The sequence below is a fragment of the Drosophila simulans genome, chromosome 3R, assembly GCF_016746395.2.
Source record: "Drosophila simulans strain w501 chromosome 3R, Prin_Dsim_3.1, whole genome shotgun sequence".
Classification (NCBI taxonomy): Eukaryota; Metazoa; Arthropoda; class Insecta; order Diptera; family Drosophilidae; genus Drosophila; species Drosophila simulans.
In genome coordinates, this window is record NC_052523.2 from 11,724,887 (window position 1) to 11,829,379 (window position 104,493).

The 104,493-nt window shown below is 43.3% G+C and overlaps 2 protein-coding genes and 1 long non-coding RNA gene across 6 annotated transcripts; 1 reads left to right on the plus strand and 2 right to left on the minus strand.

Annotated features, from left to right (window-relative positions):
• Window positions 1–14,710: 14,710 nt before the first annotated feature.
• Window positions 14,711–16,169, minus strand: LOC120285065. Its single transcript, XR_005544327.1, has 2 exons — window positions 15,356–16,169; window positions 14,711–15,294 (listed from the first exon to the last, which is right to left on the minus strand). It is a non-coding gene; the product is annotated as an uncharacterized LOC120285065 (long non-coding RNA).
• LOC6728097 (stAR-related lipid transfer protein 13) lies at window positions 14,904–103,332 on the plus strand. 3 transcript variants are annotated; one of them, XM_016176729.3, is made up of 15 exons: window positions 14,904–15,158; window positions 43,535–43,589; window positions 62,161–63,392; window positions 67,574–68,298; window positions 78,283–78,864; window positions 84,745–85,439; window positions 85,677–86,562; window positions 87,011–87,053; window positions 95,299–95,370; window positions 98,991–99,142; window positions 99,248–100,892; window positions 100,985–101,471; window positions 101,536–101,808; window positions 101,888–102,067; window positions 102,134–103,332. In XM_016176729.3, exons 3-15 carry the CDS (start codon window positions 62,186–62,188, stop codon window positions 102,246–102,248), a joined length of 7,062 nt encoding a protein of 2,353 aa, XP_016034710.1. In that variant the 5' UTR covers window positions 14,904–15,158; window positions 43,535–43,589; window positions 62,161–62,185; the 3' UTR covers window positions 102,249–103,332. The 3 variants fall into 3 exon arrangements, with proteins under 3 accessions (XP_016034710.1, XP_016034709.1, XP_002103449.1); XM_016176728.1 differs by lacking the exon at window positions 14,904–15,158 and having other exon boundaries at window positions 84,766–85,439; XM_002103413.4 differs by lacking the exons at window positions 14,904–15,158; window positions 43,535–43,589; window positions 62,161–63,392; ... (3 more) ...; window positions 85,677–86,562; window positions 87,011–87,053 and adding an exon at window positions 89,734–90,172.
• Window positions 73,414–76,699, minus strand: LOC6728093. Of its 2 annotated transcripts, none has more exons than XM_016175305.3 (3): window positions 75,970–76,699; window positions 74,363–74,736; window positions 73,414–74,285 (listed from the first exon to the last, which is right to left on the minus strand). In XM_016175305.3, the coding sequence occupies exons 1-3, from the start codon at window positions 76,491–76,493 to the stop codon at window positions 73,543–73,545; spliced, it is 1,641 nt and encodes a 546-aa protein (XP_016034712.1). In that variant the 5' UTR covers window positions 76,494–76,699; the 3' UTR covers window positions 73,414–73,542. The 2 variants fall into 2 exon arrangements, with proteins under 2 accessions (XP_016034712.1, XP_016034711.1); XM_016175304.3 differs by having other exon boundaries at window positions 73,414–74,288.
• Window positions 103,333–104,493: the final 1,161 nt, after the last annotated feature.

The following is a 104,493-nucleotide window of genomic DNA, read 5'->3' on the forward strand; positions in this document are numbered from 1 at the left end:
ATTCGTTTTGATCGGCGTTGAGCAATCCTATCTATAGAGCGACCTTGGCGATGCAATTGCCGGGGATTGCACAATTTTGCATGTACTTGAGACTTCACACTCGATTGCCAGAAGTAAAAGTTCGCACAGTTTGCCTTTCCCATCGGATAATTATTGTTTATGCAAACATACAATAAATGAGAAAATATACGGGGGATCTTCAGTTCTCGTTAATTGGATTACAAAAGGTAACGCCCCCTGTTAAGCGGCCGAAAGCTACGAGCACGAGATGCAGTATCTTATGATACAGATACGCCAAAAGATACCGCCCGATACAGATACACAGATACAGATAGGGGCCAATGTAAGTAGATATGGAGTGGCACATTAGCTGCAGTTTACTGCTGCTGCCGATGCTGAGTGTTGAATCATGCAATTCAAATAGACACGAACGAAAAACGAGAAATCATCATTAATATATCAACGGCGAGCGCCTGTATCTTTGTATCTTGCAGATACATTTGGCTGCACGCGCGTTCGGTTGAAAGGCATATGAATGACTTTGATGATTGGGAAAGTGTTTTTGCGGCAAATGCGTTTGGCGATTTGCAGCATGCTAATTGCGGCATTTTCGCACTTTGGCAGTCTCTATGCGTCATGCGTGCCGGGGTAATCCAAAACAAAATTTATTAAGTTAATGATTTAAATAATAATTTTACCAGCCCATCTGCAAGTACCGCGCTGACATTTACTGTTGTTAAGCGTGTCTCCGTTTTGTATCTTTCAATCTCTTGACTGCCTCGCAACCCCTTCGATCACTTAACTTCATTAATTTGCGCCGCAGCGGGTTAATGGTTTTTAAAGGGCCTTTAAAAGGCATGTGGTGTATACACATATAAGTATATTTTTGAGATAGGGGCTCGGTGAAATTTGATAGCCGAAAACCCCATGCAGTTGGTGAAAAAGTGCACAGCATGTATCGATGATCTCCAATCCTGTTCAATTGCATAAGCCGCAAAGGGCGAAAATTCCCAAAAATCCACAAAAATTACCCAAGAATGTTGATTAAACGACGCTATATTGAGTTACACTGATAAGTCCGCCTTCAAAATATGTCAAAGGGAATGTCTGTTTTCGGCAAGAATCCATCGATAAGACGGATCAGCTTTCTTGGGGCCGATCAATATATGTTCTTCGTTTTTAAGCATAAGCGCCTGCTCTTAGAACTCGCTTTCTGCATCTCCCTTGATTTATGGATGAAAAACGGCCACATGGTCACTGGGCTTCCTGCTTCGCTGCCGGGATTGGCAATCATCGGCGAGTAAAAACCAATTTATTTTACGCTGGCCCACAGTTCAAGACCCCACCGGACTTTCAGCTTAATATATTCGGATTTTAATGCACTTTCTGGCCTGTCCGCATGCAGCAACATAATTAAAAACCCTGCCCCAGCGACACCCGAAAAATTATCAAGCACCACTGGCTGAACCACCGAAAAGAAACCACCACATTGCACCCATAAATGACGTGCGGCTGTTGCATTATTTGCCTTTCTTTTGGCCAACAGCAGCCGGGGCATGTCGTTAATATTATTTGGCTTGATAAACTTCTGCCACAAGACAATCGAAATTACTCAATCACGTCGAGGAGGCTGGAGACTGTGCACTGCGAGAAAATTCGGGGAGTGTACGCAGTTGGTTATTAGAAATTGCAACAAGAAAGGGAAGAATTCTATGTTTCCTGGTTTCGATGTGATTTGTTTCCCAGATTTTTAGGACACTTAGTTTATAAGTGTACCGGTTAAGAGTACCCCAATATACATTTTCAAATATTATTTTTCTGAATGTTCCTGATTTTTGGGATTGGGCTGCATTTTTAGTTGTTAGTACAACGGGCGTGCATCAAATTGCGGCCCAAAAAGCTGTCAATGCCGCGCCTTTTTTCGCCGGAGCCTGATGCCTGGTGGCTATTCGGCTGTTCCTCCGGGCTGCTCCCGTCGAGTCCCTGGTTGCCAGGTTCCCGTGATCCCTCCGGGAGTCGCCTGTCGTGTAATTGATGTCAATTGCAGCTGATGCAGTTGGTGGTGCACCCACCTCGCTTCGTTAAATGCCAAATATAATTTAATAGGAAGTGAAAACAAGCAAAGGGTACAAATTACACTGCCAGCAAGTATAATGATTGATTTGTATCGGCTATGAACGAGCTATGAAAAAGGCAACAAAATCGCAATATCGCCAAATTTGCCATTAAAAAAACCAAACATATGTATGTCTGCTGGGCGAGCGAACGAGATGCTGCGATTGTCGGCTGCCAATTTTCTGCGCCCAATTTCGTAAGCGCTCGAAGTTTGATACTTTTTGCCCCAACCCCGGTCTGTTTACTATCTCTGCGGCCATTTCCGCATAATAACAATAATTTGGCGGACTGTTTGCCCAAATCGAGTTAGCAAAATAGACGGGGCCGTAAGCGTCTTTATTGTGTGGCAGTGGCAGGATCGCCACAATTGCAGTTATTTCGACTCCGGCAATTGCATCATAACAATCATCATTGGCCCTGGCCAAAAATTTGCATCATTACGTTCACTCTCTCCGCGAAATGGAATACAGAAGAAATATCCACATAGGTGGCATTCGGTGGGCTTATTAGCCGAGGATTGCATTTGCAGTTTGTTTTTCCCTTGGCGACTTTGGAAAGTCGAGTTTTGGCCGATATGGCTGACTAACCTGCAGCAATGCAGCTTTCGGCCAAGAGCGAAAGGCGGGAAAGGTGTTGGCGAATTTTCGGACTCGGATCGCTGGGTTTTACGAAAGTTGTTTGAAGGTTGTGGCCACTTCTGCCGTTGGGTCATATAACTTCCCATAACTTCCCATGTGGCCAGGTTGAGTCATTGCGGGTCACTGGCCTCTGCCGCCTGCATCCACCCCACTGCAACTCCTATTCATTGGCCAACTGCCTAACTGCCTCTTAATGATGACTGCCAACTTCTGCACTCGGAATTGCACGCGCACAACTCATTTATTTTAAATTGAACTCGATTGCCCAACCCCTGGTGCACAGAGAAAAAAGAAGCCTCATTTTAATTCACGGATTAGCATTCAAACCAATATTTTCTGCTATAAACACAATGGTTGATTAGGTTATTATGCGCATAACTAAAAGTACATTTAATGTGCAGTACGGATTGTTTTCAGACAATAAATTAACATAATTATATTCTATAAAATCAAGTTTTTCTCCAAGCTATCTACATTTTTTTGAAGTGCACCTGATTGTCTGCACGCGCCCACAACAAAGTAACAAAGTGTAACTAAGCCGCGAGCGTCGAACCCTCATGAGTTTCTAATTGAAATAAATTGCTGGCAACTCCGGCAGCAGTGCCAGCATGCCCTTGAATTACCAGCCAACTAGCTTGAATTCGTTTCAATTGGCTCGTTTATGCTGGAGCGGGATGGCCGAAAGCTGCTCGAATTAATGAGCCACTCGGTGACCTTGACTCTCCCAGCCTCCCTTGCGTCCATATCCAATCATCTGCATCTGCAACTCCAATACCCAATCTCCATCTAAAGCCGAGTCGATTCGAATGTGTGTCAAATGCAACATGCAGCGGGCTGCAGACGTGACTAACCGACTTTCATGTCATAACTTTTGTGAAGTTCAAGTTGCTGCCACCCGCTTAAGCCACCACCCCTCCTTTTTGTCTAGCGAGCCGCTCAATTAAGGCGCATAAATTATGTGCCGCTCTTGCAACGGCCGCCAAATTGAAATCGTAAATTAACATTTGCCAGACGTTGCTGTTGCAGCAGTTGCAGTTGCAGTTGCCGTTTTCGGCCTGGCCAAAAGCTCTGGCCATAACTTTTACATTTTGACCAAATATTTTTGCCAATTTTCACTAAGCTCCAGCCCACGCAGTCGTCGCCGCCCGATGGGTGAATGTTGAAAATGCTGCAAATGCTGGAAATCTACTGCCAGAGAGCAGGAAAAATTGTCAACGCCAAGCAAAATGAACGAAATGAAAATGGTAGCAATTGCCGTGGACATGCAACTTGGCCAAAAGTGACAGTTGCCAGTCAGTCAGTTTGTTTGTTTGTTTGCTTGCTTGTTTGCTGGCCAACCCGGCTGCCCGTGCATTCCATTTCGGCTCCCTCCGAAAGCTAGTTTGATATTTTTATGTGTGACAGTTGCTTTATGTTACAATTTCCAGGCATTACTTTTTATTTCAAGTGCAAAATTTATTGCCATTTGCCAAGGTGCCAGAGAGCCAAGTTTCCACGGCCAGAGAGCCAAGTTTCCACGGCCAGCGGCAACAGGATTCCTGGCTACCAGTGGCTAATCAGTGGCAATGTTTGTCGTTGTTGTCCACGTTGCTAACGTTGCCAAAGACGCTGATGTGGCTGCTACCCTAGTTGCTGTTGTTGCCGCTGTCACTGGCTTCTTGGCTTTCACTGGCGAAAATTAGAAACACACTTTGTGCCTCTTCGTCCGGCATAACTCTGAATTAGTTCTGCCCAGCCTGGGTGGCATTGTGTGCAGCACAAAAGCAGCTTGGCACTGGAATGGACTTTCAAAGGCTGTTAGCTGGATTTATGAAAACGGATCTGGAAACGTGTAAGAAACTTTGTAAGTCAGTTAATCAAGAAAATGTGCCACTTGTTGGAATGTGAAGATGTAATGCTTCTTTTATTTATTCAACAAATGCTTAAACAATTTCTTATTTGGGAAATATCCTAAAGGGGATTGCATGTTCTTTTATAAAATTTTTCAATTTATTTGATGCCAATAGCTTATAGTTTCTAAAACAGTTGATATAATTGTCTTACTTAATTTTTCCTTTAATTATTATTCACTGAAGGCCTTAGCCGTGTGATATTTCTCTCACCCACCATTTAGCCAATTGCGAATTGGAGCTTCTCCAGGTCGGATTCCATAACTGCTTCATCTGTTAATTGCTTGATGGGGCTCTCGGATTTCGTTAGCCACCCACTGGAGAGGAAAAGAAGGAGGAAAACAGAAATTAGCCTGAAAAAGCGACGACATTGCATAATGCATAAATTTCTTAGGCCAAATACTCCTGCGAATGGCCCGCCGCCAGCTTTTCCCTACTTTTTTCCTCGAAGCAGAGCGGCTTTTCCCGTAACGAGCCGCCAAACTGCAGTTGGTAATACGAGACCAACTTGGCCCGGTCGCATTGGTGTTTTGTCGTTTTGTTGTTGTTTTGTTACTCGGCTGTTTGGTTGTTGGGTTGCCGTTGGCCGCTAGAGGTTGTTGCTTGGTAATAATGACAGTATGTGTCACATTGCAACCCACACGCATTCAATTTTACTGCACCTCGGCAGCAGCGACAAAGAGGAGCCTGCACCTTTATGAGCCTGGAAGTTGGGATTTTGGCTTTGGCCAGGGTTTTATTTTAAATGCCGATTTCCTTCGCGTTTTATTTTTTTGTCCCCAACCCCGACTGTGGCGCAAATTTGATCCAATTGTGCACTCATTTAATCGTGATCTTTATGCGAGTGTACAGTTGGATGTGTTTAGCCTTTTATGTCCATCGCTCGCCTGATCTCCTTTACATTTGGCCTGCGGTGGGTGACCCACATAATTTGCTCTTTTAATTCAGCTCCAGTTCGCTGTCATTGTTTTTATTCAACTCAACTCAACTGGGCACAACTCAACTGAACTCATTGCTGAAGCTGCTCGTTTGCGGAGGCAGTGCGCAATAATTATGTAAAAAACATGTTAAACATTTAAGGAAGTTAATTAAATGGAAAATATATGTTTATTAAACGAGCCGGGACAGCCTTAATTGCCGAGTGCTTGGGGTGCCACAAAACAGGACCGAGATGGAGAGCCTTTGTCTGACGAACTGGCAGCCAGGCCGAGACGAAGGCCTTGTATTTGCGATCGAGTGTGTTTTCCGGGTTTAAGATTTGATTGCTTGAAGAATGACTGGTCAGATGCAGCCCTGACTGGCCAAGAAAATATGCAAATTGGGTGTCCTTGTGCAGTGGGCTTATAGCGAGAAAAAAGCTCATCCAAATCTGAATAATAATAATTTACTTAAAAGGAGTATTTCATGTTTAAGCAAAAGACTTTTGTTTACTTCAGTTATATATATATTGTTCTTGCAAATATTTTACAAGACGTGCTTAGGTTCTAAGCCATTTATGTATATAACAACTGACGACTAATGATTATTTTTGTATAATTTGACCTCCGACGACATACATTTTCCCACAGTCTATCGCAGTTTACTTGACCAAATTAGCATTGGCACATCGCAAATCTGCTTAATGACAAAGCTCATCACATTCGTTTTTATCTTCTCCCATTTAAAATATTTTTTTTTAGCAATTTTTTCCATATTTTTATTTCAGGCGGACAAGCCCCTCGAAAATCGGGTTTGACATTAGGGCGTACTTCAAGTTAATTTCATGCCGCAGCACGAACCCGCAAATTGAACGGAGACACTGGGCTTATATAATTAAGCCAGTTACCGTAATTACCATAAAGATAGATAATAATTTGGCCGCGCACGAAAAAAAAAGTATAATTAAGCTGCGGCCGGAAATGGAAACTACGGGGGACTTTTTTCTTGCCAGGTTCGGCCCTCTTAACAATGTCAAGGACATCGCATCAAATGTTGGCTGAAATCTGAGTTGGATTTTTGTAAGTTTTCTTTTGTATAATTTCCAATACCCTTTGCTTTTTGGTTTTGGGCGAAAGCTTCAACACACACAGAGTCTCGAATGCATTTTAGTTATGGCTGCAGTTTCGCAATGAATAAAACATTACGAAGGCGTTGCTCTGAACCAGCAGAAACAATAACTAAAGGCGTTGCTGCTACCACAGCCTGTCTCCTGGTTTTCCTCGCTGGATATTGGCCAAGCGGTAATACGTCAATAACCGTTTAGCGTACAAATTGAAATTTTTATTAGTTACGGACGCCGTCCAGAAAAACGAAAAAAAAAACCCAAAAAATTGAAGAAAAAAGAGCAAACTAAGCCATAGGCCCGCCGGCGATGCAACGGAAAGCGATGGAAAATAATAAAAACAAACCAGCTACTTAGACAGTTGCTGCGAGGGGCTGGTGGGGCAGCTGGGAGGTGGGTGGTGCGGCAGGTGGTGCAGGGTGTGCAGGGGGTGGTGGGATGCTGGCCCGGCCAAGGAAGCCACACGAATGCCGCTGCTGAGATATCGCCAGAGATTATGTTTTGTGGCGGCGGTAGCAGCTGCCACCATTGTTTTTGTTTCCAGCCAATGCAGCTGATGTTGCTGTTGTGCCGCTGCTGGCCTTTTGGCTTTGTATCACGGCGCTGGCATCTGTGCGATGTGCAACACTTGCAGACATCTTGGCGCGCGCTTTTTTCTATATATGCATGGTTGTATATAATTTTTTGCCATTTTTTTCTCCAACTGTACATCGGCGGATGGGTAAATTTGTGTTTAGAAATTAGCCAGGCGGCACTCCGGCCACGCCCCGAATTGTCTGCCCCAACCCCACTCCTTACTCCCCATTCCCCGCCAGACTGTCCGACCCGTATCTGTATAATATGCCCGCAGGTGATGAAGCCGTTGTCGTTTCGCTTGTCGTTGTCGTCCCCCAACTGCATTTGCATTTGCATTTGTGGCCATGCTTCCTGTGCGGCTACTGTGGCCACCACTTTTGCATCCTGCTGTCATTCCAGCTACCGCACTTGGGCCACCCTCGCAGCATAGGGGCACTCGATAAGGCCGCCTTTCCAGGTGGGTCTGCTCAGTCTTATCTGACGCACTCTGGTAGGAAATGTCTGACTATAAGCTGAGCCTATAGCTTTCATAGAACTCCATTTCCCTTAAACTATTCTTTTAATGAAAAAGAAAAAGACTAACTTTTATATACTGGAGTTTAAATGTGCCCTCAAAATATCTTGAATTGTAATGATTTTTGTAAAGGAATTTACTTAGCTAAATTTCACAACGAACTATAAATAGATTAACTAGCCAAAGAGTGAAAATAAGAACGAACCAAATATCTAAACAAACTTTAATGGTTTCCGTGGGCAATTTTCTGCGAAACCATTGCTTTCCTGGTAAGTACACCACAATATTTCGACACTTGGAGGCGATTTCGTGATCTTTTTGCGATAAACGCGCCCTGCACTTGTTGTCACCTTTGATGTTTTTTTCTCCTATTTGTGGGACGCACCTGAGTCGAGCTTGAAGCTAAATTTGGGAGAACAGAGCGGCGGGCTGTGCCTTTGTTTGTCTAGTCAGCGGATCTGAAAACGACGCAATCAATGGACCCGCGACATGCAACGCGGCAGTTGTTAAATGGTAAATAGTAAATAGTAACTAGCAAATGGTAAATGGTAAATGGCAACGTGGCCAGCGAACTGGGTTAAGTGCAGCCTCCGCTGGCTTTGCGCCTTTTCGCGGCAGTCGATGCCTCTCGACGTGCAATTTATGCATTTCGTGTTTACAGTTTTATGATTATGTTTTGCCTAACACCAACAAACACAAATAAACAAAATAATCAGCAGAACAAACGTTGCAACATTTTCGCTGCGGTCCATTCAGTTTTGGCATCGTTTCGCTTCGCCGCTGGCGATCAAGGCCGTTGTGAGGCAGCTCTCCTTTGGGTACTATAAATTACAAGTCTTTCAGATTTTTATGCAATTTTTGTGTTTGGCAAACGGAAACGGTCATATGCAAAAAACCCCAATTGTCGAGCGTTGGCGTCTAATGAGCTGTGACTGCGCCCAGATCTCCGCCAGTTTCAGGGGATTTTATTTTTCTACCTTTAGGTTGCCTTTCACAATGCTATAGCGTTTGTCTTTCCTTCGGCCAAAATCTAATTAAATGCTATCGTGCTAATAATCAGCGAGCTTACGAAAGCAGAAATAAAAATAAAAACAAAAACTTTCTAAAGCCCGTGAGAGCGCCGCCTTTTCCTATAAAAAATCGCTCAGCCTGGCTAATTATGAACGCCTAATTACAAAGACGGATGCCACAAGACGCTGCCACTGCCACGGCCACTCGTCTCTCTTTGGCGTGCGAAAAGTTCAACACAAAAGCCGAAAACTGGCTGCCAAGCCAGTCGTAGTGGTCTTGAATTATGATTCCAGAAAGCCAAGTCGCGCGTGGCAAGTACACTTAAAGAACTCGGTCTGTCCAAAGAAAAGATTTAATGCTAATCATCTATAACTTTCTAGGTTTCGAACACTTTTAGTTTACGTTTTCTCGCTTAGAAAAAGTTAAACGAAGACTCACACGCTTGTAATACCTATATTTTCAACATATTCATTGTAAAGTAACTATGATATTTTCCATGTGTACTAGCGGCTGAAAACAGCAGCAACTTTGGCCGGCTGGCTGACTTTTCCGCCAGTGGTTTGATTTATGTGGCAACTGTGACACGGCGAGCGTTCTCTATAATTACGGAGCCAGTTGATCCGGCGTAGACACGGCGGCGGCACCTCAGCCCCATGAAAGTCCACGAAAATATGATCGAGTGTGGATACATTGGGGCATCGACATCGGCGTCGGCATCTATGGTCTCCCTTTTTCGCTTTGCGGCTTTCCGCGGGCACTGTTTTCACCACATGCTGTCAGCAAGTTTTCCGGCCGCCCACTTTCAGGGTCTAATGTTGTCAGCAAGGTCTCTTGGCCACGAAATTCATGGCGGCTGTGAACCCAGCACCCGCAACCAACAGATTCGCACATTGTAAAAATTCTAGAAATATGAGCTTCCTGGAATGCGGCACATGGTGTTGATAGCCATTTAAAGACATCTGGCAATGCAGCTTAACAAGGCACAAATAATGCGAATCGAAGGGAAACAATGGAATGGACTTCTGGCTTCCCATTTTAAATGCAAAATATACAGCAATTCACAATAGCAAGAATAATAAAAAATTCTTGATATTGCATTAATGGCTGCAAACCTTGCAGTCCAAAGGATAATGTATCACAATTAATTTTTCAGTGCCCCCTTTCATTAAGTTTGATTTCCGTATTTCCATAAATAATAGTTGTACAAATGTACTGGTCATACGAAAAAAAAAAACAACTTGGAATAAGTTTATAGTGTCAAAATCTATGAAATATCTAATCTAATCTGATAATAAATGGTTTCTTCAATCCAAAAAGCGTGCAGTATGTTTTCCAAGTTGGAGTACATTTCCCAACTTGTAAAGTATGAGAAAAGCAGCACTTTCAATGGGGTTCAATGAGTTTGCTCGGGCGGGCGTAACAAGTACACAAAGGTAAAACCACCGCCGGCAGCCACTGAATGCTGATCGCTGACCCATTTATGCAGATTTCGTTGGCGCAACAATGGCTTGTACCGGCATAACGATTACAATAACAAAGGCAGCCACCGTGCAGTGCAACAAGTACAGTGAAACACCAACACCCTTGTTGCCCTTGTTGGATCTTTGATGTTGCTTCGGTGTTTCTTTAGAGGCTGCGATGTTGTCGCCGAGAATTTTTGGTCATTTGTCATGTTGATTTATATTTGCTCATTGGCATTAAATGCTAAACAAGATTTTCACGCGACTCTTGGACCGCTTGACCCAAAGTTGGTGGCAACCTTGAGCGGTTCAGATCGATTCACTTCCCTTCCTTTGTCTCCTTTAGCCAGCGCAGCAGACCCCATTCCGCATATGGTCCAAAGTTGACACAGCTTTTGCTTTGTTTTGGTACAAAACACTGAGAGAAATATTGCGCTTTATTTACGAGCAGTACTTAATTAAAAGATACATATTTGAAATTAATTAATTGTTCAACACTTTTGTTAAAAATTATCTAATTATCATTTGCTTGACCAAATTGTTATTTTATTCCTAGTTAAGACTACCGCTCATTATATTCGAATCTTATGCACAATATTTATTTTTCACTGGTGTATAGCACTGTATTTTGGGGTAGATATGATCCATATTTGCACAGCGCCTGCCTGAGTCACTCGTTAAGTCGACTCAGCGCGATGTGTCAGTTTATAGGCTGGCTGGCCTGCCGTCTGGCATTTGTAATTGAAGGACCCAAATGACTTATCTGGTCGGACTCGGCTCTGGTCTCCCCGCTTCCCGGTCAAAACAAACAGCACTTAAAATGTGTTTTCTTGTTTGCCCGCCATGTAACAAGTGGCTGGCAGGCGGAAGTGAACTAGCCAAGGATTCCAAAGGTAAAAGGCAAACACGCGCAGAGACGTGACTACCTGTGGATGGTGAATAGAGCCATAAATACGATCGTTTGTCATAGAACAAGGGTCCTATTCTGCGACTCCCTGGACTCCATGGACACTCCAGGTATCCGCCCATTAATCATGCAATTGTGGCTGCAACCGAATCCGGCAGCAGATTTCGCGGCAAGGCTCATCAATAAATTATTTGCGGCCAATAGAAATGCAGTGCGTGGGGTGGCGCTTAGATTAATGAAGGCGTCGCGATTAGAATCAATTTGAATTAATGAACATTTAAGGCGGCTTTTGGAGTTTGTTTGCATACAAACACGCGCAGCGGGTAGTTTCGGCCTGGCGAAAACAAAACAAAAAAAAAACGAACAATAAAAACAAAAGACTTAGGCAACGAACTCTGGGCGGCGGCGGGTAGTGTTGAGATTTTGGCCAAAATGTTGGACCGCCCGGCTGGTCGACTTGCTTATTAATTTCACATGCCTTGGCCATAATGAAAGGCGATTTTATATGGCCCGGCCGCCTGCCGTCGTTTATAATCAAGTTAAATGCGCGCTCGTCCATAAAAACTCGACTTATCAGCCAAACGGCAAGGCCAACAAATGGCGCAAATGCATTTAGGGGTGTGCGGCAAAATCGGGGGAATTCCCCCCTATCTTCTGTCTATGCCGCAAAATCTGCATATTGCACCGTTTGGAGACAGTGCGACCATTAACAGAATGATGTCGCTGAGTGAGTGCAAGAGCGAAGCGAGCATTGCCTTTTTTATGGCACTTTTCACTCGCTTCGGTTTCGGTTTGGTTTTAACTCGGTGCGGCGCATTGCATTATGGAAAATCCCATACAACTTTATTGGCCAGCTTCCCGCTGTGTGCAAATATATAACTCTGTTTATCGCATTTCATACGGCATTATTTATGCCAAAGTGAAAAGTACCCTACAGCGGGAAAATATAACAGGAAAACCACTGCTTTGTAAGTATTAAAATTCAAAAGTTTGCTATAAAATTATATTATTATGAATGTTATTAACAATGTTGAAAAAAATATAAAATTTTATTTTATATTCTAATTAGAGAAAGTACTGGACTAGGTGCATTTTTTGCAGTGCACTGTCTAAGACAAATTTCTCCCGATGCCATTGGCATTGAAAACTATTCAAAATATTTCCGAAAATATCTGCGTGGCATCTTTTTGTTTCTCAATATTTTCGCTTTTGATGTGTTTACCTTTCGTTGGAAATCAAGGGGGCCAGACGCTATCGATCAAGCATGCAGCACATCACACGGCATGGAGTTTCTGAATTGGGATCTGGAGTTCATGAAGGGACTGGGATTCATTCGGAGATTGGGGAGCTCCTCACACGCTCGCTTAGATTTCAACACAATGGGCAGTTTCGATTTCAAAGCCGGCAAGAGAACCCGAGCACGTAGATCGGGTCGGGAATGGTTATGGGTAAATGGGTATATCTCTCTGCGACGTTGATGCGCACCTTCGATAAGGATGAGACCGACCGGCGAACACACCTCAAAACGTTATGAAATGCGGAGGGGATGAGAAGAGAAAAAGCAAGAGGAAAGCCAATAGAATGGGAAAATAAGGAGATGGCACAAAAACAGGAAAGAGTTGACACGGCTAATCCTGACGAATTGTTGTTAGCTGTCTTGGTTCATTCAACAATTTGGTTGGGACAAGAGTTCGTTCTCCTCCATAAGAATGATTTATAATTTCAGGTGGTTTATTCTTGGACTTTAAAAACTTCTTAGGTTTTAATATTTATTAACTTAGCACCACCAATTAGCCGCAGCTAATTGACTGCCAGTTAGAGGTGTTTACATGAAATTTTTTCTTTTATCTTATACTCTTACAAATTATTGATGGTATTCCAAAGGCTCATTAAACCATTAACTTTATGGTGTTCAAACTGTAGTCATTAAGGCAATATATATGTATTTCTAACTAAATTACAGACTAGAAGCATTTTAAATTAAAAGTTTAGCTATCAAATTAACCATTTACAAAAATTGTAGAATTCTGCTAACCGGTTATTGAGTGATTTATTGCACTTGAAACGTAAGTTGCTTTGAATCATGATTATATTGTTGAATGATTAGTTATATCATTTGTTCTTCTGACCAGGACAATTAGTTTTGTAGTTTACAAAAGCAAACTGATTAAATAGTCCACAGCTCACTTGTGAGTTTTTCATTATCATTAAATACAGTTTGTCTCGCTTTCGTTTTGGTTCACACAAGTTTATGGGTGGAAAAGTGTTAAGCCAATGCAGGCGCTAATCAAATTGAGACAACGAAAGTGTTAAGTCGACTTCCAGGAATCGGGCTATTAAATGCGCGTTGGGCCATAAATCTGCAGATAAGACAATGCCCCACTGATAAGAACTAAGGGAGATGCCAGTCGATAAACCATGAAAGAGGCTGCACAAAGATGAGGCCCGGGTCATAAAATCAGAAACCCAAACACACTAAATAAGCCATAGAAGAGACTAACATGGGGTTTTATCACCGCTTGTTAGTGTACATTTACAAACACATTCGAATGGGTGTGCTAGAGTTACAAATACATGCATATGCTTGGAGTTTTTCCAACTGTTTTTACTTTCAATAAACAATTCTAGGGGATTTCCTCTCGAACTGCAACATGCTTGAGGTCGTTTGAGATCGCTCCGATCGGCTCGAATTGAGCTGTTGGCGCAGTTTGAGCGCAACATGTTGCTCTCTTCATAATTCTTGCTGTTAGCTCGCTCTGTTAACCGGTAATCGCGGTTCTCGCGCATGTTAACTCCATGTGAACGCAAGCGAACGTTTTGAGTTCCCATAGAAATAGCGTCTGTTAACCGCTAAAACGCTGTATCTTAACATTTCCATTGAAAACAGAGCGGGTAAGCAGGGTGATCCAACCACGAGTTTGTTGGATACAACAGTTGGGTTTCCACCTCGACCGGGTAAAGTCGGGCAAATTTAAAGCGCTCCTCTGTTATTCAAATTTTTTAAAACATACTGAGTCCAAAAAACCGTTGTTTATTGGCAGCTCTCAGGTTTTTACGAAAAAGGTGAACATTGAATTTAGGATCCGAAAAAACGTGCGGGCCAAAAGATGTAAATATATTGCATCAAGTGTTAATAATCATTTTCAGAAACATAAGCTAAAAAACTGTGTGTGCGTGACATCGTGTGTTTTGGATACGTTTTATGAATGAGCGCGGGTGTGAACGAATTTTTCGGATTCAACAACAAATAACGAACGCGATAAACAGAGGCACACTCACACAACCGCGATTAAAAAGGCACTCTCCATTTAACAATAAAGAAATCTCTTGTTTTTCGAAAAGCAAATAGAAAATACGAAAATGTAGCGCGGAAATTGCAGTGCCAAAGAAAACAAACGCATCGTTTGTTGGGCTTGAATTTCGCACGGTTTTAACACTTCCCATAATAAAAAATATACATTCCCTTGCCCCCTCTTTCGAAACCAGAGAAGTTAAAATAAAAACTATGTGCAGAAAAATATATAAAGTTAAATAGTGCATAAAAATCGGTTTTCTTTGCGGTTCGGTTCCGTTTTTGTTTATTTGTAGTGTGCGTGTGTTTCTGTTTCCACCTTTCTATCTCTATCCCTGTCTCTTTCTCTGCCCCACCGCCCGTCTCCTTCTCTCTTTCGAGAAAGAGAACGCGTGCTTTTGTTTTCGATTACGTTTACTACATTTTTTGTACGCCCCATAGAAAAAACATGACGAAATGTTGTTGTTGAAAACGAGAAATAAATACAAGTGATTCAAAAAAATAAAATAAATAAACGAAACAACGAAAATAAAAGAGAAATTACACATCTGATCTATACGAAAAGAAAAGTTCTGTGAAGCAATATACGAAAGCGAAATTCTATTTGGTGTTTATGGAATCTCCGATGGTGTTGTGAAATCAAAGATATAAAGAAAACCCAAAGCTACAGATACTCTCTTCTTCGCGAGCGGCAGCTGCAAACGCATCTAAAAAGGTAAATAGAGCTTCGGGACCCCATGTCGCTTATCTTCGGGTTAGGGTAAACAATCCAGCTTATCTGCAGGTCCATAAAGATCTGCAGATCTCGAGAAATCCAGACGTCGCTTGTTTATGGGTGGCTTCGGGGCTTCCTAGAACGAAACGTCAGAGTTTTAGATACATCTTGTGATTGTCGCCGGGTTTGCCACTTACTTTCACTCCCCAAAATTTACCTGAGTTTCTCGGTGTTCTAGTCTTTGACTTTGTGGTACAACTTTATCTTGTCAGCTGCGAGCTGAAAATGATAGTGATAACCTAAATAGTATATGTTTACAGTTAGTTAGTCGCTGGCATTATCTGCGCGACGCGTTCGAGTTATCTGCGATCGTTTTTATTGGCTTTGTACAAGTTCTGATCGGCTTTCTTTACCATTTCCGCTGCTGTTTGAATTGTCAGCGCTTTATTTCGATTCATAAATCATAATCGCTGTGTAGTTTGTTTACACTCTTGTCGAGTGCTGGTTTTCCCGTCCAGAGTTTGCTTTTAATTCATGGGAGTAATTACCGAAAAGTGCACAAACAATCCGAATCCGATTTGCATACTTATTGAGAACTCAGCCAAATGGCAGGCGGAGGGAGCATTTCCGGTTCTAAAATGCGTCATCGGAGTATGTCGATCGTTTTAACCCCCGAGAAACTGAAACTCACGACCCGTTTTGTCTACCATAACAGCAACTCTTGATACGGCCCGCCCTTTATTATTTTACAGCATAGCCACCTTATATATAGAAACTCGTTTTTCGTTGTTTCTGCCTTTGTTGTTTATACTCCACATACGTACCGATAAGTATGTAAATAAGTTCACAGCGAAACACTTGTGCTGGGTGCTTGATAAAATAGCAAATTTCAGGTAAATAAAACTGAAACAATATTTCGACTGGCCTGGCGTTCTTCATCTTCTGGGTGGGAAAGACCCACAAAAATTGATAATTCAATGTTTATAAGTTACATGCAGTTGGGAGTTTTAATATTATATATCATTTATTAAGATATAAAATTCAAACATAAACAAAACATCTCCCCTCCTAAAACAACCTCTTTAAAAAAATAGCTTCCGATTTTTAATTAAACAAAACCATGTTACACCCAATCCAGCAGCTTAGAAGCAAATCTCTGCCCAGATTTTCCCTGATTTAGTAAAATCGCTTTCCCCTTGTTCGGCAGCTCGCAAACATTTATCAGGCGGGGCAGGTTCATCAATTTCGTGTGTGATAAATGTCGTACAAGAATTTACACAAATATGTATGCATGTCTCTGCTCCAGCTGCCGGGTACAAGCTGAGTTGACAAAATGATTTGTTTGGGCGCCCCATGTTTTGTCTTATTGTCGCCAACGACTCACCAGAGCATCTTCATGATCACCGATCGCTGAGCGCCACCCTGAACTTACGGCCAGAATCTGGAATCTCGATGCAGATCTCATCTACGGACTGGAGCCCCGAAACAGCCACTAATTCCAAACAATGTAAGGCATTATTTATTTTTAACTGAGGTCATCAGCGTAGACATCGTCTATTACAAAAACGCCCGCCTCTCTCTAGAATTTTTCATCTCATCGTGCTGGGAGCTGCCTCCGGTTCTCCGGTTCCCCAGTTCTCAGTGCTCCATTCTCTGTTCTCAGTTTTCCGATCTCTACACAGAAACACAATATGATCGGTTTTAAATCTGATACTATTATTGCATTCAAGCATAAGGAGGAAAATTTTGAAATTAAACTATCTGCTAAAAAAAGTAAAAAGATCTTAATTAAATAAAAACACTTTGAAGTTGAATAATATATTACTGAGCATTTATTTTTGGTATTATTATTATTGTATTAGAACATAGATTTTTTCTGTGTACGGTTTTGAGTTCTATAGTGTTGTTCTTATTTCAAAGTTAATGTGCTCGGTGCTGTTTTTTGTTCAGCTGTTGAACTCGAACTCTCACCAAATTATGCCACACACACAAACACCCAAAACTGATAGTGCGAGAAAGAGAGGGGTAGCATGGCGGGGGAAAGAGAAGCCGAGCAGTTTTAGTTGGGTTTACAAAGATCCAAGACCAAAGACCCAAGACCCAATGCCAGCGGGGCCAGCAAACATTATTTGAAATATTTATGCTTGACTTTTGCGCCTCAATGACTTTTGAATTGCCTTGCCTTTGGCTGCCAGTTTCCACACACACACAGTACACACTCACACGACCGCACTACCACACGTGTGTGTAAATGTATCTGGATTTTATGTCGGTTCTTAAAGATACGCGCCGATCTTTGTGTATATTTTTACATGCCGGCGCGCACATATGTTGCATCAATGGTTGTTTGGGATCTAAGATTTCTAACCCCACCGGAGAAAACTACACAAACATTAAAGACACATTAACCTGCTTTTAATTTGTCAATATTAGCTGGTCAAAGTCGTTGGTCCGCGCAGAAGAAAGGCCTTTCTCGGGTTCTCAGGCCACACTTTTCATTTCTTTCGGCCATCGTTGGAAAGTGAGGCAACAACTCAGGCCAGCTGAGAAGAAAAAGGCAAAAAGGCAATAACTCTGCACGACAGACCCAGCATGTCTGGATGTCTGAAATGTTGACCTTTTCACAGCTGGAACCATCTCTCACATCATATCGTTTGTGGGGTTCTTTTCGGTCTGGCCGTAGTACAGCATTTTGGCCCATTGCTCGGCCGCTTGTCAATTTCTGTCAGTTGCTTGTCAAAAAATTTGTTTGGTTGTAAAAAATGCAGTGAAAACGTTTACAGACCACAGATCACCACCAAAAATAGGAAAACAATCTGAAAAACCGAACACGATTTTCTTGTAAGCCATCCAGAAAATGATTGACGAACCGCACTGACGAGCTGACTAACTTACTTCTCCGTACAATGTGAATACTTATAGTGCACACTGTGAATTCTCCCAGTCTCTGGCTGCATAATTAACCTTTTGGCCGGACTTTTGAGGAATGTATGTACATATGTGCTGTCGTACTACACCCGGTCTGTTTGCGTTTGTTTACAGCGTAATTTGTTGATAAATAAATGTGAAAATGCAAACAAATCGGGTGAACAACAACCACCGGGCTACGCAATCGACGTCCGCTGACTAATGGAGCCCCAACTTATCTAGCCCACTCCCTATTTTTTTTTTGCCCCCTCTATAAGGTATAATATATAATGGAAGGGCTCTGTTCTGTTGGACACGTATGTAGGAACACAAAATATTGGGTTGATTTCTTTGCGGGTATTCCCTTTATTGCCATAACTTGACATTTTGCCAATTTGTCTCGAACTGACACGTCTGCTGCGTAGGTTAGGTGGCTATTTTTTTGTCACCTTAGAAACTCAGGTGGAAATATGCGAAGGGCGTCGCGTTATGGCGCCATTAAAAATGAGCTAAATTAGCATATTTTAACGAACTCGGTTATTAATTCCTGCTTTTGGCGTAGATCACCAATTAATTCACGCTCTTTGGCACGGCAGGTGATCTTTTTTCCTCTCTCTAGTATGATGATCTAATCCGCAGCATTCAATTGCCGTAATTAGGCTCAATTAATTTGGCATAAAAGCGGAAATGGAAAAGTGCTGAAAAAAAAAAAACAAGAAAACGGCAAAGAAAACCACCCAAAATGTAGAAAAAAGCGTTGGAAAAAACTGTCTTAATGATAGACATTCACTTTTTATGGACGCGCGAGGTGTGTGTCTTAATGGAGTGAAATTTCTGGTAATTGAGCGCGACGAGCTTTTGACTCTTGGGTGCGCATTTGATGAATTTTTGATTTTTTGAGCAAGTCCACATATTTTTGCAGCAATTTGCCTGGCTTTTGTTTTTGGCACGGCCGAGTGACTCGGCTTCTACTTTGGCTTTTCCCCAGCCTTCTTCTGTGGATTTTGCCTTTGCTTTTGCTGTAGTTGCTGCTGTTGTGCTGCATTTGTTATGCAAATCAAGTGCCGTATGAAGCCGATATACATATAGACTAAGAAACTGAAACGCTGCTTTAGCCATTCGGTAGTGCACTGAGAAAAAAAAGTGGGCACATAGCTGAATATTAGCATATCAAGTGGTTTACTTTTTACTTTTGACTATTTCAATTTAACTATTTTCCAGCATTTGAAATGGAACATAGTGCAACATTGTTGTATGCATATTCATGAGACCCCAAAGAATTCGAATACATTTTTGCCTGTGCACCGAAGCTATAGCTGGAGCCGGAGATGAAGTTGGCCGGACCAGGCCAAGTCGGTTTGGGCCAACTCAGAGCGGCCGGCGCACCACACAAAATTGAAATAAACTGAATCCGCGAACTGGTTGTGTAGGCAGCCCACGTACAAGGTCTTCAAATATGGCTCTTTATTTAGCCGTTGTGGCTGCTCTTTTCTAAGCGTTTTCTTCTATTTCTTGTGTGTTGGATTTTAGACGCTATAATAGCATTAATTTACCATACAATTTCATATTTATGGCCATTGTACGCTGAAGTGCAATTCGCTTTTAAACTTAGCTTTGCTTTTCTTTGTTTTGCTCTTGGTTTTGATATTGCCTTTTTGCACTTCGTATTGTATGTTTTTTCAATTTGTGCATTTTGCAGTTCCTGTGTGAGTGTCGTGCCTTTGCGTGTGGGCGGTTTGTTTACTTTTGCGCCCCATTTTGGTTTTTAATTAAGTTTGTTGTTTATTTCAGTTACATGCTGGCCGCCCTCTCGATTGCACGCCTCCCAATAATTGATTAATTCCAGTTAATTTTTATTGCGAAACCTTTTTTATTTGCGAACGCTCAACGATTAGAATTTGTGTGAATCATGGCTACGTGATAAACTGGCAATGGTTGCGGGTAAATAAATCGTATATATAGAAACAATACGTCCTAGGCTGGCTATAAATGCATATAAACACATACTCATTACTGCATGTATAGTAGATATATTCACGCTTCGCTGTTTTTTTTTTCTATTCTGTCTTAGAGATTAGATGGCGCCAGAATAAAAAATAATTTTTCATGACCTTAGTGCGGCAGTGGGATGATCTCATTGATGATAGTAGCACTTAGTTGGCTGAACTTTCAATGGGGCGCGCCATGTGCCGGGGTTATCAATCGTTCATTATTCGCAAATTCATTTAGAGGTGATCATTCTAGCTATTCAGAGTCTTTACATTAAAATTTAGGATTTTCTAACTTTCATTTAACATTCCGCCAAGATGATCGCATATCTGAAAGTGATCTCGCACAGCTCCATTATTCACTACTAATTTTATGCATTCTTTTCTTGCAGGTTGGTGACTTTTCCATATCATAATCGTAAGTTTCGAGCCAAGTTTCTGCCTAGTTATCTGGCCCCCAACTGAATTAAAAGTTTTGGCAGACGTGCATTTTCGCTGAGAGTGCTATCGAGTGGTGGAGCCAATAAGCAGCCCCACATGCGATCGCCAGACTGACTCACAGACACATATACCCCGTCGTTCGTTCATCAGACGTCTGCCGAATGCAACAAGAAAGTCGGTCCAACTCAAAATTGTACATATTTTTGACAAGCTGACAGCGCTAAAGACGCTCGCTTCTCCAATGACGTAATTGCCGGGTAAAAGCTGTAAAAAAGTTAAATAAAATTGCGGGGTATCGAGAGCAGAGCGATTTCGAGCTGAGCGTGTGCAAAATTTGCTTTGTGAACTTCATCACCGAACTGTGCGAATTAGTCATACGATCGAACCTGAACGTATATAACTTGGCTTCGACTTGAGAATTTCCTGCTGTTGTTGACGATGTTTTGCACGTTTTATATTGCGGTTGCAGCATTTCCTTCCACAGACGGCTGAAAAGTCCATTAGTCGTGTGGAGAACATTTTAGCGACCAGTCAATAAAGCGAGTGTTTTCTGTTTATATTACTGGTACTGTGGGGTATAAAGGGTGTATGACCACTGTTTAAAAAATACCTCAATTTTGAAAAACAGTCATTGGGAGACTTGAATATTTTATAGAAATTTAACATCTTGCGATTAATTTAACATTTCACTGATTAATCTGATTAATAGGTACTTCAAAGTCGAATGGCACTAGTTTCTAGTTCTGACTGCATGAATGAATAAGTAAATGAGTTCATCGCTTTCGGGGGGCGTCAGTATTGGCCATTTGTGCCGTCTGTGCTGCGTCTTGGCTTAACCAAATATGAAAAAAAGCGAAAACTTCCAGTGCGTGGGCACTCGCAACTTAGTCATCGTCGCAAGACTTCGAAGGGGAAATGCAGTCTAAAGAAGAGTTGACTGCACTTTGTCAGCAAGACAACTGCACTGAACTCGACTGATACTGATAAGCCCTCTGTTTAGTTTGCAACAGCAGGAGCAGAAGCAGCGGAGGCACTCTGCGCGTCCAAAGACTGACAAACAGACGGTGGGACAGCCGTTGGAGATAAGGAAAAGAGTTGCGATCATCGAGGAAAACACATTTTCAATTTGATTTATGGCATGTAAATTTATGGAAATTTACTGGGGACTGGGTACGCTGGGTATGATTCTCGGTAAACCCAGCCCGATAATGTGTGGAAATCCAGCGGATAGTTTTCCACCGTTGCTGCCTGGCTGTGTGCGGCACATTCCAATTATATTATATCATGTGCTCCCAGCATTATCGCATATGGTATGGTGTATATGGTGCTGACTCGCGATTCTAGTCGATATGTAAAGACCAAAACAAGTTGTCGAACAAGTTTTGAAACGCCTTTTGCCGCCGCTGCACAGAGAGAAATCAGTATCAGTTGGAGATCTGCCTCCCACTAAATAAGGAAACTGCTCATTGGCAGGCTACTTCATACAATACAACATGTCGTATACTTGTTGTAAAGGAATCTAACCCATATGCGTACATTGTAATTAGAAAGAATCATAGACTCTTCGCCCCGTGCAATCGCTCATTACGTTCATTTAGTGATCTTACTTCAAACACCCAGAACTGGCCACTACAATGTATGGGAGACAAGTCTTAATTACCCAACATTTATTTGTATTTTCATTAAAAGCTGAGCATATGTGTATATATATATATGTATATATAGTACACAAATGTGCCCGCGGCGCTAATGAACTCGCCGTCGTCTTGTTAATAATTATTGAAATTTTTGGTTGGTTTTTTGCTGCCTCTGTGTAGTTGCTTTTAACGCGTTCAACTGGCTTTTGAATTGATTTCGGCAATTAAAGGCCCCCAAATGAAATTGAAAACGTTGAAAGGCATTCGGCTGCGCGCGAAAAAATCGTTTTAAAGTTATTATAAATATTATTGCTGGACACTCGAGATCGATGATTGATGGTCGTTCGATGGCCGATCGGAATATTGCCTTTAAATATTTTGTTTCACACGTGCGTAGCTCTCTCTCTTTGTCTCTCTTCGCTTCCCTTATCAGAGGCACTCATTAGCTGCTGATAAAAAAACCGCATTTGTTGTTGGACCTTCTGCCTGATAATCTTTTTTTTTTTCAAAAATCACTCAGATAGCGCCGGGTTAGTTCCATTTGATTTTGTTTCTCATTTTCTCAGTTTTCCTTCGCATTTTTAATTTTTTGTTGTTGTTGAAATTTTTATCTCGTCCGATAAAAGCTGGCGTTATGTATTTGTGACTTAATTAGTTTGCCGGCTATATAGGAGAGTAGGTGGGCAGCTAAAGCTAAAGTCCCCTACAGACCGGATCTCGATTGGCCATCGTATCCAAAAGTATCGAACAACACCAACAAGAACGACCACCGATTTTCGATTTTCAGAGAAGAAAAAATTAATTAGAGACGCCGCCGTGCCGCTGATAAGCAAATACAAATAAATAAATAAACACGGCAACGCAAACAAATAGAGAAACATATGGCGGATATCCATCCAGATCCAAACACCGACTTGGCTGCCTTAATTTAGTCGTTTTAACTATGTGGGGTAGAAAGTTCTTCTTGATTAGTGGGTCAGCTGAAAGGAAAAAGATCTAATTATACACAAATGTGACAAGACATTGCATTAGTCATTGAACAGAGAAAAAAACCGATTAAGTTATTAGGGGAAATCATCGTCAAAAAATTCATTCTTTTTTAAAGATGCTAAGGTTTCCGCGTTGAATAAATTTATATATATTTTTTTAATATAAATATAATTTAAATATATAATTTAATTGTTCCCTGTGTACCATCCGAAATTCGCTCTCAAAAATGATCCCATAACCTGACCACCGGTTGACTTGTGCGTCAGCCTTGAACAATTGCCAAAATTTGCCAGCGAATTAGTGGATGTTTTTCTTTCATTTTCGTTGACGCCACGAGAGATTTATAATTCCGTCTATAGGACGGGAAAGACAAAAATTAGCGGCATATATACATATATGTGTGTAGATTGCTTAGGCATCGCTGATCTCGGCCAATAAAAATCACAAATCCGCACCAATCAACATTTCTCCATCGGGCTGGTTTGAGTTGATTTAATTTTCACGTTTTTCATGCGGCCACTGTTATTTTATTTTCATCGGATCGTAAAAAGTTTAAATTGCGTTTGAGTCGCAAAGGCTACAAATGTCGTCGTTTATAAATACTTCAATAAATTGGCTAAGGTCGAAACGGGCATAAATCTGTGGGCCAACATAAGCGGGCATAAATATCGAAGGAGACATGCTCTTGATTTTAACGACTTTCCAAAGTTTTATGAATGAATTTCGGGTTTTCGAGCCCGGGCGGGATTAAGTGCATCCAGAGTCAGAGATTGAAAGGTATGAAAGGAATGCTTTATATACCCGCAAATGATGTCACATCCTCTGTTGTTATTGTTGCTTACAATGGAAGTGGCCGGGGGCCATAAATTATCTAGTTATGATTTACAGCCCCGCCAAGTAAATGCAAATATGCTCGCATATTTGCATGCCGACAAGTCAATCACTTGACTTGACGCTGATAAATTTAATTGCCAGTGGCCGAATGAGTTTAAAAAAGTGCCCCGCTACTCATTATAGAATTTATAATTAAATGCATTTATTTACAACTACGCGAAGGCACTGACCACCGACCAGCGTACAGCGACCATCGACCACGGGATGGCGTTGTTGATAATGAAGAGCGTCCGCCGCATGTAATGTAATTATTTTCCTTATTTTTACAAAATGCCCGCGACACGCTCTGTTTGAAATGAACAACGAAAACAAGTGATTAGATGATGCCGGCCAATTTTCCACTACGGTTTGTTTTCATCCGTTCTGCGGACTATGGCCACAAATGTAGATAGATACTCGGTGTATCTGAGTATCCGCAAGTCCGCTGTGCGGACAGTCGAACAAACGCGTTTGCTGATAGACGAGCCACTGGCCGCCTGACTGACCATTACAAATGTTCACTTAGTCGGGCCACAGATATGGATATATGGATATGGCCATAGGATACCACTAAAACCGCAGTGAAAGAGTTAGAAATGGAGAGGGGGTTCAAGGGGTGGGACTTTTGCATCGTCTGCCGATTGCAGTTTCGCTGTTTTTATTTTCACATTTACTTTTTTTTCTTTCTTACTTTTGTCGTTGTTGATTATTTCTACAAAAGCCACTAATGGATTTTGATATGCACAACACAGCAGCACCGGCACACACTCTCGCACACACGCATATTTCTATTAAGATGATGCGACTGGCCACTCCAAGCCATTCTCCAATCTTACACAGTGGAAAATAGAAGTAGACACATCTGAAAAGCATAGTAAAGTCTTTAGAATAATAAAGAATCTCCTTATTTCGAGTTATATATAAGAGATATAATTGATGTTCTAAGTTGATATAATAGATATCTTTATATTATATCTTAATATAGGCAAATCTTAAATACTTTCTTGAGTAACCAGTAATTTTTCTCAGTGAATTCACTCCACTCCTCTGTGAGTTGTGGCTACTTTATTTGCCCGACTGGCGGCAACGTCCAGCGGCATGCCAGATAAAGTTCTTGCGCTTTTCGGTAAAAGTGCAATCGTTAGAATGTGAGTGGTGCGGACTGGTGGTGCCGGCAGGGGATTTAGGGGATCGGGAATCGTGGATCGGGGATCGGGGATGGTCACCGATCGGCGGCGACGACCCGCTTAATTATCAAAGACATTTTTCTCAATGGGCTTGGCCGGACCGCTGATAATGGCCAGGAGTGGCCCGATGCCTCGATGTTTTCATTTTTAAAGGCGGGGTCAAGCGACCGAATTGGCTTTAGATCTCCTGTCACTCGGGTGATCTAATGTGCGGTCCAGGAAGTGCGGACAGTCGCAGATGTTTGCCAAAAACACGACAGCCTCCTGGCAAACAAACAACTTAGGGCTCAGAGGCATTAGACTGACGACGGCTGAAATAAACAAGAAGGGAGCGAGTGCAGCCAACACTAAACTAATGGCAATGGCAGCCACGCCGGCGTAGCACGGTTCAATGAATTACTTCATTAGTGCAGGCGTGTTCCGTGTGGCATGCGTTGTATCTCACAGATACTCTCCGCTAATTCAGACAGTCAGCTTGGGCCGCTCAGCATTTGCCAACGTCTGCCATTCAGCCCAGCGGGCACTGTAAAAAATGCTCTAGATGTGACAATACATAGCTAAAGATTTAAATAGTTCTTATCTTTTAGCAAGGTATTTTAATTTCAATATGTAAAGTCTATCCTTTTAATGTTCCTATCCAAAACCTTATGGATAGGAACATCCATTCCATTCCATATCCATAACCGTATGAAAGAACGAAATTTATCATCTATGATAATATAAGACAATCTTCACATCTAACACCCTTGTTTCGCTCAGTGTTTTCGTTCTGGGCCCTGGCAACATGGAGTGCCACTACTCACTGCTCACAACTCACATGTGCCCATGTTGGCCTCGGATCGCGTCAACTGTGCGTGGAAATTAGCTGCTGCCGCTGCTGATGATGTGGCTCCTCGACTTTGGGCGTCTGGAGTAGGACTCCTGGAGGAGGACTTCTTGGGCCTCTAGCCCGCTGCCTTAATTGCGGAAGTTATGAGCATGGAATTTTAATTATTTCACTCGAGAAGTTAGCTCCACCTACTGAAGTTCTCTGTTCTTTTGATTTACAGTTAGCCCTAGGAGGTTTTAATTTTGTTTTTTCGTGGTATCTTGGCAAACATCCGCCAAACCTTTTCACTGTTTGCATTCTTCGGCTGCCGACGAGAAAGTGTCAAGACGAATGATTGCACTTCTCTACCATACGCAGTGGAGAATGCCGTCGCCGTGTTTGTTGTGTTCCCAATTTTCCCCATATTTAGTTCTAGACGTGACACTTTCGACTGCGCTTTCCACACACAGAAAGAGCTTTCCTCGAGATCCATCGTCCGAGTTGTTTGGCCTGTTCTGGTTCCTTTGTGTGTTCGCGCTGTGTGCTTATTTGTGGGACAGATAGACTGGTACAGATACAGATGCGTTGGAGTGGAGTCGCCTGGCATCTGAGTTACTTAAGAGGGGCTCAGTTCAATGGAGCTCAGTGCGCTCGTCAATTCGTCATTCGTTCAGTCAACTTCCTGGCTTGTTTTCAAATACCACGGCCTGCCTGCCAATGCAGCGGGCAAACAAAGCGTAAAAAGCAGAAAGCCCAAGACGACTTGGCCAAGAGCAGCTGATGTGCTGATGTTGCAGCAGCCTTTCTGAGGTGGATGGAGACGTCGTTTAAGATTAAGACGACTTCTTTTTACAGCTGTGTGTGAGTTGTAGTTGCTGCGGTGAGTGCGTGTTGCTGCCGCTGCTGTTGTTGCTGTTTGTTGTTTCTGCTGCTGCTGCTGCTGATGCTGCGAGGTGAGTGATGATGATGAATGTGTTACAACGAAGGTTAACGACTTTCAGCTTTATAAACACAGACTTACAGACTCGCACAGCCTCGCACACAGCTGATAAAGCGGGCTGCTCTCTTCTATTGTGGCCAGAAATGCGAAATGCGAAGAACCCGTCTTGGATCGTGTGTGTGCCAGCTAATTAAGCCGCCAACAAGCTAATTATAAGTCGCGTCTGGCACTCTAATTGCAATTTAAATAAATGTGGCAGGCGGTCGGGCCACTTTGGCCAACCAGTTTGGCATTTGGCCAAAAAGGAGCGTTTTAAATTTCAATTTGTACAAGTCAGCGCGTTGTCAATGCGCCAAGAACTCTCTCTGTCGCTCCGTTTCTCTTCTCTCTCTCTCTCTCTCTCTTAACAACTAAATTACACTTGTCCCCATGTTAACAATCTGCAAGACTCACACACATTCCGGCCAAACCAGCAGCAAAAATCCACCACAGTTAGTCACTTTGGCCCAGTCGGTCTGTCTGAGAGAGTCAAGATTGCAATGGGGTTAGCAGCGCAATCTGCTCAAATATAGATAGCTAGTTAGATGCCTGGCAAACAGACCTACAAACAAACAGACGGACAAACAAACGGACAAACAACTATTCCGCCAGCAACACAGCAACATGTGTAGCCATGTAGCAACATTGCAACAGCAACAGCAACAGCAATAGCAATAGCAACTGCAGCAGCAACAACAACCGGCTTTTGGGTATTCTAATTGCGCACAAGCTTAGCAGCTTTTAGTTACTTTGTAGACTTTTAGTTGCCAGCGATTTTAGCATAGATACATTCTCTACCTCGCAGATACACAGATACACGGCCAGCTGGCCCACAGACTGTTAATTTATGCAACGGTCTATAGTCCGGATAGATACAATAAATTGCTTGCCAAGTGTGGCCGAATAAGTGTTCTATTGATTTCAGCAACACCTTGTCTTCAAAAGGCCAAACTGACTAACTGTTCTGTCAAAATGTTTCAGCCTGCCCACGTTGGTCGTTGGATCGTAGGATCGTTGGATCGTTGGTTAGCCAAAGACAGCGATCAGTGCACAGAGAAAACCAGAGATACATTTTAGAAATAGATAACTATGTATTCAAGGTTCCAAATAATGTGCTGTACCCAATTTAAGCTTCATTCTTAAAATTCATATGTTTATTGACATATTCAAGCACTTCTAATTCGTTGCCAAGGTAGAAATAAACAACATAGCAAATATTTCTCCCTGTACATGCATTGCATGTGGCATGAAATTCAGTTGAAATAATGACACACCCGTTCCGATTTGAAATCCCTGTGTGTGTGCCATATAGATATAGATACAGTCGGAGCCACAGATACACATCTCTCCAGCCCATAGATTTTTTCACTCGAAAATGAAATGAAAATTACTGAACTGTAACCATATGTGGCTTCATGCTGCTTTATGTTAAGTACTCTATGTCAGAGTAGGGTTCGCTTGGCTATGCCAAGAACATTGGCGGCCCCATTAAAATTCATTTAATTATGCTCATAAAAAATAAACCACAGACGAGCAATTAATTTGGCAAATAAGTGAGGCCAATTGTTTGCGCATTAAAATGAATGTGCGGCCAATTCGGGTTGCTCTTGGGTTATCTACCGATTTTTTTTAAAAGGGTCTTTGCCATTTTTATGGCTAATTTAATGCCGTTTATTGTGTACTTTTTTCTCTGTTTGGACCGCCCACAAATAATTTGCCCATGTTGGTTAAAAAAGGTTAATTACAATTTATTGCCAGCGCTTTTGTCGTTACGCTCACTTGATCTCTTTTTAAAGTCCCTGTCCTACGATCGCACAATTTTGATTGGGAACGGAACAAACGGCAGGCAACGTCAACAATTTAATTGCACATTTGCATTAGAGTGGAAAGTCTGACTCGTGGCCTGTCATCAGGGATTGCTACTGTTGCAGTTGTGTTGCATCTGATGTTGCTGCAGTTACTGCTGCTCCTGGTGAGCGGTTTTCATTACGATTGCCTAGCACAGGCCACGTTTGATTTCTTAATTGTCGCTAAATGCGGGACTCGCCAAACATTGTCTTTTCAGCCAGACAAAATGTTGTTGCTGCAGCTGATGTTGCAGCAGCAGCAGCAGCAGCTATTGTTTTAGCATTATCGTCGATCATTTTGTTTGCAATGAGTTTTTGTGGTTGCTGAGCACACGAAATGAATGTTTGGGTATAGACACAGCTGTAAAGGAATTGTCGAGCGAGCGGCGATCATGGTGGTAATTTCCAAACGGCAACCGTATGCTGGTTGCTGCCTCAAGTGGGGTTCACATTTTAATTGCTTCCATTTCAATTTATTTTTATTTCTCTCGAAAGGAAATATATCCCAAAATGCTAAAGAGAAGTGCTGACAACTCACCCTTAAGGTTAGATACCTGCATAAAAATTCACTTAAATAGATCGTTGGCATTAGGGTTGCGTTCTTTTGTTTTCACGAATAATGCATAATGCCATCGATAACAAAAGCCGTTTGTGAGTGTTTCTAAGCTGCGATTAACTGATATATGGCTCTGTGACACGCCCACATCCGCCCCTTTCGGAGAGCCCAATTATGCGATTACTTACGTAATCCCCTCCGAACTTAAGCCTTAGTTCGCACCCACTCCCATTGCCACACTTTCACTACTTAAAACACTAAAATAACTTATATTTAGTTACTTCGGATGCGCTTAATTTACATTTAAATATAATTTTCGAGTTGCCCCTTTCTATACAATATTTCTCAGCGACAGTTTCTAATCGCTTTCGTTGACATCGAAAGGCAGTATTCGATGAATTTTTTCCCTCCGATTTTTAATCGCTAAACTGTCTCATAAACCCCAAATTTTATTTGACAAGCGCGTTTGGCATACGAAAGCAGCTGATAAAGTGAATTAAAAAAAAACGAAAAATACAGAGTTGAAACGAATTTCTTTTTGATAGAAAATGCGAGTGAGAGAGGTCACTCGCGTGGCACATTAGTGGAAATTATGACGATTTTTCCCAATACAATAACTCAAAGTTATGCTGACAGCTATGGACCCGCGTATTATTAATTCAATTTGCTTTCGATTATCGCCGAAAATCCATTCGATCGTATAAAATCCAATCGCGCAGCCCAATTCGGTTAGCTGAATCGCTTTTTGAGATGTTAATGCGGTGGGCTAATCTTTGTGATTTAGATGCCACCGAGCAATAGACTTTTGTTTCTCATTATTTATGAGTGTAATTATAATAATTTTTATGCAAACTACGAAATACATGTTTACGTAAGCCGCCACAGCTTTAATTAAACTTGAAGCAGGAAGTCGGTTCACTCTTGCTGCCCGAAAAAAACACATCACAAAGTATGGGTATATAAATAAATATAAGCTGGACCGGGATTTGAGCCCCTTTTTGGGCCAAATTGGCCGGCGGATGCAAAACGCCATAACTCATGTGGCGGCGAAAATAATTTGATATCAAAGAGCGTCTGTCTGGAGATCGCATAAATTATATGAATGCAGTGAGAGGTGAGGTGTTAGAACCTTTTAGATCGTTGCTTATTCTCGGGTGTTGTTTTACTGGATTTTTTCTTGTGTAGAATTTATGGCTGTTTAAACAGACAGATAAAGTTGGTGTCATTAGTGATTTATGGTGGGATTGCCTTTGATTGCGGTTCTGGCCAGAGTTCACCTTTCGGCCTGACATTGAATGGAAAAAGCCAAGCGCCGCTGAAAGTCGGTTCCGTGTGAATTCTGTTTTCGTTGCAACTTTCAAAGTAAAAAGAGACGCGGCAAATTAAGTCAAGGTGGGCTGCATTACTGGGTTGCATTACTCATGAACTCAACGCAGCGTATTGAATTTCATTCGGCGAGTGCATAAATATTATCCGCAAATGTGGGTGAATGGAATGCCGGATAGGATTTCGGATGTCGGATTTCAAGGCAGCTGAAAGCGAATCGCTATCAGGAATACACTTCAGATAAGCAAACTTTCCATGGAAGCCATACGGAATTCCGCGTATGAATGAAAGTATTGGAAAACTTGCGGCCTTTATTTGGGGATAAGATAGCGCGCACAGGAAGAAAATATTATGACAGAACGTTAGCTAGGTAAATTAAAATCTAAAGAAAATCATTACATTAGGCTAGGTGATTTCAGAAAATCTCTATACCTACATTCTGTAAGAAAATTTGAGTAATGAGGAAAGAGCATAATGCAGCTCAACTGTTTTAAGCTGGTATAGCAATCATCTTTTGTTGAACAAGAAAAACTTCTCAGAATTCAAATGCACTAGTGGCAACTAATGGAAAGAAACACTTACGCTCCTGATAAGCTGGACATAAAAAGAAACCTATCAGCCAAAGCTGACCTCAATGAACTGGCTTTCAGTTGCCGATAGTGTTGCATGGAAAGCCGCGCTTTTTGTACGACTTTAATGTGCGTAAACTTACAAAAGTGTATATAGCAGTAGAAGGTTGAAATCAGCTACTTAGATTCTATTATTAAGCATGGATTTATTTAAAAATACTTTGTAATAATAGTATGCCATTTGCATTATTTATCTTTAATATCGTATTCAAAACAGTTTTATGGTAAGCGTAATCCCGAAGAGCCTCCAAGTTATGTAAAATATGTGTCTGTTTGTTACAGCAGATATGAGGTATCATATAAATTAAAAATTTAATGGGCCTCTTGTTTTACTTGAGTACTTGAGTAAAAATCTCCTTGTTGCCTTTCATGCGTACGAATATTATAGCTATTGAAGTTTTATTTGTTGTGTTGCCTGGCTGGCAACTCGTTAATGTTAACAACTACGAAAACAACACCGGCAGCTGGGGCAAAAAAAAAAGCTGAAAAAGGCGCTGGACTTGCCCAAAAAAAGCAGTCGAAAAATGGAAATAATTTATTTCTTTTTGGTGTGTGTTGTTGTAAGTTTTTGCCCATTTCAAGATGCCGCTGGTGTTGCTGCTGATGTTGTTGTGTAAACAAACTTAGAAGTTTCCAGCTGTGCGCGTTGATTGCCATACGACACGATGCGTTTTCAAATACAGAAAAAGCAGCAAAAATGAGGGAAAAGCAGCTCGGATTGCGCATACGCCGTGTGTGCACAGTGCACACTGTTGTTTTGAACGAAAATAGCGAGGTGCTGTAAACATTTTCGAGGTACGCAATCAAGGCATAGGCTCGAACATAAAACACATTTAATTCGTATTTGTGTTGGTTTTTTCTGCTGTTTCATTACGAATTCCGTGCGTTTTTCCATGCTTTAAGGTGAATTTCATATTACGGCAAGTTGCTGTTATTGTGCCTAGTTTTTCATTAATTTCTCCATGGCTGCGCACGTCAATCATACGCAGTGTTGTACGAACAATTCAAATGGTGAGTTGGCATTTATGGGCAGGTCAGTGAGGATGAATGAAAAGTGAAACTGATTTCGACTTCGATTTCGATTCCTTATTGTTAGCAATTTCTGGCTCTCTTTTATGGCTCTGAACCTTGAACCGCGTCAAGTGGCAATCATTCACACCAGACGACAAATGAGCCGAGAGTGATAAGCCGCCATTTATTTGTAAAAAGAATATATATAAATACTCCGGAGGCACATAGTCACGCTGTCGCTTATCTCGCTTCCTCTCCCACTTTAATTAGCCATTTTTATCGGCCCGCTCGGTGGCTGTCAATTTGGCTAAAAATAAATGATTACTGTCTCTAGTATATACAATATGATATCATGCCGCTTCGCTTTGCCAATTAAAACACAAAAAAAAGCTGTCACTTTTTTTAATTTTTTCGTAAATTATGACTAGCGATAATCACAGCGTTGTGTGTTTTATTATTATTATTTTTCAACGCATTTCCAGAACTTGGTTTGGTCTAGTAATTAGCTGAGCCTGGGCTTGGGTTGTGGTCGTCGCATGCGTAGCTCAAATTTCAAAACTACATGCACTTTGCGCAGATACAAAGCCGGTTAGCTAGTTGGCCATCTACTATAGTTGGCCGGATGGCCAGAGTCGCAGTCTCTCTGGGTGTGAAAAGATTTATGTGCTAGGCGAGAGCACACATCTCCGGTGGTTATCAATGCAGCAAAAGCCACAGCAGCCATTCACCCGGGCAATTCCAGTTTCCAGTTTCCAGACTTCAGATTTCATTGTGAGCGGCCTCTTATTTATGGTCTGCTCAGCTTTTTATAACTCTTCGATTTATATTGATTTGTAATGCACATAAAAAGCAAGCTGATTTTATATGCATGCAGTTGACCTTGTCTGTGGCCAGGACCGCATCGCTGAGATCTGTGTGGTGATGTGATGTCGTTTAAATGCTCATAGTTACCAAATCCTGAAGGTCGTTTTCAAAACCCAACAAGTGTTGCATGCGCATGCGCATGTGCATGTGCAACATGTCAACAATCAGCAGTACGGCGACCAGGTGACATAACCACCTACAAGCCAGACTTCCAGACAATCCCGACATCTGGGCCGTATCGCATATCTTTCTTACCTGACTGCCTGCCTGCCTGGCTGTCCGAAATTCCAAAATTGAAACACTTGTGCTGGCAAATATTTTAGCCAGCTTTTTGAGCTGGCAGAATTTGTTAGAAAAGCGCAACGCCAACCGACACTTGGGCAGATAAAGGCGAAAACATGCTGTGAAAAAATAATATTATGTGCCACAAAAGAGCCCGGCGCACATGACAATGTGTAAATTTATGGCCGTCGTTGTTGTGCACTCGAATTGCATAAGTTCACCTGGGCTTTAATGCACAGCGGGCAAATAGCAAAATATTTGTATTTGCTTTATTAATTAAGCTGCGGCTTAGCTGCAGCAATATTTGCCTATGCGATGAATATCCCCCATAATATTTGGCAACGCATTTGATGCCCGACCAACAGTGTCAACAGAAATCGAATGGGCAAACAAAAAGAGATTCACGGAAGTGTATTTTAATTGCAGCTGGAGTTTTGGGTAAAACGAAACCCAAAACTTGCAAAATCTTCAAGCAACAAAGCTGAGGTATAATCAGTAAACTGCAATATTCGAAATGCTTATCTCGTCTTGATTATTTTTAAATAATCGCTAATTTTTGTTGCTGCTTTCCTATCACTCAATAACAAATAGCTATGATATGGTTATCTAAAGCAATTTTAATGGCAGGTATTCACCGTCAAATTGTTCACATTCTGCAATTATCACAGTGGCAGATTAATCCCAGAAGCAACCCGATCATCAGATTCGGTTTCTCGACTCGCCATCAAATGAAATTCCAATTAAAATTCGACGGCGTTTGTGGGGGCGTATGTGTGTGTGTGGGTATCGGATTTGTTTGTCTTAGAAATGGGCCACAGTTAGTTAATAGTATTTAGGCCGGCCTTTGGGCCATGACAAGGCACTTTGCCGCATTTTCCGTGGAAAATCACGGCGAAATCCCGCGTCGCTGATTAAAGAGGCTTTCACCGCATATGGGTCAGCATCGTCACCTTTCGCCAGCCGAAATCGGTAAATAGGGCATATAGTCATAGTAGAATATATACAATACCCAAAGCTCCACATGCTGATCTGCTACTAATGAACCACGTGTGCCGGGGCAAAGTTAACTTTTTTCCAGGCGTAGGTGTTTGACCCTCAACCCAAACGCTGTTATTTATGTTAATTTCTGTGGCGGCTCTTCGAAATATTCTTCTACAATTAGTCGACTTTTGGTGGGCTTTTTTCTTCATTCGATTCTGCCTCTTCGCTTCGTTTCGCCTCGCTCAATCAATTTAAATACATTAATCAATTTCCATGGCTAAGTTTTTTTTTTTTCCTTCGAACATTTCTTTTTCGTGTTGGGTGCGCTGATCGCAGCGAAAAAATAACAACAATTTAATTATAACAACAAACAGCTAGAGCGACAAACACATCGGGTATATCTGAAATTGATATCGTGACTTTGTGTAATTTGTAATTTACGATGAGATCACTTCCTCCAACAATGTATCAAGTCAGTCGAGCCATTCCCGAACAGACATCGTTTGTCGCATTGTGCTATTTTTTGTCCCCTGAGCTTCAAGTCCCAGCATAAATGCACTGAGAACAATTGTTGTCAGTTGCATAAAATGGCAGGGATCAAATCAAACTAGCAACCTAAACCAATTCAAGCCCTATATTTTCACATTTTCTTGCTTTACCAAAGACCTATTTTAACCAATTTTCCCAGTGCACACATACATCAATTCGACTGGCTGGCTCAGCTATTTTCTGCGAGGAGCAAAGACAAAAACAGGGGAGCAAACCCGAGTTTTCTGTGACAAGATAAGAGTCTACTGCCCCCCTTTTGACCCCCCTTTTTGGCTTGTGCCCCACACTTTTGGACAGACCAAAGCGACGTCCTGCTCATCCATCCAAATAGGAGAGAGAGAAAAAACACAAAGGGGAAAATTTGCATTCGCAGGCCATTCATTCGAAGAGGAAGCTTTGTTTTTGCGCATACATTAGAATTGGCATTCAACGCCAGATGAAATCTCAATGCGCAATTGTGGACGCAAACTAAGCGAAGGGCAACAGGAAAATGCAAATCATTTGCAGCATTTTCGAATCGCACACCGAATTAGACAATCAAACAAATTATGTCAGTTGGAACAGCTTTTAATAGGGCTTTGTATCTGTCTGTCGATCTAATTAACCGCTTCCATTTTCAGAGCTCCTCCGCTGGCTTTTGTGATCTTTGCCGGGCAAGAAACCTTGATCTAATGACCGACCCATTTCCGCTTTTCGGTATCCAAATCTTTTTTTTTTTTTTGGCCACAAGTCTATTTTCCACCAAGTCCTTGACCTTAGAGCTGCCCATTATGGTTGGTTTTTTTTTTTCTTGTAAGCACCGGTTGTAAAATGTATATTTTCTTACGATTTCCAGTGAGCGCCGCTTGAGGTCTTTGTATTTTTACGTCCGGTCTTTGAACTCATCAAACTTGGTACATTACAAAACGCTTGTCGTTGTCTCATAATTTTCTGGTTTTCAGTGGAGTATTTTTCTCGTCAGTTTTTCACTTTTATTTGTACTTTTTTTTTTGCGCTCAGCCATGGCAGCAAAGCCGTTTAATTAGCTGTAGACCGGCAATGCTACAAAGCCCACGCCCCAGTGGAGATTCTCGATCATGTCGCAATATCAACTGGCAGCCGAGTTGGGCAGAGATATGTCTTATTGCTGATTACCGGGGGACAGATTTCCAAGTGTCAGCAGCATATTTAATGCCTACACTCGATGCAGTTTCGATGGACCAGTGGCGTTGGTAGTTGGGAGTTGGAAGTCTGGAGTCTCGAGTCTGGAGACTGGATTTTGCTTCTGATCCTGCTGTTCTGCCTACGTTGCCGGCTATTGATTTGTCACCCGATGGCCGTTCCTGTCTGCCAGTTGGGCGGCTGATGGCGACTCCTTAAACCGTTCTGACAGCCGCCGGCGGAGCGTGTGGGCAACGCCCGACTGGTCAGTTGCCCGGACTCCGACTGACAGCCCAGAATATGCCGCCATAATTCCGCAAAATGTCGCGCGTAGGTCGCTAATCAGATTTCTCTTGCGATTCTGAAATGGTGCAGATGCTCTGCGATTGCGCGAAGCTATGGACGCTATGCTGATTTTAATTACCCATCGGAGTTGGCAATTAAATCCTGGGTGGCCCAGTCAATATGCACAGGGGAAAATAAGAGGTATCTCTGTGGTTTTGAAAAATATTAATTCATCTGCGCTTTGAGAGGAAGTCATACCTGAAAGTGTTGTTAATCTAGCTTAGGTTTGTTTAATTATTTTCTAAATTATTTTTTATACATAAAAAATAATCTCTTATATATAGGTCACTAACACAAGCAGTAAATTTCCCAAACTGTCTAATTGATGACCTATATGTGTTGATATACTTTTTTTTCACTGCAGCAAGAGTTCAACTGTCCGTTTTGGGGGCATTAAAATTCGTCATAAAAATTCAATTGAACGAGAACGGAGTGAGGGAGCCTCAGAGTCGCTTTTCATATGTGCCGCAACGATTGTGCAGCGGTTGCATAATGCCCCACAGACAGTGAGGCACACACGCACGCACACACGAGAGGGTTAATTTCAGTTAAGGCAGCAGCAAAAGCAATAGCAAGAGCAAAGCAACAGAAAAGCAAAGCAAAAGCAAGGAAAAAGCAAACAAACCCAAAGCGGCGATCCCATAGAATTGGTTGTGTGGTCCCAGAGTCAGACCGAAAAAACCGAGCCCATGGCGGACATTTGGCCAGGCGAAAAAAAAACGGCGGGGAAAACAACAACTTGAAATTACCGCCGCCAATTTAATAGTCACACTTGTGGCACCCAGGCAGATTCAAAGTTGGAATTACGTGGAGGCTCCCCAGCAGCACATCGCCATCGAAATCGGCATCTGTATCTGTATCCGACTCTGAATCTATCTGCAACGCAGACTGCGGCACGCAATGCTCGCTTGGGCATTAAATGCTTCTTAGAAATGTAAAGATACAAAACGTTGTTTCTCTATTCGAATAGTGGGCCCGAGGGAAGGGTCGGGCAGATCTGGCTGCTGTGGGGGTGAAGGATCATTGCATCCACTTCCACAGATGCTGCATCTAAACATACAGCTGGGGTCACTAGTTTAGGATCCACACATGTTGCGTTTCTTAGATGAGGCATACATGTGTCTTAGAAATAATTACCAAACCATTCTTATAAGCATCTCTTCTGTTTAAGAAGATACAATATTAAGTATTATTAAAACCTAAAGATTTCGTTTAAGAAGAATAGATCTTAAACGATACTTAACAGTAAAACCAATAACGTATTTGGTAAATTTTCACATCTTCTAAAGCCCCCCACTAATTTGCATAACTATTATTCCGACTCCAAGTGTTCGAATGTAGCTGTATGTAGATTGTTTAATTTCGCTTAGTGGCTGTAATAGTTCTTGAGAAAATGTGCAGCCTCATCGTAATGATGTTGGTAAATACTCGTAAACCAACATAGAGCCGGCAAGGTCCCTCTAAAAGGTTTCGTAGCAGGCGTTAATGGGTTTTTGATTGTTTATAGCATGGGTTTCAAGGTTGTTGCCGATCAAAGGGGGCTGCTGCGAAAGGTTAAGGGTTACGAATTGGGGGTCCACCAATTGCCATACGGCTAAGGCCAGGGATGAAGGCTATTAGCTGGGCCATTAAGCATAATACGGCTTTAGGGCCCCTTTTCCTTTCCACACGGCCTGTGTAATTGAGACTTTTTGTTTGGGCAATGCATTTCCTTAAAAGACCCGCCGCCGCCGACCAAATTATGTTTTCAGCAGCGATCGATCAAATGGGGAATCGAATCGAATGGCTGACAAACGCAAACACAGATGCAGGCCACCGTTATTAAAGCAGAGTATCGTGTGTCAACTGAGGCATTCGCACAGCCAGACAAAACGACAGGCAGACCGACAGACAGACAAATCGGATACACATGGAGAAAAAAGGGGAAAGGGACGGGTCTGTCAGAAAGATATACAGATATACAGATAGATAGACAGGCGGGCAGACAGACGGACAGACAGACGGTTAGGCAAACAAACCAGCGCCATATGTGCGCCTCATATCGCCGATACATAACTCATACGGGGCATGCGAGTCGAAACTCAAACTCTAACTCAATCTGCAGCTGAGAGGCAAACGCAACAGAAAACTACCGTTTGATCGATCGTTTTGATTAGAAATGCAACACATTTCTATATGATCTGTCACACAGGCCGCAAAAGTCTGCTTTGGCATTTGCGGTCTCGGCGGCAGACAAGCGAAATGTTTGTTAAAGTGAAATTAACGTCGCCAGCCAACTGCAGCCACCAATCAACAATGCTGGCTCAAACCCAGGCTCAGATGCACCACCACACCACGCACCAATCAGCACTTAGAGAAAAATATAGTGATCTAAATTAATAAATACCTTACACTTTGATAGCACCATATAATTGATATTAACCCTCAAAATAAATATGTAAAATAAAATAGTAAATTAAGGAAGATTCCCATATATTGGTTAGATATATAGTGTGTTTTCTTGCTTTCCAAAATATCTTTCTAAGTATTTCTTGCGGTCTATAAAGCCCATGCCACAGCGATGATCATCATTCCATCCCCAGGCAAGCCAAACCGCGTCTGTTTCTGTTTCTGTTTCAGTATCGGTGGCAGCAGCAGCTTTTCCGTGGCATGCAGTTGTCGCCATCGCAGCAGAGTCGTCGTCGCCTTGTCGCGCATTTTCCGCGTGGTTGTCGTGGCTCGTCCCCAGAAGAAGAAAAACACCACCGGGCCAGGTTAAAGCCAGGGAAAAACAGCTCTAGCCCATTTCCAAATGCAAGCGTCCTCTATCGCTCACCCACTCTCACCCGATCGCGCTGTCTCGCTCTCATGTGCGTTTTTGGTTACGGGCTTAATTTACAATTAATGAAATTCGATCGTTTTATTAACTGTACATTTTGCATGATTTATGCCCCCAACTGCCGCGGGTATTGAAACAGTTTTTGACAATTTTCCACTGCTTTTCGTGCATTTCACGTTTTTATGTCGCCCGCTCTGTCCATTAACCTTCATTAGGCTTAGGGGGCTATTAACACCCCCCATCCCAAGCTGCCATTGCTTTTGACCATTTATGGTTCGATCGCATTGCCGGCGATGACAATTTCTATCGGCGATTGCACAATTAAACTCTATTTATTTATTTGTTTCGCTTAATGAACTGTGTGAAACTTTTACGATGTCTCAAATATTGTGCCCAGGCCAAAACAATTGCGGCACCACACCCCCAACCACATGTTCAATCGCAGAGGCACTGCAAGTACACTGGGAAAAACAGAAGTCGGGAATTTACATAGATAAATCTCATTTATGGACCTATACTTACAACTATGCAGTTTGGTTTACATGACACTGAAATACTAATACTAAAATCCTCTTGTTCAGATTCACTGATGATATAATAAAACACTAAACTGGTGCATGTTTAATTAATTTTTAAATTAAGCTTTTAAATTAAAGCGTAAAAATTCCGATTTTCTGCGTATCAGTGTAACAAAGCCACCACGCAACTTGTCTCAGTTTTCGTATTGTTTTTTTTTTGCTGGCCAAGCTGCTCGCGCATTTTTGTGCAGCGCAAATTGTTATTGCACAATTTTCGGTTTTGGGGGAATTGAATGCAATAGCCACAAACTGGCAGACAGACAAGAAAAAATACGAAACACACACAAAATGCGCCTAATTGTCGCTCTTTCAGCTGTCGCACATAACACTTTGTTTTTTTTGCTAATTTTCTGTCACCTGCATCGTTTTTTAAATGCATTTTTTTTCGCAGACAATAGAGCGCTGTGCCATGAATACGGGAAAAAATGCAGGAAAGATGGCTAAGAGAGCACGTGACTGATGATTTTTTATGGGAGAAAATATTAAGAATGAGAATAAGAATAAGAATTGGGTTCATCTTTGTCTTCTGTGTGACTCACTTGACACAGTTGCAGTTACCAGTTTGTTGCCCTTTGTTTTCGGCTACCGGGAATTATCATCTCCGAAAGGCCGGGGAATCTCTTCTTTCTTTCTGACACCGTGCAACCGTTAAAATTGCATGCCTCGACATTGGCCATTATCAAACTAAGGCATCAATCTGCCAGAACCAGAGCCGCACAATTGCAAATTGCCAGGGCAATTACGACTCGAAAGTCTTGGTCGGTTGGGCGGGGGGAAGGGGGCCAAAATGGAGCAGCCGACTGCGGAAACACGTTTTAGGCCCGGCTAGAAGATACAGATACAAATGCGGATACTATTCGAGTCAGGTCCAAACAGCATACCTACCAACTTTGCTGGCCAGCTGGGCGATTATGCAATTTACAAGATCTTGCCGCTGCCTCAGTTGCATCTCCAGAACGCAATCGAGCGCACCTATTGCATTGTACTCGTATTGCATAGGCGGCTAAATCATCTTTAATACCCAAATTTAAAACGAAATAATCGTAAATAACTGGGTTAATTTGTAACGCTTCCCTGCATGCGTAATGAACCATGCAGCCCGATTAGAAGAGCTATTCGGTTCGGCTCACCCAGAAAGCTGGCGGGAAATCTGAATGAAAATGAAATTCAATTAACGCTGTCATATCAAAAGAAACGCAGATAGAACTAGATTGGTTTCTAAGTACAGTGGGGACTTGGAAACTTGAAGTACAGTGAAATAAAGGCGATTCATGAATACAAATGTATGTCGTTCTTTTTTGCTTAGAGTAGCTAATAACTTCCATAAAAATGTCAGTATACTTTTGTTAAATGCTTATTTGGTTAGTAATTCAAAAACTCCAAATTTCCATCACTAGCGAGCGCTGACTATATGTGCCTTGGAATGTTTTAGTGGCATCTAGTCAGCGGCTGTCAAGTTCAAAGTTATAAATGTGCCAGGGATCGTGCGGAGTTTATTTAATTTCCATGATTTCGTTATGTTTGCTGGCAGCATACGAAATCAGTTCACAAATCTTTTGTGGGCACCTTTTTAGTCTTTTTTTTTTATAAGATTTCGGTTTCTTCTGTTTTGTATTTCCTGCGCTGCATTTGAAAGTCGCAATCGGAGAATAATTCTGTCATTGAGCGGCGCAAAGAGCCCGGGGATCAATTACCTTTCAAAACCAATTTGCATTTGAAATGCATAACGAAATCGTGTGCACACAATGCAATATTTTGGCAGTCACACGCTGGGCCAGCTAAGTTGGCAGTTGTTCATTGTTCACTTTTAGCCAGCTGATTGGCAGGCTTTCAAATTGCGAATCAAGCGGCATCAAATGGGAAAATGAAAATGGAAAATGCAGGTGGTTCGCCAGTTCGGTGGCACCCACACACCGTCTATCTCCCTTTGGCAGTTGCTCATTATTGCAACAGTTGCAACTCGACTTCGGCTTTAAAACTATATATATATATATATATATATACGTATATAGCTCGTTTTTATGGCCAAAGGTGTGTCAGTAGTTGCAACTGCCATTTGTTGTTCGATCGGTTCGATCAATAAGCTCTAGGCACGCAAGCTCTCCACTTTTCCACTTGGGGTCTTGAGCCCGCGATCATCTCTTGGCAAAATATGGGTTAATTCGGTGCCCAGTTTTGTCTTATTTTCATTGCTGATGAACAATTTTCGGTAACTCTTACTTTTGATTAGGCCATGAGTCTGCAGATTTGCGGGATTAATTCTTGAAAAGTAAATCTGGCGATGATTTGTCAACTATTCGAGTGGCTTGCTTTCTTTCGCAGCGCTCCTATTTTTCTGGGTTAGAAAAACACAAAGATTTCGAGAGGGGCGGCGCTTTCATTTTCAGATGCGCGATGTTGTGTAACATTTCCTCCTCATTTTTCCATTGCATTCTGTCATGCAACTAGCCACAAACTCAGCGCAGTCGTAAATTATGACATCCTGTCTATAATTAATCAAAGCACTAGGGCCGCCGTCTACTGGGGCAGTTAGTCTCAATTAACACACGCAAATTGGCCAGAGCTGACAGGGCTCGATCTTCCAGCCATTTGCCATGGGTAAAGCTGTAGAAATATGCCAGGCATTTGAAAGTAAAAACAGCACACCGCACCTACCGGAATTTGTTATACATTTAGTATAGAATGCGAGATGCATTGTTAGTGGCGAATAGTGAGTAGTGAATAGTGAGTAGTGAATAGTGGCTGGCTCTCGGCCTTTTGTGTCGCTCAACCAGTTTAGAAATTCTACTGGTTTCAGTTTGGGCTTTGAGTGACGACCATGGCGAAACCTGATGTGCCACATCGGGCGATTTGTATTCCAAATGACGTCTGGTTCCGTTCCGTTGGCCAGGAGGCTACGTACTATATGTCAGCTGATTGAATTGCAAAAGGAAGGATGGTAAATGCGAAAATGGAAAAATGGAAAACAACGAACACGAAGACGACTCGCTTGGGGTTGTGTTGTTCGGAAAATTGTGCAAGCTGCTCTGCAAGTTATATGAGACATTTCGCAATCAACGTCACTCGTCTTGGCCTTGTGCTTCCCGAACATATTGGTCAGTTCTTCAGCAAGAAAAAACATGGAAAATACGGCATGTTACTCAAGCTTGGTTTCTGTATAATCGTCTGTATTTTCGAATGGTTTAGAGGCAATGTCGTATATTTATGTACCTTTTAACTAGTACAAATCGTCGAATATAACATTTGTTTCCTCCCCATCTTCAACTCATCACCCGCTAATATATGCCGCATTGCATTATCGATTTGCTCGAAGTTTTATGGCCCAAACTTGGATCGAGTTGTGTCAATTTATTTTTCGTGTCCAGCTGGGCAAACGAAACTGGCCTAGCAACCTTTAAACAGCGAACTACCTGCTTTCAGCTGCTCAGCTGTTTGCTTAACTTGGCTTAAATTTATGCATTTAGTTAAGGCATTTATCATGCGAAAGATACAGCGTGAAATTAGCAATAAACATTAGCATATTGGCACTGCGTGCCAATATTTTTGTTGGGCCCTCCAAACAAAAGCCCAACTATCTTAACGATTGCCTTGATTAGTTGACAAATAAACCAACCTTCCTTTTTTGGCTTTCTCTTTGCAGAGTTTGGAGTTTGGAATCGCCCGGATATTTTGCATGAAAATTGCAGCAAAAAAAGGTATGTAACAAATTTCTTAATTAACTGAAAAGCTAAACTTTCCCAGTGCCGAGCAAATATGCCAATTAAGTCAATAAATATTTGCCAGCTGCTATTTACGTTTTGACACCGAGCAGCAATACAGATTTCCAAAAATGCTTTTACATTTTACAAATGGCAGACGAACAGGCTTTTGAGCCGCACAGAAATCATTTATGTTAATCAACACATGTTTTTTTCGGAGTCATTGGCTCTGGGGGAATTCTTTTTTTTTTTTTTTTGGTTTTTTGCCTGACTTGAGTTGTTGTAGCGCTGGCCTGGCTTTTTCTATATATTATAAAAGGCCCAAAAACGCAAAGCAAAATAAATATATACAGAAAACGTGTTTGTGAGTGTCGCACAAAAAGCAAAATTCAAATTCAAATTGTGCCCCGTTGAAATTTGCGCTAATGTTGCCATTTGTGTTGCTGCTGCTGCTGCTGGGCAAGTTTGAGGTTGCTCGTGTGCTGCTGCTGCTGCTGCGGTTGTTGCTGCTGCTGCTGCTGATGTGATGTTGCTGTATGCCGAGTTATTTTTGGTATGGGGCATGCCTTGGCTATATGGCCGCCCCATGCCGAACAAGATTTCTGCGCCAGCGCAAAAAACTCCAAAGTCAGATATTCAGCGTTTCTTGTTTCTAATTCCCATGCAAATATGTACTGCCATGTCATGTTGGTTCTGTTGTTGCTCCCCAACTGTTTGCATTTCAATAAGCGTACACACGATTTCGGAATATCTCAGTTCTTTCGGGCAATAAGAGATTCTCGTGAACTGGCTGTGACTCAAATCAAAGTCAAATATTTCCAAATCGAATTCGCATTAATGTATCTAAAGCGGGCTGTGCCAAAAATGGTGGGGAAATCAACAAAAGCAACGACATTTCTGATAACTAATACTTTGGAAAGAGCCATAAAAATAAACAAAGAAAGATAACGAGTTCGTTTCTGCCGCCCAGGTAGAACGGAAATCGTCAGTTTGGAAAGAGAAACGAGAGCAACTGCAGAGAAGACAGCTTTGGCCGTTAAGAAATATTACGCATACGCAGAGTTGGTGACTCACGAAGCCAGTCACTGAAAGCCGTACTCAAAACCATGCTGATTCAAATCGGTTTGTCATGGAGTCTTAACTGAAATCCGTCAGAGATAACCGAAATCTAAAACTAAATCACAAAATGGCAATCAGTTGAAAACAAATTGCAAAATACATACTGTCATTGCTGGGATTTCCCCAATGCGAAAAAATATAAAACTAAACTAAAGAAAGCATGTAGATGTATTTTCTAATAGGAAACAGATATGAAAATATTTACGTAAGTAAAATTTACACTGAGTAAAATATTCTACACAAATTGGCATAACATTTTGTGCAGTGCACGATGATCGACAATCAAGCAGGCTTTAACAGCCTGATTATGCCTAAATTGCCACTCAAAGGGCTTCTAAAGTGTCGGTTGTGCTGTTGTTCATCTACTCACCAGTTGACCATAAAGCCAATCCAAACAAGTGCCTAGATGGCCAGATTTGCTTTAATCTTCTGATTTGTTTGGGTTATGCTTATGCTGCCTTTCAGAATGCAGAGAGGCAAAGAGATCCCGACGATCCCCCCAGATTCATTACCAATCCCGGCGGGGAATCCGAGTGCCCAGCGTTAATTCGTGTGCGCTGCTTATGAGGTTGACATGCCGAACGAATCCAATTGGGCCGGGCATTATTTTATGGGATCCCTTTTATCCGGGCACCGCATAAACTCACACTTAAAATCAATAAACGTAGACTGGCCCGCCCAACGGCAAATTGCATTCGACATGTGTAAGCCGATAAAACTATAAAATAGCACAAACTTATGCCCACAATAAACATAAACAATTCCGGGCGAGAGATGAGCCCTAAAACCGATTTGCCCAATACAAAAATGTAGAACCAAAACCGCAGATACCGCAGGCGAATTACCAAGCCAGGATTCAGTTGCTGTGGCCATAGAGTATAGAGTTGTTGGTACATGCGTAAACAAGTATTTTTATGGGGCTCCGGCCATGGGGCATAAAAGGATGCCCCACGGCTGTGGACCAGCACAGGATGATGGGACACGGCCATAAAGGCACTTAATTGCCATTTTATTACCAGAGCTATTAGGCCACAGTCGGCAAGGCGAGGCCAGACATTCAGCCAGTCCGTCAGTTAGTCATTCAGTCATTCAGTCTGCTGGACTTTCATTAGAAGCTCCGAGCGAGGAACTCCTGCCCAGCGGATTGCGCTTCACTTTCGCGTCAGAAGTTCGCCATTCGCAGTGAGGCATATTGCACCACATTTGCATCAACAACAACATCCGCTGAAATCACTGTTTCTTGTTGATTTTACACACTGAGCAAATGTGGGTTAGTGGGTAGCAGATAGTCTGAACAATATATATTCTAATATTCTTAAAAGTAAGCTTGGTAAATGATTTAGATTGATTTATACTGAATGTATGATTTCCTTTAGAAACTTCACTTGCTAAACTAATTTTGAAGTCGCAAGTGCGTAGTTTTCTTTCAGTGCACGCCAGCTTTTGCTCTTTGTCTGCCACATGCAAAGTGGCTCCCTTCAGCGACTGCAGTGCCATCCGGCGATATCTTTAATGAAATCTGCATGTTGTGCGCTTTAACAAGCATTCTGCTTGTCTACTCATGTCGCCCTCCCCCGATATCTAAGTGTCTCCATCTCCATAGCCGTGTGCCATTGCGATCCTTTTGTGCGAGGAATGGGATTGGGGATGGGAATCCAAGATCCCAGATCCCGGATACCCGGATACCAAGCAAAAGAACCCAAAGAACAGAGAACAACAGCCCGAGCCTGTGGCTAGATCACCAACTTAGTTGTGGGGACGGGCAGATCTTGTTAGCGTAAATATTAACTTGTAAATATGATGATGCCCTCATGGAAATTGTACGAATTGCTGATAAATATCATTAGGTCGCAACTCGAGTCCCTACTTTGTGGGTGCATCTGTATCTGTGTGTGTGTGTGTCGGGATTGCATTTCGCCTGGCAATTCTATTAAGATTCTTATCTAAAGTGCTTGTACAACCTATTTGTTGTGTACGGCCAGTACTCACCGAGTGTACTCGTAATTGTTTAGCAAATCAGTGGTGAGTTGAAAGCTGAAAGCATTGCCAAGCCATGATTGTTGCTATTGTTCGGCTGATTACACAGTAGTAACTGACAATTTGCCATCGATTTTTGTTGGTTTTTCAAGCGGCTAAGCTGCCGGCTACGCCCTCATGCTTATTAAATAATGTTGAAATTGCTGAGCATAGAAAAAAAATCTATATATTGTAGAATTATTGAAAGGAGAAATGAATAAAATGTTTTTCAAACCTTAAAGCTATTATTTATAGCTATAGTCCCAAGCCATCAGAATTCCAAGCAGACATCGCACGCTTTGTGCTCGTAAATATACTTTCTGAAGAATAGAACTTTATAATAGGGCTGGACTAGGCCTGTGAAATTCAAGCGACTTTCCTCTTGGAAAGCGACCATTCAAGACCGCAACAAAGACGTGACAAATATCCCAAACGAGCTACTTTAAAGCGTGGGAGTTGCATTCACTCCAAGTTCATGGGAATGATTGCAATGGAAATCATTGGCGCCACTCTCTACACTTCCCTTCTACTCAACTTTGTTTGGTTTGGTTGGGCTTGGGTTATGTGTTGGTTCGGGCCCACCGTGATAAAGTCACTTAGCTACTCATATTTCAACGAAACGTGCACATCAACTTCCTACTCCCCCAGCATAATCCATATTCATATGCGGCTTACACACAAAAAAAAGAAGAATTGGTTGTAATGAAACACAAACATTCTTAAGATTGAAAGCTTTATACAAGTAATTCAAATGAAAATATATTAAGTACTGTAAAGGTAATTACACACATCTAAAGCATTTGAATTAATTATTGGTATATGAGCATTATAAAATTTCATATTCACCTTAGAGCTAAACTATGAACTATTACAAATAGTTGATTGGGAAACTAATCAAAGCGGCTATTTAGATCAGTCATGATTTTCCCACACTGTAGTCCGCTGGCCTCCTAATCGAAATCTGGTGCCCTGTGGGGGGTGGTGGTTCGAAAGGGGCGACTGGGGTCGTAATTTCCAGCTCTCAACGCCGCCAGCGGGCCAGCAGAGCGACACAGTTGGACACTGTCTGCTCCAGTTTACCGAAAAATCGTAGACCGCAAGCGGTTTCATGCGGCGGCGCACGCTGCGTATGCGTATTATGTTCGATTTCTAGTTTGACTTGGGAGTTCAATAAACGATTAGATTCTAAGTTGACGTCGATGTTGTGGTAGTTTGGTTTCTACATATTTTTGTTTTTCTTTTGTTGCTGCTTTCTTGGAGGCACATTGCGTGTGCGTCTGCCAAAGTTATCGCGGCTTTTTACACTAAGACGAAGGCTAATATGTCATTTGGTCATTGATACGCGGCAACGACGCTCGATCGAAAAAGGAGTGAGATAGAGTGTGGTGTGCGATAGAGAGAGAGAGAGAGAGTGAGGGGGGATATACGAAGACGGTGCCACCAAAGCAAAACGCTTACTGTCAGTGTGAGGCGCGTATAATTAATTGCGCCTATCAATATCGCCTCTTGTGCTTTTTGTCTGGTTTTTTTTCTTCGATTTTTCTGCGTGGCTGCACGCATATATGGCCAAAAGTCCGGGACTCCATCGGTGGCTCCTCAGTTGGCCTCCATGGCCATTGGCCATTGGCCATTGGCAGCAGCTCATTGAGATAAGCCTGTCCGTTTATGCGATTTTCTGTTCGGATTTAGCATAAATCATTCGCCTGCGAAATGTTATGTCAGCGTCTTTTATGCGGTCAACACGAATGGGCAAACCAAAAGGATTTCTTTCTACGGCAATTAAACTATCAGAATAATAGTTTTTACTGAAGAATTTTTGTTTTTAGAAGTTAACATACGAGCTTTGCTTAAGGATTACTATAAAATCTCCGCTAATCCATTACACTTCTTGGTAGAACTTCTTAGTCACAGAACAATAAAACAGGATGTCAAGGAAATACCCATAAGTCAAGAGGTGATTGGTTTTACAGCCAATTCTGAAACTGAGTCAGAACGGATGTGGACAGTCTATGGAGGACCGTAAGTGGTCCTCTTCTGAGTTTCTGTGTGGGTGAATGGGAACTAAGTTGCTTTGGGGCAAAAGCCGTAAAAGGCAAACAAACAGCAATTATGAAGACCCAGGATGACAACGCATCGTGGATTGGCTTTTGAGTCGTGAGTCATGAGTCATGCTGTGTTGGTAATAAAATACGCCAAATGGATTGCAACTGTGCGGCAGCGAAAGTGCTGCAAGTATCTTTAGAATGAAGTCAGCAATAACAAAAGACTTCGGAGAAACACTTTTACACTCTTACACTTTTACTCCCATGAAGCTAAGCAGACCATGGTAAAATGTAGATTAAAAAGGGGATCTGAAGGGGCAAGTGCAATATTTAAACTTAACACAAAGCCTCCAGCTAATTTATGCCTCACTTTTGCCGTTCCCACTGCAACACGAGTGTTGTTTTTGTTGTTGGGCTACTGTCTGTTGCATGCAAATGCAAAATGATTGATGTTGCCACATTGGGCTTTTGTTGTTGCTGTTGCTGGCTGAGCAGCAGGCTCAGGGAAAACAACAACGAAAAATTCTCTTTGTGCAAATTGTTGGCATTTTGAAGTGCGAGTAATTGCAGCTGCAATAGTTTTTCATGTTGCTGCCGCTGCCTGTTGTTTCTGCCGCTGATGTTGCTGCTGCAGTTTCAGCAATTGTTGCAGTTGCTACTTTTGCTGGTCAAGTTGCTCGGCATTTTGGCAATGTAATGTGGCAATGTAGCTAAACAGCTAAGCAGCCGCAAACTTCCTTTCACAAGACAGCCTCCAAAGAAAAATGGGTCTGCCTGGTCTGCTGATGGGCACTTGAATGTTTGAAAATTATAGACTTCTCTGCGCCGTGTACATTTCACAGATGTATAAAAAAAAAAACAGAGAAAAAGAAATAACAACCGCCTAAATGCCAAGCAAAAAGAATTACTGATGCTTCAAAGCGGCCGGAGATATAATAAATCGAAATGGTTTCTTACTTCGTAACTGAAACATGCTCTCGAAATGTCAAACCAATTTCTGTGTCTATGAATCGAATCAATTAACCAATTTTACACATTTGAAAAAATAGTACAATTTAGTTAGTTTTTAGTTTTATTTTGGTGCAGTTACCTATAGTATCGTATTATTTTTTTAGACTTTGATAGGCCCAACCTTGATATTCAAGAAATCTCGCCTTATAGTCATAAATCTCTCGCTTTATGCAAATCAAAAAAAATAATGCCTTGGCCCAAGGCCCTTCATTGCGAGCAGGCCAAAACAAAAAATAAAAATACGGCTAATTACGAGAGCCAGTTTTTTGTTTTCGAGACACCAACACAATCCCGCTGTGGCACTTGGAGAGGCAAGGTAATTACAGCCCGAGCACATGCCACATTATTCTTTTGTGCAATGAGCACGACGTCGTTCCTGAACCCTGAACCCCTGAACCCCCTGTCGTTTGAGCCAACTCAGCGGACTTGGCCAAAACCCAGAGACGCCAACGCCGACGACACTTGTGCGCACATAACACTGCGCATGCGCAGCATGTGTACACTGCGCGAAATGCTTGGCGACCCGCATAACGCTGCAAAAGTCCCTCCAGCTAAGCATAAAACGTCAGTCGAGCTCGCCGCAAACCGGTTGAGCTATGAAAAATTATGATTGTCACCGCTTGGGCTTGGAAGTCAGCTCGGGGCCAACAGCAAACAACAACGGGCGGTAATAACAAAAATGTGTAACAATTTTCAGTTAACCCTTTAGAAGCATGGGCGACTTTTATGTAACTAGTTGGATTCAATATTGAACTTCAGTTTTAAGCCGATTAGGCTCTCAACTTCCTTTAAAAAGTATTTTATATATTTAAGGCATATTTTCTAGATAACTAAAACAAATTATATAAAATCAAAAGCTATACTAAAAATCATTTTTTTGTTAATTTCAAATTTTATCATTCAGATTTCGGGATCTACAAAGGCTTGATTGTTTTTTCAAGGGGTTAGGCCTGATCGACTGCTGTTATTGTTGCTTCAGTTTTGCATTTACGCTAAAAGCCAACACCAAATAGGCAACAATTACAATGGAAAAAAATGAAAAAAAATAGCAGAGACCACATCTAGCTGGTTGGGTATCCATGTACATATAATTATTTGCCCACGTTTCGCATGTCTTGCCAGACTGACTGTCGTCGTTGTCAGCAGCACCACCGATCCACCGAACCACCAGGGTACCGCACCACAGAAAACAGCACCACCGTCATCATCATTTTAGCATCTAGGTGTGTGTGCACACAAATTGTTGGCATTTTTGCATTTGGCATGTTAGAGTCATAACTTGGTGGCGGCTGCTGGTTTTTCTTCGGCTTTATTTTGGTTTTTTATTTATTTGCTGGCTGGAAAATGTGGCCAACATGTGTTGCTAGCAACAGCTGTTGGCAACATGTTGCCAATGCCTCATTAGCCAATTTGTTGCCGCTAATTTAAATAATAATTGCTTGAATTGCATTTCCAATTCCATTTTGAATTTCAACTCCTATTTGAATGTCGCATCTTTAATGCAGTTGATGCAGCATCCATTGGACTCTGCGCAATTGTGCGTGCAACATTTCAATTAAGAAGATTGCAACAAAGGGAGGAAAGCCAGCTTAGCACTCCATTTTTTCCCAGACAGCTGCGTAAATTGTCATCCGCCGTCAGTGTCAGTTTTAATTAGTTTGTTTACAAGAGTGGAAGCCGCAAGAAATGGAGTCTGCCCCATCCATTGCCCCAATCATATCAATTTGGTTTGTCAGTCCTTTAAATTGTTCTGTGAGCCATAAAAATAAAAATTTGTATGCACTCAATGGGCATCGGCAGCGGTCAAAAATGCACTGGGTTAATTACTAGTCGCCGCCAGTCTTCATTTTGCTGATTAGAGCGAACAAAGTCGGCTAACTTATCAGTGGCATGGAAGGAAAATAGTTGCTTGGATTTTAAAAAATATATTTAAGTGCCTGGCATCGCTTTCAGCAAATCGCCCACGACTAAAACGCTCGAGTTCCAATTTCAATAGCAAACAATGCGCAAAAATATACAAACCTTCATAAAATTTTATTGCCAGCAAATTGAATGCCGTTTTACGGCCAGAAAGACTCTTTTGTTGATTTCCCCAGCTATTTGGCCATTCGTTTTTTTTCCTATTTATCTCATTGTGTAGTATATCAGCAAACAATAAATGTTAATTAACAGCATTTATGTGCTACGGCCTATTGACACTCATGTCATAAATTTTGTACAATTTTCGCAGTTAAAAGTACAAGAATTTGGCCTGTGTTTGTATTACAATTTGCAATCAAGTGGTTTTTGCTGTACCTACAAAAAAGGCAAATAATACTTAAACAAAGGGGAATTTCAAATTAATGCTTCGCAATTTATGAACCTGTTTTTAAGCATGATGTCAACGCCAAGGAATCGACATGAATTTGCATATTTTTCGGATATTTCTTAAGCGAGAACAAAGAGCTCTCCTTTCTGGGTGCAAAGATACGTTAAATTATGTAATTTATTTAAATTTAAGTGGAACCGAATGTTCCTCCCCACTGAATGGTCCTTTGATTAAAACCAACACAGCAGCGCGATCCGTTCAATTTAAGCAGAATTATGGCGAAAATCTGCAAGTGGAGCTTACGAGTGCAATCTTCGGGCGATCAGTGCAAACAAACAGCCCACATTTCTCATTACAAATTGAGTCATTAAATTTATTTATACCCGCTGAAAGGCAGCCACATCTCAGCATCAGAAGCTCCAGTATTCGGCAATAAAACGCTGTAAAAATCCAAAAAAAAAGAACACTTCCGCGTTATTGCAACTGCAACTTCCATTCAATTTCTGGGTCAAATTCTTGCGCCGAAGATCCCCATATGCATGTGGCAACTGTGCCACAGGGTGAGGAGCGACGAGCTGCTCTCTTATAAGTATCATTTTTTATGGCTTTTCATTATGGCTGCATATATAATTCTTAATAAGAAAGTTCGAAGGAGCCAGCAGCTCGAGAACATGGAACGCACCAAAAAGTGGAACAAGTTATAAAGTTGTATATTTTAATAGGCCATCGCAAAAATAAATATGAATTTCAGAGGGATATCGTTAACCACATTTTGTGGGTCAACTCCGATGAACTCTTGATTTCACTCCTTTTCCGCGGCATACAAACAAAATAATAATAAATAATAGCGAACTAAGAGTAAGCCATAACCATTTGATTGGCGTGAAAAACAACTCCAGTATCGGGCATCAGGAGCCTGGCATCTCTATGATTTAGTGTGCCGGGGCCACTTGACAATAATTTACGCAAATGGCATAATTCGCTTTATGGGCGCAACATGATGATGACGATAATGATGATCGTGCGGATCCTGCAATGACTGTAACTATGTAGTTAAAGAGGAGTGCTCGACGCGCTTTCAACGCCAACGCTGAAACTGAAATTGAAACGACGATCGCCAGACCAAGTTGCAAGTTCCCTTCTGCAAGCACCACGTTGCAAGTCCCGGCTCTCCAGAGGCAGTACCCCAGTACCAACGACGACCATCGCTGTAGACCGACCCCACCTAATGAGGCTTTTGTCTGTGGGCTGTTCTCGTTCGCCGTCTCCATCTGGGACCATATTTCCATGACTCACTCTGATTTTCACTCGCGTTTGTCTGGTATCTATATTTTTGCCCAGAATGTTATCTACTTGGATTATACAAGAACATATGTTAGGCTTAGAAGCACACAATGAAATCCATTAGATCTATTAACATATATACTATATAGTTACATTCTCCGTTTATGTATATTCCATCCTCATCTAAGGGTATTCTTAACTTCGTTCATCAAGTCAGCAGTACATTTATATTTGTTGTACTTTTGCGTGCTGCCTTTTGCCAATCGACTGTTGCATCTGCCAATGACAACAACTGCAACAACTGCTGCAGTTGCAACAGCAACTACAAGGCGTTGCAGCTTGATAAGCGATGCTTATAAGAAGAGCCGCTTACATGCACAAAAGCCATGCTCGCAGATTGCATTTGCAGCTGGTATGTACATACGTATGTCCCCTCTCGAGAAGGCAGATAACCCCCGAACCCCCGAAAACCCCTCAAACGCCTGCTTTCTTTTAATTGCAATTGCAGTCGCAGATATTTACAATTCCACGCACATTCACAATCAGAAAGAGCCGATGGATGGGCCCACAGAAGATTGCCAATATAGCCTCACGCCATATCAAAACGTCGAAATCTGAGCGGTGCTGCAGTGCGGCGAGGTGGTGCCGAAGTGGTGCAGAGTGGGGCAGGATGGTGGTGGTGCCGCCGCCAACCACTTGGAATATCATCGGAGTGCAGGCCTTAGAATTATTGGCGCTAGACATGCAAATAATCCACGGTCCTCAGACTGCGATCCATTCGATTCATTGGCCCGTGGCTGGAGCATTCTAACGAGTTTCGTAATCGTCTGGTCGGCATAAATCATAATAGCTTTATTTATGCCGCGACAGTTGTTACAATTCTATCAGCGCACTGCGTTTTTGCCCAAAAACAACAAATTTCGATCAGTAAGAGATCAAATGGAATAAACAAATTGCCTATTGGGAGCACTGAGGCGTCCCCAATTTTCGGTCATGCCAAATGTTTTTCCCATCCCATATTTATTGTAAATTGTTTCAGTTTCGGTTTTCCATTTTTCATTCTTTATTTTTTTTGTTTTATTTCATTTTTGGGGCAACTGTGTCCAAACAATTGTGAGCTTCAATGGGACCAGCAGCTGTGTTTGTTTTTTTTTTTTCCTCCAAGCAATAGAGCCAAGAATGAGTTACGGCCTCAGAGGGTTAACCACATTGGCGGCTCATTAGGGACACAAAAGGGTTTACATGGCAACGAATTAACATTGAAAATATACATCTACCACACCTGAAGAAAGGAGAAGTGTAATGATAATATGTTTATCTAGAAATATAGATCCTGACCAGATTTTTATACTTGAGGTCACATACCACACTCATTTTCTTAAGTTGTTTGTTCAACAAACTGATTTACTGATAATAATTATTAAAAACTCCTAAAATTCATATAAAAATTTTACCATAATTTCAATTCCTGATTCTTTAAAAAAAATGTTTATATTGGTATTTCGTCGAGTGCATCGAGCATCTTGGAAGATTGAGATTTCGGAAATCTCATTAAAGAACCCAACATTTGTCGCTGTCAAAAGGGGGAGCACGAAAATGTGTCGGGCATGTGGAAAACTCTCTTGTTCATATTTACGTTTGGCACCTCATTATGACGACCCAAAAGCCGCAGACAGACACCGAAATGTACAAAAAGCCACAAACAGACAGTCAGACAGACAGATATCGGTGGCGACAAGCCCTCGTACCATTCGCCCAATAATTTAGAGAACAATTACGACTCTTCAAACGGATCGGGGCACTCGGAAAAATGGGAGGCTAGCGGTACTGCATTGTGGTGATCATTAGTAAACAAAATAAGTCGGGTGCATTCACCTGCACTTCGAGTGTGGGTACTCGATACTCCGAGATGCAACCGAGATGCATCCGAGATGCATGCGAGATACTCGGGATGTGGGTCAACTGGCAGATTAGCGGCTCATCGTGTTCAATCGATCGGATCAGCAATCACCGGCCGTCTGATTGATTGGGCCCAATTATGGTCGGGTCTGTTATATATATAAAATCCGCTGGCGACTTTGATCCCCCGAGTAAACAAAACTGTAACGAGTTATGCATGCAAGTCAAATGCGAATTCAAATTCAAATTCGAATCGAATCTGATTTTGATATTGATGTGAATTGAATGCGCGCGCGATATGTTATGTTTATTTTGTTGTAAACATCCGGACGTGCAACAAATTGTTGCATATTGTGCAGGAAGCATCGTGCAGCAAGCTGCCCCGCCATAGGGCGTACATATTTTTCACTTTTTTCGGGTGGGTTTTTTTCTGATTTTTTCTTGATTTTTTATTCGGGAAAAAGCACTTTTCCCGTTTATTTATCAATGAAGTTGCCGGCAGTGCAGACGTCTTTCGATTTCGTTTTCGATTCCGCATCTCGTGGCAGTTCATCGGTGCAGCGCGCTTAATTCATTTTTTAGTGCATTTAATTATTATGTGTGCGACAGCAATATGTACACAATTTATTGCAAGAGGTGTGGCCTGGTCTTTAAATATTATTTCCATACGATTTGTTTTAAAAAGACCCAACTTTTTGCCAGCGAAAAAATATTTAATTTATGTGTCTGTTGTTTCTTTGCAGGTAAATTATGCAAATACGTTGAACCGTTTTGCCTTTTGCGGTGCAGATCGCGTGCTTAGATACGTGCCCGCTGGTGTGAGTATGCATACATATAGTACTCCAATAGGAATCCAGCTGAACGTGCCAAAATGTTGACATTTATTGTGAAGTGAGCCACTCAAACGGGGTTGGGCTCCGTTGGCTTCATTACTGTTAGACTAACCAGATCATTTCGGCGACAAGGCTTGAAAAATAATTGTCAACTGGTTAATTGTGGGTTAGCAAAAATTACGAATTCGGTTAATGAGAGAACAAGATAAACTCAAGGCTGTTCGCATTGTCAGCTTGTAAGTACTTTTGTATTTTGATTTTGGGAATTACAGAAAGGAAAAATTGGCTAACAAGGCTAATAATTAAATAGAAAATAGTTGATTAGATATATACTCTAAGCATATTATTATTTATTATACTTAGAGCGCACTTGAGCTGCTTAAAATTTTAGTTTTATCTGCAGTGCCCATCTTTTTAAAGCACCTAAATCACCGTTTTTACATTCAACATTGCGCATACGCACTGTGGCAGCCCGCATACTCAGCTTGAACGTGCCACCACCTGCTGTTTGGTGTTGCCAAAAGCCCACTCTTTAAAATTCACCCGTCGTCGAGAGTCCTTGACACCTTTGTGTGCATTATTTTAATTACCAAATGCGATAAGCAAATTCCAACGCCACGGCACTCGGGCAATTTGTCATCCTGTTTGGCAGCCGAGAGGAGTGCATTTGGGTGAATTTGCTTTGTTTTTGCTTAATATTTATGCTATTTATGCATGTGCGCGCATGCTTAATTACGGGCTCGCTAAAACTGTCACAATCGCTGAGCCAGGCGCATTTGTCAAATTGACAGCAGTTTGCCGCTCAGAGCTGCGCGCAAAGATTGCGCACTTTTTCGCTTAATCTTGGCCAAGACTTTGGCGAGCAGGAGGAAGGGAAGGGAACTTGGACGTTTTTGACGCGCACGCGCAAAGCTTTTTGACTCGCTGAGCGCTGCCTGAATAATGCCCGCTTGGCACGCACCTCAGAAAAATAAGAAGAAATAAGGCATATATATATCTCTGAAAAAAAGGAAACACACAGCACACACACACGCCCTATAACGAGAAGCGATCATATTTCATGTGCCAATAAAGCAGCCAAGCCCCGGTTTTTACCGGCCGCTCATTGTTACGCTCTGGGCTAAACTGTAATGATATTTTCATTAACTTGGCCTTTGCCAAAGAGACTCCGGCCACGACCACGCATGGCCAACAATTGAATTTCTCGATTTGAAGTTCAATCGCACAACGGCTGCAGGTGGGGCACACACTTACACACACCCGATCGCAAACTAATCGCATTGAGTGGCTATCGGAAAGCGTCAATAATGCCGCCAATTATTGCCGGGCAAACATTTTGCCAAGTCGAGTATTTGCACAACGCGTCCTTGTCCTTGTCCCTGAAACTGGAACTCGAGTCGAGTAATCAAAACGCTGCCGGGCGCAATTTGGATTTTTCAAATTGAACAAGCTCAGACTGCCCGGTGAATTAGATTTTTCCTTTGCTAAAGTTTATGGGAGTAATTTACAAGCATATTTCAATTATAATATGGTTTTTATATAGTGTGCTATTGAAGGAACTTTTTAACGAATCTAGTATACCCTGCTATTCTATGTCTTAGTTAGAAAGAACTCACTTTGCTTGTCCAGCTCTTTCTCAACTTGTTTGTTTAATTTTTTGACAAACTTATTATGCACTCAGCGGGATATAGAAATGGGCAACCAAGTTAATTTCAATAAAAAGCCTTCACTTCAATCCGGTCTGCGTTTGTGGCCTTTGGCATCGCCTGTCAGCGTAGTCTGTCAGTCAGCCAGGTTAGTGGGGTGGTGGGAAGCCCCGAGGAGAAATGGGTTGCACTGCGGGAGGAGTGGGAGAAGCCGCCCAAAAAGAGGCAAGATGCAAACGCATTGGCCACGTTACCGTTGCCCATCGGCTGACTCATGACGCGACCACGGCCCGCTGTCATTTTAGCCATTTGCGTTGTCAGTCGTTAGCCATATACGCCACATACGAGCGAATGCGAGTGCATACAAAAGGATTTGTCCGTCGTGGCCAAAGGCGCTTTGATTAATTGCCGACTTAGAGCGAATCAAAGGAGGAAATACGAGAAAAAAAAAGGATGCCAGGCCATTCTCGTTAGGCGCAGGCCGTCAAGCCAAAACGGAAAACTTAAAACTGAAACCGATGCCAAATCCAGCAAGCCAAAAGCTGACGTGTGGCGTTGGCGTGAATCACTTGAGCCAAAAGGTCAGGCCAACAAGGTTGAAGAAATGCAAACTGCAGAAATTAATTGCCAAGTTTGTCTGGTCTGGGAAATGCGGAAATTAATTGGGCGAACCGAACAAACGACAAACTTCGTGGCGCAACAAATTGGCAACAAATTCGCCTGGAAGCAGTGCGCACTAGCCAATAATAAATGGCCAATTCGTAGGCCAAAAAAACGAAGTAGTACCAAAAAAAAACTAAGCGTTTAGCTTCTGCGCATTTTTGCGTGAAGAGAGCAGCCATTGCAAAGAGACAAAGCGGAGAAAGAGAGTCATTACCACGCACTGCAACTGCAGTCTGTGCAGCCTGGCAATCGCGGGTCAAAAGGTTAATGGGCAACATTAATAGACATCGTACGAGGCAATCGGGCTGACCGGTTGGCAATAGCAATAGCTTAAGCTTCAGCAGATATACACAAGGAAAAATAAATTGGCTAAACAAATTCTTATAATATAAGTACTTGTACTCTGAGGATCTGTCAACAAATCACTGCATTATCCACTCTTTGATGAATTGGACATTTCACAGAAACTTTTCTTATATTTTGAACAAGAAACCCAAAGTTCCCAACATTTTCCCGCAGTGCATCGCTATCTTCGATTGAAAAAGCCATCGGCATCGAGCGCTAATGTCGCCTTGATTGCCTGGCCCTGGGCTGGAAAACTTTCCTCCGATCTGGGGGCATCAAATCGAATGCGTATTTAAATCCATCGAATATGTTATTTCACACAGCAATCGGCGACGAAAAGCGAAACTTTCCCACTCCACAAACTCCGCCGAGTAATGCACTTATGAGATGCCATGGCATAGACAATTGCGGCAATTTGTATGCACTCTGCCGATTGGCCGTGCATATGATTGACTTATTGATTGGCTGATTGATCGATTGCCAGCCAGATCGACAGTCCGCTGGCCCCTGCTAAAGTGACGAACTGGCTGACACAAAGCCTCGGCCAGGCCTCAATTAGCTAAGCTGACAGTCGCCAGCGGGCAGTATATATAGTTGCACATACGGGTATAAAGTCGACGGTTCATAGAACTCGCGCTACCGTTATGCGACACTACCTATATATAGCTCGATTTGGCCGAATGCTAATTATAAGTACGCCAAATCGAGAGTCTAGACTTCATAAATAAAACACCAATCGAACCAACTACGTGCCACGCATGCGCACATGGATTTATTTATACATACATATATTGGCAGGGGGCGAGTTAATGCATTGGCAAATATTTACGATGTCAAATGCATTGAAATTGCAATGCAAATGTGCAAAAATGTTGTGTTTATTCGCCGGCTGTTGATGCCCATAAATCACGAGTTAAACATGCGAGAAAATCGCCCCAGAAGCCGCGATATGTTGGCTGTTTTTTGTTTCGGTTTCTGTTGCTGTTCAGTCTTTGTTGTGGATTACAAAAATACTTAGTAGGGCGACTTGGAGGCACGACAGCCTACCTACTTAACTTTTAATTTATGCGTAAGTCTGGACTTAGTAGCTTTTCAATATTAATTTCATACTCCAAAAGAGCACGGCATGTGCAGGCCCATAAATCACAATAACACACAAATAAAGCACGGTTTATATCCATACCGCATTCGGATTTATTACGCAGATGGGGAAAAAAAGGGGCAGCAGCCAAAGTCATCGCTGTGGCATATTTAAATTTATGTTTCCGATGCCATTCCGTCGCTTTACGATCGTTTTTTATATACGTGCCCCGGATTACCGCAGCACGGCTATATCAGCTGGCAGATAAGGGAGCGCCCAGATGTGAGGATCTGTCTAATCCAAATGTCACAACGGAATCACCCTAGTTTGGGTATCTCTTTGCCAAGATAAAGAGTATTTCTTAGCCCAGCTGCACCTGATATTCTTGCCATATGATAAACTGCAGCACAACCCACTGACTTTATGGCCCTAAAATATTTGACAAATAGTTGGTAGCCCAGCTGATGGCAGCTTCCCTTGTAAGTTTCATTAAATTGATGAAGTTTCCCAAGTTAGCCCACAATAATTCATTGTTTTCTTTTACTTTTTAATATCTTGATAATTTATTGTATTGGCTTAGGTTTTCAAAAGGTATCTTTTCGTATGGAGAAGCAGCAAAAAACTGGGCTGATCGCTGGGAGAAATCCAACTAGGAGCTTGACCCGTTTGGGGCTTAATTGTACGACGTTGGCCGTCAGCGAAGCGGACAGCTCCTACGATTTGCAACAAATCCTATTAGAGCTGCCCGAAAAGTGGCCGCGGCCCGGGGCTTTGGCAAACACACAAATTTAATAAATAAAATAAAATGGAAAATAATCATAAATACAAAGAGCGCGCAGCTGTGCCACAAGCCGCCACAAAAGCCGTCCGTAAGTGGCAAAGATCAAGCCGACTCGCGGACCCAGGCTAAAATAGAAAAAAAGCCGACAAAAAACTTACCAAAGAGCCTGGCTTTTTTGGCGAGGGCGTGTGTAATTTGACATCTTCATGAAATAATTAAAATTATTTATTGTTAATTTATTTTCACTCGGCCGCAACAATAGATAAAGTGAAAGATAAGCGGCATGTGTGTGCATTAGACAATTGAAATTAATTTGTCAAACGTTTGACAGCCCCTGCCACGCCCCCCCTTCAAAGAGGCGACGCTTTTGCGGCAATGTGGTGAAAGGAATGGAATTTCCGAGGCAAACTTTCACGGCGAAAAGCTTTTAGCCGGGGCCAGCGCTGAAGGTCAAGCCCGCTGGCCAATAAGGTAGCAGTTAGTCGAGTTCGCAACCGACCCAAATGCAAATGCCGTTCCGCATGCTCACCGAAAGAAAATATTCTAGGATAAACTTAGAAGTGGCTTAGGTCTCAAACTATCCTTTAAATAATCTATTAAAAAAGAACCAACACTCATTAGTATCTCAATCTCAATTAAATCGCTAGAATAGACCCATCTGTTTTGAATCCGATCTAAATAGCATTTAAAGCACTTAGTGATTATTTCTCTCGGTGTGCTTCCTGCCACAACAAATTAATCAGCGAGTGTCGGAGTGGCTAGGTGCACTTCGGTGGGCGGCAAACGGCAATGGGGAACTCTGGGATCTTGTGAGATCAGCAAGATTTCGGCTACCTGCTGTCGAGCTGCCCTGCGGCCAAAAATCGCGAATGCAGCGAATGCAATTAAATGCAGTTTGCGGCTCGCAGGGTGCAGGTTGCACTTTTCTGTTTTCAGTTTTCAGTTGGCTGGTCCGCACGGGCAGTTAATCATGCATCGACAGCCGGCTTTCTGCCGGCAAAACAGCAGCTCAACATTTTGGCGGTCACTTAGAAGTGGTGCCCGTGGAAAGTGTTGCGCAAAAAGCGGCTGGCAATTAAAACACGTTGTGGCTTTGCCTCTTCTTTTCGCTGGGGATGTGGATATGGAAGTGGATGTGGATGTGGCTCCTGCTGCCATGACGCACAGATGGCGATGCTGGCCAAGAGTCCACACCGTGATGTGCGCAGCGAATCGACTTTCAACGGAGCTCCAATCCACAATCCACTCCATTCCGCGGCAGGAATGAGGAAACGTTTTGGTGAAAAGCCGAGACGCGTTAAGAAATGTGGTTAATTGATTTTTGTTTTTGTATGTAATTAATTTATGGTTTCCTTTTCGATTCGCCTGGAGAATCGTCGAGTTTATTGTTTATATGCGAGACAGGTGTGTCATGGAGTTACAGTTGTGTAAATTGAATATTAAGTTGTTCAGAAGATTTAATGATTTTTTCAATTATCTATATATTATTAGTGATATTATTTTACTAATCGAATGGGTTCTCCACCTCTGAATCTTGCAGAATCACCCTGCATGGCTATACGACAATGTCCAATGCTCGCGAGCTGGCATTGATCGAGAAATGGGCTGACATTGCAACGCCGGCGACGCCGAATCGGCCAACACTATCGCCAACATCGCCGCCAGCACTCCATCGATCCATCGTGAAGTTCTGCTGCTGTCCGCAGCGGAGGCGCTACAATCTGAAGCAGGCCAAGAGCCACGGGGGCAGCAACAAGTCGAATGTGAACACGCTGCATGCCAGAAATATATTCGTCGATAGCGATTTCAGCTATATTGATGATGTGCCGCGGCGACGCCAAGATTGCCACAGCGATTACGACGATTGCAACTACGACTCCGACTGTGGCGGCGATAAAGCAGATGATGAGGCCAATGATATCGCCGCTGCTCCAAGAGACGACGGAAATGTGGCGCTGATATTAATGAATCAACGAAATCTTTCCGAACAATGGCGGCAGGACAACAAAGGCAACAGCAACAGCAACAAAGCAGCAACTAAAACTTGCGCTGTCACAAAGAGCCCGCAAAGTGGCAATGAGCAACAGCAACACCAGCAGCAGCAGCAACAGCAGCAGCAGCAGCGACAACCAACCCAAAGACTAAGCAATAGCTTGCAACAGCAGCAGCAGCAAGAGCAACAATTGCAACAGCAACAGCAACATAGCAATAAGGAAAATACACTAAGCTACGACAACAACAACAAGCCGCACTGTAATTATTGTAAATTACCCGACACCGCCGAGCCCCAAACGAATAGCAATAGCAACTCGAAAATTGATTCACCGAAGTCGTCGCAGAATAAAATGACAATTACGACAGCGACAGACACAGAAACAGCAACGGCAACAACAGCAACAGCAACTGCAACTGGCGAGTGTGGGCTGCCAGCAGCAACATCCCAAGAGTTTGTGGGTGCTGCCACAGAAGTGCTGTGCAACGATAAAGCAACATTGACAGCGGCGACACCAGCGGCAACTGCAACAACAGCAGCAACAACACCTAAGCCCCGCATTGCAGCGCGTCCGACCACGCCCAGCCGCCTTAAGACTGTGATCAAAACGACAATGGTGAAGCGAAGTCCTAGCCATGACTCAACGGCAACAGCAGCACATGTGTTGCTGCCGCACAGCTGCAGCAGCAACAGCAACAGCAGCAGCAACAACATTGGAGCCCATGACGAGCCCAGACGTTCGGTTAGGGAGCGCATCGCCGCCTTTGCGGCAGGAAATGGTAAGTTTCTTCAGTTCGCCCGCTTAATCAGCTTTGGCAACTAAGTCGCATTGTCGGCGGGGCGGAAATGTTGCACATATAGTGTACACACTGTGGGAAATATCGGACTGGGCTAGGCTCACACTCATTAGGCTATTAACTAGACGCATTCTTATTGTTATTAATTGATAGAAGCCGGGGTTCTGTCTGGCCAACTGTGGGATCATAAAAAGTATCTAAAGAAGTTCATAAAATATATGGAGCACATAAAACATGGCTATAAACTTATATTCTAGTGTTGATATTTTACTTCCGTATATGCACTTATGTGATTTATGTGATTTTTATCGGTATCCTAAGTGCTTTAATCATCCCCTTAGGGCGGCCAAGTCACCGAAGGTCATCAGAATCGAAAGCCAGCTCAGATCCTCGTCATTTCCTGTTCTGCGATATACGTGTTTGTCGATCGAGAGATAATACATGAATGCCAGACATCTGAATTACATTTCAGAGAATGAATCTCAAGCATCTGAATCACTTTTGCACGACCAATTACTTGCGAATTCAGTGAAATCAATTGAAGGCAATTAAATGAGCTACTAAAATGCTTGGTAAATATATTAAGTATTGACACGTAAGGGAAATTTATAGAAATTTTTTTTTTTTGGGCGTGTGCATAACCTTTTTTTTTTTTGTTACTTTTCCTTTACATTGTTCCGACTTCGAAAGAAGTGCATGAATTATGCATGACGTGGAGCCTTTGGATTTCCGTTAACATGGCACACACCTTTGGCATTTAATATAAAGAGTCGAATCTATTACAAATCAATTAAATGCCGCAATGTTTAATAAAAAGCCACTTAAGGCGGCATTAAAAACTTACCCACAAACTGTCTGCCGCCCATTGTGGGCATTAATAATGTGAAAAATGTTTATTATAAATGCGTCTGCATAGGACCGGCAATTGGGAAAGTCGTAAAAGTCGAACGATTGCCGTTTGGGTGCAGCTCAAAAACGCACTTGCAGGCGGCCCAAAAAAAAAACGCTGAAAGAAAAACACTCCCCGGTCAGCATTGTCACTAGCCGTAAAGTGCACTCCATTTGATTCCAGCCACGCCCCATAAACTGCAGTTTTGCACACAAAAAATAAAAAATGAAAATCTCAAAAAAAAAGAAGAAATAAAACAGCAAGACAGCGACAAAAGGCGCAACAGGAAACACGTACACACGGCAATCGACGTCATGAGTGCGTATTATATCATTTTGATAGGCAAATGAGGCTTGAAAGCCGCCAGAGCCCGTCGGTTCCAAAGACCCAAGCCCCCAGGCTCCCAGCTCCAAGAGCCCAGCCCTTAGTTTGCCCAAAAAGTAGGATGTCGAATACATAAATACCCTTGAAGGATCCTTTGAAAGTCTGGAAGTATTCATTAACCGAGATGTATTGAATAATACTATATTAACAAGAAGCAGAAAAATCACTACAAATTTCAAAGAATTTTCCCTTGGAAAATGACCAATTTCCATCCAATAAGTGGTGACAACTCCCTGGAAAGGGTATCGATGTAAGCCCAGAGAATGATCCCCATTCGGGCGGCGTCTTAGGGCGCCTCTGATCTGCGCTGATCGGCATGACGAAGACGTTGTCCCAACCCGACACACGTCAGTTCAGAGTTTTTCGCATCTGGATTCTGGACACTGGATGCTGGACTGGGGATAGTGGACTTCTTGCTTCTTGCTCATCGCCCGCTAATCGCGTGTCCAAGTGTCCGAGTGCTCGCTGGTGCATTTTTGCCGGGCTGACAGCTTCTGCTGAGCTCATTTCATTTTATTTATTTACTCATTCTTAGTCATTCTGCGCCACTCGGCGGCCAGTCCAGATGAAATGCATTGAGGTAGGTCCCCCTGATGGGGGGGAAAATAACAACTGCATAAAGTGCACAAGCTGCACTGGCAAATATTGACCGTGCCCGTACTTTCTACGAGTGTGTGTTTCGCTAGCAATATGGCTTGTACTTTTGCATTGTTTTCAATTAGGCACACACAGTGGCACCTCCGCAAACGTCTCTGCCCCCGCTTTTCACCAATCGACAATTAATCACGTTGAAGTGACCTCAGACAGCGAATCAATCAGCAGCCGCAAAATGAAAAATACAATAAAAATCAACACACACGCCCATCGGTGGTGAATGGACGGTGGCCATTTAGCGGACACACCCGGCAAACAATTTTATTTCAAGTAAATAAGCAAATAAGCTAAATGCGTACAAATGTTTTGTTTTCGAGCTCTTTGTTCGTGTTTGCAGAGCCACAAAATGCGAACGAGTACACAGGTACCAGTTTCCCCCCAAAAAATAAAAAGTATGAATAGAATTTATGGCCAATCATCAAATAGAACAATGGTTGCGAATTTTATTTTGGTCCGGTATATGTACATATCCCCGTTTAAAACTGCTAATTAGAAAGCCAAATTATGGCTAAAATTAAAAATATTCGTTGGTATATGCAAACGCAATTCCACAATAGTTGAATAAGTTTGTTTATTTGGAATTCCTCTTTTCGTCATGAAGGCATGACTTTGATTAGGAGCTGTAACAAATAGCTTTGATAAATAAATGTAGAAAATTCATTTTTTAGCATAATTTAGGCAATTAAAATATAATATGCCTCATGTGTCGCTTGAAAAAAGGATTGCGAGTGAGAAGTGGGTCGAAATTGAAGGAAGACCTCCCATGATCTCGCGACGCGTCACCCACACGGCGGCAAAGACCCGTCCTTATGGGCCGGTAGTACCGTTAGCGTTGCACAATTGAAATGCAGAAATAAAATACAAAAAAAGATAAATGCAGCAGGAGAAAAGTGCAGCCGAGTGTGGGCCTGGCTTTGGCTGAGCTGAACTGAACTGAACTGGCGGCCTGCCAATCGGCCCAAAACGATCAATTGGCAGAGAGACCCCCATAAAATGTTGCCAACTGTCCCTGTCGTCCGCTGACTGACTCTCGTTTGCAGCCGCTGATTTACGAGCTCGCCACGGGCCGTTGTGTAACGCATGCGATTCAGAATTTTTAAATGCCAAGCTCCTTTTGACCAGCAGAAGTGGAGTCGCAACGCTCACTGAATGCGGCCCAAAAGACCCCTGTTGCTGTTGGCTTTTAGGAATTGCTGTACGACTGTCGCCAAGTCACAAGTCGCAAGTCGCGACGGTGGCGGCGACATTTTAATCAAAAAACTCAATCGAACGCACGCATGCGCAATAAAAACAAAAATCAAATCAAACCCATAAAATCAACGCAGCAACAACCACAAGCGCTCTTTAGCCGTTTCACTTGCCCCCGCCGACCAGAAAAGGCCGAAAATAAAATAACATAAAAAAGGAAATAAAATAAACGTATATATAAATAGATGTATATAGACAAATGCCGGCCGGTTGGTGGGGTTCTTCCGTTTGACAAAAGTTCAAATAACCTTAGCCCCTATGCGAAATTCGATTCGATTCGCTGGGAATTTATTAGCATTTATGAGGGTCTGGAAAGATGTGGTCTTTTCGATTAAAGTTTTGAGTTTTATACTTTAGGGTAAGGATCTTAACATACCGAGTGCTACAGAAATAGCTACTTTGAAATATTAAATGTATTTAAATTAGTCATGGTTGCCCATATGAGGTACAAATATCAAGCTGATTGCGATGACCCATTTACAAGCTTCAAAAGCGACATAAATTCAAAGGCCCCATATTCGTTGGGCGTGACTCTGCAGCTCCATAATAGAACTCCACTGAAGATAAATAATGGGAAACACTCGGGAAATGGTTGAGGTTGGTGTGAGCAATAAATTCGTGCATGTAAATAATTGCCGGCAATTTTTTCGAGCCCGTACGAAATTAATTAAAACATTCGCGCAGGCAAACACACATATGCCATATGAAAAAGGAGTTAAGTCCACACATGTGCGGGGCCTGTTGCAAAATTTATAACAATTTAAATGGCACACATTTGGTGGACAATTCGCGGCGATTAGCGCAGAAATGTTCGCGAATTCGGCTTAAGCCACATGTGTCTTGAATTGTGCTGCTTTTTCATTTTCCTTTGCAGTTGGGAAACTGTTCGGGGTGCGCCGTCCATACAATGACAGCTTTATGTGCAGATATATGTCCGAGATTAGCCAAGCTTATAATCTTTTGTGTGTGCTTTATTTTTCACTTACAGAGCAACAGCAGGCAGCGCGGCAACATGACAAAGTCAAGAAGTTAACTAAAATGCAGTGCAATAGCAATACAAATCAAAACAACATGACAGCAGAAGATGTGAAAAGTGCAATTAGCAACAGCAGCAGCAGCGGCAACCAACTACAGCAGCAGCAACATCAAACGCTTATCAACGGCCAGGCAGCGACTGTGCCGGCAGCAATAGTTGCAGCAACAGGAGGAGTTGCGGCAGCAACATCCGCGGCAGCAAAATCTGGCCGCACGTCAGCAATCGCCGCTGACACGACGCGCTACAAATCGGGATTAAGTGATGTGGCGGCCAACGGAGACGTTGATGGTCGGCCGACTTCATCTGCCACCACATCTGTTGTGGCAACTGGCGCTCCGAGCGTTTTTAGCACCGGTTGTGCAACCATGCCGCGAACCCGCCAATACGGAAGCAATGTTGCCGCTGCACTTGCAACAGGAGCAACATTGGCAACAGGAGCAACATCGGCAACGGGAGCAACATCGCCAGGCAGCCACACCATGACAGCTGATAAGAAATTCTTAAGCCAGGCGGCGCCCGTTCAGGGGCATCATCATCATAAGCTGCAATTTGCCGATAAGGCCGACTCCGAATTGGCCGCACTGGACAATCTGGACCTGGCTCACAGCCTGGATTTATTGGACGTCGACGGCGAGGATCCGTACGGAGCTTTGCAGGAGTATCTGGAGCGTGTCAAGGTGAGTGCCTCTTTATTGTTTTGTGGCTGGCTCTGGGTAATGCACAGCTGTTCCGTTCCCAAGTTGCGCAATTTGCGCCTTGAATGGGGGATACTTTTTGGGGATTGGAGCAAGGGTTGGGTGGCTGCTCCACTTGACTCAGTCTGTTGTATGGTGTGACTCGATTTGTGGCATTTTCACATGATAATAAGCGACCATTTCTGTCCCCATCAACCAAACGCACACATAAGTGCAGTGAGAAAAATCATCATCATATTAAAATATAGAATTTAGGATAATTGAAAGGGTTCTAGGCATGAATACATTTGATTGTTTATCATTCATAGCTATATTTGACCTATTTTTCTTGTTTTTGATCCTTGCCACTTTTTTTCGCTGTGTAATCACACAATTGCCTGAGACTAGGCCTAGTGCCAGTCTTTCATTCAACGCCCCTCTGCCCCTGCTGTCAACACGGCGTGATTTTGCAAATGATTATTTTGCGTGACAGAGAAATGTGTTAAGGCGATCTCACACACAGCCGTAATATGTAACGCATACGCCGTGTTGCACGCCCGACTTTCCGCTGCCGCTTTGGCTGTCGTTTGGCTTGTCGTCAGCGGTCGTGTACATAAAATTTTATGTTTCTTTACCGGAAAGCGCAATATTACACATACACATCAACGATGACGGCAACGTCAACGGCCGGGGCTTTAATTTTCTTTTCTTTTATTTTTTCCTCGCCTTTTCCCTCGTGCTGTCTTCTTTTATAACTGTTTCGCATGAATTTTCCTCATAGCTGCTAGATTTTGTTGTTATTATTATGTTTATTTGCCGCTCATGGCGGAAGCATAAACGCACGCACGCGCATTTTCCCCAGCACTGCGTTTATGATTCCTTCTTGTGGTCAGTGGTCGGAAAAAAGGAAAAAAAAGTGTGCAAGTCGCACTATGAATCGAATTATATCGATTAGATTCTAAATTGCGTTGCTAAAACGTAACATACCAGGAAATACATGGTACTGAATTCCCACAAAGTGGTTTAGAAGAATGCTGTTAAATTTCATTCTTAATATACTTTTCTCGAATGTTTCTACTTATTGGTTTAACTTCTTTATCAACAGATGCTCTGATTTTATAGCGTTTTTAGTAGTGCGAAATTCAGGACAAGGCGTTACCTTTCTTTTATGTGACACTCATGTTAGCCATTAGTGTTCTCAAGATAACTACTCTATAAGTGCTTTTGAAATAAAATTTCTCCAATGCATGTGCTAGGCTCCAGATAAATAAACTTCGCGACTTAAGTGCCTATTCGCCATTTGTGCCAGAATGGAGCACCCACAAATCGCGCACAAAACGCCGGCGATTTAGCTGCGTTTTTTACCGCGCCAAATCAGAGCAAGGCGTTTTTTATCGCCGCTGATCAACCGGGATGGCTTTATGGCAGTAAATGCTGCACGCCTTGTGCCATATGCCATATGCTGCATTTTATAATCAGTGTCATCACCTTAACACCCATCGAATGCCCGGCCACGCCCCCCAGCGCCCCTTTCTTTGGAGCAGTCGAAACGAACTGAGCCGAAACCTAGTTTGGCTTAGTTTTTCTTGGCCTGGCGTGGGCTGTCGGCTTATGGCCTTACACTGCGGTTATTAACGCCTTTTTACACATTTTCCCCCCCTGTTCCACCTACGAATACAACTAATTTTTTGGCTAAATTGAAATTATTAGCCGGCAACTGTGCCTAATGATGACAAAATGTGTCACAGCGCTGCCCACGCAGGCCAAAAAGCTTTCTTTTCGGGCCAAAAGCAATGGGTGAGGGGCGAGTTGGGGGCAACGTCTCCTTTGTGCACATTTATTATGACAAATAGTGCAACGTTTTGGCTGGAAATTGCCGTTACACGCTAAGACTGCTAAGACGCTTGTTGGCGGGGCCTTAGGCTTAATTTGAATACACTGAGTGAAAAAAAAGATGTTAGAAGTTGAAACAAAATGTTTAGTTAACATTTTTTGTATTACTCTATAAAACTAAAGTTGCTATTTGATTACATATACTTGCAATAAGGTCCCAAGCAGATCAACACACATTTTACTTGCCATTGAATTGAATTGGTTAGCCTATTTTCCAAGTGTAGTTATGAAATGCGTTAGTGGAGGCGGTAATCACCGCCTGACCCATTTAAGACGCACCGAAACGAAACGAAGCGAATCCATGACAGGCGATGGCAACTCGTTTTTTCCGTCGCGCTTCCTGCATCAATTAGCGCTGGCTTTTGCACAGATTTTCCATAATTTTACATGGACAAGCTGGCTGGATGAATGGAAAACCGACCGACTGACTGGATGGGGCTGAGTTTTCCCGTTTAAGCAGCCATTAATTGGCGCTCGTCAGCATCGACTATGCGGCTAAGTAAGCTTAATGCATCAATCAAGCTTTCAGCATGACAACGTGTATAAATATTGCCTTTCTGCCATTCGAAAATCTGATAAATCAGGCGCAGCGTTTGCGTGTGTTCTCAAATGATTTTAATTATAGATATTGACAAAGTGGCGATGGGAAATTAAGACGTAAGCCTGCTGCTGCTGCGCCCAGGGATTGTTTCTTGGATTTAGTTTTCAGTTTTTAGATTTTTGTTTTGGGATTTGGGTTTGGCCAGGTCTGGCTGGTTCGATGAACCCACGAAAAGTATCTGCTTTAGCCAATTATGCGAATGCTGTTAATGAATGTGGGCGACGACTTGCCTTAGGTTTATCTATATGGCTTTATGCAATGGCTCTGTCACTTGGCGAATGCGAATGCGACTGCAAATGCGACGGCGCAGCTGCCTAGAGAAAGTTGTCTTTGCCCAATTTGCAAATGACGTTTTTTTGTCAACGTCAAACGGCGAACGAGCCAAAACAAATGGCAATAAAAGGCAGCGCCTGCCTGCACGTTACTATTTTTGTCAACCAGGAGTTGAACTCGCTAAACCGAAGAAAATCCCACAGGCCTCCGATGATGCCAAATGGAGTCAGAAAATCATCAGTACAAAAAAAGACTGTGGGAGAAGCTGAAGAGCTGAGAAGCCGATACTTTGAAATGAAAGTGAAGCGACAAAAGACTTCTACCATTTCACCGGCAGCAATCATAATTGCAGACAGCAATTAAGCCGCTGTCACAGGCTGCCAGCTACTCATGCTGATCGCGTTACAATTGCAGTTGCAGAGTTGCAATGCCGCAGAGTTGCAATGTTGCAATGTTGCAGCGTTGCATGTTGCCAGTTGTCAAGTTCGGCTCGCTGACAATGCGTTGATATTTTCCGACAAGCAAATCAGCAGCCACCGAGTCAAAATAAAGTAAAATAAACCAAAAGCCTTGCCACAAAAATTGAGCCAATTTGCTGATGCCGAATCGAAGCTCACAACTGGGAATCGCATTTGTGCGGTGAGTGCTCTTCTGAGCCCGGACTTTCTTTTCCCCCAGCCGCTTGCCACAAGTGACACAAAGTAGCCTGCTGCTCGATCTTAGGAGTTTTGAAAGCCAATGGAATTGAATTTGTACAATCCTCACGCGTGACACAGGATTTGCTACCATGATTGCCTCAGTTGTACAACTAGTTTTTAAACTCTTTACTGAAATATTAATTAAAAGCTTAGAAGACAATACAATATGCAATGACCAAATTAACTAAATAACCATCATGACCCATTTGTAAAAACCAAATAAGGCAGTATCAGCATAGTTTTAAGATACACCTATACAAAAATGTACAAATTTCGAACAATCGAAAGCACTGCTGCCTACACGCAACCTTTTGCCAATAAGACTGAATGCAGTACTTAAAGATTTTTGTTTTGAGTTATGTAAGAACGGTAAGCGAGGGCTTCTGCGGGATTTCTTCTGAAGCTGTCACAGCTGTTTAGCACTAAGCTTACCTAACTCAAACTGTGCCCTCCACGAAGGCGTACCTCTACCTCGACTTCAGCCATTCTGGCTATGAAAAAGCTGCACGTGAGCTAACCACTTCAAGTGTCATTGCCCAGCCGAGAGTTGAACTCTAAGAAAATGTATAGTATTTGTCGACAGGCTTTGCTTGCATTCTTCTAACCAAACATAGGTACACATATATGCATATACACACTCCATATGAAGTGCCATTGAAATTATAATGATCTTCAGGGGATTTCGGACCGATCGCTCGGACGTCAGGCTACCAGAAAACGAAAAATGAAGAGGCCAAATCGAGATGGAGATGGAGCAGCACATGGGTACGATATTATTTAACCAATTTGTTGTTGCCCGCTTTTGGATCTGGCTATGACCTTCAATGGTCATTTGTTCAAAAACAAAGCGAGCTGGTCCGCGGGCTTACCAAAAATACAACAACAATAAAATGAGAAAAATAAAAATATTTTGACGTTGATGTCGATGTGGTCAATGTCAATGTCAGAAATCGGTTGAAGTGGAAAATTTCAGTTCACAGTGGCTTACAAATTCAGTGCTTCTCCCGCTTTTTGTTTAAGGTTCAGTGCTTGGCTAATAAGCTAAACTCGCGTGATTGATGTGCGTTTTGGGGATTACATGGCCCTTGTGGCGCTGACCTTTGCAGTCGCTCAGCAGCTGTTTTCGGTTTTCTTCTGCCGGACTTACCGGCTGACGTTGTTCTACAATATCTGTGTATCTGTATATCTGCCAGCATATCTCTGATGTGGCATCAACTGCGTGCCACGCCCGACTGTCTGCAGCTGGGTTTCAGGGTTTCTGCTGCTCCAACGGAGTGTAGACGCGATGCTGGGCACAATACTGATTGCATTTAGCGATAAATTAACCAATGAATACAATTAAAATAGGAATACTCGCACTGCAACCACTTTGCCAAGGGCAACGGGGTGAGACCTTCGCAGAGAACACGGAGAAAAATATACGCTTTGTATAACTGAATAAACATCCAAAAAATTATATGTAATAAAATATTTTTGTAGGTAAAAAGTTAACCAGTACCTATATATAGTACCCACAGCTAAGGCTCTGACCTAAAGGACTCCTATGCCAAGTAAAAAGATTTTCTCTCAGTGCCGTTCTGAAAAGGCGTCCCCAAGGGCAATGTAGCCGATCAACCTTCAGTTCGCTACGATTCGATGCGATTTCTCTCAAAATCAATTGCATGCTGTACTTTATTGTGTGCCATATAGTTGTGTCTACATGAGTCGAGGAAAACGGTGCCCCAAGCCGAAAACTGAAAAGCCAAATAAATCCAATCCGAAAACGAAATTCGCTCGCCGCATTTAAATGTTTAGGTTGTCCGTATCGGTGACCAAATGTGGATTAGCCGGGTGCGATTGCGTTAATTGTGTCTCGTGGGCATCGTTTGGTTCGCCCGGGGCCAGGATGGATCTCCGGAGGCGCTGCTCTGCTGGCCAGGATGAGGTTTTCACCTGATGCTGCTGCTGCTGGCGCATGTTCGGATTGCCAATGAAGCGGACATGTGGCAAGAGCAATTGCTGCGGCAGATCGGCTGACATTGATCTTGTCGAGTGCAATCTATTAGCGGGCAGTCGCCAAGAAGCCAACGATGCAGCAGCATCCTCCACTGACAGTGATGGCCTGACTGATTGATCGTAACCATTAATTTTATGCGTTGACATTCTTAGCGGCCAGTAGTTGTTGCTGTCATCTGGCCATTTTCCACCACCCGCCATCCTCTCACCCAATTTCCCGGCACTGGCTGTCAAGTGCCGCTTGCCGCGATTCGGAACGAATGGATCGTCGGCGTTGTAAAGATCCCGGAGCTGCAGCTTCTTGCCCCGGGTGGCAAAGAAGGGATCGTCCACTTGGAAGAGGTTGCGATGCTTTTTGCCGCGATGCGGATAGAACAGGTCGTCATACTTGAACAGATCCTTGACCTTGTCGCGCTTGCCACGATTGGGCACAAAGGGTTCGTACCGATTCATCAGGGCGTCCAGGTCCAGCGATCCGCTGTGCTTGCGACCTCGAGGCGGTATGAAGGGATCGTTCTCCTTGCTCATGTCTTCTGGAAAAAGTCCGTCCAGTTAGTCGAGTTATAGTAGATTATCCATAGTGATAGAGGTTCTAAAATACACTCACCTCCAAATTGATAGCCATCGAAGAGCTTTTCCCTTCTGACCAGCACATACTGGGGCTCATCCACAATAAGTGGGGGTTCCAGATGGCCCGACAGATTTAGTTTCTTCCAGAGAAACATGCCCGGATAGTAGTTCTCGGCAGCTCCATCGCTCAGATTGCCCAAAGGACGTTCAATGGGATACAGGAGCTGCATGGCCCAGTGCAGGAACTTCATCAGATCCTGTTCGCCAGTTAGCAGCATGAAGACCTCGTTGTTGCTCTGCTCCTCGTCGTCGACATCTTCCTCCTCGGAATCCGAGGAGGAGCTAGCCCCAGAATCGGAATCCTGCATCGAACTCAGCTGCATGTGGAGGCGGGACAGCGCCTCTTTGTTCCTGACGAAGAGGAATAATAAGGGCATACGGTTTCTATTGTCTGATTAATGCCCCATCATTTGTTCGCTTTAAGGAACAGCACATTTTCACATTTTTCTCTTTGGTCTTGAGCGTGGGTTGCTGGCCATGGGTTTCAATTACCCTTGTTGGCCAGAGTTTCTCTTTTCAAGAAATTAACTGAAACCGACGACACCAAATTGATGAACTTCTTTTTCCCACTCACAGCTTGTGACCCAAAAAAAACAAAAACGCCTAAACTCTTCGCTTATCCGAGGCTGTCAGGCTGATCCGATTCAATCAAAAGTCAATTTGAGGCAATTCCACAGAAATTACTGTGTAAAATTACAAATTAGACGAGCAGCAACAACAATCGAAAGTTATGCGGGCTCATGGTTAATTAATCAAACATTTAACAAATCAACAAAGCCAAACATAAGCGAACAGAAAACAATAATGATAAGGTCCCAGCCCTGAGATGATTAATTCGATTTTAATAGCAGCGCCCAATAATTTTTCAACACAACATAATATTCCGCTTAAGTTACAAGCCGCAGCAAAGAAAGGAAAGAAATGTTTTAAAATAAAAACAAAAGCTGGGCGAGCAAAATATTTCTCACTCTCCGAAATGAAAAGTGAAACTCGTAATGCAGTTTTCGTTTCGATTTCGTTTCGGGGCAATGAATTTGCTGACAGTTGTTATTTTATAAAATAAATCAACATACGTGGCGGCGGTCTCCAGGCTCTGACTTGAAACAAAACTGCAATCGTCGGTACTGATTTTTTCACGCCCATTAATTGGTTTTGCGTGTTCCCAGTCGACAGCCAAATTGTCGACGATTTGTAGGCCCTCTCGAGGGTTAACCTTTTTTTGGCAGAGCCTGGCGCCCTGAAAGGGGTTAGCATTAACCCACTTTTTGCCAAAGGTGTGGATTAAAATGAGATTTATATGAATCAATATGTAAAGGTGAACAAATTAATCTTTGCCAAAAATAAGGTGAAGATACCCCTTAAAAACAATTAATATTGAAAACCTAACTCTTTCTATAAATGTACATTTTCAAAAATGTACATTTTTGGCCTCAGTGGGTTAAATCGGTACTTTGACTGCCAAATCGGTTTACATGTAAGGCGGAAACGAGGTGCTCAACTTTCTCGACTTTCCTTCTGTTCAGCCTTGAACCTGCTGGCCAATCTCTGGCAGCCACTTTGCCACCCACATCCTGGATTCCTTACCTGGCCGCCAACATCGTGCGATAGTATTCCTGCGGACACTTGCTGGATCCAGATCCGCCGGATCGACCCTGGCAACGCTGGCCCCAATACCGATGAGGGGGCGTGGTGCGATAGTTGTTGGGTCCCAGACCCAGGCCCATGCCCAGTTCCATTCCCATTGCAATTTCCTGCGGCGCTGATTGCCTGGCCCCTAAATCATCTGCGTTTCGATTAAAATCCTCAGAGCGCTGCGCTGTTGGTTGCTCCACATCGGAGAGGCTAAATTTGCCAGAATCCATGGGTCCATTGCCATTGCCGTTGCCGTTGTGCATCATATCGCGCAGTGCATCGGCGGGGCTGTCAAACAGGACGCGTGCATCCTTTTTCTGATGCTGCTGCTGCTGCTGCCGTTGGTGGCTCAAGGCCGCCTTCGTGGCCGTGGCGATAAGCGATGGTGGCAAAGATAGGACCACATTGCCATGGCCATGGCCACCGCCGCAATAAATCGCCAGGCAGAGGCTGAGCCAGGCCAACGTGAGCCTCATGCTGTCTGCCGCCTTGGACGGAGGATCGAGGAGCGACTTTGGACACAGCAACTCCAACTCCAACTACAGTCCTCTCGAAGTTGTGCCACTTTTTATTTCACTCCACTCCTGCCTCGTCGGCCACTTTGAAGAAGCCAGTTAGCCAGGCGGCCAGTCCGCGGCATCCGCTGCGTTTTTGGCTCTTAGAAAAACGTAGAGACTGAAACTGAAAGTTGCTGGCCAGCGGTCCAGCTTTTTATAGCACGAGAACGAGATCCAAAGGCCAAAGGAGCGGACCGCGGAGTTTTGGGAATACGCCTGCTGGTCGCGCTCGAAAGATCCCTGGTCACATATGACAACACTCAGAGAAATTGGAGTGAGCATTTAAAAGGTCCTGAAACTCATTCAACCACCAATCTCATGCTCATATCAAAAGAACATAAATATTATATTTTCACAGTGCATGATTCCTTGGCAATGCCAATTGTTTGTCATATGCGTCCTAGCATGAAATTAATAAAAAGAAATTGCATTGTACGGCGTCGAACTGGGAAATATGGCGACCCACTTGAGATGGCCCCAAGCCAGCTCTCATACGTCACAAGTCGAGTTCGAAATCAGCTGAAGTCAGTGGGCCAAACTCGATTGGTGTGTCCGGCTTTGTTTGCCTAACCTGTGAACCCAGAACCGCCTTCACAAATTAGCCAGCCAACTAACTTCTCGCCAATGCCCGAGTGGCCCCGTCGATAAGATCTTAGAGTATGCGGCTTTCTTTCAAGCCCCCAGAAGCAATAGACTACCTCTGAGAATTTATTGCCTGCTAATGTTCGATCGCATTTGTCTGCGAGTTGCCCTTCTGGCAACAGGAGTAGCCACTAAAAAAAGGGAGAAAATTGAGGCAAAAGGGGGAAAAACAAGGGCCCGCAAACAAAAACACAATTGTTGAGTAATGAGCACTGCACGTTATTAATGTCACTGGGGATGCGGGAAGAAGGGTCTGTGGAAAGGGTTCTATGGCTACAGGGACCAGTTGGTTGGGTTCTGGGTCTTGGGCCACGATTTTTAATTAAGTAATTCGCTGACTTTGTTAGCCCTGTGGGCTCCATCTGTCTCTGATCTTCTCTGGCGACCATCCGGAGTTCTCTTCCAGTGCTGCTTTTTTTTTTTTTGGTTTTGGTTTTGGTTCCTCTTTTTTAGCTGTGTTTAATCTGGCTAACAAATTGCTTCATTTCAATTTATTTGCATTCGAGTCGTGTTTTGCTGGGAGTTCGTGGCTGCAGTTTTCTGTTCGGATGCGAGTGTGGAAAACCTTTTTCTGCCTCCGCGGTCGTGTTCTAATTTATTTGTCTTTGATTGTGCCCATGTCTCTCCGGGATGTCTCCTGCGGTCGTGTCCTGGCCTTTCTTTTTGTCCCTGTTTGCGGGCCAAATTAAGCAAACATACATCATAGTCGGGGGCCATTAGAAGAAGCTCTTTGTGGACGCGAATGTGGCGCTCTGGGCGCGATTAATAGACCATTGCCTTGATATATGTGCGCAATTAGAGCGCTAATCAAAACCTAATCTCCGCCACAGTGCGGAATTTATGGGTCTTCTATACATGGACAGAAAACTAACAACGAAGGGGATTAATAGGTGGACTAGCAACTGCTAAATATATAGAATAGCATATCTAATTGATTTAATTATTGTTTGTTTACCGAACGAAATAGTAATGTGCCATAACATAACATTTTTAAAGCAAATTAATATCCCTGATATCCATTATTTCTCCATGTGCAACTCACTAACAACTGCCATTCTAATTTCAGCGGGAAATCAACGAGGTCTTCGAGCTGCGCAAGGTCCAGCGTTTGGAGCAGCAGCTCCGTGAGCAACTGGAGGAGCGGCTATCGCAGGCAGGAGTCCAGCAGCTTGATGAATTGTCTCGTTCCACGGAATCAGATAGCGGCTTTGACAGCAGCAGCACCACAGCAACATCGAGCACACCAGCAGCAGCAGGAGCAGTCACATCGGGCAAGCCAGTGACAACTAAACTAAGGGCACTACCGCCGCCGCCCCTCAGTCCCACCAAAACCACGTCGAACTGCATGCCCACTCCACCTGTCCAGGCGGACGATGTTAACATTTGGGCCTGCAAGTTCCTACGTGATCTGGACAGCCTGATGGCCACCGGTGATAAGCTGCCCCCGCATTTGGCGGCACTGGCCGAAGGATCCGGTTCCGGTTCGGCCAGCAGCTCGCCCACCTCCAGGACGGCGCCCATCCTCCTGTCCGCAGCTGCCTCGGCGGCCATCCAGAGTCGGCTCGGCAAGGGCTCATCATCCATCATGGAACATCAACTGCAGCAGCAACAGCAGCAGAACGGACTCGTCTTGAAACCGGAGAAGCACGTGAGTACACAGTTCAAAATACTTTGTAAATAAAATTTAGGAGGCATCCCTCCTAAGGGATAACATCCTTAAACAGTTTTGTGTATCAAATTCGTTCTAGCTTAATTTCATTTAAAGGATTTAAAGATATTGAAGCACTTTGCATAATTAAAGCTCAGCAGCAATTTTACATAATCTATGCCTATTTGAATGACTTTTAAATTGCAAATTACCATTTGAAATTCCGAAAAAGGTTAAACCCCTGGTGTATGCATATGTTCCGCAGCTTACGCTGAGATTTCCTAATCTCAAATCTCTGAAATTCCCGTGTAATCTCTGGTTGCCTTAATTTCGACATGCTACCGAGCAAACAGCGAAGCATATTTTATGAATGTGGGCTAGATAAAATGCGCTCAAGACGAAGGCATTTAATCTGAATCACAACAATGTTGTCAACACACACAAACATTGGGGGCCCACACACACGGCGTGCCCCCAAAAAGGGCCCAACTTCCCCCAGAAATTCGGTGAGTGAGGAATGTGTTCTTTCAAGAACTGCCATATGTTCCATACATCCATCCATCCATCCATTTGCCGGATGCGCAACTGAGGCGCGTGAAATTTATGGGCAGCGGAGTAGAGGAGTCGGAGTCGGAGACGGAGATGAGGATGAGCAGCCAGATGAAAGTGGGGGCCACGGAATTGGTCCGTTGATAGACAGTCGTCACTCGGTGGCTGGCACTTGAACGAGTTAAACTTTGAACTATTTGAATAAGATAGACGGGCAAGTTTTATAGGAGTTGCATTTTTCGGGGGCTTCGCAGCGCCATAAAATGTATCATAAAATGCTCTAATTAGTGCAGTTCTTACTCAGCTTTAGATTGAAAGACAATTGGAGATTGATTGCCGAGCATAGAGTCGTAAAATATTCTCTAATTGGAATCGTAGGGCCGCGGAGGGAAAGGGCAAAGTTTATGAAGATGCTGCAAGTTGAACTCTATGATAACCCAAAAGGAGCTGTTGCTATTAGAATGCACTGAAAGGAAATATTGATGGTATCAGTAAAATGGAATATTAATATTAATTCCTAATTAATCTTGTAATCAAACTTACACTATATTTTTCCAAGTGCTTCGGCTTGTGTCTTTAGAAAAGTGGCTGCAATCTTTGGCCAACTCACTGACCCACTTCGACCAGTCGAGGCCCATAAACCATAAGCCCCGAAACAGACTAACCAACTTGTTAGCTGTCTCTGGCTTATCAAGCCGAATATATCTAATTAAAACATTTATAAGCCAAAACGGCACATAAACGGCACTGAGCTTGCGGTCTCCTCCACGGTTGCATATGCATATGCTTAGCACACATTGTGCTCACCTCTGGTGAGCCCCATTTTTAAGGGGGAAAAACCTCAAAAAGGCAGCAGCCGACTTGCTGCAAGAAGACAAATATTAATTTTCAAAACGCGTGCCATGCCATGCCAGTGGAAAAACACGACATCAACACCGAAAAGCGAAAACGTAAACCGAAAACCCACAAAAACCGGGGAGTTGATATGAGGATGGGGGGAAGGGCTCCATTGTTGCTGGCGTTTCTGTTGACAACTCGAAATATTTGCTACCAATCGATATGGGGAGAGCAAAGTCTCCTGGCCCATTTCCTTTCCACTCGTTCTAGTTGCAAAACGAAAGGAAAGCGGAAATCATTTCGTCTGGATCTGTTTTTGCCAAGTACAGCTTAGTCCATACAAATAGGTCATAGTCAGGAAAAGCTTAATGACTTCGTTTTAAAATAATTGTATTTATACGTTTGCTATGTGTAAACTTAACTCAGGTCATATAGGTTTTATTACTTAAATATCTTTTTCGAGTAATGAAGAATACAGATATTACGAGTAGTAACAATTAAGAAGATATATAGTATAGACCATATTTTTGCGACCGGAACTGTAGCTCTTGCCATCCGCCTGCAAAATAGCTGTCGAATTTTCGGATACTGTCACTGGAAAAAACACTCCCTTCACCGAAGCTGTCATATTTCGCCCTAATCGCTCAGGTAAAAGTGCCAATTAAAAGTGCTTAAGCCCCAATGCACTAATTAAGCCAAAGAATGTGGCCGACTTGCCAGTTGCCAGCTGAACAATACACTCATTCGGTCAATCAGTCAGTGAGACAGTGGAGCTGAGGGCCATGATTTATGAGCTACCAACGGCAGCATAAATCAAAGGCAACAAAATCGGCCTTTTGTATCGAGGGCACAAGTGCGTGCCCGGCTTGCCAAAAATCTCCTGGACAAAACTGTCAATGAAAGTAAAGCAGCAGTGAGGCAACAGCAACAGCAGCGGCAGAATCTCATTTTTTGTCAGTTTTCCAGCTTTTCGTTTCGTTTGGCTCGGTTTTGGTTTGGTTTCGCTCGAAAGGCGCAGGAGTGGAGTGAACTGGGTCAGCATGCCGCCCTGCAGCAAGATCAGCAAAGACCAGAGACCCCGGCAGAACACTCCACTTCACTTCACTTTTTGCCTGGGCTGTCAACACGGCAGCAGACCGAGCGGAACCCAAAACGCCCCAATTTAGTTGCCTGCTATGTTTATGGGGATCGGGCGCACGGACGGACACAGGCCCAGTGTTTCTCCCTGCGAAAGTGAATCTTGTGCAGCATGTAACATGCGTGTGGCAGGGGAACATCATCTGCGGCCAACGCAATGCGCTTAATGATGATGAACCATGCAGATGCTGCAGCAGATGTGGAAGATGCACAAGATGCTGGCCAGCACTGAGAGAAAGAAAAGGAGTTGGGAATATGAAATAGGTAAAACAGGGGCATGCAACTTTCTGGCTTGATCGTAATGTTATTTCTGGAATAGTTTCTTAATTTTTGGATTACATTATGACAACGACTTTTCTCCCAGTGCAGGCCGTGCAAGGCTGCCCAGACAAAAGGCCGCGACACACAAAAAGCTTTTCACGCAGCTCAACGAGCCCCAGACACTTTGACTTAAGTAGAACTTGCAAATCACTGCAAGGCAAACAAACACGATGGTCGACAGAAATCAGGAGGAGCTGGAGCTGGAGCAGGAGCTCCGAGTTGGGTACTGGTTAGTGGATAGTGAGCAGTGGTCAGTGGTCACTGGCCGATCAGGGAACAATGGCGATCAGGGAACAATGTCCGGAGGAGGACGATGGGCTGGGCAGGCGTTTAAGTGTTTTGATTTGATAATTATTATCAGTGCGCATGCGTGACCGCGGGCCTCTGAGCCCAGTCAGTCACTCATTTACGTGGAAATCAAAGGGGTGGGGGAGGGGGCATGTCCAATCGATTTGCGATAGTCTGGCCGAGCATGATCAGGCGCTCTTCAGTACTTATGTACGAGTATGTTGTCCACTCGAAGACGCGGACTTTCTGGGTCACATATCAATAAAAGTGGGGCGCTGAGGCGTTGCCCAGTGCATTTGTCATTCAGTTTTTCAGTTTTCAGTGGTCGATATCGAAACCAGTAAACAAACGCTATGTATACATATATTTATTTTTTTTGATTTCGTGCGCCCCGTTTTTATGATCAATTAGGAGCATTTATACAGTTTCTCCCTCCCGAAAAATTCTTGATAACCCCAGAGGCGACCTAGAGGAAAAACAATTTTTATGTGTCATTTTGTGTTCATTTTATTGCATATTTCATTAACTAACCGAAGAAAACATTTCATTTGTTTTCCATTCCATTTCCAAATCCAAATCTTCGGCAGTGTTGTGAGAAATGTTCACAATTTTATGACATTTAAATAAGTCTCTGTCAGCGTTTCGGATATCGGATTCTACTGCCCCGGTCGTAAAACTGATTTGAATTTTTACCCAGTCGTAAAATGCTTCAATTTCAATCACCAAACTTCCAACGAGACGGAGAATCATAGGAAATTGCTTACATATGTAAAGCAGATTGGGCATTGAGAACTTTTCTTCTTTATTTTTGGGTGCCTTGATAAAATCGCTAAATTAATCGAGTGTGCGCGGCAAAATAGATGATCTTCGGCTTGATAACTAGCCGTAAAATGGTAAAAGTTTTCATTTTCCGATCGGAGTCGGCGCCCGGCTGCCTTTAAATGGCCATATGTTCGGTGCCCGGCCATGCCCATAAACGCCAATGATCTGGACGCCCAATTAATGCGTCGCCGGCGAGAGTTGGCGGCTCATTAACACGCAGTTCACTCAGATGATCAGATGCTCAGATGGCATCGCCATCGCCTTTGCCATCGAGTCGTATTTATTAATAATTCATAGACGCTGCCGTAACAGGCTCTCCAGACTGCTCCATAATGCATTACAAATTTGATATCGAAACGGCAACAGATGTGTGTGCCTCCGTATCCCAAAGGACGCCCCTTGACTAACTGACTGACTGGCGGATGGACCGCATCCGCATCCTGTGACCATTTCTAGACGGGCGTCGTCTGGTCCGGAGCTGGCAATTACGTTCGATTAGGGGGATCTGTGCAGCTGGCGATCTTAAATATATTTTCGAATTTCAGATCACGAGCACTCTGGCAAAAATTTCAAAATATTAGCACACATATTGCCAAAGTTAATTTGCTTTGCGTACTGAAATTCTACAAAATGCACTATAGATGTTTTTATTCTAAAGTCTGTTCTCTGTAACTTAAGTACTATGGGAAGTGACTGCTTAAGTGCTTAAATACTTAAACAATAAATTAAGGCACTTGTGGCTGCAATGTTAACTGGAAATGCCTAAACGCTGGGCATTATATTCATGTTTTTATAAAAGCCCAGCCATTTCATATTGATTGCTTTCGGGAACTCGACTGGCAACTCCAATCAGGCTGTGATACACTTTTTTGTGCCTGCAATTTCGCTGGCCAGCGATTCGCCCAAGGCCCTCAAGGAATTACGCTAACAGAATCAGCAGCAGCAACATCAGCAGCAGCAACAGCAGCAACAGCAGCGGCAGCAACATGCAACGCAGCAACCTGCTGCAGCAGCAACGTTGTGTTCCCGGTTTTATAAGGCCGTGGCTCGAGGCATAAATACACATTTTTCTCTGCCGATAAATCATTTAAATCAATTTCCGCCTCTTGCCGCTGCAGCCACGATTTTTTCTCCACCAAATGAGAAAACCAAATTGTCAAACGCTTGCCAAAGGCTTGTAAATCGAGTTGACATAACGCACTTATCCCCCAATAAAACATGACCGTGAATATAGTAGTAGTATAGTAGACATGCAGCTGGTCACCGGGTTCTTAGAACGGCGAATCGGCTGTTATCACACGCGGCTTATAAATCATAAGCCGAAACAATAGGGGAAATGTCTGTGCTAAGTCGGCTTCATTGAGATGCCTTTCCTCGGAAATAAAGAGAAAAAAGAATGAAAAAAACTAACTTGTCTTGGCCAAAGATTTGCATAAAATACGTAAATTCCTGCGCTTCTTGCGCGTTCCACTTGACAATGTCTAAAAATTCCGCTGATGTTTCCTTTTTCGCATTGTCCCAGGCTTTTGGCTTTCAGCTTGGGCTTCCCAACAAGGTAGCCCCCCGATTGGATTGGAATCGGAGGCTGGGGCCAGCCAGGTCCACCACGCTCATTATGCATTCAAGGTCCTTGCCCGTGGAGGTTGAGGTTGCGGCCCTCGAAACTGTCAGCGGCACTCAGTGTCGACTTTTCTTTATTAAACCTGACTGACTATATTTTAATAAGTTAACTTGTTCTTCCTGCTGCACTTGACAAAAGTCGGCCTCCTCTGCTTGAAACTCGGGCCAACTTGAATAAACATAGTTTTTTGGTCTATTAAGAATTATTTATAAACGTAGGTAGTATTGATATATCACAACAGGGTATTTATTATTATTTAATAATTTTTTAAAAATTTCTAAATATTTTTAAATCAATTTTCTAAGTGTATTCCCTGCCTCTTCCAGGCCACCATTCCATTGCAATCGTTTTACCTTGATTGCGGACGCAACGAGGCATCGCCGGCAACCAAATCGAATGTTGCCTATATGCGCACCCTGTCGGCGCCGAATGGAGGATTCGCCAGCGGCGGAGGAGGAGGAGGAGCAGCCGGAGGATCTGGTGTACCAGCACTCCCCCCGCACAGTCAGCGCAAGAGTCTGGCCTGTCCCCCACTTAATGGCCAGGCGGACACAATAACTCCGACACCGGCAACTCATAAGCTGACAAATTTCCAAAGCGCATTAAAAATCGAGGAGATGGCTGCGGCCAAGGGAACGGCGATGGCAACAGGTGAATCGCAACTGGCGACCACCATCGAGGATTTGAAATCTAGGCGACAGCGACAATTGAGCGGCGGCGACATGGAGACAATGCTGGCCTCCCAGCCGATGTCGATGCCAAAACGGGTGGGCATTAATCATGCGGTGCTGACGAGCAGAAATGCCATAACCCCGCCCCCGGCGTCCGCCTCATCCGCATCCCAATCAGCCGCGTCCGTTCACTCGGCCAAAGGCTCCTCCTCCGCCGGCACCACACCCGGCTACCTGGTGGATGTGACCAAAAAAGGATCCACATCGACCATTTGGACCTCGGAGGAGTCCATTCTGCGCAGCGTTGGCGCCGTCGATGAAGACAATAAGTGAGTGCCAACATTGAGACATTACGCTCGGAAAAATTGTGGGGAGTGCTTGAAACTTGCTGATCAAAACCCATAACTTTTGAAAGATATAATCTTTAACTTGAGTTCAAAGCACGAGGTCATACTTTTATTTTCCTCATATTAAATCTTAAAAGCAAGCACTGCAATTTGTTCCGAGTGTAATGGATATGCCTTTGAATTGATTTGTCACTGTCTTAATGCACCATCACTTTGCAGCTCCACATCGTCTTCCTCGGCCTGCGAAGAGGCGACGGGTGTCCTGAGTTCCGGCAAATCGGGCATTTCGCTGGACTCTTCTGGACTGGACAACGATAATAATGAGAGCGGCATCGGCACAGCCACGCCGCCAAAGGATATGTCTCACTACTGGAAGAGCCACCATTTGCAGCACCACCACCATCATCACCACAGGAAGTGCGCCGGAAGTGCCCAGGACAACGAGTCGGTCAGCAGTTTGGAGGCGCTGCGCAAGATGAAGTTCCAGAAGAGCGGTTCGGTGGCCTCCTCCGACGATCCAGATGTCCTCGAAGTCCTTAGCCAATGCGGCAGTGGTGGCGAAGCCAATGAATCACAGGATGACATGTTGGACGAGGAAAAGGATAAGATGAGCAAGTCTCAAGACTATGACGAGATATGGGATTGCGACTGCACGGATGGGGATGCCAGTAGTGCCAGTGGTGGCGGAGGAGTCACCGCCACCCCAGTGGTTCTGCGACGCAAGTACACCGCACCACCGCCGATTCTGGTGCCCAGAACCCAGAGGAGCCACTCCCTGGACCACTACCATTCACCGCAACCCCTTGTACATCCTCGAAAAGTGCTGCCCATCCACCATCATGCCTTGAAGGGCAAGGAACGTGGACAGTTATCGCTGGCCTTGCGGCAGGAAACATTCCAGTCACTTCTGAGTCCTTCAGCTACTGCCGCAAATCAGTTACACCACTTTGTGGAGTTGCCATCGCCCAGCAGTGCCTCACTGCACAGCGGCTTGGGTGATTCTGGTGGCATCCAGGAGCTGTGCACCAAGTCCAACTCGGCGCCGATGCTGCTCAAGGAGCGCGAAATGAGCCGGCGATTCGATAATTTTGAAGCTCAACATTTGGTGAGTGTCTTGGTAGCGAAAACCACACGAGGACAGATCGATTGAATTTTGGATTAGGATTAAACTAGCTTCTTATCATAATCTTGGCCATCAAAGAATAATGCTTGTTCCAAAGAAGAGTCAATCTGTAATTTAATCCAGTCATTGTTGACTTTAAAAAGCTGTTCTTATTTTTTAAGATACATTTTGTAGCCTTTCGAATTTAAAACTTGTATTCGGATCATGCTCAAAATCTCAGAGTTCCACTTAAGTTCTTATTCAGTTCAAGGCAACTTGTACAATTTATCTTGCTTTATTCTTGCCAAGTTCCGAGAAGCTTTCCCTGCAAAGGGCATCCCAATCCGCTTATAGATCCTCCGCAGCACTTACCTACCCGCCCTCGCATCAACTTGATTACCAGACATTAATGGACATTCTCTATACCCCGATCCCTCTTTTTTTCCCACAGACGCTGCGCTATTCTCGTTCGCAGAGTGATCGCTATTTAGCAGGTGAGTGAGTAGTGAATAGTGAAACGAGGAGCCACCAACGAGTTCTCTTCGGCCACAAAACGAGCCGGGCTAAATGAGTTATTTAAATGGCCTGGACCGGGCCGGGACATCAAGGCTGAATGGCTGAATGCCTGATTTGATGCGCCGGTGGTCCTGCCAGCCAATTAGCGGTCTGTTATTAAGCCTGAGTGGTTTATAATAACAGTCTGTCCGAGGGGCTTGATTCATAATTTCTATAATTATTTGTGAGCCTGATCTATATGTGATGGGCTGCCACGAGAAGGAACATATCATACGGTTTTGTTTGGGGCAGCAAATCAATTTCGAACTTTTGCTTTCATTTCGAGCAAACAATTGAAGGGCGGCCGTCATTTAAATTACTTTCATGTTCGCTGTCCGGCAAACGTGAATATCGAGAGCACCAGCGAACGGCTCTTTTTGCGAATTTCCAACACTTCCGTCAACACTTCACTACAAATGGCACCATCCCAAACCCAATCCCCAACCGAAAATGGCTGTCAATCTGTCAATTCCGCACACCATATTGTCCAAACATCCAATGGCGGACGAACACTGAGAAAAAAAAGTGCAGTTGTTAAAATACAATGTTAATAGTCATGGGAATCTTAGTAAATATTCTTACCAAGATTCCTCTGAAGGTCAGAAAAAAATCCTATGCAATAGAAGATTTAGTAATATATATCATTAAGTAGAAGTATTAGTTAAGAAGTAGAACCTATGGTGGTCCTATCTGAAAGTTCAATAATTGGTTCGGAATACCATTTGCTGAGGGTTTTCCTTTGTGTACATAGACATATCTATCCACACATATTGCCTCTTGACCAAAGCCCGACGGTTGATGATGATGATGATGGTGTGATGGCACTCTTTGTGCTAAAAATGGCGTATAAATGAATGGGAGAACAAAAATTGAATCACAAACTGGACGACCAAGTGTCCTCCAGTGGCTGTTGGAGCTCTCATTCAATTTCGCATTTTTTGCAGCCTGACTGCCCCCAACGAATTATGCACATACAAAGCAGGTCGGAGCAATCTTGGCCAGTGACGTCAGTGTGGTGGAGGCGGGAAAATGTGGGAGAGAGTGGAGGAGAGCGGGAGATGGTCATTTCATGACCATTATCTGAGTGTTTGCTTGCCATTTCCGAGCTCGCTGACGTCATTACAATGACGTTTTTTCGACCAGAACATGCCCTCCGAAAAGGTCGTGGCCTTCAGTCGGGTTTATCATACGTACTCACGCGTATTTATATTGCCAATTTAATGTGTGCCACTGCATTGCCCATACGCTCTGTTGTCCATAATGACAGGCTTTAAGGAGAGCCACCACCCAGCTTATTGTTATTTCTGAACGGAAGCTGACTTCCCAAGTGGCCTGCTCTGTTGTTGTTTGCTTTATTGAAAAGATTAACACGCTTGCAATACATCAAGATTTATAAATGTTATTGCACAAGTACAAATTACCCGCATTTATATTGTATTGCATATATAAATCTGCTCATCGTCGGAGCAAATATATGCGGACTGGAGCATGTGTCCATGTCGTGTTCCGTGTTCCGCACCAAGTCACGCCCAAAAAAACAGATAGACAACAGTGGGAGTAGATTAATGAGAATTAATATATACGAGTGACTTGCCAATGATTTCTGCTCACAATTTTCCTGTTTAACCAATTATTCTGGTCCACAAGAGAAAAAAAAATGGGCTTGTTTCTCCGTGCAAGTTGTGTTAAGCAAACGTGATCCTTAAACAAACGTATTGCAGCTGTCTGTAAACAATGGGCTTGCACTTCTACGATTAGAATTGTTCTCGATAACTGAGACCCATTGGTGATATCAAACAAATGTGCGGCTGTATCATCAAACCTTCTCCAGACACAATAATACCATTTATTTTACTCTCCATAAATCATAAAACCAAGCAAAAGCTTAACCTTGAGCACACTCAAGCGCACTCGTAAACAGTGAACAAAAAAAAAAACTGTGCCAAACCAACTGTGCACAAAGCACACAGCCACGCCCACACCGCACCCGCACACCACCGCCGCCCACATTACTTTCAGTAGAGCAACAGGTGCGGTTGTCGGTGTCTTGAAACTTTCACATGCCAACGTATAAATTTTAATGAATGCCTCATAAAACAAAAACAGGGAAAACGAAGAAAAATAAGTAAAACGACTATAACATAAGCTGACATTGCCCTGCCGCACAGAGAGTCCTTTTGGCGAACATGGAAATGAAATAAGCATCATCAACATGACAGTTATTCATTTATTTATTTATTTGTTCGCCCGTGGCCCTGGCCAACTAACCACAGAAAATAATAATAAGCGATTGTGGCGCCGATAACTCTATGTTATACGCGGCTCAGGAAGTGTCCCATTCCACCGACCATTTTTGGCTAACAATACCTTCGGGCCCTTGAAGAAGCACGAGAAGAACGGCAGCTGAAATGGCAGCAGCAGCAGCAGGAGCAACAGAACAGAACAGAACATCCATGTTGCTCATACGCCCCGTTGTTCATACGCCCCGTGCGCCCGTTCTGTTCGCTCGCTCGTTTCCGTTGCTTCGGGCGGACGATGAGAAATCGTGCGGTCGGCTCGCCATTTTCTGATGGAAAAACGAGCCCCGTTGCAAATTCATTAGTGCTCTTACAGGCGCCGTGCACGGTTGTCGATACTCGTGGCCGCAGCGAGTGGGAAAACTCGGGTGGAGCGCGTCGACGCCGCCGACTTAAAGCCAAACCAAAACACAAATATCAAATCAAAATAAATAGCTTCGAAAAAAAGGAAGAGAGCGGATGCTCAGATTTTAGTGTGCATTGTGTGCTTGAAATGGAGTGCATTTTAGTGTAATTTTTTACCAAACAATACAGGAAAATCCGCCCTAAACGGCTGTTTGTTAATTATTTTCGCTCGGAGTAATCACACTTGTGGGTGCTTTTCAAGACGGCGCTGCCGAAACTGGCCAATATGCAACGTCGCATGTCCATCACCATACGCGAGTACAAGTTCTTCAGGAGCTTCTCGCAGAAGTTCGAGAACTGGCCAAAACGCAAAGCCGAGGCGTTATGGCGGAAAATGCGCGAACGCAAGATTGCAGGTGAGCAGAAATTGGCAGTTGCTGACCACCAAGTTAACGCACTGAGGCAAAAGGAGTTCCTTTGACCTAAATTGAAGGGTTGAAATGCATGGCCTTTAAAGTTATTATACCTATTTAACAATACCCAATCAATGTTTCATAATAACAGCATTTTCTGTTCAAAAAAAGCAATCCAATGAAATAGTTTTTATAACTATCCCCATTCCTTATTGCATAGTTACAGCCTTTGCATTAACTGCAGTTTTCTCCATCCAGTCAACACTTTTCCCAGTGTTGCCCTGCTTCAAGGGCGATTTTGTTTTGCCCGATAGAAAGTTATTAAATACTTTGTTTACAATTATGGAAATATGCGAGAGTCTGGATCATTGTGTTTCTAATGGCTGGAATGCGCGCGCGCCACTCGCACCGCCAGCAATTGGCTGTTTATGGTTTTTCGGCACCCCACAAGGGGATCCTCCCACTCCTTCGATCCACTCCTTCCCCACATCGATTTTGGCCGTTTATTTTTGGTAATGGGAATGCGGGGCACGGCTATTTCCAGTGCGCAGCTTGTACTTATCAGTCGACGCCTCGCATTTAAATCGAATTATTCGCATCGCCCGTTTGGGATTATGTGTATCAATATGGTGGGAGATATGGCAACAAGTGATGCGCCTTCTACTCTGTCACTAGCATTCCGTCACTCAGTCAATCATCATTCGGTCATCCAGTCAGTCAGTCAATGTCCCCACTATGTGCATATGATATATCCATGTACATACCGCCACTGACCATCGGTCGTCATCATCATAATCATCATCATCCACCGGTTTCGCCGTTTTCTTTACACTCTAGTGAAATTGCGCGCCAGTCAAGCAAAGCCATTCATTTAAATAAAGAAAATTGTTTGCGTGTAGTAATAAATGGAAAAAAATTATTATACAATTAATATGTATGTACGTGAACAAGTAAAAAATGCGGGAAATTGTTTTAATTATAACTCGTACCTGCCTCCACGCTTCGTGCCTCCAAAAAAGCAAAATTTATGAATATGATGCTTAAAATGTATATACAAAATGAAATGGCCAAAATGGAGAAGCATTTTTATGGTTGATACGATTTCTCTGTTCTTTAATTCGATCCCTTGGGGAAATCTCATAACGAACCACCTGTAAGCCACCAGCATTTTCCGCTGCTCAGTTTCATTTCCATTTTCCTTTGCCATTTTTGGGTTAAAACAACGTATAAACTTTCCATTCTTGTTCGCCGCTTTATTTTGTTTTGCTTAATTCGGTTATTGTTGTTTGATTATTTTTCTTGCGAATGCGAAATTCGTTTATTTTCATTGTGTGCAAACGGCGCTCGGCAGGAAGCATGCCGCATATAATACGCTGACATTAAAAACACATTAAAAGCTCAATGATCTGTTATATTTGGCCAACGAATTCGCCAAGGGGCTCCCAGCTACTTGGCCCCTAATTACATTGAGGGCCCCAAACGGTTGCCCCCAGCGAAGTGAGAAACTCCACCCATCGGTTGCCGATGTTGAGTTCACAGCAAATTAAACTGACTAGCTGCTGCTCCTGCCACTTGTTGCACCCATTGGCAGGCCAGTAAGGGAGTTGGTTAGAAGAAGGGAGAGCTGGGCTTATGGCCCAGAAATGTTATAAATAGCCATATCCTTTTAGCCGGCAACTGGCAGCAGGCTTTTGAGTGCCCAGTGAAGAGGAAAGGAGTGTGCACATGTCTATTTATGTTCGCCTGGCCTGGCCCAAAGACTCTATTTTGAAAACCAAACTGAAAACTGAAAACGGAAAACGGAATATTACAAGTTCACAGGCATGGACTGCTATTTCTGGGTTGCAATTTATAATTAATAATCCACTTTAGCCAAGCATTCTCTTTGATGGCTCAGCAACATCAACAAGGTGACTGAAATTTATGTTCCTCCTGACATTTGAATGCAATGCCAGACAATAAAACATCCGCGCCGCTTGTTTCGCCAATGGCCAGTTGGCCATTAATTAATGGCACGACACCTACGACAATTATTTATCTAATGGGAAGTAGGAACGTACTCGACTCATTTGGATCTACCATCGGCATTCGCTGTAAAATTGCATTGTTTTTGGCTCCTGGGGCGATGTAATTTACTGTTTATATGGCAGCATAATTGGCATATGAAATCGTTTAGCGGCAAATTAATGAAATTGCTGAATAATGTTTCGGCCAGCCTGTGGCAATTGAATTAGCTATCAATTAGTGTCAACCAAAATCGATTTGCAATTTAGGTAGATAGAATCGTAGCATGTTTTTCCGCACTAAGGTCGAAGCTTTTACAGCATTTGTTTTCGTCCACTTAATTATATTAAGCCAGCTTAAAGTTTTAGCTATGCGTAACAAAAGGCCTCGGCGTTATGGAAACGGATGCCACAGAGACCAAATCCTTTACATAACCAAGTCGGTCGGTAAACGCTCTTGTCTGTCATCCGCATACAATGTCATCTCGCTCAGCTTGACTGCATTTTTCTGGAGCACACACACACACTCGTATTCTGGAGTGAAAATGCGTGTCAGTGACACGCACCCACACAGTGAGAAGAAGAATTTTCCAGGCGAAGGATAGAGTCTGCGGCAATTGTGTTAGGAACTTTGCTTTCATTGACACTTTCCTTTCCTCTTCTCCACAGAAAACAGAATCAGAACGCTGGCCTGACTTCTACGCATTGTGGTTCTTGTGGGCGCCTTTTGAAATCAATGCAAATTTTAATTGAAAATTTAAACAAATTTAGACAACATGCTTAAACTAAAGCAAGAAAGGCGTCTTCAATTAATCCCGTGTTCACTCAAAGGCGATATTATGTATGCAAAGTGGTGAGACAAAGGAGAATAAGTTCAAAGATAAGCTTGGCGAAAACTCATTTCTAAATGGAGAATTAAAATGATTAAATTTTAAAGTCCATATTAACGCAACTTAAGTTTTCACATTTCTGAGAGAAAATTGGTGTTTTTATTATTAGCAATTTTCTGGAAATGAAATAAAACCCTAATTATTTCTGGTCATGAAATTCAATATCACGTAGATAATCATCAGCGATTTTGAAGAGCAAAGTTCACAAAGAATGTGTTTTTGTTTTAAACGCCAACGGCGGAAGGCAGTCTGCCTGGCATTTTATACACTTTCGAATTAGCCTTAAGGTCAGAACGGTATATCGTGGACGGTACACCGGTGATCAGCATCGTCTCATGTTCCAAACGCCCCCAAACTCCCACCGCACACTCACACACACACACACTCGTTGTTGGGGTCCATCAGAATAATTATTATCCTGAGCACAGGTGAGGTTCATGAATTTACGCGTCGCTTGTTTGGAAATGTTTAAAGGCGTCGCTGGCTTTGGTGAAAGACGGGGGGGAAATGCTGTCCAAAGGACAATAAGGACAACAACTGGGCGGCACTGTGTACGTGTGTGCGTGTGTGGGTAAACACGTTCAAATATTGAACCTGACGCAATAAGCTGTGAGTGAACCTTTTATACACACACACACACCCCCACATTGTTTTACTCGCTTTAAATGGCTTTTAGATGAGTTTGCGCCCGCGACGTCAACGCGGCGTATGCGTAATTTATACCACGCTCGAGTGGCATTTACAGAGAAATAATACTGCCAACGTAAAAGTTGGCAATTGCGGGATAATTAATGCAGGATAGTAATTATGTCTACTGACTCCATAATTGCAAGCACGAGTGGAAAAACAAAAGTCACACTTTTGATTACATTTGCTGCTTAAAAAACATTTAAAATATCTGTTGTTCTTATTTAAGTTGACTTCAATACTAGAAACTTTGTGATCAAGACTTTAATAAATAAGATAGTACATTTCTTATAAACAAGTCAATTTGAGGGCACACAAGTAGTCCAAGTAATCGTCCTAATCATAGACATGTAACCTCATATGTAGCGCCATTCCCACCCACAATTTGCATACATAATATAATGCTGTGCCGAGTTGCCTGTAATTCCTTGGGTCAGGTCCACCCGCCTGTCGCTCCAGCGGATACAGTGGGCACGGAGGACCTGGCCGGGTGCCAAGATCCGCTGGAAGCGGGTCATGCGTCCGGCCAGCAGCTGTCAGAATGCCAGCAGCATAAATCGATGTCCAAGGGGTTGCTCTTGTTTATAAATAACTGCAAAGACAGTGGGAAATGGAAGGAAACCTGGACAGGTGCCCCCATATTCGCTCCATTGGCCCGTTTGCCGTTGCCGTTTTGCCGGTGGTATCGGCATCCTCGTGCAAGTTAATCGCTTGCAAAACTCAATAATAATTCACTCAGCAACAACCCCCCGTTTTCGACATAGGTTCCATATTTTCCTGCTGCCAGTAAGCAGCCGGAAACTGTTTCATGTTGTCGCTCAGCCTGATTAAAAATCAATAGCTCTGTCGCCCGATCCTGTTACTCAAATTGAACCAGGCTAAAATAACAAAAATAAATAATGCCAAAGCAAAAGCAAAAGCTGAGCAGATTAGCATTTAAAATAGCTGAGGCCAAGTGCCATTGGCTTCCTTTGTTTCACTGGCGAACTGGCTGGGATTCGATTTGAATTCATTGGGCTCGTAGAGACTCATAAAAGTGTATGACTTACATTTGTAACTTGCGGTTCAGCGCGTTTTCTTTGTCTTTTGTCCTCAAATTAGCCTGGCATAAATAAGCAATTTTATCCCTCTGAGTTTTGCAAAGTCCATTATTATCTCCTAAATTCCCACTCCTCTGAAGCTTTTACTTTCGCGACGCTTTAGCTGAAGGTAAATTCGCAGGCGATGCAACAATTTAAGACCATGACCAACCGCAGCCGCATCATTTTAAAACCGTCAACTCCATTTCGTTCGGCTTACAACGTAATCCATCATGTGACCCTGAAAATGGCTGAAATGGACAATGGCCAGACTTTGGTGATGGCTTCTTGACCAGGCGGCTTCTTAATTGGTTTTGCTGGCCGGTCGGATTGAATTTGGTGGGGCAAAAAGGATTCGCTCGGCAACTTAATTACAATTAATTTAATTCGCTGCCTCGGTCGCGTATACGCAATATGAAAACTCATATTCATCCTGCACTTTCCTCACTCTCTCTTTTCCTCTCTTGCAGAAATCGAAGCTGTGGAGGCTTGCAAATGGCTGCGAGCTGCAGGTTTTCCGCAATATGCACAGATGTACGAAGGTAAGTGCGAACCACAACCCCAAACTCCCCCCATTACGCACTTCCGTTTTGCGCTGCACTGAACGAAAAAGCGTTAGAAATAATTGAGTTGACCATTAAGGGACTTTGTTCTACGAAATTCTTGCTCAAAGACTCACTGCCTCCCCTTAAGCTTCCTAATGCAAGATTTTAATAAGTTTTCCCGCTCCACTTTGCAACTCCCTATTTCCCGCGGTGCATGTCGTGTCAGCATGCTTTTGCCCCTGGGGGCGTGGCAGGCTGGTGGTCGGTAATTGATGGTCTCGTCATCGGCGGTGACGCAGCAGCAGCAGAAACAGCAGAAACGGCGACCAAGGCACTTGACCAACATGCCATTTAGTCTTGTGTGTTTAACGCTCTCCAAGTGGCAGTTTATTAATTGTATTACACGAACTTTCACTTTCGCCCGCTGCCCAGAGCCCAAGTGGGGGAAATAAAACAAAAAAAAAGAAAAAAACAAAATGGGCCAAAGACGACAAAACATTTATGACGTGGCAACAATCGAGAAGAATTTAAGTGCCGCCTCACGACGTCTAAAGATTTCAACACCAAACAAACCGGACAAAGAGCTGCGCTGAACATGATAGTGAAAATTGATATCCAAAACACGCGGCACAAACGGCGACAACAATTAGGCTGAATGGATCCCGATGGATGGATACCCGTACCGATCCCAGCCGATCCGATGCGTTCCAATCCAATTCTATCCAAGTCCTTTCAAGCGAAAACGAAAGCCCAGCTACGCCTACCTAAGGGATAAGGGCAATCTTGAGAATTCAACCCAAAGCAACGCACAACAAAAAATACATAAGAGACCAGGCAAAAACTCGTGAAGCAGCCAAACTGAGATAAAATATAATAAAAGGCTAAAGGACACGCAGGCCAAAAGAATTTATGAGGACCACCTTCGTAAAAAAAAAAACCCGCACAGAACCGAAAATTAAAATGGTTTCGGTTTTTTTCGTTTTATTTTTTTTTTTTGTTTGCGTTAAGAAAGGGCTTTGGCCTTTGAAGAGGGGCCAACCGAAAACTACAACCGCCAGTTCATAAGTTCATTGACCCCGCGCAAGCTGCATATTTATTTGACTTCCTTAATCGCAAGCGAAGGCGACCCTTCTTCTCCGGCGCATTTGTCGCAACGCATTTAACGCCCGGAGGCCTCGCAGATTGATGAGCCCGCTAAAATCTGCAGCGATTCAAACAAACAAACCCGAAAAGTACATTCTTAAGCCGAAAAAGTTCGCCGACTTCATTTGAATTATGGCCAAGGAGTCAGCGAAGCCAGAAGAACACCAAAACGCGCTGGGCAAAAAGTGAATCTGAAATGGAGAGCCTGCAATTTGGGCATGTCCGCAGGCGCCCTGTCGCCGACCTTGAAATATGCGAATTGTATTGCATAAATTCGAGAAAGAAAAAACCCAGTGAAAAAGGCACTCAGAGAAACCAGATACATTTTTCAAATTCACCTGTTGGCAGTCATATGTAATTCTTAGAAAAATATGGCACTCCAATACATTACTGAATACATTATTCACTGAAATAATTGTTTATTTATAAACACTCCCACCTGCTTTCGTTTTTGAGAACTCACTGACAATAAGGGTTCTTCCCATACTTAGAATATATTTTTTCTTGAGTGATTTAAGCCACAACGTATGGAATAATTTGTACGCACATTTAAACTGGAGCCCAACCCAGAACCGGAGCTTCAATTCCAATCCCAATCCCATTTGCATGACCATCTTCTCCTGACCGGGGACAACATGATAAATGCGTATTTTAATGAGTTTCGTGTAAACAAGGCAGCGGCGCATGCGCAGATAGCTGCTCAAATTTCCATTGCATTTGGTGGATTCTTTTGCCGTTTTGGCTCTGCAAATTAAAATGCCGTAGGTGTGTAAGTTGCTCGCTGCACTGTCATTGGATTTTGGCTCCGGGTTCGTGGACTTGGGGCTGCTGAAAGGAGGTGTTCCAGCTGTAAGCGACTGTTAATTTGCCCAGGGACCCCAGGACCGAGTGCTTTTCGCCAGCCTTTGTTTGCCTTTTTGCTCACTTCTTGCACTCACATTACTCACCGAAAGTGGCAGACTTAATTCGAGGGTGTGACCTGCGCCAGGCCAGGATCATATGGGAGTGCTTAACAGGGCAATAAGAGCTCATGAGGCATGGCAATCGATTTTTTGGTCCAAAGGAACCGGTTCGCCTGGGAGCGAAATGCCAAGACACGGAACTTGAGGAGTGGTAAAAATAAATCACTCGTGATCCCGTAAACTATCACATATTTACCATCTAGTTTCCAATTTTATTGGCATTTTGTAAGTCCTTTCAGCGAAACATTGCTTTCCAAGTTAAATTCTGTGCCCATTGATATATGCCCTGAAGAGTTCATATCGAACTATCAGCCAAAGTCTAAACAATAATTGTTTCGTGGAGACCCCATAAAGATCTATATTCGAATGAAATCTGCATCCTAATTTAGATTCCAGGCTAATTGCTTCTATATTTTCCCAAAAACAGCCATAAATTGTTCCTAATTACAATCGAATTTCACTGCAATCTGCGTCATTGGCTGAGGAAAAAGATTAATCATATAATTGGCCCAATAAACGATTTCCCTCCCCCCCGTTTTACACTCTCGTGTAAACTGTGAAAAGCCCCGAAGAAGAAAAAAAACAAAAAGCGGCTGCAAGTTACACCGACTTCCCAAATAATTCCGATCTGACGTCAGCCAATTGTACTAGTTCGTAACTCCCAATGGATTATCGAACACTTGGTGGCACTGGCACACTTCGTTCGGTATTTATGTTTACACCAGGGCTTTGGCTTTCAATTAGAAACTAAACACACACAATACTCACTTGACTGTTTGAAGAGGAGCATCCGAAATGGTCTTATAAATACCCAGCAGGGCCAAGAGTACGGAAAGAATGGCGCTGGAGGAGCGTAAACAAAACTATAAAAAGCTTCCCTCATGAAAGGAGAGAAAGAAACGAGTTGGGGCGTTACTTTCGAGCCGAAAGTTCAACAAACCATGAATGGCTTTTCTAGAAGAACAAAATATTGTTGTAATGCTAACAATATTTGTGCAAACAATGCTGCTTTTCCAGGCAGCCAGTGCATCCTACGGATGTCGAGCAGTACCCGTATTATCTGCAGCTGCAGATGCAAATGTATATGTATCTGTATCTGTATCTGCAGTATTGCAGTATCGCTGCTTTATTCGTATCCATGTGACGCGTCGCGACATATGTAAACGTCTGGGTATAATCTTTTCTTTATAATTTTTTCTTGTTTTTTTTTCTGTTGGACGAGGCGGCGGTCGCCTTGGAACTTGATTTCCTACGTGCGAATTGGCCACGCAAATATGTGGAAAAACGCTGTGAAAATTCAGCTGCCCGATGTGGCAGACTACTATATATCGCATGTACCGAAGCAACCCGACTCGTACCCGTTTAATGATCGCTGGCGCCATAGGCGTTCGACTTTTCAGGTTTCTCAATTAGAATTTCACGCGTCGTCGAGACGTGCGGTCGCAAAATCTTACACTTCACTTCAACCAGCCAAGAGGGGTCCTTTTTACGAGAATTACCTTGCCTTTGCAGATCATCAGTTCCCGATCGATCTGAACAATGTAGCCAAAGATCACACCAATCTAGAGAACGATCAGCTGCAGTCCCTCTACCGCCGGCTCTGCGTCCTCAATCGTTGTGCCACCATGCGGCTGGACCAATCGCACAAACCGCAAACACCACAGGTAAGGATGAAGACCCGCAAGGATGTTTTAACACTTAACATTATTTAATTATTTAATATAACAATATAACTTAACCTTTACTTTTAATCACTTAACTGCACTTAGCAAAAGGAGGAATCGGATGACGAGAACTTCGCTTTGAGCGAGCACTGGACATTCCAACCGCACATTCGCCGCTGGTCGCGGATTGGGGAGATGGGCCTGGAACTGCCGCCCCCGGGACTTTTGAGCCTGAACGTGGAGAAGACGGAGAGTTCGTCGAAGGAGTCGAGTCCGGATCGCTTCGAAGAAGATGGTGCTGGCATCACACTAGTGATACCGGGCTGCAGCAAGGCCGGTGGAATACCCAACGATGGATCTTCGTTGGGCGAGGGATCCGATAGCGGTCGCTTGAGGAGAAGTGGCAGCGAAAGGATCAAGGATCAGGCCAAGGCCTTGTTGAGAAGAGTGGAGTCCATCAAGTCGCGACGTCGCAAGCGACAGAATCGCGAAAATGTGGTCATCAGTGGGCCGACAGTACTGGACCTCTCGCAGTTTGGCCAGAGGAGCAGTTTGCGCAAACCGGATGCCGTATATTCCACCCCGCCCTCACCATCGGCCCTCAGCCCCATGCACACATTCCCCAAGGCGCCGTTCTTCGGCAACGACCTTAAAGTGCCCAGTCACAGCGATAATTTCCTGAGTCCCAATCGCTCCAGTCCCAAGAGAACGCCCACTACTCCGCGTTCGATGAGGACCAGTCCGTTACACTTCTTCTCCAGTCCCATGTCGCAACTGAAGGAGGGCAAGTCCGATGATTCGTCGTCGTACTACAGTGACAGTCAGGAATCGTCCACGGGTGGCAAGTTATCCCTGCGAAAACCCTCAAAGGCTCGAAGATTCCTGCAGCGCACGGGAAAAGTCGATGATATTGGCGCCCATTCAGATTCCGAGTGTCATCAGGGACGCAAGCTCCTTATAAAGGATGCCAACTCCAATACCACAGAGGTTAAGGTGAAGAAACTGACCCGCGGAGGATCACTGAACCTGGGCAAGGATCCCAAGAAACGGGATGGTTTCCGATCGTCATCCTTCCGATCACGCAGCACCTCACGCAAGGAGGCCAAGAATGATGAGGATGCGGCTGGTGCAACCACAAATGGTGGATCGAAGCGACAGCCCGTGGTTCGCTGGCATAGTTTCCAGATGGAGGAGCGCCCCAATATGATATTCCGCAAATGTTTCTCCAAGAAAATCGAGCCTCTGCAGGAAGACGCTGGAGGAATGCCCTTTGCCGCCATGTCGGCGGGTCAGCTGCAAATAATCCGCAAGCTGGCACTGGTCACTCTTACCGGCCACATGGAGCGATACTGTCCATCTCATCGCTCGGGCTGGAACTGGGAATTGCCCAAGTTCATCAAGAAGATAAAGATGCCGGACTACAAGGACAAGAAAGTATTCGGAGTGCCGCTACTAATGATTCTCCAGCGAAGTGGACAGACCCTTCCATTGGCTGTGCGTGCTGCATTCCGCTGGCTCCAGCTAAACGCCCTCGATCAGGTGGGAATTTTCCGGAAAAGCGGTGGAAAGTCGCGTATCATGAAGCTGCGCGAGCAAATCGAAGTCACCGATTCCACTGCCGAGTGCATGGATGTCTTTGATCTGCAACAGGCCTACGATGTGGCCGATATGCTGAAACAGTATTTCCGCGAGCTGCCCGAATCTCTGCTGACCACCAAGATGTCTGAGACCTTCGTGGCCATCTTTCAACGTAAGTAAAGAAAATTGCTTTCATTTATCAAAATTGGAATGAAATTGGTGTTAAGCCTTATGTTTTTAATGATTTAATTTTCAAATCTTTAGATCTCCCGGCTGAAGTGCGACTAGATGCAGTGCAATGTGCTGTGCTCCTGCTGCCCGATGAAAACCGTGAAATCCTGTACGTACTGCTCGAGTTCCTGACCATTGTGGCTGCCAACTCGCAACAGAACCAGATGACCAGCAACAATCTGGGCGTGTGCCTGGCCCAATCCATTTTCCACTCGTCCATTTCGACGGGTTCCGCTTCCGTATCCGCCTCGCCACGTCGCAAAGGCAAGGGATCCGGAATGCCGGACATGAAGGAGCTGGCGGAGGCGAAGGCATCCCACGAGTGCCTGTCCTTTATGATCGAGCACTACAAGCAGATCTACACGGCGGCCAAGGAAAAGCTGAGCAAGTGCAACTTCAGCTACATGGAGGAGTCGAAGCCACTTCCTTTGGAGGCGCTGGGCGAGGGTATGCAGTTCCACAACTGGCGGGGATACCTGTACGAGTGCACCAGTGCCACCATCAAGGAGGGTCGCGAAAAGTAAGTTACCTTAAATTAGGTATAGTTTTTCATTTAATTAAATCCTTATTAATTTATCTTACAGAACCCGCGGCTGGTTTAGCATTAATTCCCTGAACGACAGCAGTGTGGACATTGCCTACAAAAAGGTGGGCGATGGTCATCCGCTGAGACTGTGGCGCTGCTCCACGGAGATCGAGGGACCGCCAAAGGAGGTCCTCGAGTTTGTGATCAAACAGCGAGCATCCTGGGACACGAACTTGCTGCAATGTCAGACGGTTAAGAAGCTGGACGATCGCACAGAGATCTACCAGTACGCGCTGGATGGCCAACTGGCCACGGACTTCTGTGTGTTGCGGTAGGTTTAGGAATAAAGTTTAGTTATTGATAATATATTAATTATAATATTAAATATAATTATTGCTCTACTGTTTCAGTTCCTGGCAAACAGATTTGCCGCGCGGTGCCTGCGTCATAGTGGAGACCTCGATCGACCATGCCAAGGCGAAGCCCCTTTTCGGGGCGGTAAGGGGCGTGGTCCTTGCCTCGCGTTATCTCATTGAGCCCTGTGGCAGCGGCAGATCAAGGGTTATGCATTTGGCTAGAGTGGATGTCAAGTGAGTTACAACATATATATTTAAACTATATATCCCGAGTGTAACCACATAATTGCATATTTTTAGGGGCAAGACACCGGAGTGGTACAACAAGAACTATGGACACATATGCTCGCACTATTTGTCGCGCATTCGTCTAGCCTTCAAACACGTGGCCGATGGACCCGAAAGCAAGGTTTAAAAGATATATAAATTTAAAAAAGGATTTAACCATCTGATGGTTGTTCGTCGTATTCGTTGTCTGTCGCAAAACTGACGCATTTATACGTAATTATATGGATAGCTGGAGGATGATAGCCCCACTTCGAACAACCCAACGATTATGGAAAAAATCCAATTTAACCCACGGACCACAAACATGAGCTTGCGTTTCATCCTGCAAAATGGGATGAAGCGAGATCGGAGAGAATATATTCTTGTAAATACACTTAGTAGGTTTCTTCATTTAGTTTTCGACTTAGACGTAACTTTTTAGTTTACTGTATTATATTTATACGTGGTCCTAACTTATGCGCATACGTTTACTGTACGACAATAGCAATCTAACATCCAAAATACTCAACACACGTAAATATCACAAAGTATATATATTTAACGATTTCTCTTGCTAATGTTTACATCTACGTTTACGGCACTCCAAATCTTTAATGTTAATTAGTTTGTAGTCTTGGCAATATGTTAAAACGTATATTCGGGAAAACAGAAAACAGCAAAAGCAACCTTAAAATGTGTAAAGCAAATTCAACTAGTCAAATTTTATAAATTTAAGCTAAAGTACTAACCTTAAATACACTCATCAACAACCACTTTGCCACTCAATAGTTTTGTCAGCAGATATCGATTGATTTGGCTTCAGATGTTGATTGATTGACGCCGCATTACCTGAACAAGTGTCTGTTAATAATCCGACACTAAGATGTACGATTGTTTCCAATATGCGGTGTGAAATCAAAATGATTATCACTATCATTAGTTTATGGATGTGCCCTAAGATCCCCGATCAATATATATACTATATATATATATAATATACTATATAATATAGTTTTATATGTGTCTATAAATACGTTACCACATAAATCTATAATCGAGTGTGCGAGTTACCAATGAATGGCGGTAATGACGAGGAATAAGCAGTTCAGAAACACAGCAACAAACTAACCAATGTGAAGTGTATAGAAGGGAGCAGTAACTCAAATATTCGATGCATAAAGGAAATCGCAATAAAAGTGCATATTATGGAAATGCGAAACATATAAACCAAATACTTTGTCTTTTAGCTTTTGGGAATTTTAATTTTTATGTGGGATTTGGAAAAATCAAGATTTGTTGAAGTAAGTTTCACAGGATCTGCTCAAAAATCATTTCAGATTCAGATTCATGTGGATTTTATTTTTAACCGGTTTGAACTTAGTGGCGCCACTGTCGCTCTTTTTCGGAAGCAGCAATATAACCGGTTCAGTTGTTGTAGATGGCGCCAACTCAAATTGCTAAGGCCCGTGTAGGTGGCGTATGCCGGCTATGGCTCCATAGGTGGCGCCACTACATTGTATTTGAGTGTGCAAAATCAACAGTACGTATGAGTAATTAACTTTAAAGCAACTCTTGTTAGTTTAATAACCAAAAGAAAGTTTATATAAAAATAAGTTAATTCATTATCTCCTGGAATTCAACCAATTTACAGTTATATTTGTTTTCAAGCTGACTACTTTTTTCACCACACTATGCCAAACCACACTTAGCCACAGCGCTCAATTAGAAAAACCTGTTCCAATCGAGCCCATTAGCCGCAACTATCATAATACCAACTTATTGGCAGTTTAAAAACACCGGAGCCTTGTTGCTCTCTAATTGACTGCCGCCCAAGCGAGGCGTTGACTAATAAATTGACAGCACACGAATCGCCGGCCAGGAAAGCCCACCACCTCTTTCGCCGTTTTACACATGTCGGGCACAAACTGTCGCTAATTGTGCCCGGGCAGCCCCAAAAACTGACCCCGAAAAAAGCTTTGCGAAAGGAAGGCGCTTACACCACACACACACACTCATTCGCTTTGCATTTTCCCCCCGCACAAGCGGCAGACATTAAAAGTCCATTAAAAAATTATGTTCGCCATGGCGTGCTCGACTCCTGTTGGGGCGTTTGATGGTGTGCGAAGGGAGTCCAGACTTGGGCGAAGGCAATTTGTGCACTTTCGAAACGAAAGGCGATTTGCAATTGGTAAATAAAATTGGACAGAACTTTTTATTTATTTTGGATCGCTATGTTACAGTCCTTAGATACAACTACCATTTTATTTGGGATATCAGTTGATCTATCTTCCTTATAATGTCTTTAATTTGTAAATGAAGAGCATGTCATTAGTGAATCACTACCCTTTTTCACATCACTACCTTTTTTCGGCCAGTGTAAAGCTGGCGACCTT

Bases quoted from the DNA above. Each gene is read 5' to 3' on its own strand.
- LOC6728097 (XM_016176729.3), top strand. From the start codon at position 62,186: ATGTCCAATGCTCGCGAGCTGGCATTGATCGAGAAATGGGCTGACATT. The intron at 95,371-98,990 runs GTAAGTGCGAAC...TTGCCTTTGCAG, and splicing joins ATATGCACAGATGTACGAAG to ATCATCAGTTCCCGATCGAT. The intron at 101,809-101,887 runs GTAGGTTTAGGA...CTACTGTTTCAG, and splicing joins ACGGACTTCTGTGTGTTGCG to TTCCTGGCAAACAGATTTGC.
- LOC6728093 (XM_016175304.3), bottom strand. From the start codon at position 76,493: ATGAGGCTCACGTTGGCCTGGCTCAGCCTCTGCCTGGCGATTTATTGC. The intron at 74,737-75,969 runs GTAAGGAATCCA...CCTCTTCGTCAG, and splicing joins CGCACGATGTTGGCGGCCAG to GAACAAAGAGGCGCTGTCCC. The intron at 74,289-74,362 runs GTGAGTGTATTT...GACTTTTTCCAG, and splicing joins CGATGGCTATCAATTTGGAG to AAGACATGAGCAAGGAGAAC.